The sequence below is a fragment of the Strix aluco genome, chromosome 5, assembly GCF_031877795.1.
Source record: "Strix aluco isolate bStrAlu1 chromosome 5, bStrAlu1.hap1, whole genome shotgun sequence".
NCBI classification, from domain to species: Eukaryota; Metazoa; Chordata; class Aves; order Strigiformes; family Strigidae; genus Strix; species Strix aluco.
In genome coordinates this window covers 71,720,725-71,842,620 of record NC_133935.1, presented here as the reverse complement: position 1 = coordinate 71,842,620, position 121,896 = coordinate 71,720,725, and the positions used below count along the sequence as shown (strand labels likewise).

The 121,896-nt window shown below is 42.2% G+C and overlaps 2 protein-coding genes across 3 annotated transcripts; one reads left to right on the top strand and one right to left on the bottom strand.

Moving 5' to 3' along the window:
* Positions 1-281: 281 nt before the first annotated feature.
* LOC141924714 (histone H2B 5-like) lies at positions 282-20,420 on the bottom strand. Its single transcript, XM_074827724.1, has 2 exons — positions 20,253-20,420; positions 282-5,178 (listed from the first exon to the last, which is right to left on the bottom strand). Exon 2 carries the CDS (start codon positions 5,147-5,149, stop codon positions 4,769-4,771), a length of 381 nt encoding a protein of 126 aa, XP_074683825.1. The 5' UTR covers positions 5,150-5,178; positions 20,253-20,420; the 3' UTR covers positions 282-4,768.
* On the top strand, positions 20,282-104,010 carry GRAMD4 (GRAM domain containing 4). Of its 2 annotated transcripts, none has more exons than XM_074827718.1 (19): positions 20,282-20,311; positions 47,959-48,169; positions 57,675-57,795; positions 72,250-72,370; positions 81,041-81,102; positions 82,758-82,890; positions 83,351-83,376; positions 85,383-85,474; positions 87,047-87,138; positions 88,156-88,204; positions 89,013-89,084; positions 89,994-90,037; positions 90,135-90,244; positions 91,478-91,632; positions 95,502-95,649; positions 96,119-96,212; positions 97,292-97,376; positions 99,036-99,104; positions 100,098-104,010. In XM_074827718.1, the coding sequence occupies exons 2-19, from the start codon at positions 48,008-48,010 to the stop codon at positions 100,197-100,199; spliced, it is 1,737 nt and encodes a 578-aa protein (XP_074683819.1). In that variant the 5' UTR covers positions 20,282-20,311; positions 47,959-48,007; the 3' UTR covers positions 100,200-104,010. The 2 variants fall into 2 exon arrangements, with proteins under 2 accessions (XP_074683819.1, XP_074683818.1); XM_074827717.1 differs by lacking the exon at positions 20,282-20,311 and adding an exon at positions 20,649-20,879.
* Positions 104,011-121,896: the final 17,886 nt, after the last annotated feature.

Genomic DNA, 121,896 nt, shown 5'->3' with positions numbered 1-121,896 from the left:
GAAGGGCTTGAAAACACACACATACTCATGTTGCACCCATCTTTGGGGTGAGTGACATGCCATGAGGACTCACAGTGGCAGTGTGTGACATCCCCTTGGTGCAGGGCTGCTCTGTTTTTTGACTGACCCTCTGCCAGGACCAGACAGGCTTCATCTCTGCTGGAAGGGTGGCTGCTGACACTCTGGGTCTGGAGGAAATATGATGGAGAGAGAAATGTAGGGCTTGGGGGAGCCCTGGTGATACAGAAGAAGCAAAGACATCCTGACAGCTGTGTCTCATCTGACTTTCAACGGGTTGGCATTTACATTTTATTTATACATTTAACAGAAAACAGGTAATTAACAGTAAGATAGGTCATAAACCAGCAGTAATATAACATAGATCATACCTGATGTAACACTTACTGTCAGAAAAACTCTGTGTACATAAAACCACAAGATACCATGCATGGAGAGTAAGCATGAGAGAGTGCTCCCTGGGTGCTGGTCCCAGGGAACTCTTGAAATTCTGGCAGCAAGTGATTTTTATGATTTAGTTCACATTCCTCCTTTCCTTGTAAACAATTTGGTCTGGATGTAAACCGCCAGGAAATGCTATGATGGGACAAATGCTCAGGGCTGTGCAGAGGCCATGCCAAGCTTGACTTCAGGGGTGGCCAGGACTTGGGGCTACCTCCTCATGGCTGCCTGTCACCAGGGCAGAAGGGCATACAGCCACGTGGCTCCTCTGGGCAGGGCTCTTCAGGGGTCTCAGCTCAGGCATGCCTTCCTAGGACATGCAGCAGCATTCCAGGACAGGCACTCATCCTCCACACTTGTTTTTACTTATTTTCCCTAAGCTTGACTAAAAGACCTGTCCTGAGCAGGGGCAAACCTCTGTGCACGTGGCCACTCAGTTCTGTAGGTTGAGCTCTGCTGTGAAGGGCGGATGGACTTCAAGCCCTTCTAGGGAAACAGGGTGGAAAATCAGGAGTAGATCTATAGCAGCTAATTTTCTCTCTTAAATTGTACATGAAAACAAGTAACTCAGTGCAGTAGTGTCCATGGGGTTACTTTGAGGTTAACATCAAGGCTGTATTACTCTTTTTCAGCTTCCTTTTCCAATTTTCAATATGCAGTTGATTTTTTTTTTTAATTGACAAAACACAGGAATGACCCAGAGATTCTTCTGGGATTGCAGTAGGAATCAGGTAAGGACAGTGGGGCTTGGTGTATTATCTTCAGTTTTAAAACATTTTACCGATTCCAGAGCTAGAAATACATATTTTTCAAAAGCACAGATCCTGAAGTGCAGAATTCCTCTTCTGCAGCAAATCCCCTTACCAGGGAACTGTGGAATATGTCACACCTCAGATTACTGAGTGGACAATCATTGCTTGAACTTTTAGACCATTTTCTATTGCCTCTACTACTAAGGCTCAGTCCAAACTCATCACAGTCAAAATAATTCCCATTAAACTGCTGTGAGTGTGCTCCTGTACAGTGGCAGGCAGCTGTGGGAAGGGCAGTATAGCAGCAGGCAGCTGTAGGAAGGACAGGCTGACTTGCATGCTGTTTACTTGCTGTACCACCTCAGCTGAGTGGCTGCATGGGAGCAGAGTTCCCTTTCCAATCTGCTCCCTTTCCCTTGTGTAACACTTGTGTCCTCTGGGATCTGCAGAAATGGGATGTGTCTGATTTCCAGCATCAGGACTGTTAGAAACTGCTTACGGGACACTGCAAGGGTAACACCCATAGCACTGTATTTATAAGACACATCTTTGCTGCTAACTGGACCACTGCAGGAGACAGAGATTTCCTTTCTTCATTTTTCCTTGACCCTAAGGCCATTAATTTCCCAACTGCTTTCTGCGTCAGTCCTAGCTTATGCGAGCCTTGCCCTTCCTGGATCAGCCCTTTCCTTCGCTGGCACAAGTGTCTCTACAACAGTGACAGATCAGCCACCAGAACTGGGTTAAAACAAAACTTGCAAGAAAAGAGAAGGTTCATTTTAATCTGGGTCAGTTCCTCAATCCTGTGCTTCACATTATCACGGGCAAGTAAAGAAACAATACAAAGGGAGATGACGAGCAAATGATGTGTGAAATGACAGTCTAAACTATAAACTGATGGACATGACCACTCTCAGTCACTCAGCTTTAGACAATATAAAAATCCTCTTTAAGCCTTCAAATATCTTTATAGCCTTAAATTGCCATTTCTCCTCCTTCTGAAACAATCTCCAAAAATTGAGAGTGGCAACAGTGGCAGAAAATAAATGAGATCAGTACTCTGCGAATATGTGTACAGGGCCAGCAGCCCTTGTCTGAGCGCCGAGCCTTGTCCCCATCTGCCTGAGCTGTCCAGGAGACCCTGGAGGGACAATGCCTCATTTTATTTTTGTGACTTCTTGCAGCCTGATGAGACTGGAGCAGGACTCTGCTCTGCTCGAAAAACTGAGGATTCAGAGGCTGTGCCGGGTACTCCTGGGAGATGTGTGTCCTGGCTCACACACACCACTTGGACTGGAGCAGATCTACTCCACTCTGAATTCCTCCCTTCAGGAAGACTTCCAATCTGCAGCTCATAGGGACAGGAGGAAAATGTTCCCGTGCTGCCAGCCAGCCCTTCATTCCTTATATTCCCTTCTGCATCATTCACTGTCTGATTTCTAGTGGGAAAGAGACCAAGGATGGTGGCTCTAGGCCCACTGCAGGTACATTTTCATCTTTAGTATCTGATTTTGACTATTCGATTGGAAAACAAAAAGAAGTGCTAGTCTGTGCTCCTTCTGAAAGATACCACTAGGGATTCCTGCTGGCATTAGGGTATGAAACTTGGCTGTGTGCTATCACTGAGCAAAGTGTGGGAGGAAAGCCCCTTTTTGGGTGTGAGGTGTTTAAACTCAAAGCAGGGGACGGGAGCAGCCCATAAGCAACTTGACCTTCACTCTTGCTCAGAGACCACATGAGACCCGGAGCTGCTGTCGGGTTTCTGAGGTGCTCTTGGTTGAGCAGGTCTATGCAGTCCTTCCCTCAGACCAACTGGAAAATGACTGCAACACTTACTTACACAACCAAGACAAGTCCTACAGCTCCAAAAGCAACATACATTTGTCAAGGGTCCCCATCATTCTCAAAGTGTAAAGAAACAGGATAGAGATGAACGTAGGGGAAAGTGAGAGATGTACTGCAAGGTTGCTATTTTGGGGTATGAATTTACCTTTCAATTAAAAGCAAGGTCTTGGAGTTTGGGGAGAACCTGCACTTAGTTCTGGATCCTGTGTCTTTGCTGCCCTTTTTATTTACAGAATAAGCTGCAGAAAGCAGTTGTTATTTTACACATGAATATTTTTTATCTGAGCACTACTGCCTACCAGAGATTTTGATATTTTTTTTAAATGTTGGCTAATTTTGTGTTTTGAGTAGGAAGCTTCAATTTCACACCAGTTCTACACATGCTCTTCTGCTATCCAGCAGTTCGGGAAGATAAACCCGTAACCAAGACTCCACTAATTTCTATGGCTTTTATTAGGATTTTGTTATTGCTCACCTTAGTGTGGACCTTGAGAAGACGTGGGGAGTATCTGAAATAGTTTAAATTTATTTAATCTTTAAAACATCACTGGGATGCAGGCGAGTGTCTCTATATCCACCTAGCTCCGGCTTTTGCTTTTGCTTTCTAGCCAGTGAATAAAGCAGGGAAGGCAGGGCCAGGTGAGCTACCCGCAGTGATCTCTGTGGGGAGCCTGCCTGTTTCCCGGACTGCATTAACCACCTCTCCTCCCACTCCAGGTGCCTTCCCAAATCCTCAGTCCCCTCCCAACACCTCTGTGCTGTTTGTCCTGCACCACCCTAGCGCTTGCAGGAGAGGGAACCCCCATGGGCACCACCCCATCTTGCCCACTCTTATGGTGGAAGGGAAAGCCCAGGCAGCGTGGAGGCTGAAAAAGTCTTTGAAAAGCAGCACAATTAGCAATGTCTTGCACAACAAAGCAAGTCCTAAAGCAGGCAAAGCAGCAGCTGGGGAAGGTAGCGACCCAGCCCCAACATCCCCCCTTGTCCATCCGTCTGCCTTGGCATGAGAGGGGAGTCAGCGGGCAGCTCCAGCGCCAGCATCCTCAGTCTGCTCGATGGCTCATCCATGCAGAGCAATGAGGAGGAACTGCGCTTGGTATCCCAGGCATCTGCCTGCCTGCCAGGCTTGCTCTTTAACACAGGCTGTCAAGCACAGATAGCTGTTGAATCAATATGGTTTTTGTTCTACAGCCCGTGCGCGGTAGCTGTCAATGTCACTTCTGCCAGCACTGGGTGGGCTGTGCTGCTGTACCCCAGGACAGATCTGGCCTATGAGGGAGAGGATACCAGTGCTGACTTCTTGGTGCCCATCTTGGATGACTGTGAGAAAGCAGCCAAACAGGAAGACTTCAGAGACAGTGTCTTTGTGTTGCTGTTGCCAGTCTCCCCCACCAGTGCCAAACATGCATGTTTGCCAAGCACAGAGGAGAGTTTGGATATTCTACAGTCGGTCAGTCCTTCGGATGAGATGTGAAAGCAGGGGCCTCCTCCACCAGCCTTGCTGCACCCGCTGCACATCCTGAACAGACTATGAAAGTCAGACGACATCCAGATCACCATCTCCTCTTCCACCAGGCAGCTTCTCATGCCCATCCCGAGGCTGTAAATTGCTGTGGATAATAGCTGTGATGTTTATCCAGACCGTGGCTGCCTACCTGTGCTTGCGTGGAGGGTCCAATGCTCGATGATCCCATTGGAGAGGTGACGTCCAGCTACTTGGAGCTCGTGTACTTGGTGACAGCCTTGGTGCCCTCTGAGACGGCGTGCTTGGCCAGCTCTCCCGGGAGCAGCAGGCGCACGGCCGTCTGAATCTCCCGGGAGGTGATGGTGGAGCGCTTGTTGTAATGGGCCAGACGGGAGGCTTCTCCAGCGATGCGCTCAAAGATGTCATTGACAAAGGAGTTCATGATGCCCATGGCCTTGGAGGAGATGCCGGTGTCGGGGTGGACCTGCTTCAGCACCTTGTAGACGTAGATGGAGTAGCTCTCTTTCCTGCTCTTGTGCCGCTTCTTATCGCCCTTCTTCTGGGTCTTTGTCACGGCTTTCTTGGAGCCCTTTTTGGGGGCAGAGGTGGACTTTGCTGGCTCTGGCATCCTGAAAGCTCTTTCTCTGGGTCTTGGAGCTGCTTGGAAAGAGCACAAAAAGAAAATAATTAATTTTTGTTCTTCTACAGTGTAGTTTTACTGAAAGATGAGGGAGTCTGAGTCGGCAACAATCTCTGAATCTGAGACAAACACCCATGACCCCGTGCAAGCATTTTTGAACTGCCAGCAAGAACTACTCTGGTTTGTGTATTGTTTTTTGTCCTTTTCTGTTTAAATCCCTGTAACACCAGCCTTGTAAACATCACCGAACCTAGGCCTAGTTGGCATCTACTTAGTAAATATGGGCTGGAGGGTCAACATATTTCTGAGAAGAACATTTCAGTTCCAAAGAAAACACTAACTGCAGCATGCAAATTAAATCTTGCTGGAATGGGCTGGAGACTGTTGCAAAATATCATTGATCAAAATGATTTTATATCGTTATTACAATCTCCAGTAGACCCTTTTTTCTTTGCCTGTAGGTAGAAGTTTATTTTGAGAGTGCTTGCATTTCTGTGGCTATTGTTTTACACCATGTATTCCACTGGAATATAAAAATCATATAGTTTTAAGCTAGCTAGCTGAGCTATGAGAATCTCTAAGTATTCATGTTAGCTAGCAAATACACCAGACAGTAAAAAAGCTCAGAGGAGGTGGCAGGAATCACCTTGCAGAGAAACAAGAATGTGGATAGGAGAAAATCAAAGTGCTTTTGGGCTATGTGTTGATGGAGAGAAGCTACATGGACTGAAATTGTTTCCTGCTATTTGGTGCTTTCTGCTTTTGAAAGAGCGAGCCTCTGTGGGCCGGTTTACATCAAAGATGTCTGATCCTCTCTCTGAGTTTTTCTTCATTAGGCCACAACCTGCAGAGCCCTGATCGGCATCTGACATCCAGAAGTGCAGTAACAAAGACAGTATGTAAACTCATCATAAAACAGGGTGCCTCCCCTAGACTACAAATTTACATGTGTTTTACTATGCGGGCCAAGGGAATAACTCTGTCAAATAACCTGCTAAATGGTTTTGTGTTTCAGAGGGCACTTAGAGTGCTTCCTCGAAAAGCAAGGCTTCTCTGGGCTTTGCTGGAAGATCAGCTTCCAGCATCACCCCAAGGCTTGGGATTTTACTGCTCTGCGTCTCCTCTGAAGATGACCTAGGAATTACAGTCTGCTGGTCAAGAGAGAGTAGAAGAGAAAAAAGAGCTTCAGAGCTGATGGCACATGGGAAAATGGATAGAAGTAAACAGGAGAGAGAAAGCTGGGATGTAACATATGGTCTGCAATCAGAGCATCAGAGAGGGACCTCTGCCTGTGTCAAAGCAATGGCTGCATGCTTAACCCTGCCTCTCCTCCTTGGGAAGGAACGAGATGTTGCCCTCCATTCTGGCCTGATTTCTCCACTGTTGACTGCATCTGCAGTCAAAGCCAGAAACAGCATCTGTGTTGCAACCGAGTCTGTAAGAAGTTCTCTGTTATTCCCTGTGGGAGCACATGTCTTCGATGTTGAGGCTGGATTTACATGCCACATCTTGATGGATACCAGCTCCTGCTTCCAAACCATGCAAGAAACCTTCACAGCTCCGTATCCTCAGAACGCTGAGATGCTGCCTTCTGCCTGCAGCAAGCACCAGCAGCTGCTGGCTGCTTTACCAAACCAGGTGCCAACACTGGGCTCTGGCAGCTGCGTGGTTTGGCAGGTGTTGAGCAAAGGGCAATGCTGAGCATTTCAAGTCGGGGTATGCCCAGCTGCAAGGGCAGGCTGGCACTGCTCGGCATTCTAGGGAGCTGGGAGGCAACACCTCCACCACAGCCCTCCAAAAAGCCCACCTGGCTAGAAGCAAAAGCCGGCACCGGTGTCCTTAGCACTGAGTTTTTGCTCAAGCAAAGCAGTTTCTTCCTTGCCATTAATGGGAGTTTTGCCTTTGTGAGGCCTGAGAAACCTGTTCAAGTTTCCTTTGCTTCATCTTGCAAAAAGAAGTACTTTGTCACTCCAAAATGGGATATTGTCTAACTAGGTGGGAAAAGGCCAGCGTAGAGGAAAGCTTCATATAACAGGCTGCAAACACACCACCAACTTCTCACTGCACCAGAACCTCAAACTGCTCACAACTAAAGCATACAAATACGAAAAAAAACCCCCACCAAAACTGGGTAAGTAATACATATAAATACCTCTCAAATCCCTGGAGTAACTAGCAACCTAACATCAGGTACGGAGGACAGGAAGAAAAAGAAAAGAAAAACCCAAAGAAGTGTATTGAAAGCTGTTGATGCTTTCTTCTAGTTGACTTCATTTTATGAACATTAATATATTTTCCTAGTTTCAGGAAACCTGTAGTTGTAACATATGTGGTTATACCACCTGGCAATCATAAATGAACATATTTCGCCGACTCTTTGAAGTTAAAGGAAAAGCAGTTTCACAGAAACAGTAAGGAAATGGGAACATTATGAGAGTAGTCCTCCTTCAGGTGAACTCACCCCCTGGCAAAGCTTCACAGCCAAGTGAGCTGAGGTAGGTGGAAAACCATGGACAAAGACCATGCCCAGACACACGCAGGATGGTTCTGACGAAGCAGACTCTCAGACTTGGCATAGCAAAATGCTCAGTTTGAGCATATGAATAAACAGTGTCACAAGAAATGCCAAAAATGTGCAGCTGGAAGAAGCCTCCAGACCTCCACACTTTGCTTTGAGGATGGGGTACCCAGGCATGTCCTCCTAGATTAATTTCTTACATTTTCTTCAGAATCTCCACAGAGATGATTTTCATGTGCTATGTGCTTGACTCTGCCACCTCATTTCCTTTCTTAATTTTCCCAGGCGTTCTTCTCAGTGGAGTCATTTGGAAGGGCAAGTGCTAGACTGCCCCGAAAGTCCTGGACACCCTTCAAAACTCTGACATCTGCCCCCTTAAACACATTTTCTTCCTCTGATGAAACCATGATTTTTTTTCATTTCTTTCTCTACTTGGGAAGCAGTATCAGGAAAAGAAATCCCCTACTGCTCTTGTTTGCAGACTTGAAAATATGTCTTTTCAATGGAAAGGCATTTTTCCAAGAGAAGAAATAACTGTGCATTTGCTTCTTTTCCTCTTGAGATAATTTCCTGACTGAAAAACATCACCACTGAAAAATGTAAATGACTATTTCTTAGGCTTTTAAAAAAGTGTGCCCTTCTAAAATATGTATTAATTGTTAAGTGCACTTGGAGTGCAGCTTTTAAAAAATTAATATAGTGCGCAACAGGCACCAGAGTGATTTCATATGTCTCCACAAAAGGTCACACCTACAGGACATCTCCGTCCATCTGACTGGCTAGTGCCCTGGGGTAGCACAGCCAGGATCTTGCTCTTCTCCCATGTATGGCCACGATGAGGGAAGCAACGATGCTAAAAAGCACAAAAAATTAGCACAAAAGTTAATCCTCGTGCCCTAAAGTGTCCTTACTTGCCTCCACCCATTTCTTTGCAGCCTACTGTTTAAGAGGTAAATAACACTTTTATCTGGGAACAGGTTGTCTTCCTTCCAGTTTCTTTGGGCAGTGCCTAGTCGCAAAGAGCCTGACTGCCTTTGCCAGGTGCTAAATAAATAATGTTAATAATTGTCAACAGTATCACCAACCCTTATGTCAACAGTGCAATGCAATCCACAGGCAGGTGGTGCTCTGGTATGAAGACAGAAGTAGTGGGATTATTCCCAAAGTGTCCATGTGGAGAGTTTGTTGAGGGAAAACTAGGTGACCTTAAAAAAAAAAGGTTTCTTTTTATGAAAATAGTTGCCTTTCTTTCTTCTCCTTAAAAAAAAAAAAAAAAGAAAGAAGAAGAAGAAGAAGAAGAAAACAGAGGTTGATAATTATTAGCTTTTGTGTTTGGAAGTGTTGCCATCATCACTGACTTCTCTACTGTGAGGGTGACCAAGCACTAGCACAGGTTGCTCAGAGGATGCAGGGTCTCTATCCTTGGAGATACTCAAAACCCAACTGGACGTAGCTCTGAGCACGGGCTGGACTAGATGTTCTCCAGAGGCACCTTCAGCCTCAGCCATTCTGTGACTCTTGGGGACTGAAGCTGGGTACCTCTCCCCTAGAACATGCTTTATGAGCTGTGTTCCCCCGACAGACATTTCCCACGGGATACTGCAGCCAGAGACTCCCACAAGGACCCCTAAGGAGGGGAGATGGTGCTCATCTCCAGGTCCAAGTCACTAAGGTCCTGGGGACACAGAGTATGGCCATGCAGGAAGAGGCACTCTAAGGCATCATGGTAACATTTGAAAGGTTTCAGGTTTTTGAGGAAAATCTTTGGTCACATGTTTTTTCTTTATGGTTTTGTATGCTCTGAGAATCAGTTATCAGTGTTGGCATTTTTTTCCTTCCTCAGAAAACCAACCACAAAATCAACCACAGTATTTTTTCTAGCCAGCTCCAAGCAGCAGCGTGCCTGCTGCTAGAAACCTGAGTGGTGTGGAGCGACAGATACATCTTCCTTTATGTTGACACCCCTTTCTTCATCATTATTAAAGGAAAATGAACTGAAAACATATTCAAAGATACAAATCACTGTAGTCTCTCAGATCTGAGATGGGAGAGGAGCCCTGCTGAGAAATCCCACATGAAGCCTGATGCTGTCTCTGTTTTCCCCAGGCCCGATATAGTGATGCAGAGACAGGCAGGGAAGCTCCTGCAGCATTTGTGTTCATTTTTGGCCTTGCTGCTGGCTCTGTAGGAGCAGTGCCAAGTGGTGTGCACGGGTGACCACGGGTGGGCTGTTAGCTAGCCTTTTGGACCTCTCCTCATGCAGGGGTGGAAACAGCACTTGGATTTTTTCCTTCCTTTTCCTACTAAAAGCTGTCCTTGCTGCGATGAGCTCTGCAGCAGCCACTGTAAATTCCCATGCCCACCTCACTGCTCCCTTGCTCTAATTTCCTAATCAACCATAAAAGTTACATTTCTAGGGTCAGCACATTGTTTTTAGGGGGTTTTGGTGAAAAATTAAACATTTGTAGGAAAACCTCAAGCTCTCACCTTCTGGACATCTGATGTTTGCTAATCTTCTGATGATCTATTTTAATCATTGCTAGAATAAACGAGAGCCAACGGGCACTTGCTGTTTATTCTGCCCCTTAAATAGGAATGTCCTGGTAGTTCTGTCCAATTACTGTCCCTTACCTTACTTTCTCTTGCTGTATAAACTAAAGAAAACTTGGCTTTAATCCGATATGTCAAGAAATGTAAAGTGAAATATGCTGATGCCTTTTGTTTTACTCTGAAACACAAAGAAGGGCAAGAAATTAGGGAATGTTTCCACCAAAAGGAAAAGGCTTTCTAATGGCTTCATTTGCTCTGAAATGCTTGTAACAGCACAGACAGCAGATCTGGTAAATACAGTTTACAAATTACCAGATGTCATCAAATGACTGTTGTTGGAACAGCATTATTTCTGCAAACTGCAAATCCCCTCCCTTTTATAATGTACGGTGATCTACCTGGAATTTATTAAACAAGAATCTGCTCATCCAACACATGCTATTAAATAGTAATAGCTGAGAAAACAAGCAGATATTTTATGGTTATTTGGTAGCAAGCTCTGCCTTCTGTAGTAAAGCAGATCAGAAGCGTGATGAATCACCATGAGACATCGGTGATGCTGCCTCATGTGCAAAAACTGATAGTCATATTTTGGACTGGAAAGAATTTTTCTCTTGGTATGTTGTCTAGCATGTGATGATGAGGTAAGATTTGCTTTGAAGTAATGAGGAGGAGAATTTCCTAGAATAAGGTAAACTAGTCTGAAATGTCTCATTTCTTCTAGTGGTGGAGGGGCACAGAGATCAGTTTTGGGATCCCAGGTCTCCTCCCAGGTAATCCAGTATCAGTAACAATGCCCCATCCTCAATCCCACATGCTCTGTGTATTTTATATGACTGCTTCTGTAAAGTTATTGTTTAAATGGCTAACTTCTAACCATGGATACACACATGCAGTTCTGCTAGTGAAGAGATTCACGCTTGCATATTGGACTGTGAAAATGTTAAAATTGAAGATATCCCCTCCTCCTTAACATAGAAAGAAATGCTACAAACTCACTCCCTGACACAGATACACTATGTTCAAAGTGATCTTTAGATTTCTTTAGAAGAAATACAAGCAGAACAGAGCCCTAAGATATACACTGGCGTCCTAGCTCTTTGATCCTTACCATTGCTTGTGTTAACGCATTGCCTGTGAGTTCAGTACAGGATACTCCCTACAGTAATCTTTTCTTTCCTAGCATTTCCATTTATGATTTTAGAAAACACACTTTTAATCACCAGCAACAGCTGTAATTTCTTGTGTTACTTCTGCCCAAGCTGCAAGTACTTCTCTGGGTTGTGGGGGTATCAGTCAGAGATGCTTAGTAAGAAGCAGGACCCTAGATCAGAGCTCTCTGCAGAGAACATACATTGAATTTTTAAAGAAAAGAAAATCTTATCCATGAGTCAAGCAGAGCAACGGAGAGACATGCTGCTGCGAGAATGACTGTCAGAAGGCTCCTGTCCTTGCTCTGATTAAATGAGTGCCTGAAGTCAATAGGGGTTTAACCTGGGTCTGAAACAACAAATACGATGTTTAGAGATGCTTAGCATCAACAGCTGACATTGATTTCCACTGGAATCCAGGAGGCTCAGTACTTTATAAAAATCAGACTCTGCATTTTATCAAGGTTTTGCTACCGTGAATAAATGAGTACTTGAAAAAGCTTTAGCATGACTTTTATCTGCTCTTTATAAGGGCACTCCTTATGTACCTGCTTTGGAATATTTCTGATCTACACACTTGACCGGCTGCATCTAATAAATGCAAAAAGGAGAAATGATGTTTTCCATAGATCGATACCCGTTAAAATGTTTACAGGAGTACACCCAGTACCAGCATCTGCTACAACTACACTTCAGTCAGCTTTCCCACAAAGTCCCAGGGTTTAAGAGAAACTTGTATTATTGCAGCCATCCTCAGAAAGCCCTCAGTACTAACACAGTCCAACAGAGAACACAACCAGGCTCACTCCCTTCGTGGGGTTTTATCAGTAAGTCAAAATCTTAACACAACAAATTTCAGCACAAGCGTCCTCTCCTAAGTTTCACAGTCCTCAGGATTTGCTGCTTCTGCCATGAATCCTCTCCTCAAGCAACAGTCTTCTGTGGCCTTCATATCGCACTACAACTCAACTGGACCCACTGGGGGTCAACCTGTCAGCAGCAGCTCTGTGTCTCAGTGCAGGGTTTAGTTCTTGTCCTTAGACTAACTCAGCAAAGTTGCTCTGAAGGCAGGGAGAGGTCAGAGCCTTGCTGACCACGTACAGGCAGATGATCTCCAATTGACCTGCAGCAATCCTGCTGGGCAAGAGAAGCAAGACATCACAGCAGCTAAGCTACTCGGCAGCATCACAAGCTTTACATATCTTCTTGGTGATTTGCAGAGTACAGGCTATTGGAGATGGATGTGAGAACAAAAATCATAGGTGACTGGAGTCTGTAATACTAATGACCTGCACACGTCAAAAAGGTGCTTTACTTATTCCATGGCGCCCTATGCTATTGAAAGTAAGAAGTGCAGATTCAAAATAAATTGCTCTGTGCCATATCAAAAATGAAAATCATCTCATCTTTGATCTCATTTCAATTTCACTGGAAAAGCAGAAGACCATAAACTCACTGAGTCTGCTATATCTAAATAACTCCCTCTACAATAGAGCCATGGTCTCTAAACTAGTAATGATAATAAGCCTAAAGAACTCCTATGACATTTAAGCAAAGTATTTTTATGGATTTTACAGAGTAACAGAATTATCAAAATTCTAGACTATTTTCATCACTGCTGAAAAAGACATCCCATAAAAATGTGCTAATTCAGCCATGGCCAAAAATGTGAGAGAAGCTACAGCCCAACACCTGCAGGCCATAAGGGGAGAGGGTGGGAGAAGGAGAAGAGGCCAACCCAGGAGATGAGAGCTGCTTCTGAGTTAAGGCAGAAGTTATGTGGGAACCAATGCAGACACGCGTGGCACCTCTTCCTCCCGCACGCGCCATCCCCACGTTTCAGTAGGTTTCTGTGACCTTTTCCAGTGCTACAGACAATTTGTGTAGCAAAAAGAAACAAAAGCAGGGATCATACCCCAACATTTTTACTCTGGCCATACCACACTGACTGGGAATAATACATATGGATGTAAAACCATGCCACAGTGGAAAGCTATGTTCCCAAATTAGACTGAAGATCAGACCAAGGTCATTAAGGCTTTTAAGAGTGATGTGATGGGTACTTCACAACGTAAGTATTACCACATACCCTCAGTGGCATGAGTGAAATAAGCCTAGCAAAACTTGTCAACAACCTTCACAAAATGTACGTGGGTCTGTTGAGCAGGTATGCTCAACACACCTGGGTAGCATCACCAATCCTGTCCCTATGTGGGGAGAAAGAGCCAGGTGAGGGTATGACATGTGCAACTGTAATCAATCATGACCGACATTCCTTCTAAATGAGAGTCTCTACCTTCAATCGTCCTTTCCCAGTTACATTACTCACATTTCAGCAAGTCCTGAAAATGATTAAAAAAAATTAGTGGAAGGCATGCAATTAATGAAAAAGTCAGGAATACGTGGAAGCAGCTTTATCATGGCTCTAAAGCATGGGTGCCTGGGAACATGGAGTGTAAATGGAGGAGCCGTGGGTACCACACAGGTACATCCAAAAGGACTGCATGCCATGCCACAAGTTAAAGGGCAGCGAGTGGCACAGATTTCATTGCTATGGGATACTGAAAATATTGTAATGTGTGTATTAATAATTAATTTGGCATGGTAATAGCAATTTTACTGTAAATGGAGATGCGTGACTATTACTGGAGCCTGCGGGGAAACAAAGATAAATGTCCTTCCCCAGATCTCACGCCTTCCAATAACCGGATCGGGAATACAATCCAGGACTGCTGACACCTTTCGCTGCTGCAGCCACTGGATCACATTACCACAGGCAGAGAGTCCTCTGAGCGTTAGAGGTCATCTTCTGTACAAAGCAGGAAAATGGAGAGCCTGTTAGATGGAAGGAGAGAAGAAAAGCATGGCTGGGACAGTACAGCAAAGCTCCAACGAAGAGGGGAGCTCTGGCTACTCTCCAGAAATAGATAGGGGTGAACACTAAGGACATAAATGTTGTTGAAGGTAAAAGCATACTCTGGCACAAGAACTGACAATAAACCATTTTTGAATGTTCACGGATAAACTCATGCTAGAGATGAGAGAAAGGAACCTCGCTTACATCCTTACTTGGAAGTGGAAGGATGAGGGCAACAGAGGAGGGGAGAAAGATGAATAAACCCATACCTTCCACAGTTCAAAGACAAAACCTGTTTTTTTTCAAAAAAAAAAAATAAAATTCTATGATATGGCTCTGGCAATAGCAAGTAACTGCTCTACATTAAGCAATGTCTTTCTGTTCTATGTTACTGTGCTACTGAAGAATTCTTACCAAAATGCACAGAGGTCCCTCACTTTGCACTTCTCTTTCATTTATTCTTTTCTTTATTGTTCCTTCCTTCCTTCTTTCTCTCACATCCATTACAAGTGCCAGGAGGTTTAAAGCCCCAGCAGGTTTGCTGCCACTTGGTCCCATCCAACATGTGATATTTGTACAGAAACTAACACACTACAACAGCCATGGGGTTGAAAAGCTTGCAGTTCTCCTTCAGGCCAGGTTAGCCCATGCCCAAATTCCACACTGTACAAATTGTCTGCGAATGGCATTTTAATTCATCTCTAATTTGTGTTAACATCATTATCACATGGACTTAGTGTGCTAGTCACTATACTGATACAAGCTAAAAAAGGCCATCTCCCTTCCAGAGAAATCAAAGCTTTATTAGAGATACATTAATATTACATCAGGCAGGGTGCAGAGTTCTCTGCCGAAGACTTGGTTGCAACCACTAGAGCAGCAGGGAAGAAAATGGGGGTTGCTGGACAAAAGGCCAGCCCCAAAATGCCAGCGGTCCTGGCTGGTCAGTAGCAATTAGAACAATTAAATGTAAGGCTCGCTTTTCAAAACACAGAATGGTTTTCAAAGGCAGCAGGTTTAAAACGCCAGTGGAGTGCCACATTATCTGTACCATACTGTTATTTTTAACCATCTGTGGCTCTATCCTCCCACACTCACTTTCCTCCTGAGGCTTCCACACCTTTAGTTTCCCCACTGCTATGGTCTCCCAACCTGTTTCTTCCTCAGATGAAGTGCTCACCCTTTTCTTTTCTTCCTCCGTGCTGGTGCCTCTCAGCACGCACCCTCCGCAGAGCTCATTAGTGCCTCTGTTCAAGAAGCACATCTTTGTGGGAGACCGTGTCCTTATCTTGAGTTGTGCCCCAGTTATCTGACAGGCACAAACAATAGTAAGGATGATCAGAGCTGGGCTGAGGACCCACAGTGCAGGAGAGGAGAGAATATGGGATTAATTCTGGCATGGGAGAAAGAGGAAGGTGTGACAGGAATGACGAGACAACTACAGCACCCGTATCTTCAGGGCAGAGCTGCTGTATCTGCAATGCATTTTAAGGCTTATAGACATCAAAATGGAAATAACCCATATTTATATTGGGTACGGTTAGACAGTTCATTTCTGATAGGATGCTCCCTGCCTCCTGTCTTGTAGCACCCCACTTGTTACTCAATCATTTTGCAGGTCCCACAGAGGACCCGAAGGGGACTTTCTGTCAACATGGCAGCAGCTTCCCTACCTTTCCATCATCCACATTTGTCAACAGTTCACTTCAGTTCTTTTGGGTTTCTACTTTCCTTCCCATTCCTTGATTCTGTCTGCCCTTGTGACAGAGATGAGGAGTGTCTTACCAAATGCTTTCCCTGGCCCTCCTTCACATTAAAATTTAAGTGCTGAGCTCCAGAGTGGTCTCAGCTGTTCTTTCCTCTGCCCTCTCTGTACCTCATGTCAAGAATTTCTTCTGCAAAAATATCACATGCTTTTCTGCTCAACCTTCCTCTCACTTTCCAGGGTAACTCATGTCCTTTCTGTAACTCCCAATAACCTTCCTGGAGGTGCACTTTCAGATCCTCCTATACTTTTTTTCATTGCCTCCTGTGCACACTGTATTTATTGTACTGGCACCTTTGTGTTTTGTTCTCATTCCTATCTTCCTGTCTTCTTTCATGTAGTATTTTCTGCTTGACAATTATCAGTCTACTACATATAATCTCTCCTCACAAGAGGCAGGGTCACACAGGTTACACAAACAGGTTATAAGGAGAGATTTTATGTGCCCAAAAGCATGTCCACTTTTCCTGACTGTTGGTCTAATATAAAAGTGGCCTCTGCTGAAAAAACTTTGCCCCCTTAAATCCTTGATCATCATGACTATAACCCCCCCCTCCCAGTTTCTTTCTCAGCACACACCCCCTGCAATGATTACCTGTCTCAACTCTCCAGGTGGCACATCTCATGTCAGAGATGAGTCCTCTGCAAACAAACTCTCTCTTCCCTGATCCTGGGGTAAATGCCAGTTTTTAACAAATAACACAGAAAACCTTATTGCAGTGGACAGCCTGTGTACTTTCACCAATTAAAAAAATAACTCTACTCCATAAGAAGTTTTAAGGCTGGTTTGAAAGCTAAACAATCCCTGCTGATAGATCGTATCTTCAAGAGGGTCGGTGAAATAATATGACAAGGGTGGTGATTAACTCTCACCGCAAAGGAAAATGTTGAGTTGATGTAGGTGGCACATAAAATCCCCCACTCTCTTTATGAGTCAGGTAAGCTGCCAGAAAGAGGGGGTGGAATCCGTGGGATGGAGCTGTTTTCATTCCAGCCAGTTAGTAGTATGCTTTTTGAAACACACACACAAAAAGTTTAATTATTAAATCAGATTTTTTTTTTAAACTAGGAGTCTTATTTAAATAGCAAAATATAACATTTGCCCTTGATCCCCAATGATGCTGTTTGTAGTCAGTGATTGTCAAGGGGAAATATTATTAAACAACTCCACTCCCACCCCCTGAGGTTAATGTAGCGTTTTTGGGTTATGCATCTATTCTTCCATCTCCCACCCAATGCATATGATCCTGCAGTCACAGCTCTCTCCTCTCCCTCTGGCTCCAGAAAAAAAGGGAAGATGACAAGCTGAGATCCCAGTCTCGCTTCACACAGAGCCCCCTTTTCAGAGGCAGAGCTTAGCTCTGACTAAGAGAAAAGCATTTCTCTCCCAAGAGCTGCACAAAAGTGGTTTAACAAATGTATAAAACAAAACGATTGGCAAAAAAGAAAAGCATTTTGTGTGGTCTTATTTTGGATCTGTCCAGGATTCAAGGGCTAATTCAAATGGATGGCAGTGTCCCTTATCTAAAATTATAGACTTTTCATTACCAAAAATCAGAAATTTAGAAAAGTGGAGAAAATGCCAGTAGTTCCTTGGGTTCAGGGGGCTTACAATCCTACTCTGGTACTGTCAGTGGGAGCGCAGTAACTGCTCTGTTCATAGCGCAGCCTGAGCAGAGATGCTATCTCAAGCCCACTTCTGAATTTAGGAACATTTCACACATACTTAATTCTTCAGTCTACCCAATACATCTGTTTGAGGCTGGGCAGCAGCAGCATATTTCAGGTGCAAGAGAAAGGAATGCAATAGGATCAGACTATCAGCATGAGTCATTTCTTTGTTTCAGCTGGAGAATGGAAGAGAATGGAGTGAAGTAGAGATATATGTATACACATATATATACACATGTAAATATAAATCAGGAGAAAGGATGGAGGAGGACAGTGACCAAAGGAACAGCGTGGAGAAAAGATGTCAAGAGGAAAGGAGGGTAAGGCAGTGGACTGAAATGAGATGTCAGACAGGAGAGAGAAAGACAGGGTATAAAAACTAGGACAGAAAAGAGAAAAAAAAAAAAAAAAAGGAAGAAGATATACAAAAGGGGACAAAAATAAGAGAAAAGGCATGAGTAGGCAAAAAAGCAGAGAGAAGGGGAAAGGTAAAGTAACTGGCACAGTGCTTGGCAAGACAGAAATACTGAAGCATAGACACAGAGAAGAAAGACTCAGAGGGTCGCAAGAAGAAAGACAGACCTTGCACAGCAGAGATGATATGAAATAAGCAGTTGGAGAAAAAAAACCACTTGCCAGAACAGTACTTTGGAGAGTCATGGTGAGAGGTGCTGCTGCCCCATTAAGGGAGAGTCAAGCCCTGGGCAGTGACAGGCTAAACCCAAGGAGAACAAAGGATGAGGCCAGGAGAAGACAAACGATACTCTTGTACTAGGTTGCTGCCTTTTGTTTAAAACAGAAATCATGAAGGTCATTGAAATTGCCACTTAGATCTTATATCTGAAACTTAAAAAAACTCCTTATTTTTTTCAATACAATCATTCTTCCTCCTTCTCTCCCAATGCTGGATTAAATTAATTACTGTATACTCCACAGTTATACCTCCCTGCCAGGGAAGAAAACCCCAGACACCTTTACGCCTAAAGCAGACCTTGCTCTCTGGCTCCCTTTGCCTATAGAGGCTTCCGCAGAAATCTTTCAGTAGTCAAAGCTAGATTTCCTGTGGCTCCAAAATTACCACGATGGAGTTGGGTATCATTAGCAGGATGAGGAAAGAAAGAGAAGGGAAACAGGGGTGCACGCGCAGGGAAAAAGCTTTTTTTGTATTTATAATTAGGAAATCTTACCAGTACGGAGGGAAAAAATTGCTTCTGGTAAATAATCTGTCACTCCTTTGCACATCGAATAATAGGAACAAAAGAGGAGGGTGTGGGGAGTACATTCATATTATCAAATTCTTTCTGTTATTACCATGTGTTCAGTGTAATAAAAACATAATCGGGAAAATAACACACTGTAACACCAATACTATGGAGGCTATAGAGGAAAAACCCCAGGAAGATCAAACTGTGTTCCCAGGGGCAGCACCAGTCTGAGAAACCAGAGCTGTATTAGTAGTAACAGGAGCAACATACGGAGATGAATGAAACCGTGTTTGTAAATGTGATATGCAATTGCACACTCCTGCTTGGCTTTCCTTTTTCACGATCTGACTCAGCCTCCACACGGCTCCACTCCCCCACCTTTTGATTCATAAATTCTTGATCTCAAAAAATAAAAAAGTTACAAAGGCAGCGCGCAAAGGGCACGAGATGACGTGAGATACGAGGACGCTGGCGAGCGCAGAACATGCCATCAGTCACCGCCCTGCCAGGGGCCAAACCCGCCGGAGAACAGCCGCGGAGCCGGGGCCACCCGCGCGGAGGCTGAGCGGAGGGAGCCGCGCAGCGAACCGCGGCTCGGCGCCGCCGCGCCAGGGGCACGCGCTGAGGGGGACAGATCTGTCACAAAACTGCCTCCTCCTGCTCCCGCTGCCCGGCAGCCGCTCCGCCGGGCGGGCCTGCACCGCCCAGCGCAGAGGGTGGGACGCGAGAGGACTGAGGCACGGCGGGGCTTCTCACGGCACAGGCTCCCTGTATTGCTTAAGCTACGAAAACGAGATCGGGGCTGGCGGGCAGCAGCGCAAGAGGCAGCACAGGGCGCGCGGGCAGCGGGCACAGCCCCGCGCGGGCACTACCGCACAGGCACACACGGTGTCGGCGCCGGTGTCTACGCACAGGACCGGCCCCTCCCTGCGGGCCTGGGCTCCCCGCGTGTGCGCGGGGGGTGCCGGCGGCCGGCCCGGCCCACCCGCGGCCGGCGGGGCCGCAGCGCGGCCCGGAGGCGCGGCCCGGGGCTGGGCTGCGGCCCCCAGCCCGCCGCCGCCCTGCCCGGGCCCGGCCACGTGCTTCGCCGCCAGCCCCCGGTGAACCGGGCGCAGCTCGCTCCGGCGACGCGGCTGCTGGCGGCCGCCGCCCGGCACCGCCGAGGCCGCCGCCGTGCCCGCGCGTTCGCCGGGCCCGGAGCACCGGGACGCCCTGGCCCCGCCGGGCGCCACGACGCCGCCACCCGTGCGCAGCACCAGCGGCGAAGAGCGCGCTCAGCGACCTCCGCTGCGGACCAGGCCGGTGCGCGCCGCACGGAGCAGGGGGCGGCGGGGGCCGCAGCACCGGCAGCCGGCACAGCACGGAGGATCTTGCCTGCTAGGCGCGGGACTCCTCCGCAGGCGAGCTCCAGGCGCCGGCGCGGCGCAGGGCAGGTGCGCGCCGGGGCTGCTCGTCGCCGCTCCGCGCAGAGCCTGCGGACGCCGCGCCGGGCGGCACCGCGGGACCCGGCACCGCGGGACCCGCCTCCTCGGCCGCGGGCGCTGGGGCCGGGCCGGGCTGCGGCCGGCGGGGCGCCTCACTCTGCGCCGCCGCGCTCCTGCGGGCCGCGCCGCCCGTGCGGCCGCCCATAGGCCGCCCATAGGCCGCCCCGCCGGCCCCGCCCGCCCCCGCCTCTGCGGGCTCCCGCCGCGGGGCCGCCGGGGGCGGGGCGGGAGCGCGGCGCGGCCCCGGCGAGCGGCTCGGGCGCTGCGGTGGCGGCGGCGGCTGCGCAGGGCGCTCGGCTCGGCCTCGGCGGCGGACGGGCACCTGCTGCCGCTTTCGCCCGCAGCGGGCAGGGGCGCCGCGCTTTGTGCGGGGCTGAGCGGCCGCGCCCGGCCCCGGCGGCGCCCGGCCCGGCCCAGCGCAGCCCAGCGACCGGCGGCCTTCGGGGCGTCGCCTGGCTCCGGCGGCCTGGGCACGGCGGGGAGCGTGGATGAGAGTTTGCTCCGATTTACGAGCAGGGTAGGTGCCCCGCCGGGCCCCCTCTGGGGGGGGAAATAATTTTTTTTTTTAAATTTTTTTTTTTTTTTTCCTTGTCCGAACCCTTCCGCCCCCAGCCCGGCGCTGATCTCCCCGGGCCGGGGCGGCGGGTACAGACGCTCCCCCTCGCCCCCGGGCAAGGCTGCGTGCGGGGCGCGGTGTCTCCCGCCGGGCAGGGCCGAGCCCGCCGCCCCCCGGGACGGGAACACCGCGGGGGGCTGGCTGCCCCCGTTCCCTCGGTCGCCTTTTGTTCGGCTCTCCCGGGACTGGGGGGAAGGGGGCAGCGGGGGGCGGACGGGGGGATGCGGGGGAGGCCACCGGGAAGCTCGGCCGGTGGCTCAGCCTTTCTGGGCCGCCTTCGTCCGTTTGCGGGAAAGGGGAGCCCGTCCCCCTGGACGCCGGGGGTGTCCGGCTGCCCCTCTCCCGGGCCGGGGGAGCAGCTCTGCTCTCCTCCCCGCGCCCCTCCTGCACGGAGGAGCCGTCCCGGACTGCGGGGACAGGCGTGAATCACCGCCGCCATCCAGGTGAGACGCGGAGACAGGAGTCGCCGGCTGTAGTAAAGGCAGAGTACGTAGGGTGGCGGTGAACCTGGTAGAGGTCACATCTTTATGTACAAACGCAGCTCGTCCTAGCTGGTCTCCCGCGTTGTTGTTGGGGTCTGTGTTGCGGCTGCTGGTAGTCTGTCCCTGCCAGACCTGCTCGTCTTCACGCTGCCCTGCCGTTGGCTGTGATCGTGGTGGCATTTCCTACCGCTGCTTGCAGGGATCTCCCGTGGCGAGGGGGGAGCAGAGTGAGCTGCGCCGCACCCCTCCTTTACGTCTTCCCACCCCCGGGCCGAGGAGGCACCTGGGTGCCATCTAATTTGGAAATAAGACCTGGGAACATTGTTTGTGTTGTGAAGGTTGCTTCTTGAGCTTTAGCTGACCCTGGCTGAATTAGGGGCTGGTTACACGTTCATATTAAATAGTAGGCAGCAATGTACCGACCCCTCAAAGCATGCAGCATCTGTATTCATCTTGATGTGGAGCACTGAAGCATGGGAGTGTTGGAGTAGTAGGAGCAGAGAAATGCTGCTGGAGAGCTTACTTTCAAGGAGACTGAGAGGATGGCAGAGGATGGCTGTTCTACAGTCCATGCTGTCAACCTAGTCTCCTTCAGAAAAGGTCTAATAGGTGTGCACGTATTTTGTGGGCCTCCTGTGTGCTTCTGTGGGTCATCCCTGGGCTTAAACGCACGTGTGGGGCAAATGGGAACGTGACAGCTCTTTCTCATGTTTTCGTGTTGTGCTTTGTTACTGCAGCTGCAGAGTTATAGATTGAGTAGATGTGGTACTGTTAACCTTGTGTGAATGTGGGATGAATGATGGACAAGTTCTCGGGTATCGCGTTTCCAGTGGTGGTTGAGTTGTGGAGGGGAAATATTTAATAAAGCAGGGATCCCAGGTGCCTGTGCTCTGCATTATCTGACAGTATCCTGCCTTGGTTTTTAACATGTGATAAGTAGTTTCATTCCTCAGAATTAGAGGTGTGAGCTGTCTTCAACCTTTTATTTAAAATGCCGTATCTAGTTATCAAATGCCATATCTAGTTATCTAGTTATTCAAAAAGAGGGGGCTTTTTTTAGTCCTAGTCTGTGTTCTTCTGTAGCTGACATTTAAAGCTACTAGCTGTGAAACTGATAAAATATAAAAATCGATGGTGTTATGATACAAAATTGTGCAAAAATCCCTGAAAGCCTGAGTTATGTTTCACTGTCTTTCATATGGAGGCCACAAGTATGTTTGGCTCATCCCTCTGCCATAATAAAGGTGGTTTTGGGCTGAGGTGCCAGACTGAATTTGAAGATGAGCCATGTCATGTTTCCAGCTCTGCAGGTAAGCTCTTGGAGACGGTTTTGGCTGGTGGCAGGTGGGACTAACTTGAGCTTAAAGTGTCAGGCTGATGGGTTTGGATTTTTTTCTCTTTTAACTGTGGCACTACTGAGACCTGGTCTGCTCGGCATGTCCTGGGTCAGGACGTGACTGTCGAGTGGTGCGGTAGAAGCTGCTGCTGCTTGAACGTATGTGTGCTGCTCCTTGGCACGGTACAGTTTCTGCTCTGGGTGAAGGCATCACCCAGGCTTTGACCTCCCTCCTGGCCCGCCTGCCCCCCTTGCCAGCATCACTGTGTCCTGGCCACCTGACGTCAGTGCCTGTCGGGGAGGGAGGAATTAAGGGCAGCAGCTGGGAAAAGCCTGTCCTGGCTCTGCTCTTCCCTCTTCGGTGGGACCCGGTTTTGGAGAGACTGGCAGAAGGGAGATCCCAATTGAGGAGGCAAAATCTGGAGGCTGATACATAGCCGTGCTGTTTTCCTGGCTGGAAACTAATTCCTGGTGATTTACAGCAGGTAGCCAATGCAGAAGCTGTTCCCTGGCCCTACCCTTTCCCTACCCTTTGATATTCAAAGCTTGTAGGAACTGAAGTTCATTATAAGAGTGTATGGCTGGGACAATATCGAATGCCAGAGAGATTCAATATTGTTTGAGACCTGGGAAAAAACCCCACAACTTTAATATTTTATTTTGGCAAGGGAACTTCTGCAGTATCTGAGAAGTGATTAGTGCTGCTGTTAAAGGTCTGATACACTTACAGGGTATGGAACATTGTGGATACATATGACCTACATACCTGTGATACTAGGTGTGTGTGTTGTGTCTCTTCAGCATCATTTTGATACTTATTTGCTCCTTATTACAGAAGCTTGGAAGCTAAGGAGGAGCATTAACTGTTTAACTCCCAAAGCGATGACAAATATGTTGGAAAATTAACAAAGGCCCCATTTCACCTCATTTTGTCTGCTGAAAAGTCATGCTTTGTTTTTTGACTCAGTCCCCACCAAATCCACAGGGATTCTTGACATTATGAGGCTCTGTTTTGTGTGACATATGGTCCCATTAATGGTTTTATGATTAATATCTTTTTATTTAAGGAGTAATAGATCACATTTCCTGATGTTTTGTTTCTTATAGGTCTGGAAAATAAATGCTATTCAGGAATGTTTGAGTCAAGGGCAACATGTGCCTTGCTGAATTTTTGGGGTTAAAGCTATGTAGCTATTCAGTGGCTTGTCTTGGTCTCTTCCTCCTTCTCCTTATCCCCAGTATTTTTCAGGCTTAGCAGTGATACTCTCTAACTTTGAAGTCCCCAAAGCCCTGGCTATTCCCAAAATACTCCAGTACTATGTGCAGAAAAATCTGCTATCCCGAATTGGAGGCTCTCTTGTCCAAACCTGGCTGTGTCAGGCCCACATAAATAAAGTACACAATTTTCTAGCTTTATCCTGTAACACCGTTTCCTTTTCTTTCCTACATAGATTTTTCTCAGCTATAATATCTGCATGGCAGCACCCATGCTAGGAGGAGAGATGTCTTCCCCTGATGTGTTATTTTTATGATGCAGAGTTTGATCAGAGGGAAAGCTTTTGACAGTAAGTGCTTAATCAGGGTTTTTCAAAAGAGGTTCTCTCTCTGCCCACTGCCCTGGCCTTGCACGGTGGCAGGTTAATCCATGAAATAATCCGTGCACAGAAATACAGCTGTCAAATGTAGCTTTTGGGTCATAATATTGGGTGCTTCCAGGGTTTATGTGTTTTGATTTTTTCAAGTTTCTGAACAAATGCAAGTCTTCTCTTTTCATTTTGTGTTCATTGTCATTGATATGGCACACGTACACACACACACACACAAAAAGGTTAAGCCCTTTTCTAGGAGGTCAGAATTTATTAAAACAGTTATAGTTTAGTGGTGAACTCACCTTAAAATTTAATGAGTTAGTGCTGCTTTTTGTTATGACATAAGAAAATGAAGTAAGGAGTCTTTGAAGCCACTTCAGACTTCATAAATATTAACAGGCTCTGCAGTCTTCACAGAGAGTAAGTTCTGGATGTTTTTTCTTCACCTTAATACTACAGTTTCTTTTACACAGTAAATCCTCTTGCTTTGACTAAACTGAAAGAGCAGTTATCCACTGCAAACCAGAAATACTGTATTTGTGGTTAGAAGCACTCTTGCTGGTTTTCCCCTCCTTTCTTTAACACCCAGTCCTTTCTCCTGGTGCACGCTCTGGTAGCAGTAAATTTAATTCCATGATTTAGAGGACCAGATCTTCAGAGGTGCTTAAATGATTGAAGATGCAGTTTTTTGATTCTGAGAATAGTGGAAGGTAAAGATTCCCAATGTGTTCAGTTGTGTTTGAAAAATCCTTTCTATTTGCATCTTTGGTCACCATATGTGTTTAATACTTGCATTTGTTAATGAGGAAAAAAACCACTGGCAGTATTTTCTAAACATGTCTTGAAAATACTTAAAATTGTCGCATAGAGATTAAAAGCTACGTCTGCATCTTAATGGAAACTGAAATTCTGATTAGTTGCAGCTTCTTATAAATACCAAGTTAATGCATCAAGTTCTTTGTGATGGTATGTGAAGAACACATCACCTGTTCCAGAGGCACATGTTAACAAGAATGCATTAAACTTACTGTAAAACTTATTCTAGGTGTCTTATCAGTGACTGAAAAGAACTAGCCTTTTCATTTCCCAGAATCACAGAGTGGGCAAGGTTGGAAGGGTTCTCTGGAGGTCATCTGGTCCAACCCCCTGCTCAGGCAGGGCCACCTACGGCAGGTTGTCCAGGGCCAAGTCCAGACAGCTTTTGAATATCTCCAAGGATGGAGCCTCCACAACCTCTCTGGGCAACCTGTGCCAGTGCTCAGTCACCCTCACAGTGTAAGAAGTGTTTCTTGATGTTCAGAGGGCACCTCCTATGTTTCAGTTTGTGCCCATTGCCTCCGTTCCTGTCACTGGGCACCACTGAGAAGAGCCTGGCTCTGTCCTCTTTACATCCTCCCTTCAGGTGTTTATATACATTTATAAGATCTCCCCCCTTGAGCCTTCTCTTCTGAACTCACAGGACCGATGCTCCAGTTCCTTCATGGCCCTTTGTTGGACTGTCTCCAGTATGTCCATGGAGGCTCTTGTACTGGGTCCCCAGAACTGGACACAGTACTCCAGCTGTGGCCTCACATTTCCCAGTATGCTGTAAAAATAAGAAACTTCTAAAGTAAATTCTGAGCGTGTTTTTTTAGGATGCGGGTCCGAGAGGTTACGTTGCTGTAAGTCACTGATGCTGCTTCTCTGAATACTTCTGCTCTTCCACAGGAGCTGATGTTACTTGTTAAAAAAATCCCAAACACTTCAGTGTTTTCCTGATCCCATCAATGCAGGCTTTGACAACTCTTTTGAGCTGTGATTAAGGGATTTATGACTAGGTTTGCTGGCTACACGTGCCTAGTAAGTGTAATCATTAGATGCTGAGTCACATGGGTATGTGTGTTTCTTGGGGTGTTCATACGGCCTGCTGTCTGAAACAGCTCGTTTCAGTTTTGAGTGAATGCTTGCTTATGTTTGTGAGGGTGCATCCTTACTCTGGGTTGGTTTGGTTCTTCAGCAGCCATCCCACGCTGTGTTGTACTCCATCGAGGCTGACCTGTCTGCTCTGTGGGCACTTTCTAGATTACTGCGTTTCCCTTGTGATGTGCCTGAAGGTGAGCATCTGTCTATAAACTAAAGCAAATGAAGTTTGGATGCTTCCTTATTCTACCACATCTGTTTAGTATGCTTATATGGGCAACTCTGTAGTCAATGTTAAATACAGAATTTGTAAACAGGGTTTTTATTTTTAGGTCAACACTTCAGGTGCAGAATAAAACTGTTAGTGTGATGCTGGTGGTAACACTGCTCATGGACAGGAGGGAGAGAGGAGAACAAGAAAAAGGCATAGAGCACAAAATATCACTTTTTCCTTGGGATTCTTGTCAAACTCTGTGGGAGGGGACACTCAATGGTCAAGAAACGAGCATGTCCCCTCCTGTATATCTAGATGTGTGTAGTTAGTTAGAATGTTTTTTTTAAGGTTCTTAAAGAATATGGCAAATTATGTGGAAAAAGCAATTAGTAGTTGTTTGCCTTCTCTGTGTCCAAGTACAATGGTTAATAGGCGCATTTTAAATTTCCATAGTACTCCCCTGAAAGTAACTGCACAATATGAGAGGTCTATTCTAATCTTAATTAAAGAGAACAAAGCCATGCACTCCATGCAGGCCCGATGTATGCTATTAGTGACTGAGTGCAATTAGTTTCCAACTGCTAAAACTGTCTTTTCAGAGCTCTCTGTCAGCAGTTTGTATTAGTATCTGGCATTACTAGGCATAGATTCATAGAATCGTTTAGGTTGGAAAGACCTTTAAGATCATTGAGTCCAACCATTAACCTAGCACTGCCAAATCCACCACTAAACCATGTCCCTAAGCACCACATCTACACATCTTTTGCATACCTCCAGGGTTGGTGACTCAACCACTTCCCTGGGCAGCCTGTTCCAATACTTGACAACCCTTTCGGTGAAGAAATTTTTTCTAGTATATGATTTTAATCTTAGTCTAGATAAACTTTGAAGTGTAGATGTTTTAAATGCTAGATGACAAATAATGCTTGTCATTTTTTACTGTGTTGTAAAAGCCACCTGTTCCTTCAATATTCGTTTCAGGTATCAGGTTACTTATATACAGAAAACTTCAAATTCACTGGTTTGGAAACCGACCAGTTCTTACAGTCTGAAAATTAGTGCCGGGTTTTTCAACAAAGGATACACAAGCATCTTTAGATGCTCAAATCAGGGTTTATTTCATAACCTGAAATTTATCATTAGCTTAAATTTTGAAAAGTGACTGCTTCAAGTTAGAAAACTTCTAGAGCTACCTTCAGAAAAAAGTCATCCAGCCTCTCACCGTGGATTTTACCACCTGAGGCTCCACATTCTGTCTGTGTTCAGGAAATGGTTTGCATGTTTTTCTTCCCTTCTCTCTGGATTCCCAGATGTGCACTGTAGCTGCATTTTAAAATAACTTGCTGCACTTTTCAAGGTTAACAGCATGTTGTAATTCCTGGGGAAATGTAGCAGGGCTATAGAGAGGCATGTGGATTTATAACCATCAGCAATATTTAAGCAGTGTCACAGCCATAAGGATGGGGAAATGTGAAGAAGCCTCTAGAGAAGGATCTCTTAAAACATAGTTTGAGGGCCGTGCATAGTCCATGATGCTGTGTTATGAGCCTGACAAGGGTATCTTTTTTTCCATCTTGCTTTTGGTAGAGCCAGGTGATGTCTGTAGCTGTACAGGTTCAGCGTCCCTCCTAGTTATGTTAGGACTGACATGGGCATCTAAACCCTATGTAATTTACTCCAGATCTGAGTCTAGGGAGTTGTACAGTTGTGTGCTTTGGTCACAAGCTGCTTCCCCAGACCCTCCTGTAGTAGTGGGACCACTACCAGTAGTAGGTTTTGTTCCAGGGGCAATATGCTGCCAGAAACTGGGTGATTTTATGCTTTCTGGGTTGGGCAAAGAGAGTGGCATGCTCAGTTTGAGCCTTGGAGATCAGACCAGCAGAGAAGAAACCAGTCTGAAAATATCCATGATCCCATTCTGGGCACGAAGGGAACAGTAGCCAGGGCTCTGAGAATTTTGTAAAATGAGCAAATATTGCAACAGGAAAAAAATAGCATGTTCAGTACCCAAAGATTAAATGCTGTGTACCTTTGGTGTGATGTTCCTTGCACTTACATGGCCCTCGATGAACACGACTTCGGCTACCTGATGCAAAATCAAGCTGCAAGATGATCTGTAGTCCAGGTCCTATCTCACTTTTGGGTTTGGGGCTTTCTTCATCTTTCCTCTTGCTCATCTTCCCCCTTGTAAGACAGAGAGTAGTGCTGAGGGAGTTGCCTGCACGTACCATCCTTGAAGATCCTGGCTGCTTCCTCCTGGTGCGTGTAGCAGAGAGGTTTGACTCCCAGCAGTTGCCATCCTTTATGTGCGGGGAAGAAGTAGCTGTGAAGCATGGGACCTGAGAGCAGCAAAACATCCAAAGCATCCTCGTGTGACTAATATTAGGGTGACTTTGAACTGTAATCATCAGTTAATAGTAAAAAACAGCTCTGTGGATTACTAGATCTTGCATCAGTTTGCAAGGATCACATCATTGGAAGGAGTAGGAAGAAGTGGAGTCTGTATAACTATGTTCTTTATGTAGTCTGATTTTTCAAAGTATTAAACTGCTTCTAGGCATTATCCCAGTTTGATTAACTTTATAATTCTTTGCACTTCTGCAGTGTTTTTATCCAAGACCTTCACATTCCTTTTAAAGGCTAATCTACAAAGCAATCCAAAAGAGACTGACGAGTGTCTGAGATCACCTTTTGTATGAAAATGTAGTGTGACTTGGTTTTGTGTAAAACCCTGCACAGTCTCAGCAGCTTTATGGGATCCCCTGGGATCATGCAATGAGGAGTGACCTTCCCAACAAGCCATGGAGCATCTGGCTGGACACACTGATCCTTTAAGAGAACTGCCAGCTGCTGCAGGGTGCTGTGCTCCCAAGATTTTCTTCAGCTGTAAGAGCTTCCTGGAAACTTGCAGTAATTAAAACTGATGTCAAGAGTTTGCAAAACACTGCAGAAATGAGGACTGTGGTGTCTTCCAGATTATCTGTTACTATGTGTATTATATGTTTTGTCTCAGAGAAACAATCTGATGAAGCTTTTGATGCTTATAAAAGGGTCTGGGCCTATTTTGAAGGATTTTGTCTTCCCTCCCCAACAGACTTGCTTATGGGACTGATGAATGATGACACATTCAACAGCTCTTAACTTTCAGTTCTGGGAATAACCAGCCAAAGTACGATAGTTCTCACTTCCCCAGAAAACTGTATTAGGAAACGTTTTTACAGCAAATACACTTTCTCTAAAGTTACTTCTGCTTCTTTCCTGTTTCTTCCAGTAGCAACCTTTCCCCAGTTTGAGGGCTCTGCCAACAACCATTTCCTCTAACGCTAGACCATTTATCCCTCTACAACAACACATTGAAAACAAGTGAGGCACAAATACCATTTCTTGGAATATTTTACAGGAGGAATGTGGAGCTAACTTTGCTTAGCAGTTTGAATTTGCCTGGTGAGGCTGGCTGGCCCTCCATAGCCCTCTGTTAGAGCAGGAACAGCATATGCATTTGAGTGAGAAACACTGACCAGCTTTTTCAGTCCAGTTTTCCTGGTGGAATGCAAGCCTAGCTGTGTGCAGTGTCCTTCCTGGATTTCACTTGGATGCATACAGCTATCCTAGCTGGAGACTATTGGATCTATTCAAAACTAATTTTCTGTTTTCTTGTTAATATTTTGAAATTGTATAAATAATTTTTTCTTTAGAGATAAGCTTTAAGTATTAAGCTGTTGTCTGTGACTCATTAGTCTACTGTTGGTGACAATTTATTGTCTTTGTTAAATCATGGAAAATCTTTCCATGCAGTTTGTATTCCTTATTGTCTGAAGCAAACTACATCTGTTTATTTTACCCTGAAGGTGGCTTTCTTCTCAGCTGGCTAAAAGTTCATCATAATATCTGAGAGCTAATATGAAAGTACAGCAGACCTCACTCATTGCACAAAAAGTTTCATGTGCGTATTTAACTGCTGAACAGTTGTATTAGATGAGTTTTGGAAACACTATGTGGACCAACACAAAAAAGAGTGTTTGATTTAAAGGTGGTGATTTGCTTTTTTTACTTTATCTTCCCTTTTCAAAAGCTTCAGCTGAACCAAGTGTTGATAGTTACATAGACTGGCGCCAGAGCTTTTTTTTAATTCAGCGATTTAATTGCTGTAGAGTTAATACTACATACTTGTAAAAGTAAGAAAAGTAGGTAAAGACAGATATACTTACTGGAAATGCTAAGAAGGGGTTGGACCTTGAAGATAACTGATCATAGATTGCTCATTATCTGAAATGGGAGGTGAGAAACCATGTTTAGGAAGCAGATGCATTGCTGGTGTTTCTGAACTGTGGAGGAAATGCCAGACGCCAACTCTTGAAGTAGATTAGTTACAGGCATGCAGATTTTATTTCTTACAAGTTGATAATAATTTGAAATAATTTATTTTTCTTTTAAAATGAAGATTAACCAGTAGATTCAACGCTTAAAGTAAAACTTTTTTGCAAAATGTAGTCATACTAGCAATGTGAGTATTGTCACTGGGTTGTGGGGGAGAGCAAAGCACTCTTCCTGGCAAGGTGGAAAGGAAAGCTTGCCTGGAATCCAGTCAGCTAAAGAAAACACCTTTATTTAAACATATGCAATTGCGTGAGGTTCAGTAGTCCTGTCATTCTTGAAGGGAGACAGCTTCTTCGTCCCCCAAGTGCTCTTGTACACACCCTCGTGTGGGTGGTCTGACCTCTTATGTAGTCTTGTTGACTTATATACCATATATATATATAAATCCAAGCACTTTTTTCCATACATGTGCAAAGCTCGTAGTCAAAGGTCTTGGGGCTGATTATACACAAATCGGACCCAGCTTTCCAATCTTACTGTTTGTCATGATTCCTGGGCACCCAGAAACCTTTCCACTTACTGGACAACAGTCTTCTAGTTGAGAAAAACTTGCTTTCATGTCTTCTGGGTTGTGTGGCTCGTTCTTCTAAGGAGAGGTTGTAGCAGAGTGTGTTTTTTAGTCTGTTTGTTGCAATACAGCTGTTGGAGGCCTGACGCCTCTGGTATGCTGTGGGCATCAAAGTTGAGTGCAGCAGTGGTCAGTCCTTGATTAAAACTGCTGTTGAGTTTCTGAAGATTTTGTACTATCCAATAAATAGAAGAGTTTGGCAGGGGTATTGCTAGGATATGTATTCACCCTAAAGACAGCCGGTACCTGCTCTCATCTTTCATGACTTAGGTCTTGCTTAGAACAGACTCCCATTTACAGCCATCAAAGTCCCTGCTCAAGTTTAGTCAGCCTGCCTAGATCCTGCAGCTGTATGAAGGCCCCCAGATGCTTACCACAAAGAAAGCCAAAGATGTCATCTTTCTTTTTCTTATTGTTGTCTTTTTTTTTTTTCCCTTCAGCAAGTTTGGTCCTCTGTAGTTTGTTTTTGGGTATAGATAGGAGCCTTTTGGAATCCCTAAAATATTCAAGAATAATGTGGTATAATGATTTTTTTTTAACACCAATGGCAATTATATAAGCAAATCAGAGGTTAGTGGGAGTTCAGTGTTAGGTGGTGGTTTGATCATGTCCTGCAGTCTTCAGCATGCTTCTGTCATTAATGCAAAAAGTCTTGGAATTCCAAGTTTCCAGGACTTTGAGAGACTGTATCTGTTAAAACATTTGGCTGATATCCCCAAACCAGAATTTGAGCCTGATTGGGAAGCTTTTAGGATCCTTCTTGAAAAGTGAAATCCATAGTTTAGTTTTTAAAATTCCAAGATTTAAATATGTGAATATTAATGAAACAATTGGGAATAAGTTAGAGCTGGAAGAAATCCTGGTTAAAAGAGTGATAGAGTGTCAAAACTGTCACTCTCTGCCTTCATTTCTACTCCTTCCCACAGATTTTTTTTAGGAAGTTTTCAGGAGGTCTTTTGGAGGTCTGTGGGCAGTCTCTGGGCTTCAGCTGGTGACATGGCCTCTCAGTTTTGCCGTGAGGCACCACTGGCTTATTTCTGTCTTTGACTTGGAAAAACAAATGATTTCTTAGGTGTTTGGATGAAGAAAGGTGGGTTCTTTACAGAAATCTCCTTTGTGAACTTAGGGCGCTTTGAAGTGGGCACAGCTGAAGTGGTTTTATGGTGGCTTGTGGGGCAGGTGGGTGTGTGCAAGGAATAATGCTCCCTGCCCCTTCCTTCCTCACCCCAACCATAACTGCTCAGACTATACTGTGTGTATATGGCTCTTTTTCTTAAAGTGTTTGACCTTTGGATCTTTATCATTGCTAACTGAAGTGTCATCATGGCATAAATAAACCTGTCAGCTCAAGTAGTGTAATTCTGGCCCTCATCCCAGTCTTAGAGGCAGCCATAAATGCCATCCTGTAGCTGGCTTTTAAGTTGCTTGGTCTGATTGAAATGATGACTGAAATCTTACTTCTTCTTCCTTGGTTTCTTCACTTTGTTACCAAACAATCCATCCTGCTATCTTTGTGTTAATTTAAATCTATTTCAAGTGTGAAGGCTTAGTGTTGTGCCAGGTTGCTATTTACTGTCATTGGGTTTGTAACATCTTAGCAGCCTGACAGGCTTTGGTGTATTTGTGACATTTGGAGACGAGAAAATACTTTGTTTTGAAATAGAGCATCCAAAAAGTATGGTAGAGTACTTGTACAGGCTTGGTTAATAAACTGAAGAGCTGATAAATTAAGTGCAAACACCATTGGATTCATTAGGTTACCCCATGCTTGGGATCAAAAAAACAAACTGGCAGAGATTTTTTTCTGCCTCTTCCTTGTGTCCAGTACATCTCATGTTGAAACATGGTAGAAACCTGACTAATATGGCTCTATCAAGAGAGGAACTGTCTTCTTTTGGGAGAAATGCCACTTAGCATGTAACTCTACTTCAGTGATGCTGCGAACAGCAGGCTCCCCCTCGGTAGAGGAGGGGAGCTGGGTATGTTGATGTGCCTAGGTTTATTTAAAGACATGCTCTAAGACATCTTGCTCCAGTTGTTTCAGGAAGCTTCAAAAATGTAGTTTTTAACTCCTGTGTATAATTTTTTTTGTCATCTGCAGTTATGAGGCAATGGGATATAACAAACACCATTAAAATGTTCATTTCCTACAAATATGGCCAAGTTAGTAAGAACTGGGCTAGTTTATGGTAATAGCCTCAGCTCTCTGGTTTACTTGTCAGGAGGAGGCTTTGTACCTTCCTTACAGACTTATGTAATGCATCATTTCTGTATTTTCTTGAAATTATGGAATTTTTTGTTTAGTTTTCCTCAATGCTATGCATGCTTTAAGGAAGCCTCAAAATTGCTCATACAACATGGCTGCGTATCTCCATCTTTCCTCCCCATTCCTCCTTCAGTTGTGCATGCAGCCATGTATGCCAAGCTGTATGTGTGTGTCTGAAGATGAGTGGCTTACGATTGCAGGCTGGAGTTAATTTGCAGCAGTGTTGAGTGTCATGAGTGATGTACAGAGGTTATTGGGAAAGAGCATGGAGGAGATGCCCAGACTACATGTGCTTCTTGGAAGAATCAGGTTTAATAGCAAAGACTTCCACTTACTTTTGTTGTCCAAAGCATGTTAAAATCATCCTGTGAAACGAGAGATCTGCAGTTATGTCAGAATACCCAAGCAGTTTGCTAAACAAAAGAGTTAACTTGCTGGATTGTGATTATATTCCTTATGGCCCCTCTAGTTTCCCATAGGGTTGGATACTCTGCTGCCTGGTGTGGCTATATGAGCTTGGTGGGTTTTTTTTGTTTTGTTTTTTTAATTCAAGATTACTACTGTAAGCATGGCAACAAAGAGCAGATATTCTGCCTACTGAGGGAATGATGCAGTTTGAAATGTGAGGGAATAGAGGTTTGCTCCTGTAAGGGACATTACCTTGAACAGCAGGGCAACAACCTAGGTTAACATCATTAAGCCTGACATTTCACTATGCTGAGAGAAGTAATTTATTAGCCAAATTATTTAAACAAGCAATTGCAGTTTAGAAATCAAAACTGTCTTTCAGGTAGTGTTTCAGTTCTGTTTATAGCAAATGTGCCGACATGGCAGACAGACTTATGCAAAGGCCTGCTGCGCTGTGAAGACATGGAGGAGGGGTCTGTGATACCTAGAGGACAAATTTGGTGCTTTCCTGTGTCACACAACTTCCTCTGCTATTTCCAAACTCTGCTACGTGGAGAAAAATATCCCTCTCGTCTTTTGACAAGCTGTGTGGGTGAGATGAAGGAGGCTCTTTTGCAGAGTGCTGCTTTCCAGCAGAGCTGCTGTTCACATTTCTGTCGGTCTGGTGGGAGCTTGACCTTGAGTTTTTTACCCTGTGATAAGATTTCAAGGAATAGTTTACATGGCTTTTACAAGCAGCTGTGTAGTACAGACAGTGCCAGAAATGAAGCTGATGGCTGAAGCCAGATTTACTGTATGAAACTTGTTCTTTCTCTGTTACTACTTCATTTAATTCCTCCTTTGTGTGTCATGCAGCATAGCAGTCTTTCACACAGTGTCCCTTTACGTATTATTTATGCAAGTTTTTACATAGTACTTCATGCCCCATCATTTAAAAGTTGACATGATGAGGAATTACAACACTACAAAGTTGCATAATCCACACAGAGTGGTGGTGTGTTTTTTTTTTTTTTTTTTTTTTTTCCCCCCTGCCCTATCTTGTAGAATCGCAGAATCGTAGAATACTTTGTGTTGGAAGGGACCTTAAAGATCACCTAGTTCCAACCCCCCTGCCATGGGCAGGGACACCTTCCACTAGAGCAGGTTGCTCAAAGCCCCGTCCAACCTGGCCTTGAACACTTCCAGGGAGGGGGCAGCCACAAATTCTCTGGGCAACCCGTTCCAGTGTCTCACCACCCTCACAGTGAAGAATTTCTTCCTTATATCTAACCTAAATCTACCCTTTCAGTTTAGAAACTTTACCCCTGGTCCTATCACTACACTCCCTGATAAAGAGTCCCTCCCCATCTTTCCTGTAGCCCCCTTTAATACTGGAAGGCCACTATAAGGTCTCCCTGGAGCCTTCTCTTCTCCGGGCTGAACAACCCCAACTCTCTCAGCCTGTCCTCATAGGGGGGAGGTACTCCAGCCCCCTGATCATCCTCGTGGCCCTCCTCTGGACTCACTTGAGCAAGTCCATGTCCTTCTTATGCTGGGGGCTGCAGAGCTGGATTCAGTACTCCAGGTGGGGTCTCATGAGAGCAGAGTAGAGAGGGAGAATCGCCTCCCTTGATGTGTTGGTCACACTTCTTTTGATGCAACGCATAATGTGGTTGGCTTTCTGGGCTGTGAACGCACATTGCTGGGTCATGTTGAGCTTCTCATCAACCAACGTCCCAAAGTCCTCTGCAGAGCTGCTCCCAATCCACTCATCGCCTAGCCTGTATTTGTGCTTGGGATTGCCCTAACCTATATGCAGGACCTTGCACTCGTCCTTGCTGAACTTCATGAGGTTTGCACGGGCCCACCTCTCCAGCCTGTCCAGGTCCCTCTGGGTGGCACATCCCTTCTCTCTAGTGTGTTGACCATACCAGACACCTTGGTGTCATTGGCAGACTTGCTGAGGGTGCACTCAATCCCACCGTCCATGTTGTTGACAAAGGTGTTAAACAGCGCCGGTCCCAATACTGACCCCTGAGGAATGTCTCTTGTCACTGGTCTCCACTTGGACATCGAGCTGTTGATCACAACTCTTTGAGTGTGACCATCCAGCCAATTCCTTATCCACTGAGTGGTCCATCCATCAAATCCATGTCTCTCCAATTTAGAGACAAGGATGTCGTGCAGGACAGTGTCAAATGCTTTGCACAAGTCCAGGTAGATGGCATCAGTTGCTTTTCCCTTATCCACTGATGCTGTAACCCTGTTGTAGAAGGCCACCAAATTCATCAGGCATGATTTGCCTTTAGTGAAGCCATGTTCCATGTGCTCTAGCACAGTTTCCAGGAGGATCCACTTCATGATCTTGCTGCGCACAGAGGTGAGAGTGACTGGCCTGTAGTTCCCTGGGTCTTCCTTTTTTCCCTTTTTAAAAATGGGGGTTATGTTTCCCCTTTTCCAGTCAACGGGCACTTCACTGGGCTGCCATGACTTCTCAAATATAATGGGTGGTGGCTTAGCCACTTCATCCACCAGTTCCCTCAGGACTCGCGGATGCACTCATCTGGTGCTATGGACTTGTATACCTTTAGGTTCCTTCTGTGCCCATAGCACCAACTTCAGGAGCATTTTTAGGTTTTCGTTGGGAGAAAGGGAGAAGGAGCATAATGAGCAGCAGCATTGCTTCTTGTGTGGAAATGGGTGGGATTTGGGGATTATACATTTTCTTTGTAAGCTCAAGGCCAGTATATAGGAAGGAAATGAAAGGTTCTTAATTAACAGTGATGATTGTAATTGGCATGTGCTAGCTGTATCTTTGTAGTTCTTCATGTACCAGCAATTTTGAACTTATTTATCCATGAAGGGAAAAGTTAAAAAACTTCAATTCGTTAAAATTATTTTTATGACTCTATGGCAGTTGGAGAGCTGCTAGTGTTTGGTAAAATACTTAATTCCTTCCCTTGGCTGTGTCCGTCATTGATTTCTGTAGTCAGCACATCTGAAATGTGGTTTTGGTGTGTTTTGCAACATAGGTATTTCAGCGGCTTAATGAATTCTCAGGTCAGCAGCAGAATAGTTAAAGCTTGCAGAAGCAAGTTGCTAAGTGTTGTACGCAAAAATCACTGCACCCTGGGAATCTTCTGCTGAAAACTTGCATCTAAATGGTTTCACGATAACTTGTTACTCACTTATAAAGATGTTAATGTTGGCTTCTGCTGAATTGTCTCCCTAAATTGAGGGAAGCCCCTCAAAATAGGCCATTTTGCTGTATGTGCTCTGGCTCTTAACCTTGTTCTCAGTGAGGTGCCCTGATAGCTGAATGATCTGGGGAGTATGAATGTGGCCCTGTGGTTGCTTTGTGAACAGAAAGGTAGGGGAGTGCATTTTGTCATTGCATATGTAACACAGCAGTTGTAGGTCTGTGGTCTTTTGCCTGATAGTTTTAGTAATTCCTTCTGTATGGCCTTGCTGTAAGTGCAACTGTAATGCATTAGGTAGCTTGGCACTGCGGTGCATGTGAAGTGTTGCTCAAATGTTCAAGTTGCCTGTGCGTGCTGCTGCAGGTGTTTGTTGGTAAAGGGCTGGGGCAGGATTCTCTTTAGCAATGGAGTGCATGCTCTCAGCTGTGCTCAGTGGAGGTACCTGCACTGCATGGAGGTCAGCAGAGATTAGTCAGGCTACAGACGTTAGCTGAGCTGTGTCCTGCTTCAAATGTGTACTTCTTAGTTATCTTTTTTAAATGAATAGCAAGTTGAAATCTTTGTTTATCAAAAAAAAAATGATTATGTAGTCATTCTTTAAAACTAGATGGTGTTATATACCTATGTTCTGTTTCTGAAGGTTGCTGGGTGAGCTATGAGCAGTCACCCTGAGCAGGTGAAGTACTTGACTGCTGCTGAGAGTCCTCTCAAAGAAATACCTGCTAGTTCTAAGCCATTCTGCATAGACCTTGGAAGGCTGTTCTTTCTCTAAGTCTGGATTATGGTTCATTTCCACACTTATTCTATTTTTAGCAGTATCCCCATTCTCTATTTATCTGTGTTTGTCATCCAAAGATGATGAACATGCAGTTGTGATTATGAAAAATGCAGTCAGTGTCAAACAAGTATAACTGCATTGGTCTCAGTAACTGGCACTTCTTTTACTTGAAGGGGTAGAATTAAAATTCTCCTTCAAGCCTGGCATGGCTCAAACTTTCTAAACAGTTAGTGATCATCTACCATAATAAACTTATCAGTCCGAATAAGATGTTCCATGCTAGTATGTGTACTTCTGACTTTAAATATTTATTTTAAAGCAGATTGTAAATGGCCAACTTTATTCTAAGTGCTATGTCAAGCTAGGCTTCTTACACTTACATCTGAACAGTGGAAGAGGAGATATATGCAGTGATAGCCTAATCTTACCCTGTGTTAGTTGTGTCCCCTCCTTCCCCCATCCGTGACCCCCACGTCTCTTCGACTTTATGGGCAGAAGTTGTAGTGCTTGCTTACAGCAGTACTTCCCCTGGGCCCCAGCTTCTTGTTTGAAGCCCAGCCAGACCTGAGCTGCCTGAGCCTTCTTGTATGCGGACGCTCTTGCTGAGCTGGTGATGTTCATCTTCCTGTTTTTGCCATCAGCTCCTCTGACTAGTAGACAAAATTCAGAGTGAGGAAGCAGAAAAAAGCCTTTTGTCAATGCTGAGCTGTGACAAGCTCTTCCCCCATCCTTCAGAGGAGGGACTGAAGTTCTGGCGTGGGACTGATTTCTGAAATGTGCCTCATGGCAGCTTCATAAACACTGTTTTTAGGGTGAGGCTTTGCAGTCGTTCAACCTGATTTAAGTGCAGGTGGCTGCTGTAAAAGAATGCTTTCTCCCTCTGCCCACGACCAGAAACATTTTCTGTGTGGGAGGCATGACAGCTCTAATAGCTTGTGCAACCATGAGTGAGGCTGCATAGCTGTCTGCTTTGATTAGACTGACCTTGCCAGAAAGCAAACCCAAAAATTAGTTGTATCAGCAATGACCTGATAAACTGCATGAGTGGTCAAGTGACATAAAGGCCATGGCAGAAATGAATGGAGTTGCTCCCTTTGCTGTCAGGGTGTGATCAAGTGGGCCTCAGGCTTGGCTGGGATTGGGATGGATATGCAGGAGAGGGGACAGGGGTGGCGAGGGAGGACCCAGGGGGTGACTGGCAAGGCAGGGCCTCACCTGGAGAGTGATAGGCTTTTACTACTATCACAACATGCTGCTCCTTTCACAGGATATCTGCCAGGCAGAGTAGCTGAGCAACTGCTTGCTGACCATGGCTTGAACTGGTGGCTCCTCTAGCCCATGAGTGCTGTTTGAGCTCCTCTCTGCAGGCAAAGTCATTTTCGTGCAGGATTTTTGGTACTGCTCTTCTGATGGTATAGTAAACATTTCACTTGTTTTTCCCCACACAGGTGTCTTGAGGAAAAAATGAGCTCTATCTTCCTGTTTTGGGAGTTAAAATTTCCAGTTTACCAATTTACACAGGAATTAATTTAACAAAGCTTGCTAATTTTAGGTTTCATGATGAAAGAGAGACAGAGGTATGTAGGTTCTCAAGGTGTTTGCAGAAGGGGTGTGGTTTTGGAGATGTGATGTTTCCAGTGCAATGTTAAGTGGGGATTAAGTACAAAGTACAATTCCCAGAGCTACTCAGCTGAAATAGGCACTGACCTAGGTCTCTTTCTTGACACGCTGGTGTGTGACCTGTATAGGTACATGTGTGTGGCTTGGTTTTGTGGTTTTTTTTTTTTTTTTTTGTGAGCTTCTCCACCCACTATTTTCCAGTGATGGTCAAGCCAAGGCCCCCCAGTTTCAGCTGGCTTGGGCACTGTCCCTAGCAGTGGGAGCAGCAGCTCCCCCTTCTCCATCCTTCTGTGAAGGGTCACTGGAGGTGCCCTCTCCTTGGGCTTGCTGAAGGGCCTGTTACCACGTGGTGGAGGGATGAAGGCTGATGCCTTGCACAGATCTGAAATTTTGCAGCTTGTCTTGGGAATCTCTGCCTTAAAATTCTTTAGAAGAGAGTCCTATAGCCCCGTGCCGCCATGGTCTGTGTCTCCCCGTTTCCTCCAACCCCTCCTGTCTGCAGCAGTCAAGCTGAAGGTTTTGAAGACAAGTCACTTCTATTGTACAACCCTGATTTGTCTCTCAGGCAGCTTCATGTTGTGAGCTGAATGACATGTTAGTCTCTTTCTGGGGAAAAAATAGATTTTAACATAATGCATATTCATGAAGGTGCATTATGGTTGCTGTGACAACCTCACCACTGGCAGTCAGGATTGGTATGCTGAACTTCTGTCTCCAGTCCCCGTGTTGTACCATAGCGCATGTTACACAGCTTTCGACATTTTTTTCCTCCCCTCCTCCCTCCAGACAGTGGACAACTTAAATTGTTTCAGAGTTGATGCTTAATTAATAGCTGCATCTAATTAAGCCTGTAGCACTAAAGCACATCTTCCTCCTCGTTTCTGACCCATGTTAATTGAGTGTTGCTTCTGCCAGCACTCCGTAGCACAGAGATGATTCTGGTGGGATTTTCTTTGTTCATCTCCTTTTAAACTCAAGGGAAAAATAAACCTGAATTACTAAGCATAGTATTTCTCCACACCATAGGTAGCCTAACTGATCACTTCATCTCTGATGCAAAAAACCCCAACAAAGTCTATCCCCCTAGTCTTATCCCTATCTAGTCTAGTCTATCCCTAGAGTTTTAAGGACTCCTGACCCTGAAGGGGTTGGGAGCTTTTTAGTAGGTGTTACTCAAAACCAGAAAGCAGTTTGCTCTGTATATGCATTACATCATATTGTGACCCTGGGGCCAAGAGTAACATAATTGGAGGAAGGGTTTACCAGGCTGTGATGCTAAGGCAGTGACTAATTTCAGGATGAACCTGTGAGGGGTTGAGCATGGGGAGAGCTCAACTCTGAAGGTCAAGTCCTGCGTGTTTGCTGATGTCAGAAATTGAGGGCACTTGCGCAGCGCTTGTAACTTTTGAAGAGTGTTTGTAAGCTGCTTTTGGCCATTCCAGCTGGATTTTTGGCTCAACGTATTGCCGTTTCTTGTTTTCCAGTGAGAAATTACGGCCATTCTCTACAGAGAATTTAACGTATTGCTTAGTCCTGGGTGATACAAGTCTCACATGGGGCACTGTTCATGAAAGGGCTGCATTGAGTGAGGTTTGTGCCCCTTCTGTGTTCTTAAGAGTCTTGTTGAGTTGAGCTTAATGTAAAGTTTTCTCGAAAGGTGCCAACTTCATCTATACAAAACCACTCCCTGTTGCTCAAGAAGAGATGTTGTCAATAAGGTTTAGCTTTCTTCACAGATGTGAGCCTGCTGCAGAGCAATTTGGGAGAAGTGTGTGCAGAGGGAGAAGAAAAGCTGAGCATACAAGGAGCTCTCAAGTGCAATCAGTTGATCTTTCTCTGGTTAGTTTCTTAAATATTAATAAGTACAAAATGTTCAGACAGTGACTTGAGATTCTGTCCATTAAAATGAGAAATTGGGGGAAAAATCATGTAGCAGGAGGGAACTTTTTGCACAGAACAGTATATAGAGCTGGACTGTGAATCTGTTGCAGGCTTAGAAGTACTCACTGAGGTTTGCAGTTTTAGTTAGACATGTCCAGAAAAAAACACACCAAGCTTTGTTTTCAATATCAGTTGGAATGTGGATGGCCGCAGTGTATCTTGTGTTCCTGTGCTCCTGTCAACTCTTTTAGGATAATACACAGGAGCATTTCAGTGAAGAAGTAATGAATACCTAATGTAATCCTGATACTTTCCGCTCCCTCAATTTCACGTCCCTCCATCACGATAAGACCGAAACATCCTGGTATTGACGCTGTGTCTGATTTGCTCATCCGCACACAGCCTGGCTTTTCTTGGATACAAGAGCTCTTACCTTGGACTTCTACAGAAAGACAATTTGAGATTGAAAGGAGAATGTGAAGGAGATGGAATGTAAAGATGAGAACTAGGGGTATGCTTCGTTTGCTTCAATGTCATCTTCAGCTTTCTGAAACGCCATTTTTCTAGCAAAAGGAACACAGGTGCTTTGAAGGTTACTTTGCTGTGTCAGTCTTGTATGGCCTTTTCCACCTGAGATCAAGTTCATCCATGATGTTTTAGTGGGTTTTTTGTTGTTTTTTTTTTTCTCCCAGGCTCCAGATGAACACTTGCTGAGGTGATGCTGTTTGACTTTGTGTATCAGGTTTGTGTTTTGTTAACAGCTAGGGAAAACTGAATCGCCATGTTGCAAAGCAGAGTCCTTTCTCCGACAAAGGGCACATGAAAATTTAGCGTTCAGTCTCTGACCAGTCTACCAGGCCATGTACTCTGATTCAGCGTGTTCTTGTGTAAAAACTAAATGCAACAACAGAAGACCAAAACCTATAAGCCACTTGTAGGAGACTCTGGGGCAAGTTATGGCGGATTTTGGACAGCAGCAGTGCACTGGGTGCTGCCTTTCCGCAAGTTCCCTCCTCCCTTCTGCATCACAACCTCTTCCACATTTGTGCAAGAGCAGAGCATGGGAGGAGCAGTGGCACAAAGGGGGATGTCCATAGGAGTGAGCCCTCTAACCAAGTCCTGCCAGACTGTATCAAGCAGTCTGGCTTTTGTTTCCCAGCAGCTGGTTGTCTCCTTGCTGAAGCCTCTCTGTAAATGTAGGCAGGAAAAGCTGTGCTAGGTCTCCTTATGGTTTTTATGTGGAAGTTTGGGAAAACATCATTTTTCTTTACTTAGCATAAGTTTGGAATGTCTGCATATATTGTTTTGGGGTTTTGGGTCTTGATACATTAGTTTAAACGACGTCTGATGGTTATGAAAACCATCAATTAACCCCTAAATATTAGGTCCAAAGAAAGTCATGTCATCTCTGGCCCTCTGTAAAAGGAGTAAACCCTCAGCCTTGAAGGATTTGCTTTAGCAACTAGATGTTAATTGCAATTTAAAAAAGCATCTCAAGATTATTTTAGTTCATTTTTTTAAGTGTGGAAAATACAGACCTTTTTCACTAATCAAGCCCTGTATACATAAACTGTTGCCTAGTTTTTTACTAGATGATTTTGGACTTGAGGATAATTTTTACAGGCTGCTGTTTAATTTTGCTGGTTTGACCTCTGCTACTGCAACAAGAGAAATAAAAGCTACTTTCTTAAAAACCTGGGTGCCTGAATAGCCATGTTTGTAAGCATGTTAATGTAAGATATCTGTACTATATTGTGACAGAGGACCTGCTGGTATTACTAGATCTGGTTGAGGTGCAACAAAGTTGGACCTGCATCAGTCCTGCAGAGTCAGCCTTACTGTGCTCTGCAGAACTTTCTGTTACAGCATTGAATGTGGGAAAGATCTCCTGTTGCTTACATTAATGGTAGGGTGCTTATATGCAGAAATAAACGTGATAGGGGAGGATGGACTTGATTTTATTTTGTTCAAGTTAATATTTTGCAAGCATGATACCAGTCTTATTTCTTATAGGTTGTTTGTTGTATGATAGTGAGAAAAATTATCACATGTATGACGAAGTGAGAGTGTTTATGATGCAGGGACTTAAAATATTTGTGTTTTTGTTATAATTTCATAATACTTGTTTATGGTTAGTTTGAAAGCAGGAGATGTGGGTCTGCATTTGCACTCTGAGCTCTGCATGTGCAAAACTGCATGTTGGTTTTGATGTTGCTGGTATTGGGAGTTACTAGAAACAGCCTGAAACCTATAGCTCAGCCAGCTGAGTCCAGGATGTGGATGAGTAGTTGGGAGAGGGGATGAGTAACTATGATGGTGACACAAGTGTTTTGATATTTAGTTACTATATTTTACAATAAATCTAATTCCAGATCTGATTCTGGTTTTACAATTTACAAAAGCTTCCTCAAGCTTATCTAAATTTGACCCAAGTCACCTGCAATACAAAATCTCCCAGAAGCTTTTTTCCTAGTGAGCCTGAAACTGCTGAAATGTCACCATATTTATTGATCTTTATCTAAAAAAAAAGTTGCTAGTTGCAAGAAACAGACTGCTGACATAAAAAGCCTGTCTTAGATCGTGCATTTGGCTGGAGGCCAGATAATGAGTTTCTATAGGAGCTTGTTGGCAAGCTTAGGTTTTTGCTTAGGTTAATCTAATGTAACTGTAAGTCATCTGGGAGCCTGGTACACTCAACAGTTTTTAGCCAAAATTATCTTATTTTTAAATTATAACTGAGCAGATATTTTTATATAACAGCTTCTTGTACTTAAAGCACTTAAAAATGCCTGGGAACACAATTCTCTACTATTTCCTCTTTTAATGGTCAACCTACTGAATAATACTTTAAAAATACTGACACTGATGACATCTCATTTTGCTAGCCTCAGTGTTGCAGAATTTAAGATGACTGTTCAGTGGAGTGACCTGTTAGTGCTTTAAAGAAAGGTTTTCATTTTTAAAAGACCCGGTGTTAACACACTTAAGGGTAGGCACATAAGTTTTACTAGTAAAAAATACTGTAAATGTGTTCATGGGTACATCTGTTGGCCAGGTTGTTCTGAGACCTAGGGCTGGAATGCATGAACCATGCTAGGAGGAGGCTGGAGTTTAGGACTTCCTCTTCCCAAATGGCGAACAACCCCAGCAGTTACACCCTGGGCCCTTTCACTGGCCTTGTCTTTCATTCTTCATTGCCTGAAGGCAAAGCTTGAAGAGGAGAGTTGAAGATTGCTCTGTCTCAAGATTTTTTTGTTGCCTCTCACTTCTTTTGTGTGATAAGTGAATGTGAATCCACTCTAAGGGGAAAACTGAATTCAGATCTTGCAATGTCCATTGAAGTGTTGTATATGCTAGGCTATAAAAAGAGGTCCAGAACCAGCCCTGGGTTTTGGGGAGGGGTGGATAAATGTAGCTTTAACAGGAGAATGCTGGGGACTCCTGATTCTGCTCAGGACAGCAATGCTTATCTGCAGCCTTGACTTAACTGCTCCACTTGTAAGATGGATGGAGAAGGCTTGGGATGCCTGCTTGTCTTCTGTTGGTACGGGCTGATGACTCCTGACCTGAAAAGGGGTAGCACTCTACCATCCTTATTATTTCTTCACATAGCTGTATCACGTAGCAGTGACAGCATGGGTGACAAACAAATGGGGTTTGGTTTTGTACTGGGTCTAGCTGAGGCGGAATTGGTTTTCCCCTATAGCAGCCTTCATGGTGCTGTGTTTTATGTTGGGAGCTGGCAGGGTGTTGATAGCACACTGGTGTTGTGGCTACTGCTGAGTAGTGCTTACACAGCACCAAGGCTCTTTCCGACATTTCCCCCCCCTCAGTGGGACAGGGTGGGCAAGATCTTGGGAGGGGACACAACCAGGACAGCTGACCCGAACTGACCAAAGGGATATTCCATACCATTTGATGTCTGCTTGAGTATAAAACTGGGAAAAAGGAGGAGGGGGGGAGTCACCCTTGGTCCTCCGAGGCAACCACTACCTGTATTGGAGCCCTGCTTCCTGAGAAGGCCCGACATCGCCTGTTCATGGGAAGTAGAGAATAAATCTGTTTTGCTTCCGCGCACGGACCTTGCTTTGCTTTGCTTTGCTTTCCTTACATTAAAACTGCTTTTGTTTTACCCACAAGGGTTGTTTTTTTCCTATCTTATTTTCTTTCCCCCTTTTTGCCCTGTTGAGAAAAGGGCGGGGGGGGAGTGATAGAGTGACTTGGTGGATACCTGGCATTTAGCCAAGGTCAAACCACCACAGGTTTACAACTGCTTTGCTGTAGCTCTGACTTGGCATGTAAAACATGGCATGTAAAACTGGTTGAACATAGATGGAGATCTTTTTGATGGGAGGGAGCTTGATACAATTGCGCCTGTGCTTATCAGAAGTTTAAACTTCTCTGATAGCATTTGTTCTCTAGTCGCTACTAATAGTAGGGCCTAGAGATATTTCTGGATGTGAGAGCTGACAAGTTTCTTCATCAAATAGTCAATGAATAGCAAGAAGTGTTTCTATTTTAAACTTAGCTTTGACAAGTAATAGAACTTCAAAGAAAAGCTGTTCATAGAAAATAACCTTGGTGTGAGTTACCGCAAGTGAGTATCTTTAAGTGAAAGTTTAAACACAGGGCTGCAACTTTAAGCATCTCTGATAAAGGAGGTGTTTTGTGGGTTGTTTTCCCAGCTGCGCTATAGGGGATTTGTATTCATTTCAAATTTCTGTGTTTAAGTGGAGGATGCTAATAAACCTTGGCAGATTTTGAAGGGAACGATCTGGTTTGAACTTGGGGTGAATAGTCCCTGCCAAAGTGTTAGGGAAAGTGGAGAATTTGCTGGGAAAGATGAGGGGAGCTCTGTTGAAGAGAAGCTTGTGTTAGGAAGTGAGAATTGCCTCAAGTGCAAAGGCCATGGGAGCCAGTAGCTAAAGGCTCTCTTTCTTGCTCTTTATTTATACTCTGGAAGTGACACGTGTCTAGATCTGCTTTTGCTGCTTCTTCTCACACCAGCGCCTGGGATGATGTGCCATGAAGTTAAGTGTGGTTTTTTTAATGAAGAGGAGGGCAGTGTTGACCATAGGGAAAAAAGGATAGTAACAGGAACAAGTGTCTTAAATTTTTACCACTGCAAAAGTCAATTTGGGAGAGCACTGCAGCACCCTCCAAATGAAATGCTCTGAGCTGAGGAACAGAGTTTGTAGGAGAGAAAATTGTGGCTGTTTTTTTATAAACTGCCAGAGTGGTAGCTTGCTGGAGTGGTAGGATCAAGGAACTAACTTTTTTTTTTTTTTTTAATAAAAAAGATGGAGCTGGGGACCTTTAGTACAGAGTGTGATCCATGTAGAACATTGAATCTGAATGATTTGGCAGGTCTGGTTTAAATCAGAAATTATACAGTGCAGTGTCTTGTAAACTCATTGTAATGGTATCTTTCCATACATTAATTAAGCTTTCTTTTGTTGTATTTTAAAAAGCAAAATGCTTTTCTCAAGGTGATTTATGATTTAGAATTTAAGTATTGCTCATGTCAAATATTGCCTCTGGAAGTGAAATGTTCTGGGCATTTCTCATTCCTCCAGATGCCATGGCACCTGCACGTTCTGCAAAAATACTGGCTGTGGTGTTACTCTTACAGTAAAGTTTTGGTCATGCTAGTTTAAAAAAAAAAAAAAAGTGGAAGCATCACAAATAAAGTGATTCTCCTTTTCATCTCAAAGAGTGATAGAAATCTAGCAAAGGGTATACAAGATTGTCAGTAGTGGTAATTTTAAGGATTTTGGCAGTGCATTTGAATGTGGTTTACGTTCGATTTAAACAATCTCTAGTTTTTGGTGGGATCTTCTGCATGGATATGTCCAGTAGCTTTCTTCAATAAATCCTTGGTACTTTCTGTTACCTTAGCCTGAAGCAGTAGGGAGATATGATAGCCTCCTTACTCTTTTGCTCCAGTTTTTCTGGGAATTTAAAGATTGGTTGTGAATCTTAGTGGAATTTCATGTCTTTGATTAGAAGCATCTGCAACTTGAAGAATGTGGACTTCTCAGCTAAACTTTTTTCGTTTCCAGTAATCTGTTAGGAACTGACTTCCTAATCTTTCTTTGGAGTGTAGGTTGTTAGCTTGCACCCATTCTGACTTGCTTTAAAAATAGCTGTGAGAAGGAGGCCATAATAGTGTGGGAAGATGGTAAATCATCAACTACTGAAAAACAAACCGTGCATCTGTTACACTGTGGAAAAAAATGTCTGTTAAAAAGCTAAGTTGCAGCATGGCTTTCGTCCAGTGGCAAGAAGGCCCTTTAAAGATGGTTAGAAATAGCGATTAGAATGTGTGCATTTAGGTTTATTGCAAGCTTTCTAAAGTGTTCTTCATGTTTTGTTTCTTGCAGAGACTCCAACCGTCATGTTAAGGTAAAGCAGAAAAGTGCAGTGCTGAACATGCTAAAGAAGTTGGACAAAATAAGGTTCAGAGGTCACAAGAGAGATGAGTTCCTTGATTTAGCAGAGTCTCCAAATGCTTCAGACACTGAATGTGGAGATGAAATCCCGGTGAAAATACCTCGAACATCAACTCGAGACAATGAAGAGCTGAGAGACCCTGTAAGTACTTTGTTAAAATATCTTCATATTACGTTATATAGTTGTCAGGCAGAAAAAATAACAGAAATTAATAATTCTTTGTCCCTATATTTTAGATTTAACACTTGAAGATTTGTGGACTAGGAAGTAAGCTTCCAGTAAATCTTTCCACAAAATGGAAGCCTCAATTAATTTATTAGTATTAGGGTTCCCTGTCCCTAGTATTTGATTTTAGATCTGTGGATTGACAGGTTTGTTGGATGTGCTTCTAAATGTTGTCTGTTTTTTACTTGTTTTGTTGAATTACTAATGAACGCATCTGAAGGAATGACTTCTTTTCAGTCTGAGGAGCTCAGATCTGCTCAAATGGCACTGGCCAGGACTGTAGGGATAAGACTTCTGGTGGCTTCATTAGAGTTAGAGGGTCACACCACCTTGTTCTTCACTGCAGTGTTGTATCCAGTGCTTCCATGCTATAGAGCTGGTTTAAGCCTGTTTAGGAGATGAGCAAGACTCTTCAGGTGCTAAAACTTTTTGGTGCTTGTAAGCAGAAACATCCAAACAGATCTACCTTTTTAAAAGACACTGTTTCAGGACAAGTTAAATACTGGTTAAAAAAAAAATAAATCCTGCTCTAACTGTTTAAAAAATGGGTCCTTGAGCTTGGAGTGCTACAATCTAAATTAAGATTTGTCCATTTAACTGTATTCTGCAATGTGACTTGGAAGTCATAATTTCTACCACCTCATATAGAAACTCACCATGCAGTTTTTATCCCCAAAATGTGGTCAGGCTCTTGTCTGAAAGCTCTTTTCTAAAAGCACAGGGCTTGCTCACCACAAGTATTAAACTAAAAGACTTCAAACTGTATATGCTTAAGCATCTCCTTTGGGGTTGTCAGTTTGTATCCTGTTTCGTAGCTATGAGGTTTTTTTAATTTAAGTGGGCTTGTATAGTATCACATACAATCCTGCTTATATGGAGCTCTTTTGCCAGAATTCTTGTCCTATGATCATGGAACAAACAAGTGTTAATGACAGAGCATTTTTTGGTCACAAAAAGTCTATTGTATGCAAATCCTCAAGCTCCTCAGGCAAGGAAGTCTGCTGAATGCTTTTCCTTTGCTCTTATTCTACTGAAGACATGTGTCATTTGTTAAGATGCGCATATTGTGTATACTGGGACTAATCTGTGCTGCTGCCCTTCCAGCATGGTATTTTCTGAGTTTTTTGTAGGTAAATACTGGCTTATTTTCATTAAACTTAGATACCCGTTCTGTCTAATCAGAAGGATCTGAATGGCGGGGCTAGAGGCTAAGAAAGATCTGTCTTAAACCCTAGATACTATTTTCTGTAGTTCTTTAGGAGGATAGTAGCTTCAGGATGGTATGGCTGAGGGAACAGTGAGGTAAACCTACAGTTTTGACTAGTTATAAAGCCTTACAGCTACACATCTGTAGTGATGGTCTCTGTTTTCTGTTGAGCTCTGTGTGCTGAGAAGGTAATGTGAAGAGAAACACTTTGCTTTTTGGCTGATTACATAGTGTTAAGTAGGCTGTCGTGATCTAAGTCCTTGGAGTACAGTTGAGTATAGTTCTTTAAAAACAGGGATAATGGGAGAGGGGAAAGCAGCAACAGCATCAGACTTCTTGTTTTGCCCTGCTCCTGATGTTTGGGAGCTCCAAACCCAGTGTGATGCTGCAACAGCAGGAACTGCTGCTAAGACCAACAGCTGTGTTACAGATACGAGCAAAATAAGCAACCTTGTATGAGGAAAGAGGTCTGACGTACAAAGGATAAATTTCAGATGGGAAGTCTGGGGGATTAGGATTTGACCCTCACAGACATCTGCCCACTAAGTGCTGCTGCCTATCCATAAAATGAAGGGAGAAAAAATAATCCCCTGTGCCACAGAGGTGCTGGGAGTAAAGAAAGGAATGTTGTATATTTAAGTCAATATTAAAATAGTGGCTGAGATTGTGTGAAAAGGACGATTCTGAATTATGTCTCTGTTTCTTACTGAGATCATGTGGTTGAATTGTGCCTGAATTGTTTTTAATTCAGTGATTAAAACTCAAATTGCTTATACATGATGGTTTTCTTTTATAAGCTCTATAAGCAACTTAGTATTATATTTATATTATACTGATTATGAGAAGACCAAGACTTGTTGGTTTCTTCCTATTTAATACCTTTGGGAAACTGCTGAAAGCATACAAAAGTCAATGCAAGTCTTGTGCATAAATTGAAGTTAGACTGCATGTCTTTTCAGATAGATGTGAGCTGTAGTGTGCTTCCACTTCTGTTGCTTCACTGTTCCTATTAAAATCTGAGTACAGAACTCATGGGCTTGAGAGAGCAAGATTAATGGTTTGGGACTGAGCATAGGCGTGCAAAATCTGAGTCCTGGTCCCCTTATCTGCATCTTCAGTCATAGATGTCTCTGACTCCCTTGTCAGCAGTTCCCTTGACAAAAGCTCCGTCACTACCCCTCTCTTCTACTTTTTTTTTCAGTCTGGTGTAGTAATCATTACGGAGCCATTAAAGAAAGATCTCTGTCTATTAGAACAGTACAGCACAGTCATATGAATGAAAGGCCCTTCTGTGCTGTGCCTCAGGGGTACATAGTGTACTTAGAAATGTGCACATTAGGTGCCTCTTCTTTTTGTATGTGTCTGAACTTGACAAGCTTATGCAAAATCTTGCCACAAATGGAGGTTTTAGAGTAAAAAGCCTTGTCATAAAAGCTTGTGATTGCAGAGCCCTGACCATCTGCAAAGAAGAGCATCCTCTGTTGCACACCTCTAACAAGTGAAGAGAACGTTCAGTCCTAGGCCACGGATACAGCAGTGGGACTTAGTCCCAACACTTCACATGTCTTACTGAAGTAGCATGTGCAAAATTTACACCCCATGGAAGGACAGAAAGAATGGCCAAATGAGGTCATCTTATGTTCTTTATCTTAAAACTATGAGCTTTATCTATTTAGTTCAATAATAAACATCCTAACCTGTGTTTGGGTAAAGAACACAGCTAGGTCCTAGTAGGAGGACCCTGGGATTGAAAAGATTTGTTCTTTTCCTTTGAATTCTTCTCAGTGGTTTCTGAGACTTTTTGTTCAATAGATGTCTTAATTTGAACTAGTTTGGTCTCAACTTATACAAACTAGCTGTTTGCTTGTGTGGGTGCTTTTCCCCCCTCTCATTTAAGTGCCCTGACTGCCAAGGTATGTCTTGGATAGCAGGTACTTTCTTAGGTCTCTGAGGGTACTTGGACATTGTGATCAGATCATTGCTGAGACAGCTGTGATGGTTAACAAATTAACTTTTTGCTAAGTGTCTCTTTCAGTTCCTGAATGGTTTCCCAGATTTCTTCCTTCCCTCTTCACCATAGGTGGTTGGTTGTTTTTTTTTTTAACACAAGGACATTCAGCACTGTATGTAGCACTGTTATTTCTACATTGCTTTATAAAAACAATACAATCATGAAATAGGTAGAGGGGGGTAACCTGGTCCATTCCTACTTCCTAGTAGTGAATGTATTAGCATTTGTCTTGTGACATTGGCAATTCGGGTAGTGTTACTTGCTTGGTAATTTAAGTCCCTTTACACGGTGCCATCATGGTTTCCTATTCTGTAGATGCAGCATGGGTTCCTTCCTGCTAGATGACAATTCTGCACCTAAAAAAGCTTTAAAACGCTCCAGTGACTTGATTTGCTAAGACGCAAATGTTCAGGGAGGGGGACTGTGCACTGAAAATCATAGCCTGCCTTTGTATTTGCCAGTTGTGGCTTCATTTGTCTCATTTTAACTTATGTCTCCTTGTTTTGTGCTATAGATGAATTTATGTACTCTTAATGTGACAAATGTCCCGTTTTTATAAAAGGGGAGAAAACTTTCAGTTCTATGTACAGGTATATAAATGAACTTGGAGCAGAAGAGGATCATGTCCTCTTTGGCAGAGAGGAGTAAAGAACAAATTTGTGTTTTTCAACCACCCTTGGAGGTTTTGCACTAAGCTGGTGGTGAGAATTACAAGTTGAAGCACTGTCATACCTGGTGTATTGTACAAAAGCAATCTAATCTACTTATGCAAGTTCACTGCCAGTGCGCTAGGATTAAATCTGAGTTATTGTGGTACAGAAAACATTAATTTAATTGCTGTTCCAGTACAGTTTGGCTTTTCCTGAAACATGCCAATTAAAACCTTAAACGCTTCTGTACTAGTCACCTCATTTACAATGATTGGAAGGTATAAAGCATTATGCTTGGAAGGTATAAAACATGATGCAAACATTGCAATCAAGATATTAAAGTCTCTAAACCTGTCTAGCACTAGACTTTTTCAAATTTATGTAAAATGTAGCTGTGTTTTAGTAGCTTGCCAATACGGGTATGCTTCCAAGAATGGGTACTAAGGATTAAACTATTCATGCAGATGCTTTCGTTCTTGAGCGGTGTTGTTGGGTTTTCCCTTTTCTCACAGCAGGTAGATGCAGCAGCCAGGGGGAACCCTTTTGTAATTTGAAGTAAGAAAATGCACATGAACTGTCAGCAGAGAAACTCGTGAGGCTATGACCTCTCTGGACAAGCTCTGTAGTTTGTTGTATTAGTGAAAGCTTCCCCTGTGTCCCCGTCGTCCCCCCCCCCCGCCCTTTGCTGCTCAAATTAATGCAGGTTAAAATTCTGTATTTTAAACTACTGCTTCCCGGTGTTGTATCCTGGCCACTGCTGGACGCTGAGGAGTGACTCGGGTGGATGGTTATGTCCCTGGGCTTGACATGCTGTGTCCTCGCTGATCCCCATCATCTGTGTTTGAGAACTGCTCCTCTTTAAGTTAATTACAAGCTTGGAAATGAGACCAGCATTTTTTTTAGATATTCCTAGAGAAGAATCACCCTCGTACAATGCTGTGAAATAAAAAGGAGAGTGTTGGCCAGTTACGTTTCTGTGTGATGCTGAAAATGTGCTGTGCTGCAGATGGAAAGGACAGATCCATATCTGCTCGGTTAAGAAGTGACTGAGACCTTTTTTGTGGCCGTACAGTGACAGTGGCATTGGTGCTCAGTGCACAGAACAAAATCCCAGGGCTCACAGGATGGAGGGAGGTTTGGGGAGGGAGGGCAGACAACTTCCAGGTTGGGAGGTGCTGTTAAGAAAAGCCTAAACTGCAGAGGGCTTGAAAAACACATTTGTGGGGAGATGTGGTTTATCAGATCTGGAGCTGTATGTGGCTTGGAGCAGCAACGCTGAACTCTGATAGTAGGTTAGAGGCAATCTGTCATCACCAGAAATCTTCCTTTAACCCCTCTGTCTCTGACTCCACACTCAACTCTGGCATTTTGTTGGCTTCCTAGGCACCGCCAAGCTTTGTGCATGGTCTTCGCTAAGTAATAGTGATTGCCAACATTTTAAGAGGGCTCCTGTGTCAAATCCTGTCAAAGCTAGAGAGGCAGAAGAAAAAGCAGAAATCTGTGGAAGCCTTCAAGGGTCAGAAGCAAGAAAGGGCATCTGTACAGTACAGTGTAGTTGATCCAGCCTGAGTCCCAGTACTAGCCTACAGAGGGAGCAGAAAGGAGAAACCTTTACCCAGTTAACACTGGAATTAATGCAAGATAATTTTTTGTTAACTTGTGAGTTAAGTCAGTTATGCTAAGTTATGCTTTTTGCGTTCAGAGGCAGGCAGTTGACCTGCAGCAAATATGTAGACCTTATTTCTTATCTTTTTAGCCCGTTAACACCTCTTGACAGAAAGAGGTGTGTTGGTGTGGGGAAAAAACTTCTGTGACCAGAGAACCATCTGCTTAAATGTCTCCCACATCGCTGTCTTGGACATGCTGAGTTTTCTGAATGCTTCTAAATTGTATTTATTAATACATTATGATGCTACTAATTTTAGAAATTGGGTGCTTTATTTTCCACCAAACTCATATCACTGTGTATCTTACTGCTCTGGTTAAACCATTTTATTATTACATGAGAATTACATGATCTTGCTCCTAGTATTCTTAGCAACCAGCCTTATGTTTTAACTTAGCGCAGTTTTTTTTCCCCTTTTTTCTCTGACTTAGAAGGTCATTGTAACCTTTTGTGGTTGGTTCAATGATGTTGTACTGCCTGATTTTTAACCAGTCAACTGATGCCAGACTTCTTGGATCCACTGCTTTAGCAGATACACACATTTGGAAACTTTCAGAATGAGTCCTATTAACTCATATCACTGTCCCCAGTGCTATGCACCTCTTGCTTTTTCCTTCTTTTTAAGAGGCACAGTCAAGGCATCCTGGGTTTTAATTAATGACTTAACATCTCTGAAGCAGCAAAAGTGGAGCTGGTTCTCTAGATGAATTTCTGAAATGTAGCTCATCTCTGGGTGAAATATCTTGAGTATCTTCAGTGAGGTTGAAAACTTCAATATACTTAAGATATTTGCTAGCCCCTTTCTTCTTCCTCTCCTCCCTCACCTCAGTCTCTGTGCTTGTGTCCCTGCCACAGCACGTGGGGCTGGGGACTGGCTGGGCAGGAGCCAGGTGCTGTCTAAGCACTGGGCCGATGTGCAGAGTCTGGGCACATTCCTGATAAGTAGAGCATCTTGCTCTTCGACCGGTATGTGATTTTATTTATTTAGTAAGCAGTGGCACTGTTTCTTTAGACAGCTCCATATTAACTTCTGTGTGCTGGGAGCAGAGATTTTCCCATTGTACCAGATGTGGATATTGAAGTGCTAAGGCTTGGACAACAGGCCCAAGCCAGAGTTGACCTATAGATGAATCCTGTATATTTTATAACTGATAACCATTGTGCTAGTAGGTATTGTACTAAGTTATAACAACCCTCTTATGCTGATGTAAAAAGTGCTAAAGCATTGAAATACTGCAGCCTGAACAACAGGCCCCAAGCTGAAGCTGTTAACTTAGCTTGTAGTCATTAATAAAGTATGTAAGCTCACTAGTGAAAGATGCAGCTTAGAATATAATCAGTAGTGAGGGTGAAATGCTGAGAGAATGTATCCAACTTTCCTTTCTCAGCCTTGAACAAGGCTGAGAACCCACGTATTTGGCCTTGTTAGAAACTCCCTTGGTCTCCCCCCCCGCCCCCCCCGAGCCCTGGCCAGGCTTTGGGTGGAATCCAACAAGAGAATTAAACCAGAAATTTTCCACTCAAAACAAAGGTGCCAGCTATTCTGGCTTGCCGATCTCTAATACATAAGGCTGGACCCGCTCACAGCGACTTTGGATGCCTCACCTACGGGTGGACGCACCGCGTGGGATTTCCCACTTGCCAGGACAGGCTCTCCAAATCCTCGCTGTAACCGGGGCTCCCCAGCGTCTGCAGATCTGGATGATGGTAATGTATGCAAGTGGTGATGGATCTTTCTTAGTCACTATTGTCTCTCTCATGTAGTAATGATTTGATGCATTACCCTGTATTTTCCTATTTGTTGCTTTAGGTGCATTATTCTGCCTTTTCTTACTGCATGTTTTCTGTATTACACTGTTACATTATTTGGTATCACTAGTAAAATATGCCTACTCTTTTCACTCTGGTGTCCGAGTTTAATTGGTATCCTTAATCAGCAAAACAGATATACAATATAGAAAGCCATGCTTTACCGCCTTGGCAGCAATCTGTATTTTAATAATGGTTTCCTTGTGCCTCCCTGTAGACTGTGTTGTAAGGGTGCTGCTGTTTGACTTCAGCACCACCATCCTTCTTGGGCCTCTCCAAGTGTTTGGCAAGTGATAACATTAAATCTTGCAGTGTGAACAAATACGACCCAGCTCTATAGATAAGAAATGGACACAGAGGTTAATTGCCATCCCATGCTCATCTGAAAGCAGCTGTTACTCTTCAGCAGTGGCTGGAGCGGGTGCAAATGACATGTCCTACTGCACCTCTGGCCAAAGGCAGGTGTGAACGGGAAATGTAGAGCATGGGGAGGGGGATGCTGTGCTGCACCTCCCCATGTGAGGACTGCCCTGGGGTCTGTCTGTCTCTGCTATGACATGGTTTGTGCCAGCTCCAAAATGGGAAGCAGCACAGGGCTGCTGTTAAGCTAACGGTTTCTGCTCCTCATCAGGGCCAGCAGTGTTGGCAGAGTGCTGTGTGGGTGTGTGTTGCTTTTGGGACTGGAAATAGCATCTCTGCTTGGCACTGTATTGAGCAAGCCCAGGTGGGGAGTTGGTGCCAGGTAAATGCTGTGCAGTAAATGCTTACAGAGTGCTAATTTGTCTCTATAGACAATTCTGAGGCTTCAAGTCAGCATCCGTTCAGCTCAAGTAAGAAAACAGATGTTTTATAGGTATCTCCACATTATTTTATCTTAAAAGTTCAAATCATTCCCAGCAGTGAAAGTACTTTGTTGTTAGTGAGCTCTCTGTACATCTTTCCTGAAACACAGAAAATGTCTTTTCATTAACTCTCTTGTAGATTAGTTGAGTTTATATATGTATGTAATTTAAGCTGTCACGGTTAAATGTATGCAAGCTGACTTTTGAAAGCAATACAGTTCCTGTATGTTTTCAGGGCACAAACAAGGGGTAGGGGAATGGTTAGGATAGGGGAATAAATCCCTCTTTGTCTTGAGATCATTTCTTAGATGTTGGCTTCTGTGAGGACTGCACACAGTGCCTGAACAGGAGATGCCCTCACCCACTCTTTACCCTGCTGTCTGAAAATGCCCAGTTTATGAGAGAAAGACAGCATCACCTGCCTTCTGCTGTGTGGGCTTGAGGCTTTGCTGTGCTCACTTTGTGGAGGTGGTGGTTGTCACTGCTCCTCCTAACTCGTCAAATTGCTCTTTAATTCCTGCATTCTGCAGTATTTCCAGTGCCGAGTTCATTTGAGGAGTGCTGGTGAATCTGTCAAGACACACAATCTCCTGACTCCTCCCTCTCCTGGCCTTCCAGGATGAGCTTCTGGGCACAAACGACATCCTTCAGCAGTAACTGGGCTGTGCTGGAGGTGGGAGAGAGGGGGACCCCTTCTTTGCAGAGAGTCCGTGGTCTTCAGAATTACACATTCCATAGATCGATATTAAAATAGACAATATGTGTTTTCTCACATAGCTCAGTATATATCTAGAAAAGTATTACTTTTGCTAGTATTACTTTTGCTAGGTTCACAATTTTATACGTAAAGTATGTTGCATTGACCATTCATTTAATGCGAAGAGGAGTCAGATAGTATAAATATGCCTCTTAAATCAGCAGAAGAAAGGCTAAATGGTGATGCAGCAGAATTGGTGAGGGAGGGAGGGAGGAAAGAAATATCTTTGTTTTCTCTAACTCCCTGAGGTCTGTAGAAGTGCATTCTGTAAACTCACATGGGAGAGATGCTGTGCATTTGATTAGCTTTCACTCATTTATTTTGGTAATTTAATGCTGAATAAGAGGCATGCAGAGTTGTTGATACTTGCATGTTTCTCACGTGGCTGTTTCTTTACTGCCCCAGAAGTAAGTTGATTTATTTAAATGACAAAAAAAAGTCTGCCTCTGAGCTGTCAGTGTGTTCTGGCTTTCTTATAGGCTGGTCCAGGGACCATCATCATGGCTTCAGGAGTCCAGGATTTCAACAGAACGGAGTCTGACAGACTGAATGAGATTAAAGGTCACCTGGAAATAGCCTTACTGGAAAAACACTTTTTACGTAAGTATAAAATCAATGCTCTGTGGAGAGGAATGGCTTAAGTCTGCCGAAACTTTTCTAAACTGCAAAAGTTGCCATCAGAATTTTGAGGTGTGCTGATGTGTGGATAGCATGTGGGCTGACACCTCCCTAGGAGGAAGTTAAAAGCGTTCCCAGGGTTTCTGGGTCACTTGGTTGTTTTTTTCCTCATTGCATTGCTCACAGCATACCTCACTACATGAAAAAGCTGCTTAGCTGAAGTCTTGATGTTGACATCTGCAGGTTATTTTAGAATTAACTCAACCTTAATGTGGTTGCAGTAGGTGTTGTTTGTCTAGTAGTAATTGTAAAGAGATTTCTGAAGGGGCAACCAATGCATTTCCTTGGCAGCTGTTTCAGCAAGTAATACATCTTAAAACACATGCCTCTTAAAAGTATATAAATTACTGGTAAGTGGTGTAAGAAATACAGATAGGAGTATCTGTAGATTTCAAGTGTTATTTGGTTGGGTTTATGTGTATGTATATGCGTGTCTATATAAGACAAGATTGTCATTCATGGCTAGAGGCACCCATGAGACTTTTGGGATTTTATCTCAGCAGATCTGAACTGCTGACTTGTAAGACAGGATAGTTAAAACCAGAAAAATTGAAGACAAGCATTCCTTTAACTTGATAGAAGTAGAGATCTCTGTAATAAATCAAGGAGAATTCTTGCTCAGTTGCTTCCCCAAATGGTAATTTTAATGGATTATTTTTGAATTTAAGAATGAGGATTGTTTTTATGTGTTCAAAGCTTGTCAGATATTTTCGAAGGGGTAAAAATAACAGGGTTATAGATTCTATTCAGTTTCTAGTTTACAATCTAACTACAAAACTTGTGTTTTATCTTCATATTCTCAAGGATTTGGAATTAGTTTTCTGTGACTTAATCATTTGGCAATATTTCTTTGCTATTTTTTCTTACGTGCGTATGAGAGGGAGGTCTGATAAAGGATACTGGGCAAGAATTTATGGTGAGCTGCTATCAGCTTCCACTGATACCTGGAAGATGTATCATGATTGGAATATGAAGCAATAACGGAAAGCTCTGTTTGACTTGCCTTGTTGGTTTCAGTGGTTTATTTGAATTCTTATTTAACTGTGCAGTACAGAGTTACCACGTATTCTTTCCATTCCCAGTGACATATTGCTTAAGCTCCTGTTACCAAATTGTTTTTTAAACTAGATGGGACATTTGTGATTTCCTGATGTAATCTGATGTGTAACAGAAACAGTAGGACTTCCCAGAACTGTTTTCTGGTTTGAACTAGGACATACTTTTTGCTACAAAAACATGATATGGTTCCCAAACACTTACATGGCTAGCAAATTCATTCTCAGTCCTTAGTATGTGGTTACAGTAACCATGTGGGACACATATTTTTGTGAATATTTTTACTGCTCAGGTTCATGGTACAGTTTGAAAACCTTCTGATCAACCACTTTACCACTTTCAGCTGAATCTTTTTCCTTTGCAGAGACCTTTGCAGCAAACTCCAAGGTAAAGGATAATAAAGCCCATCCTTTCACATAAGCTTTGAGCAGATGGTTGGAGGTTCAGGCCAACAGAGCAGTTCAGCTGGGTGGCATGAGTCAGTCCTGGGTGACTCCAGCCCTTACCACTAGGTCAAGAGCTCTTTACCAAAGCCTGAGGTTTGCTTTAGCTCTATTTATAGTGTTGTTCTGGAAGGTTGATTACAACTCTGTACAGCAAAACAAGAGAAAGAATAATGAACTGGTAGAGAAATAAGCACAATGAAACTCATCCCTTACACACCTACCCCCTTCAAGATTTTCGGCAGAAATACATAACTATATCAGTTGGAGTGAAGTAGGAGCTCACTTTTTGGATACGGTTCTTCTACTTTTTTGTTTTATTCTTTCTTCTCTTTGAGTTAATGTTTTGGGTGTTTTTGTACTAGAAATGCTTCATTTTTTTTTTTTTCTTCCCAGAAGTGAACTGATAGTGAGAAGAAAAACATTCTTGAAATGTGCAGTTTGTTTACTTCAATTTGCCCTTGGAAGAAAGCTTGATTTTTATTTATTTATTTTTTTAAATCCTATTGCTGCAATAGGTGTTTTTAAGAAGGCTAGTCACTCAGCTGTATTTGCATACTATTTTTAATTATGAAATTCCCTAACAACACCTTGCTATAATTGTATTTTTACATAAATCGTTTGCCACTTCCTCTTACTCCATTTCCTCCAGCTAGGTGTGCAGAAATCAAAGCGACTGCTAATATTTGGGGGAAATATTTAGAGTTCCATGGATTTGTTTTTTATGTGTTGAGTTTCTAATCATTATCAGCCTGATCCTGATTTTATTTTTGCCTGTTCTATACCTCTTATTTGTATCGGTGTGTAATTATCCAGGAGGTTTAAGGAGAGATTTCCTCCCAGCTATATGCTATGTATAATGAACACAGCTACAAGTCAGTGTGGATCTGTAGTTGCAGGTGCCTGGCTAGAGGAAAAGTGAACTGCTAGTCTTCTCTAAACTACTTTCAGTCATTAGTAGTCACAAGTTTAAGATGCAGTTTGGCTGAGTAGTGTTTCCAGTGAAACACATCCCAAACCTAACTGTAGCCTCCACAAGCTGCAGTGGAAATCTGGAGCAAGTAGTTACTGGAGACAAACAGTTGTCTGTAAAGGGAAAATATCTTCATCTAAGATGCCAGATGAATCTCTTCCTTAGCAAAGAGATAATCTAAACATCCAGAGAAACGAAGATGGAGAGGTATTGCTTAGCATGTTGCATAGCTGTAAATGCAAAGAGTACGTGACTGGGAACGCGGGGGGTTTAAGCTGCAAACTGACAGGAGGATGAGGCATGTGGAGGAAAGGATCTTGGATAATGATGTCTTAAGCAAGGGAGGGATCATCTGACTCTTCCAGTCCAGAGGGCTGCAGTTGCTTTTCCTGTCTGCAGGAATGGTCTTAATCTCTGTAATCTGATGGCTCCTTCTGAGTTGTAGGACAGGAGTGCTGAAAAGGTGCATGTTGGGTCTGGTGAGACAGTGGTATCAGGGTGAGTTCCTGCAGAACAAGGCTTGAACACCTGCTGAACAAAAAGTGCAGAGGGCTTAGTCTGCTGGACCTCTGAATGCACATGGATGGAAAAAGCTTTGTCTTGGAGCTGTCACCATCAGAATCAACCGTTTCTAAAGGACTTTCTGTATTAATATAACTTGTTTTTAATGCATGTGAACACTGCCTTGGTGCTGGCTAAGTGGTCAGGTAGGGAAGGTAACTACTGAACTGGGGATCTAGGTTAATATGCTAAGGTTAGTAGTGGTTTTAGTGCTTCCATTTCAAAATCTAGTTGTATCTAAACAAGAAATAAAAACTTGCTTGTTGCTCTTGCATTTGAAAGACAGAACAATAGGAAATATCTTTTTGTGTTTGCACCTTCCCATTACTGTTTGTGCCTGGTTATGGAAGGCAGTTTTGCTGACAGCAGCACTCTGTCCCTGTGCTACAAGGTGCTTTGTAGGCATGCAATGCATCCTATGGTTTACAAAAAGTATTAGCTAATTCTAATTCAAGGATATTCAAGCCTTTTGCAGTGCTAATTTTAGCAGCTCAGGGAGGAGGAGGTGGTGGTTGCAGTGGCTAAGAGTAAACAAACTGGGTGACTGTTAGAGAAGAGGGTTAGTCATAAACTGGTAAATTGAAGAAATGGCACGTGAGGATGAAAAGCTTTAGGAGGAAATAAAGTTCTCTCCCCCAAGGATTTTGCATTCTGCTCTGTACAGCAGGCCGTGGTAGGAGTCTCTAGGGACTTACAAAATGCTGGTTTTGGTTATGATTTTTACACCAACATTATAAAAGAATTATGCTTCTTTCCCACTGAAATTTCTGCTTCCCCACCCTTTTCATTCCCTTTTTAAACCTTGTATGTGACTAGCTTCACAGTGTTTTCTCTGGCTTCTGTTTTTTGGTGTAAATGGCCCAGTGATTCTTTGTAAGAAGAGTGACCTAGCACAATATAGACTTCATGAAAGTAGAGCTCTAGAAAACCATATGTGGTCCTCGGGTGGTTCTGGGGTGTTAGGAAGTGATAAACCTTAGAGGTGAAGTGTGTGGTAGTGGTTGTAACCAACAAAAGACCTGTACTACAAAGTCCTGTTCCGTACAGAAATTCTAATACCTCCTCAAACAGCTGCAGTAATTGTATGCAAAAAGTTGACTATGAAGCTGAGTCAGAGTCCAATTACCAATTGTGTCGGAACACCCTTAGTGTAATTTCTCCTGGGTCAAACACCTGCTGCACTAGCAGAGCTAGAGAATAGCAGAAGAATAGTTTTATTGCATTGGTTTTGCTCTCTTCTTACTGACCTAGCAGCCTATAGTCATCTTTGGTTCAGAAATCTTGAAGCAGAATAGAGTTAATTTAAGTAGCAGGTGAAGACCCTGGTAAAGAGAGTAAGTAGCTGCTGTGTATATCTGAGCCACCCAGATGCTGGCTGTGGGCCATAGTAGCCATTCCTTGCTAGGTGGTCAACCCTGGGCAAGGGATCCTGACGCTGCAGCATGGGCTCCTAAATAAAGCGTGCTGACACTAGTGAGCACCGAGGCTGCTGTGGTAGTGGAACTTACCCTGGGCTTCTCCTACCCTTTACTCCTTCTCATAAGCCCTCTTTCTTTCAGCTTAAAATCCTGGACTTCCAGATGCTAATAGGGTATTATTGGGAGATCTGCATGCATCCCTTGAGCTTGTGGAGTTCCTCTGATGAGGAGTGTGGTTTGCATATGGTGACTGGTGGGGAATCTTCTTGAATGTTTTCCCTGGGCACCCAGAGAAGCCACGGTAAAAAGACGTGAGTCCAGGCTTCTCTGCAGAGCTGTCTGTTCACCAGATCTTGCTTGCTTTTGTACTGACAGATTTTTAAAGTTTTTCTAGGTCTGACTTCTGACTGGGAGACTTCTCAAAAATGACAGAAAGTTTCTTAAGAGGTGTAGGAAAGGTTTTACTTACACCCAGAGATGCTTACATGATGCACCATGTATATTGAGTTCATGTCTACCCTTCTTGGACAAAACACTCTCCAAAACTCTGGCTTCATTTTCCTGAAAACGTTGTTGGAAGAGGCAGTTGTGAGCAGGTTAGAGCACTTGCCTGATGTTTAAGAGGCCTCAGTACAGATGAAGGAGGATTCAGACCTCCATTTCTCATCTACAGGGACTCTTCTCTGACTGATGGAGGATGGGTTGTGCACTTGCTCACTCTCAACTTGGCTTCCAAGAGCACAAGGTTCCAATGTGACTCCAGCCCAGCGCAGCAGCAAGCTGGAGTCTTGGGCTGGTCCTTGTTCCAGGCCCAGCTTGTGCAATCTGTCCTCATCATTGGGCGAGGCATGTGAACGGTGACAGCGTGAAGATGCCAGAATGCTGGAGGGCCCAACCCAGGAGGATCATGTGCAGTCACACCACCTTTTCATGAGGCTGGTTAACCAAACTGCAGCATGGCCCTGACAGAGATATATGGTGTTAGCTCCTCCACCAACTCAAACAGATGCCACCTACACATTGCATTATGTAGGTGGGGTGTGCTCTTGCTTCTGCCTTTTCTTGGGTGCCTAACTTCACTTCATGAATTGTGGAGTCGGTGTGAAAGCTCACACAGAGCAACAGTCAGCACTGCTGTGCCTGTCCCTTTTGTATAACTGGGCTGGAGATTTCGGGAGCCCCATGTGGAATCTACCCTTCCCTGCTCAGCTTAGTAACATAAAAGCCTTGGAAGAGTCTGCTGCTATTCCTGAGCCAGAGATTGAAATGTTTATAGCCTGTTTCACTTCTGCCAAAAACAGGGAGTGAACACAGTTCCTGCAATAATAGCAAAATTTTTGCAGTTCCCTTCATTTTAGATGGATTCTGCAACTCTGCTGGCATTTTTAGACTTTGAAATTTCTGAAAATTCATAGATCAGCAGTACTTTTCGTGACTTTTAAGCTGGCAAAAGTGTATCTAGCAATAGAAAACTTCCCACTTGGTATTTTGAGAAGGGGATCTGTCTCAGTAAGCTATTGATTTTTAAGGTAGTTCAGATATTTTCAGGAAGCTTAATTTAAAATCCTTCTGTAATGAAGGGGAAATCATCCTGTGTCTGTTATAATACAGTAAAGCTCCACTGAAAACACTATATGTAAATGTAAAGTTACTAATTGGTTGCTAGCATAACTGTTTTGTACATACCATAGTAATGACATCTTAATTCTTTCTAACCTCACCCACTTAAATTGAGAGGAGACTAGACCAGTTTGCCAGAGGAAGAGATCTTGTCAAATATTTTGTGCTTTGTAAATAAGTCTCCTTCATCACATGAAATAGAAGAACACTTCACATGAAATTCTGCTGTTGGGGTGAGGAAGATAGTACCAGGGGAATGTTAATTGAACTGCAAAGCAGGATGATAGTTCAGACTTAGCATTCCTTCCACTGCTTCTGGATCAGAGTTGGCTTATTTCTTACCAATGTAGAGAAAGCCCATGATGCTCCCCTCCCTGTAGGCATATGGAAAGAGACTCAAAAATTGGTCCTCAAAAGCTGTGCTTTTACTGTAAGTACAGGAGCAAGAGCTCTGCCTTCGGAAGAGCAGAGAGGCACGGCAGGATGATGGAAACAAAAAAAGAAAAAAGAAGGATTGTTTAACTGCCAAACCTGTGTTAGGGGTTTTTAAGGCAAATTGGCATGACTGTTTCCAAATATGACACGTCACTTCTTAATTTTGATGTGTGCAGGTAAACCAGACTGAGCTGGAGAAAGTTTATAGTGAAAATGTGGAGTTTATATTTTAACTGTTTCATTTCTGCACTCTACCAAAACGCCTATATAAAACAGGGTAGGGAGGAGGAAGGGATATGCACTCAATAAATGTAGCTTATCTTTGATGTTTCTATCTGGTTTTTGGCTTTTTATGACATCAATATTGCTATTAGAAGATCTGTTTTTCCCCTCTTTTCCGTGTGAAAGACTCATGCAAAGAATGCAAGAGGCCCGACCACAAAGGAAAACTATTCAATTGCCAAAGAAAGGTGTTCTCAAATGCAAAAAACCCTGAATAATTCTTCCTTCAGTTTTCCTTCTTTGCTGACTTGATTTTGTTTGGTTTTTCTTTCCCTTATCTGATTAGCATTTGGATGCCTTACTTTTTGTCCCCATTCATAGACTGGCTGGGTTAAAAAAAAAACCTTCATATGTTTTTAGCATTATTTTTTTTTTCTACACAGTGTAGCTGAGCAAAGATCAGCTGAAAATAAAGTAGTTCAGGATGAGTCTTTTGGAACAATAGGAAAAGAAGTTTTGGAGGAAGGAGGAATGAGAGTTCATTGAGGATTAGTTGTGTAGCTGAATGTGTGGACAATGCGTTTTGATCCCTGTACAGTAGTAGATCAGGTGGTGGTTTGGTTTGGGGTTTTTTTCCACTTTATTCTTGATTTTACTTTTTCCATACAGGGATTTTTTGCTCACCTGGGAGTCCTCACCACTGAATAAAAAAAGTTGTTGAATGATACAAAAAATAGGACAGAAGTTCACTCCTGTTGTGGGGAATGTCACTACGACACTAACTGCTAAAGGTTAGGGAGGTGAATCAGGGCTCCTAGGTGGCTCTGTTCCTTCTAAGTAGTCAGTGCTGTCACTGGCACCTTCAACTGTGCTCTTAGAAAGAGGAAACTGTAAGTGCAATGTGTTGGGAATAGTTTTTGTGTAATGCTCTCTGTGATGCTGTAACCACTGGCTGCTTGTTCCACTCCTTAGCACCATGCAGCACGCCTGCCAGAGGGAAATCCCTGCACTGCAGGTAGGTGGTGGTTCAGGGGGTACTGCCACTAGTTCCTCTTCTTGTGCCGGTGGAAGAGAACTTCTTCCTGACCATCACCAAATGGGATACTGAGCTCACTAACTCTTCCACTTCGCTTGATGTAGCTGCTAAATGTTTGTATACGACACTTAGGCTCCTCAGTGTTGCTTCACAAAATACCTGTTGCAAGATAAAGAGAAAAAGAAATATTCTCATCTTTGTGCCTGAGTTGTCATAAAGAACCACCTCTGAGTTAGACAAGTCTGAGAGCTTCTGCCTTCAGTTTAACAGGACCTCCCCTTAATCTGCTTTTTTTAAAAAAACTAAATGGTGTAGTATGAAGTCCACATAAAACACAGTTACCAAAACAAATTCTGAAGAAGCACTTAGCAAAAAAGGGATCACTGATGCTGAAACCCATCATGATGCCTTGCCAAGTTCACTTGTGGCTTTTCTGAATTAAAGGGAATAGAAAAATAAAAATCTATGGAAGAAACATAGGCTGGCTTTAGTCTGTTGGTGTAAAAGGGTTGCTGGACATAAAGTCAAAATAATGTGGATTCCTACTTTTCCAGCAAAGAATGTGAGGACAGTGTCCTAAAAAAACCAGCATGAAGAACTCTTGCTTAACATGCGGTCAGTTTACATTGTTGTACTGAATCATCTTGGTAGTAGAATCTGGTATTGTTACAGTAGGAAGGAATTTCTAAAACTGTGATCAGATAACGCCACATTTGGGCTGCATCTCCCACTCTCTTTCTGCTGTTGCTGCTGTCTGTCAGCTGAGATGACTCTCCAGACCAGTCGTTGTCCAGCTCTGGAAGGTCTGTGAAGAACAAGAAAGCTGATACCAGTTTTGGAAGCAACCACCTAACCACACAAGACAAAGGAAGGGTTAGACAGTCAACCTGGAGTTTGGGGCTTGAGAAAAGAGGTCTTTAGGTTCTTCCCAAGTATCTGGCATGTAAAGAAATAGATGTCTCGCAATGTCTGGGATCAAAGGCTAATGTTTTATCTGAAGTCTTCTGGGTAGATTTGTGGTAAGTCTTTGGTACCCTATGTGGTTCTCAGGTCACTGGTGGAAAGGACATAAGTCCTGGGGAAGGTAACAAAGAGTACCCAATTAAGTTGTATCCAGTTATAGCTATGAATTGTGAACTTGTCTACAGAGGAGTGTATGAATTACAAAATAACTGTAAACAGAAAAAAAAACACTTTAGGGATTTCTATTGTGGGTCCTTCCCCTATCACTGCTTGTTGGTCAGACAGTGTTCGTTGTCACAAGGGGCGGAGCCGTTCCATGTCTTTCACAGCACTGCCATTTGCTGCTGGTGTTTTAAGATAAAGACTAAAAGCTCTTCAGTGTCTATGATGATGAAAATAGACATGTTTTCAGACTCCTAACATCTTTTTAGTGATGTCATACAGTTGGTTTAGTTGGGACAAAGTTAAAATACTAGCTTTCTGTAGGAGTTGTGAGTCTGGCAGGGGTGGAAGCTGCCTGCGCTGGAGAAAACTCCCAATGTCTGGCTCCCCCAGTGTGGCTGGCGAGATTCAGTTTGACGGTGTATGGTTGGGATTTAGTGCATTTAGTACCAAGTAAACGACATACTTGAACTCTGGTAATATTCAATGGGTAGGGGGTTTTGCCATAATTAACTTAGATGTAGAAGGGTGATTTCTGTCTTGTTAAGTACTGGTTTTCTCATGTAAATAGGACAGGGTGCATGTACACTTTTTTGCATTTCTAGTTTTTAACTTTATTTGCTTGGATTTAATGCCAAATTGATTTGGTATCTAGAAACAGTGGTCTATAGTCTCTAGCTATAGGTTGTTGGGGGTTTTTTTTGTCACTTTGTCCCAGGGAGGGATTTTGCAGCATACCTGCAGGCCTACGAAGAAATGCTATTATGAAAAACAGCTGCTAGGAGACTCCCTAATCCACCTCCAATCCCTGTGTTAAAGGAAACAACCACCTTACTGCACGTGCAGTATTGAGTTAGAAATCCAACCTGCTGCCATGCCTTCCCAGACTGATGTATCATCCTTCTTTTCTAAATATTACTCATTGTACAGTTTCGCCTGAACTAAATACTTCAGTATTTAAGAGCTTTTTATCAAAACATTTCTTACAAGTTTGTGTATTCTGAGGAGCAAACAGATTATTCAGTTGGTCTAGTGGCTGATGACATATGATCCAATGAAATGCTGGGTAGCTTGTCTTTTAACAATTACATGGTATCAACTAAACTTTTTGCATTGTTAAATCTTTAAATTTCAATGATCAAATCCTTAGAGTGCGGGTGCATCAGTTGTGTTACACCTAATAGAGGATAAAATGCTGTGTTAAATCTGAAATGGATACAGTTTTTTGATAATTTATGAGATGCATTACTGGTGGTGGTCTTTCCTACAGTGTCAACTCTCCTAGGGTTTACAGTGCAGTAGTATGCAAGTTAATGTAGTTGAAACACTAGTGTTGCCTTTTCTCACATTTTTCTCTCATTGGTAAAAGTGCAGTATTATCCACATATTGTCCTGCTTTTCTACACAAGTTGACTTTGTCAGAGAGATTTTAAAGCATTTTTTCAGGGTTACACCTGCTGTCATGACCTAAAGGGTTACCCAGCCTGCAGGTATGTAGAGATTGTGACTGTAGGTTGGTAGGATTCTGTAACATACAAGGACATGGAGGTTTTTTTACTCTAAATTTCTCTACTTTATTACGGATTTTCATGAATACTACAAAAATCAGCACTAGCAACTATGCCTGTGATTGATAAAGTGAATATATATATATGAATGGAAACATATATATGCACATATGTGTGTATATATATAAAAAGCTGTTATAAATTATTGGCAGCAATCAATAGTATGGCAGTAACCAAGTAGGTGTATACTGTTACAGGTTACTAGAAATTTATCACTAGTGAAGTGAACTTAGTAATATAGCAGCAGAAATACTTATGATAGATTGCTTATATGCACATATATATGTTTGTTCACAATAATACCAGTATCAAGCTTATTAGATCTCGGAAAGTGACAAATCATCCCAGAAGGGAACCCAACTATCCCAGAAGTGAGAGGACAAACCAAACCCTCCCTGGCAAGGGTGCAAGATCTCTTAGAAAGTTTCTGTGGAGAGTTCAACCTATTTAGAAAAGTACATGTAGCACAGGAAGTTCTCAGAGAGAGAAGCTTCATTTTGGATAAAAATTAAGTCATTTTTGTATCATAGAGAAATAAGGAGATGTAGGACACCACCACTTCAGCAGCCAATAGATGCTGTTAATTTCTATTTTTCACCTGGAATAGCAATAGATGTTGATGTTTTCTGTTGTCTCAGGCCAATTTTTATTTTTCCAGACTGTTTTCCTGTTCTTGCAGATAGAACAGCCAATGGCAGTTACCAGTTCTTACTTTCTCAGGATGTTTCCCCCTTTTTCCCTGACTGTTTTTCACCTTTTCAGATGATAAGTTGCTGTTACAGTTCCTTGGTTTTGTGCTTATCAATGGTATCTCAGGATGTCTCTGGTTTCTAATTATCAAGCTGTGTACTTCAAAGAGGCATGTTTCTACTTCCCAGGCCTAGTTCCCAGGCTGGCATTTTCTCTGTCAGTATTTCAGCAGACATTTTCTTCTGTAATTTTCCCCTTCTAACCAGGTCACCTTTATGGCTGGTCACATCACCTGCATGTCCAGTTAAGACGTGCACTGAGCCTCTTGTAATATTTTAATGTTTCTTGCCCAGTAGGAGGTACAGAGCTGTGATTGATATGCCTGGGAGGGAGATTATGGAAGCTGGTTAATCTTGGAGCTGAAGCTTGACCTTTTATGTTTTACCCTTTTGTGTGTGTATGGAGGTGGGAGGATGTTTGAATTTTGATGGTCTGAAGGTGAAATCCAAGGAGCACTCTGTTCTCATTGTCAAGGAGGATACTCATCTGTAAAGCTCAGTAGATAGATACCACCGTGAAATGTTCTTATGCGTTCTTCTCAAGGGTCTGTGACCTCTGCTCTTTCTAGTCAACTTCACTTGTTCTACAGGAGGAACCCTCAGGGCTAGAGAAGTGTCCTCTGTAAGTTCAGTTCAGTTTGGCCATATTGTAGATTATTGCAGGGGAGAGAGTGAAGAAGTACTTTTTTTTTCTTTCTTTCTTTTTCTTTTTCCCCCCTTTTTTTTTTTTTTTCCTGTCTCTCTGTGGTTTCTGTTGCTTAGCAAACTTTAGAGTATTTAACTAACCAAACACGGAGGTTTTATACTGCCAGATCACACTCTGCCAAAGGAGCAACAAATACTGCTTTAAAGAGTTGGAGTGGCCAGAGCAGTTGTAGTGGGGTGGATTTGAATTGCAGTCATGTACATGGAAGTTAGGAAATGCCATGGAATGTGAAGCTGTGGCAATCCTTAATGATGAGATGCTGTATTTTTTGGTTTGTTTTATAGGAGTTCTACATCGTTCGTTGTGTACCCTTTAACTCTGCCTCTTTGCATAAAGAAATTCTGCATCTCTGGCACTGCTTGTCCTAGCGGTCAAGTTTCTGGGGTTTTGTTTTTAATAGAACAAGATGTAGTGCAATCTGAACAACTGGAATTAAGGAAGCTGGAAGATCTGAACAGACTTTCAAGGGCATTGAGGTTAATTTACACTACTTGTGGTTTTCTTATGTACACACAATGCATAGTCACTTCCTCTTTAAAAAAAAACAACAGTGCTTAATGGAGAACTTCTTCCCTTTAATGGTATTGAGAAGATAACATCCCTATCAAGCTTTGGAACTCTTTGTGGTATCTTCATGGTATTGCACAAGCTCCAGTGCATTTGGAGTGCAACAGATGTTTCCCCTCAGCTGTGTGCCTGCTCTTGTTCTGGAACAAGGCAAGCCCTTGAAAGTAGGGTTAACTAATCATAAACATAGTTTTCTTTTTGGGTTTAAAATTCCTTGCGGACACATAATTAGGAACAGCTCCATGTATAGGTATGCCCTTACCTCCATATCTTTCCATTTATTTACAGGAGACACAATACCTGCTGCAACAGTGAAAAGTTCCCTACCCTACCCTTGGGAATAAATTTCAGTTTTAGTTGCTGAAGGATAACTTGGTTTCTGTGCTCCAACTCTTCTTTCTAGCGTCACTAACAAAGCAGCGGTGGGAAGATGACAGCACTCCTTTCTGTTTGGTGGAATTCAGCTTGTAGCCTCATGGTGGAAGCCATCATGTGGTCCTCTCGATTCATGTATCTTTTTCCCGTCTCTCCTAATTCTGTGCTCTAAACCTCTTAGTGCTGCAGGAATACAGATAATCTACCACCACCTAACTTGCACAGCAGATAAAATGATCAGAGATACTGCACAAGGCCCTCCTGCAGAGGAGGGAGAGTTTATCAGTTCTTCTGAATATTTGCACTAGGGCTTTAGACCTTCTCAAAACACATACTGATTAGAGTCAGAGAGGCTCAGATATCAAAATTATCTGATTTACAAGGCAGTATGTGAAAAGAAACAGAAGAGGTTGCTGGAGGGTAGAGCATAGTATATGAATCTTGTAAAATGACATAAAGCCCGAACCCCTGTGTCTGTTGATAGTGGAATTAGCAAGTATTTTCTGTTCTGGTTTGCTTTAAGCTTGAAATACACCTGCTGTTCTACTATTTGTTGTTGACATTGAGCTTAAAAACAAGCCCAGAGACCAAAATGTAGAGTCATTTTTTTGTTTAAAAAGGAGAGGGGCAAAAAAAGAGAGAGATTTCCCATCTTCTCTTTGTCATTTCTCTTGTGGGAAAAGTGATCAGTGATAGTGACCCCATTGTATCTCTAGAGTAAGATAAGGTCATGAACAAGGATACTGTCAGTGACAAAAAAGCAAAGCTAATTAGCCACAAAAAAGTCTTATGCATAGTTGATACTAATTTGTCATGAAAAAAATTATGGAAGTGTGTATATGTCTTTGTATAAGTAAATATGTGTGTGTATATATATTTTTATATAAATTATTACATGGAAGTTAGTAGGACACACTCTAACCTCGGAAAAGGGTAAAAATCTGAACTTAGTTTCTTGTCTTATAACCCCTTCTTAAAACTGTAAGATAGCCAGGTCCATAACGGGGCCATCTGACTTACATAAAAATACAGGGGTACCAGAAATTGATGGGTAGAGGGTCATGTAACTTTATGTGAGTATGTGGGGAGTTTTTTCCCTACCCATAGACATAGAGGAGGAAAACATACTTTTTTTTAACCTGTTGTTATGACCACTGGATTTGGCAATAGACAGCCTTTCCTGCTGATTATTTCTTTGAGGAATGAAGGGTATGTGATGTTTTATTTAGATAAAGGTAGCTTGTACCAAGGGCTTATGTTTGATAGATTGCATCTTGAAAAGAAAACTTTAAAGTTGTTTTTCTCCTTGCTTTAACAAGTATAACTAAACATCTTGTATGTGATGCAGCTGTGTGCTTTTTATGAAGTCTTTCTAGCCCTCGATTACTTGTTTTTTTCTGGTAAACATATTTGGTATAGCACAGATAAAAAAACCCCACCTAATCTGTCATAATTAGGTTTTAATTTTCTTGCAGAAATACTTCAGGGTAACTAAATCTTTTTCTTCTCCCTTAATTAACAGAGGAGGAGCTCAGGAAGCTGAGAGAAGAAACAAACGCTGAAACGTTAAGGCAGGAGCTAGAAAAGGAACGGCAGAGGAGATTAGAACTAGAACAAAAAGTCAATGAAGTACTTAAAGCAAGGTAAGAGAAATACCTAAAGCAAGGTAAGAGAAGTATCTTCACTATAAAGCTGAAAGCCACCTTTGATCTCTGACTTTCGCTGAGGAGTTCTGGTGACAGCATCCGTTTCCAGCCTAGACTCTCTTAAAATAAATTATTAGCTCACAGAGAGAAGCTGTCTATATTTTCCCGTAAAAGTACATCTTGTACACACACATACAGCTGAATTACTCGACTTGTACATACTGCACTAGCTACAGAGGTGTCCTGAAGCTTGTCTAGTTGGGATATTCTTCATTTCACCTTCTCTGGTGCCCTCCCTCTGGGATGTCATCTACTTGGAGTTATCAGTGTGCACTGTGTGCTACTGAATGCCAGAGCTTTTGCCATGCCATTGCATATCCTTTGCCTCTTCAAAACCTGTCTCATCTCCAGACCGCCCAGTCCTTGTTACTCCTGTTCTAGTAGCAGCAAAGACATCCCAGTACCACAGCACAACTCTAAATGTGTGAGAGTGACTGGAGTTTGAGCCTTCCTTGCCACTGCAATGATAAATGGAAACACGCCTCCCTATACCCCGAAGCCCTTCTAGCCTTGAGGACACCCACCTTGATGCAAAGCATCACATTTGATGTTCTCTCTCCTTAGTCTGCCTAGCTAGATCTTAAGACCATAGTAGGTGCTTGGTGGCCTTGTTGGTCAAGACCACTTGCGTACATAGCTGCCTGTATTATCTTCCTCAACAGTAGCTAATATTACTTGGATGGGCAGTAGGATCTGTGGTTCACCATCAACTACTGTCATCAGGAGATCACAGAATCACAGAATCATTCAGGTTGGAAAAGACCCTTGGGATCATCAAGTCCAACCATCAGCCCTATGCTACAAAGTTCTCCCCTACACCATATCCCCCAGCATCTCATCTAAACGACCCTTAAACACATCCAGGGATGGTGACTCCATTCCACTGTCTGACCACTCTTTCTGTGTAAATTTTTTTCCTAATGTCCAGTCTGAACCTCCCCTGTTGCAGTTTAAAGCCATTCCCTCTTGTTCTGTCACTAATTACCTGTGAGAAGAGACCAGCACCAACCTCTCTGCAATGTCCTTTCAGGTAGTTGTAGAGAGTGATGAGGTCTCCCCTCAGCCTTCTCTTTCTCAAACTGAACAGTCCCAGCTCCTTCAATCACTCCTCATAGGATTTGTTCTCCAGGCCCTTCACCAGCTTCATTGCCCTCCTCTGCACTCGCTCCAGCACCTCAATATCTCTCTCATATTGAGGTGCCCAAAACTGGGCACAGTACTCCAGGTGTGGCCTCACCAGTGCAGAGTACAGGGGGACTATCACCTCCCTACTTCTGCCGGTCACACTATTTCTAATACAAGCCAGGATGCCGTTGGCTTTCTTGGCCACCTGGGCACAGTGCTGGCTTATGTTCAGCTGCTTGTAATAGATAGTGCAGGCTGAGTTGGTAATCACATAAGCACTTCCAGTTACTTAGAGGTGACAAGCAAAAACAAACGGGCAAAACTTTTTGCTTGAATATGAGGTTTCTTGATGCCATACAAACTCTTCCCAGTCTCCTGCTTCCTTCTGTACTCATCCTGTGTGTAAAAATGCCAGCAGTCGGTGTCTGCTGGTATTCTGTAGCAATGGAAGTAGGAACTGTTTATAGGAAACATGCGAGCCTAGTTGCTTTCTGTGGTCTGTTTACCTCCTATTCCTATGGAATAATAGAATCATTTAGGTTGGAAAAGACGTTTAAGATCATTGAGACCAACCATAAACCTAACACCACCAAGTCCACCACTAAACCATGTCCCTAAGCGTCACTACACGTCTTTTAAATACCTCCAGGGATGGTGACTCAACCATTTCCCTGGGCAGCCTGTTCCAATGTTTGATAACCCTTTAGGTGAAGAAATTTTTCCTAATATCCAATCTAAACCTCCCCTGGAACAACTTCAGGCTGTTTCCTCTCATCCTACCACTTGTTACTTGGGAGAAGAGACCAACACCCACCTTGCTACAGCCTCCTTTCAGGTAGTTGGAGAAAGCGATAAGGTCTCCCTGCAGCCTCCTTTTTTCCAGACTAAACAACCCAGTTTCCTCAGCTGCTCCTCATAAGCATCCACAAACTCTCTATTTAGGAGTATCAAAAGGTACGTTGCTGCCTTTTCACTTCAGTATTTGTTTGCAGACCTGTTATCCATGAATTTATTTAACTCCATCTTGAAAATGCTGATGCTCTCTACCACTGGAAGCTATGGAGGCAATACGATACAGAAGTCCACTCTTGACTCTAAAGAAGTGATTTATTTTCTTTCCTTTTTAACAGATTTCTTAGTGGTTTCAAGAAATGCCCCATAGTTACAGAATTGTGATATTTCACATTCAGCTTATTTGCCACCCTTGATCAGTCCTTTCCTCTCTTACTCTTCTCCTCTCCAGACTGAAGAGTACCAGCTTTTTCAGTGTCTCCTGAAGAGTACTTTGCCATTCTTTAACTGTTTTAAGATGTGGAGACTGAGTTCATGCAGCATTCAGAGTGTGGGTTCGCCAAAGCTTTAGACTGAAGATAAATTAGGCCTTCTCTCTTATCCTCAGTACATGGTACCGTGGTTTTTTTTAGCTGATGTTTTGCACTGAAGGTTTTCCAAAATCATTGGTTCCATGCAAGGTTGGTCTGTGTGCAGTCTTTACGTGAGTTGCCAAGTTGCACACTTAGAAGTGTTTCTGTGGGGTCCTTGTCGAGGAGTCTTGTTCTCAAACCAGCCCTGTGACCATGCACTGGGAAGGTAATCTGGACTGCTCTGATCTGGGTGTTTTTTTGGTGACATTGACAGTTGCTCTTGTAGCTGGGAAGTGGGAGTGCATTTTTATTGCCTATGCTGGTTGGCCTGACTGTATGCATATATAACTACCATTTTTTGTCTAGACTGATGTTGTGTGGTTGAGTGGGCCCCTGGGGACAGTGGAAGAGGACACACTTGGACCCGTCCCTGTGCTGAGAGTATCTGTTAGCTCAGTAACAGCAGTACAAAGTCATGAGTATTGTTTTCTGCTATTGATAGATAAAAATGATACTTCAGGATACCTTCTTGTCTGTGACTTGCCGCCTTGAAGGAGTTGCTTGAGATGCAAATTCCATATGCTTTAGCACTGGAATAGGCCTTTAGGTTTTCTCCTGAGAGCGGGTATGCTTGGGCTCTAGGTCATGCACAGAGAAGAGGGAGAGTGATCCCATCGTTGCTGGGAGTTCTGGAGAAAGATGAGGAGCCATCTTCCTCTGCAGGAAGGTACCCCTCATCCTGCCCTATTTCAGAGTAATGAGGGTGGCCCAGAGTCTGATACGGCTTACTGCAGCTTGTGAGTACATGTGTTTTGCAGAGAAAAGATTTTGAAGGTCTTTGTTTATCAATATTAGTGTCAACATCTGTGCCTTCTTGGATTGTGGACAACAGCAAATCTTTAGCAGTCATGCCACTGCTAAATTAAGGTAGGATCACTTGTCCACCTAAACGCTGTATTCCCATTTTGATGTGCTAAGGATTACACTAGCCCTGTTAGCTTGGGTATTGCACTTGGGGATTACATTAAACCAGTTATCGCCTTTATCTTTTTCTAACTAGTCTTAACTAGTATTTCAGTCTTTTTGGGACAGGCAGGTATATGTAAGATGACAACAAAATAAGACTGAAAAATTTCCAATTTCTACTCAGAAGAAGAAAAATCTGATTGCCTACAGTTTTTCCTTAAGTTGTGCTCCATTGTGTGAAATTCTTCACTGCTTTTTATCTTTTTGCACTTCACTGTAGATATTTTAAAATACTTTTATTAGGACTGCAGACAAAGTGTTGGCTGACACAATCAAATACATATAGGACAAATTTACGCCTGATGGAAACTTAACTTTATTAAGCAAAGTAACTGCAGAAGGTCATCTCTGCTTATATCAGCAAAACTAAATATGCCCTGCTTCTCGGTTAGGTAATTTTTCTTGCACTCTTTAAACAGGTGTGCATATAAATACGTTTGCATGTACTCTTCTTTTTGCTTACAGAACTGAACTACTAATGAAAACCAAACCATGCTGTGGTGTAATAAGGAAGAAATTCTTTCAATAGTTGCAGTATTCAAAAGTATTTGTGAAGTCAATCAATGCATGTAGTTATATAAATACATACTGCAAAGTGCTCAGCAAGGAGAAAACAATGAGCTAACAATCTAGATTTTTTTTTTTGTGAAGAACATGGGCTTGTGTCATTGAGTTGTGCACAGGGAGAGTGGAAAGAAGAGGATTTTTAGTGCTTTTGTTTGTCGTGGTGTTCGTTGTTGGTATGTCTGAGTATTCAGAAACATCGTGGCCTCAGCTGAGGTTTTCCACAGACACACTTCGGGACATCCCAGCGTTTGGCACGACAGCTGAAGCTTATGACATTTTGCTAGTGAAACAATGCATAAATAATTTGGAATAGTCTGTGTGAGTAATGCTTGCTTAGTGTAAATTGTGGGCTGTTGCTGCCTTATTTTACAAATTGTGAGCTAGCTCCATGAGACACAAAAAAAAAAACCTAACAAAAAAAGTTTTTCAACACCACCTACCAGCAAGCTGTGACTTACACAAACCTTTTTATTAGTATCATTGTGAACTGTTTTTAAGAGGAGCAAATAGACAATGCTTCTGCATAAGCCACTGTTCCTTCTGTGCCATTTATCTTGGTTAACTTTCCCTGGCCTCTTGTTAAATTACATTCTGTTCCACATGGGTGATGTTTTGAGCATGTCTGACTGTGTCTGTTGAGAAGGTGCCTCTGCTTCCAGAGAAGATTGCTCTGGAGGCTGGAAACATTCCCTCCTGGAGGGATCCCTGTCAGGCTAGGACTCTGCACGGGTAGGAGGAACCTGAGACTTGGGTCAAAAGCTCCTTGCCCGGCTGCCATGCTGCACTGGGCTTGCTGACATACATACATGATGACTGACATACCCAGTTGGATGAACTTCGTGTATGTCTTTATTTTTAACTTAATAGATTTGGTGACAGGCTGCTTGTAAAGTAGCTTCTGTCAAGAGTTTAATATTTTTTTCTGCCCATGAACATTTAGATCTTGTATAACTTTGGGTTGATGGCATTTCTTCAGAAATCTTTTGTTTCAGAAACTACAAATTAGGACACTAGCCATGTAAAATGTAGATGAGAAGGGCAAAGGCTTCTGAAGTGTTTGATACATTTTAATGGGAAGGAAATGCAAAACATACGAAAATGGTTTAAGTCAGTTTTGTGACAGCTCCTCAGGTTAAGAAGCCATGCATACCTGAATGATACGTCTTTAAACTAGGCTGTGAAAATACCTTGTTTATGCTTATTTTTGCATTTCTGAGGTTGGAAGGTGTTTTTGATGGAAGTGCACATGCGTTCTTGTTGCTTTGAGCAGTAAGAAAGACCTAACAGCCTTGACTGGCTTCCACAACAGCTGTCGAAAGAATGGTGATGGGTTGCTTGTGAACTTGGAGTTAGCCTGTAGGAAAATTGCTTTTAATATGTCTGAGAACATCCTGGCAGCAACTAGACCTGTTGTGTGCAGCAAGTCTGGTCTTCACGCAGTTGTTGGGGGCAGTCTGTTGGTTCACATACACCTCAACTTGCAACTGTATTCAAGGCCTAATATGCAAAACCCAAAAATGTTTATTTAAGATAAATGGCTTTCAGTGTGAAGGCTCCCTTAACTTGTGTCATACTTGCAGCTACAAAAATAACGCTTTGGTGCAATTCTGTGGGGCAGCATTGAGGGGATGCTGCATCAGTGTGTGCTGGTCATGAACAGCTCTAACATTCATGCTTCCTTGACTTTAGTTTAAAAAAAAAGGAAGAAAAAAAAAAGGCACATTTGTGTTTGTCTTCTTCATTGGCTGAGGTTGCTTTTATCTGTTTTAATCAGCCTGTGCTTTTAAATGGGTGCAATCTCTAGTTGCATAAACACATCCTAGCCTCAAGTTGGGGATCTGTTGGAGTTACCAATCGACACTTTTTCTGGGTGGAAAGCGTGGTCCCAGAGGAATTCGCGCAGCTTGTTTTCTTTGGTGCAGGTTGCAGTTAGGAAGCCCGCATAGGAACACAACCTTTTGCATAGTTCTAGGGTCCATTTATGTTTTCAAGCCTTTTAACTGACCTCTGGCCTGAAGCGTGGTTTAGAAACTGTAGGAAAGATAATTCCTCCCCTGTGTCAGTGGTCTTGATGTACTGGCTGGTTCAACACGACCTGGTTTTGGGACTGAGCTTCCCAGCGGGTGTGCGAGCCTAAACAATGAATTTTGATCTTCCTGGCCCAAATCTGTCTGAAGTGGCTAATTATAACCTGATTCACAGGTGCAATAATGAGCTGTCATTAACCTGATGATTTGTAAAGGTCAGGTTCTTCACAGGAAAGGAGTAACAGGCAGATGGCAAGTAAGACATTGCCAAAAAAATGTAACAAAAAAGCAACAAGAAGGGCCAAAGCCAAACCATCATGTGCTCCTGATGGAGCCCACTGAGGCTGCTATCCAGAACTGCTTCTTGATGAAATTTTTTTGATGTTTTCCCCAAGAAACGTATGTAGTAATGATGCTGTGCTGCTTCTGAAAATATATTCCAGCATGTGAAAGGAAGATCCTGCCTGAAAACTCAGATGGCTGGTGGTGGTGGGATCCCATCTTGGCTCTGTCACTGGAGCTGTTCAGGTGTGACACTCCCCCAGTGCCTTCACACGACTGGAGTGGATTGAGTAACTGGCTCCTGCCAGTGTGAACCTGCTTGTGAATGACTACCTCATTTCTACTTAAATGTGTCTTCGGCTTCAGTGAGACATGGTGGCAGTGACAGATTGCAGATGAAAATGCTCACCTGTGTGGTGAGCCATCTGATGTGCTGATAGAAGAAAAAAAAGACACTGCTGTGTAATAGTTCATGCAAATTTGATCACGTTAATTGCGGTCTTAGAGAGACAGAGCTAGAAATGGAGGAGATGCAAGGGTGTGGGGGAAAGAGCAAGGAAAGGAAGAGTTTTTAAGTGAGGAACCCATGGTTTGTGTAGAAACTGTGGAAAAAGGGCACAGAAACCAAAGTTCAGTTTAGCTAGAAAAAATAAACTGGTGGAAATATCAGGTGACTTTTGAAAGAAGAGTTGTTGCAAATACAGAAGCCATGTAGAAAAGTCCTGAAGAGGTGTGAAAGCAAGTGGCTTTGAAAGCAGAAACAATTGAATTCAGCTTTTCCACACTGATAGATGTCCAGTTATAATTTATAAATCAGTAAATTATTTCTAAATGTTCCTTTTAGAACTGAACAAGGATGTGGAAAGCTCATTAAAAGTGGGGAGTGCTTAGGAAGGAAAGAAGGTAATTAGTTCTGTAGTTTCTCCATCATACTCGTTGATGTATGCTGATATTGAGACAGCACACATTAGTAATGGCCTTTTCCATGTGCAGACAGTAAAGTGAGATCTTTCCCTAATGTTCTTTCTAGAGGAACAGCAGGAGACAGAACTATATACCTGTCTGTACTGCTGCAATCTGCTGGGATCCCTCTTCTCTCTCCCATTTGCTGACCAGCATCCCACTTTGTTCCCTTCCTGAGGACCAAAAGATGAAGGGAACATTTGAAAGTACCTGTATTGTCTGATAAATGAGTGCTAATAAAATTGCACGACCAACGTGTTTTTGTTTCAAACAGTAATCTTTTCAATCATACAACTCCTTGTTAAGTAAAGCTTGCTGCGGCTGGTGTTATGTTGTCAAAGCTGCTTCTTTGTTAATAAATCTTTCTGTAGGATATCTGCATGGATAGCTGAAGACTTTTTGGACTGAAGCCTGAAGTATTCTCAAGACAGGTTGGCAGTTGGAGGCTGTGGATAGTGCAAATGTAATTTAAAGCCTTGCACATGTGCAGAATGGCAAAAGCATTTGTGTTTTCTAAAATCTGTTCATTTTTAATGGATGATATTATTCTTGACTCATTTTGAAAGATGAGACCAATGATGCCTGCTACTTGCCATATATTTTTAGACCATTTTTAGAACATTTGTCTCAGCTTTTCAGACCATTATTTAAATTTTGCAAGTTTTTAAAAAGATATTTTTAAAATTCGTTGGTATCTGTGTGTTTCAAGAGCTTGCCAACATAACATTTTACATAATTCTTGACACCCGTTGCTCTCATTGTGAAGATGAGTGGTGTTTGGCTGTAGTAACAATGACAGAAGTCAAGGTTCGTACATTAAACTGTGGTTTTGTTCTGGTATTGTGGTTATCAACTTGCGATATGGAATCCTTTTTCATTTATTACTGTGGGAATAGTCAGGGCTCTGAAGAGTTTTCCTGGTAGGCATTGTGATGAATATAAAACAAAAAGGCATAAATAAAGCAACAAATCTGATACTAAATTATTTAGTAGTTGTAAGATGAAACTGAGCTGTCAGTAACAGGAAATGGCTAAACCACACCTCTCCTTCCAGTGGGTGGTATTTCCCTGGATCCTAAGTGCAATGTGCAATGAATATTTTGAATCTTGCAAAAGGGTGTAAGTTTGTTTTTCCCTTGTCATCTTGTATTATCTCAGCTATGGAAACTGTGCAGGTTCCAGTGCTCCCTTTAACAAAAAGGGAAAAAATTAATCATCTGTAGCATTTCACACTGTTTTGGTTTTCTTTGTAGGACGGAAGAGGTGCCTGCAGCTCAGCAACCTGCAAAGCCACAGATGCAAGCCAATGGAACAGGTAATCTTGGTCAGATCTCTACCAGCAGTTTGATTCAGTTGGATTTTTTTTCACCCCTTTCTTTTGATCCTTAGAAGATCAAACCTTGCTGGATCCTTAAGCAGGCTTCTGAAGAAGCCCAATATGAAAGACTATTTGAGCAGTTTCTTACCTCTCTGTACATGATTCTGCATTTACTTTTTATAGTTGACTTTGCACACCTGAGCAAGGAATTTATTGTGTGTTGTAAAGCTTTTAGGAATGTAATGAAACCTGTTGACTGACTTCATCATTCTTGGGTGCCTTGCTGATCCTTGACTTACCAGAAAACTGATATAATACGTAGAAAAGATGTTCTATTTTGTTGTTAACTGCAAAAGCTCTTTTATGCCATTAACCGTATTACTTCTTCCTTTTTCTAAAAGAAAAGACATCATGGAGAAGGAATGAGCTTAAGACTTACTCATTTTTTTGGACACCTAAACTGTTGTCTGCATTTCTTAAGCTTTCTTCCCCACACCTCTTGTTTGAGACTTAGGCTTTTAAATCTATAGATAAAATTTGAAGTTGCTCCTCCTGTACTCCTGTGATGTCAATACTTTCTGTTACGTGAACTACAACATTTCCAAAGAATAATCTGTCTGTTCCTTCTAGACAGTGATTTTCTGAGTCAGGTAAAGCAAAAGGTGATTATTTTGTTCTCACTTGTGCTACCTAAAGGCTTTTACTCTTATATTATTTCCATATACCTATATATTTATGTTACATTTTTCCACTGCAGCTGACATACAGAAAGTGTGCATTGCTTCATTCCTTTGCCATATAAGACTTTCCAGGCAGTATTATGACTATATATTCCATATATAGAAATTGGCATATACAGCATAATTTCTGTAGCCTGGCTTTAGAAAAAAGAAGGTGCACATTCTTTATTGTGTATATATATACACACATTTATATATATATGCACACACACTCACAATCTTTATGGCCTATAGATGGCTGGTAAGTGGTAGTAAAAATGTCTCTTGCAGGATCTTTCCCAACATTGGACACTTTTAAGATTCAGCTAGACAGGGTACTGGACTATCTTGTCCAGACCATACTTTTACCAAGAAACGTTGTACTAGATGATCCTTAAGGTCCCTTCCAACCTGGTATTCTATGATTCTATGATCTTCCTTAAGTTTCCACCTCCCTCCGCTGTCAAATTTGTATGCTGCAAGGTGGTTGTCCTGCTCTCGCTCAGGAGTATTTTGCTTTGCACTTACTTTTCTCAAGGTTGACCCTTCAGCACAGTAGGAGCACTGAGATTTATGTCAGTCTTTTGTTTACAGGAACCTCTTAATCAGAAAATGTTTTTACAGTGTTTACTAAAAATTCCTGTTTGTTAGGATGCTTAAGTCATCTCTGTACTTCTGGTAATAAGGTCCTCCCATGTACCATACTTAGAGCAAAGCATGAGTCACCTTTATTCTTATTTTACCAGCTTAGTGCAGTCAGGGTTTCTGTGCAATGACAGAAGTAAATTTTATAATGAGTTTCCACAAAGAGTGTTGGTGAAGGAGAGGAAAGCTGGACAAAGTCTGCTTCCCAATGAAGCGTGGTGTGTGGGAACAGGGGCAGGCTTTGTGTGAAGATGTATTATCCTGATACTTAGTGTTTCTTTTTTATAGATAAGCGTAGTCACACAGTCTGCTCAAGACTTCAGAAGTGGTTTTGTGACAAATTTGGGGAGTATGTTGAGGACTTCAGATTTCAGCCAGAAGAGAATACAGTGGAAACAGAAGAGCCACTTAGTGCTAGAAGGTAAATCTCTAACGAGATTGTGAGAAATTGTTGGCTTCTTTACAAGTTGCTTTTTTTATCTTTTTACAACTTTTTACATGGCTTGAGCAAGTGTTTGCATAACAAGTAATAAAAGTGAAACCATCTCAGAAGGTTTGTGAATGCTTTGGCCAAAACTTGAAATTTGAAGTTTTATGTGGTGTCTGAGGTAGAATAAGAGTTATATTATTTACAAGGTTCCATCATATGCCTCTTGAAAACTGTGGACAATCTTATGCTGGAGAGCTTTTACATCTCAATTTTTAGTCTGATGCAAGGTAGGCTGTATTAGTTACTAGAAACACATTTCATAATAGGCAAAGGTGAAGCTTTGTGCATAAACATCTAGTTTATAACTGTGAGCAGTATTTTAGGGACCAGATGTACACAACTGCGCACTACTTGCCTATTTAACAAGTTGGTTTTATCCATTATTTTTCAGGTTGACTGAAAATATGAGAAGATTAAGTAAGTACTTAGCAGTATTTTATCTTCTGGAAGTAAAAATAGTTCTTAGCAACCCTGTTGGGAGGAGTGCTGCATCTTAAAATACAGTGTTTTGAAAAACTTCTGCCAATTCATAAGCAGAAATGATTCTGAAATCCTGAATTAGTGTTTGGAGTGCAAAGTAACTTAGAGGAGCTGTGGTAGAATCTTGAATTATATAGGGTATCTCTGAACTAAAAGTGTAATGTTAATTAAAATGTGTAAACATGTAATGAATGAGGACAGGATATTTGTTCAATGGCAAAAGTAACAGTGTTCATACGCTTACGTCTGAGCTGCTTGTAATTTGCTTGCTAGTCTGTTAGCATATGCTTTCAAAGAAGGAGAGGTTGGATGATGCATACCCTGAGTGTGTCTTGCATTTCTTTCTCCTGGATAGCTGATAAACTATTTTGGAAGGTGGAGGATACAAGATGGTGGGTTAAACAAAGTAGTCAAGCTGTCCAAAAGTTCTGTGCAGCAAAGAATTGCTAATTGGGGAAAAAAAAAGGCTGATTTGTGCTCCAAATTGTTAAATTATTGTAGGGGGGAAGGTGAAGTTGAAATAAGGGTCTGTAATCTCCATGTAAGGTCAGTTTTGTTCTCCTTGTTCTAATACTGGTATTCATTCTAGTTTCATTTGAGAGAAGACTTATGACCTGTTCTCCATGGTGGATGTGCATTGCCTTCAGAATAGGTTTAAAAAAAGCGGTATTAAGCTTAAGCTTTGAGTGTTTTTTAATTTCCACTTGGTGAGCCACAAAATCTAGATCCCTGTTGTCCAGGGGTGCCTGACAACCACCCAGAACTCTCAGGACCCCTGTTGTCATCAGTGGTTTCCAGGTGTTGACCTTCCTAGTAGGTTTGCTGTAGGATGGTGGAGTAGTGCCCAAATCTGTGACCTCCTCCAGTGCCTCAGGCATGCCCTTCCACTTAGTTCATCCACTGCTTTGGTTGTGCTGCTGCTGATGCTCAAGGAAAATCTAGACCTAGTTGTTTAATTACTTCCCATAGGGAATGTATCAAGAATAGCTGAATTTCAAGCCAAACAAACTAGGACAGCAAGTCGCAGGCTCTCTTGAGGAAAGTCTTTGAAAACTGTGAGCTATACTGCAAATGAGAATGGGTCCTTCTGGGGTCCCCTGTGCAAGAGGAGACATCACTCTTCTTGGCAGGGAAGGCAAAACCCATGTGTTCCAACAGAGAGAGCAAAGGTCATCTTGCAGCAGTCCTCTCCTGTGTTCTTGTGTCCCCCAGCTAGTTTGCCCAAGTGGTAAAAGAGCTTAGAGGAGTAGGAAGAGTAAAGGACAAGTCTTTTTCAGGGAGCTGAGGAATTGCTCCTCTTGCTGTCACTCGCTGGCTCTGGGCATCTGAGCATGGGCATGACACCTCTCCCAGCACAGGTTTGTCTCCCATGCAGTGACTGCAAGAGCAAAGGACTGCAGTGGTGGGAGACAAAGTTCTTCAGGCAGCAAGGTCCTGTGTCTCTTGGCTAGGAATAGGAAGCAGCAAAGTGCTACAAATGGATAGACTCCTGCAGAAATGTGGCCAAGAGAGATCTAACCTTGTTTTAAACTAGCTTGGCCAGGTAGCTGCAAGTTGTTCCTCAGTGGCTTGGAGTCCAGTCAGGCTAATTTATCTTGCTTTACAGGGATGAGCTGACCTGTGCGAGGTCTTCGGGGTATTATGAACAGGGCTCAGAACAAACTGCTATCACCATCCAGGGTAACCTTATAGAAGGTGTTGATGGTTTTTGTCTATATTTCAGACATAACCTTTGTCTTGAATAGCAGTTTTTGTCAATGCATTACTTGGCTAGTTGTTCAGTTACATTGATGGGTTTCATTTTTCTTAATCTGGATAAGCCTTTTTATCTTTACATGTCTTGAATATTCCTATTAATTTTCTAATTTGTTTGTTTGTCATTTGCAAGTGGTTTAACTGCCAGCTAATTCTAACAGTTGTGTTTTTTCTCTGCTTCTGTTTAGAGAGAGGTGCCAAACCTGTTACTAATTTTGTGAAGAATCTTTCTGCCTTATCAGACTGGTATTCTATCTACACTTCTGCTATTGCCTTTATTGTAAGTTATTCTATTCCTCCAGAAGTAGTAAGAACTTCTAAAATGTATTGTTTACTGAAATTCATTGAAATTGCCATATCTGAGTAGGGCTTATGCTGCAGTTTAAGTCAAATCAAATAATGTCATTTCATTTAACACAAAATACCAGTAGTTGTCACTTCAGTTATATTTGAAAGCCACTTGAAATGTGTATTCTGGGTTTATTGTAGCATAGTTTTGTAACTGTTAAAATAACTTGTAACAATCTAGGCATTGTTCTCTCATTCCTTGTTTCCTGTCTCCCAGTCCTGTAATTTGATGGTTACTTCAGCCTCTGCAAAATCTCTTGTTGTCTACGGCTGAAATGCTGATAGCAGCTGTGTTTGATAAGAAGCTATCGTTTACTGTCAGTGCTCTTTACCATTCGTTAGGATCATACTTACTGATGAGAGACAAAACACCTTGATTTGAGTATAATTTAATGCGTAAACATCAGGTCTGTGAGCTAAATTCAAGCATTCCCATACTATGGGAAGAGGCTTGCATGCCACAAAGTGACATAACTATTTAGCGAAGTTTTGATTTGTTTTCCTTCTAATTGTTAATTAAATGATCTAAATTCTTTTGGTTATCTATAGTTATCTATATATTATCTACAGTTGTAGCTGAATGAACCTGTTTGATGAAAATGTCGCACACCTTTTCATTAAATGATCCCTCCCTGTAAGTTATAGAGCCTCATTTAATGCTGTTTTGCATGGCACAGCTGAAGGAGTGTTGAGGAGGGGACTTCCCCTTCCCAGTGCCCCGTGTCTGTCCCTTCTCCTAATCTGATTTGTCTCTCACCTCTCCTGACAAACCCATTCTTCAGATAAAAGCTGAGAGAAGGAATTTCAGCTGTTTTTCAGAAACCTCTGGGACCTCGGAGCTGGAGCAAGGCTTCATTTTGCGGTTATTAGTAAAAAGCCTAATGTGTCTTGGCATGGAGGCAGTAGTCTCTGTATTTTCAGAAACTGGGAAGGGGACAGAATACCTTTTGAAGCACTTTGTGTCTGTATTTGTTAGGTAAAATAAGACCTGTTTTCCTACAGTCTTTTTAAGCTTGGTAAAAATTTGGGATTTAGTTGACCTGAAATAACACAGCGAGAGTTTATCCCGTTGATCTGTAAGGGGCTAATTGTTATAACTCTTCTATTATACCATTGCCTCAACTGATCTAGGTGAGGTCAGAACATATCATGGTCAGTTAGCAGATTCATAGACTTTAACGTTTACTATTTTTTTCTATACCTTCATGTAATCGCAGTGTTGGAAATATTCATTCTCTCAAGCAACTGAGCACTATTTAAGTGTCATCTCTGGAGTTTTAGTTCAGTCTTATAGTTTTGACTTTACATACATGAATGCAATGCTATTGTCTGTCATGGGATGGCTAAAATTTATTAACTTTTGTGATCTGAGTTGTGTGATTCTGAACCCAACAGTACAATGAGAAATAGTGTTTCATACAACTCACTGTACCCCAGTTTGTAATCCACATCTCTCTTTTTTCTTTTTTTTTTCTTTTTTTTTTTTTTTCTTCTTAATCTGCAGATTTACATGAATGCTGTATGGCATGGCTGGGCCATTCCTATGTTCTTATTTTTAGCAATTTTGAGGTTGTCCCTAAATTACCTCATAGCCAGGTATTTGCTTAAATACTAGATTATTCTCTTGTAATGCTTTGTTTGAAAGATGTTTTATTATTCTTGCACTGAGTCGTAAACTGTTACCTTTTCTAACATTGTGAGTTAAGTTTAACAAAATAAAATTCAAACTCTTATTAATTTCGTTGCTCAGTTTCTATAATTTTTTACTATTCTAAGGAATTATCTTCATTTCCTGTGACTTGGATCATCATAAATAATGCTGTACATTCTCAGACAAATTCCTCAACACTTTAAAATTCAAAAATAAAAATGTTTTGCAGTAGTCAGGGTAGTTGGAAAACATCACCTTAAATATTAAAGCCTGCTCCTTTTCCCTGGAGACTAATTTTCACCTAGGTCTAAAATTGCAGTTTTGCCTTTTTCAGTGGCCCTTGACATACTTTATCTAAAGTATCTTCCATTTGTATATTTGGTTTCTATTAAAAATTAAGTCTTTTTTTAATAAAAAAAATTACTTTTTCTCTACTGAGAGGCTCTTTTAAAAATGCTGGTTTAGGCTGATAGTGTTTTCCCCCTTAAAATGGTGAAAATGATGGGGAGGATCTTAATGTGCATATTTTAAAATACATTTCTGATTTCTTAATACATACTTACTGTCTGGCACTCTATTTGAAAATTACCAGTAGCAAATAAGCTCCAGAGTAAGTTGATATAATTGTGTTCACATAAAAAAACAAGAAAAAATATTCCTAATTATTGACTCTGTGCACACAATTCCCTTTTGTTGTAAAACCTGCAAGCAGTGATTCTGTGTAGTATCTAACTAGCTAATATAATTTTTTTAAAATGTATATACCTTTAAAGCTGTCTGTGGTTGGCCACTTGTGTTTACTTGGGTTCTTTGTTGATTTGGGGATTTTATTTTATTTTATTTTATTTTTTAACCCATAAGTGCTTTTTGCAGAAAACTACTTTTCAACCTCATAAAAATAATCCATGTTGGCAGGTGGAGAAGAAGTACTTGCTCTCTTTAACTATTTCCATAACTTCTAGGGGTTGGAGAATACAGTGGAGCATTGTGCCTGAAGTTTCTGAACCCATGGTAGGCCTTCGATTGGTTTGACCTGTACACCTATGTTAAAAGTTGCACCTTCAAAACTTTCCTCTGTTTATGTGGGTAGCTGTAAAAGGAAGGAAGAGTGAGGTGCAAATAAAGACATTACAGCTTTTTTTCTTTCTCTTTAAGTTTAGAAATCTTCACTAACAGCACTAGGTTTGGGTGTTTCACCATAAAATATCCCAAACTTGAATGACATTTCTGGAATAAATGTTAATAAGCCAGCTTGGCACATTAGATCTTGTGGGATCTTCAAGAAGCCTTGCATTCTGTTTTCTCTGTAAGATTTTTGAAATAAATATTTGCATATCCTGCTTTAAGCAGGAAGTATTGTAAGTATTAATATAAGATGGAGTTCTTTGAATTTCAAACCTTTTACTAAGCCTAGTGAGGCCTTGCTTCCAGGATAATTTTTAAATAAAGTTATAGATGTACAGTTTAAAAAAAAAAAAAAAAAGACATTTCTGTATTTCTGTGCTAGACCAGAAGTAGGTCATAGACTGAAAGCCATTGCAACTGTGCTGCTCCAAAGACTTACTGTGTCTTTCACAGCCTCATATGACTATGTTTGCATATACCATGGAGGAAAAACAGCGGTAACTAAAGATAACCAGCAATGAAAGACACAAACAGTAGATCTGAAACAAGGGAGGAACTTGGCAAATTTGCAGACTGTTTAAAGTGAGAGGACTATTGCCAAGAATGCTGAAGGGTCATGATGTTATGAGGAATTTTGTAAAATACCAGTTTTAGCTGAACTGAAAATTAATGGATTGTCTCTTTCTTGCCCAAGGAACCCCCAAAAGAGGACCTGACGGTGTCTGAAAAGTTTCAGCTTGTACTAGACGTGGCTCAGAAGGCGCAGGTACCGTGCTGCTCTGAGACCTTTCTGGCTGCTTCCTTAGAACAAGTTGGTTCATAATCCCGGTGGTCAAAGTATTTTGTTATACAGCATCTGAAAGCAAATGTTTAAACAAGCCATACTTTCCTTGCATAGGGTTCTTTATTTACAAGCAATAGAGATCTCAACAAGATGCCTGGAGCTTCTGGAATGTATGATGCTTCAGAGAACTGGTCAAGGTTCTTCAGTCATGGCTCTGAGTGAGGTCTGAAGGGGAACAGAAGCAGCTTTTGACAGTTTTTCCCCTCATGTGTGCAAATGAGCTTCTGATAGTGTAGAATCTTACCAACATGCTGTAGTATGGGTCCATATCCCAAACCTGCTAGTCACAAAACTGATGTAAGAGACCCTGTTCCTTCAACTGTCTCTTTAGCTGTGTTAATTCAACAGTTTGCACAGCATCTCCGATATAGTCTGTTTTAAACACTACCACCCCCGACAGCCCTGAAATCTGCTGTTTGTGTGGGAGAGGGTGAGAAAAGGTTTTCTCCCAACTCCGTCAGTGTGAGCTACCTTAGCAGCTGAGTGACTCCATCCTCCCATTGAACTGCAGCCTTGTGCTGTGTCTAACGATGTGTCACTGCTGAAGGTAGCATACCTTTCTCTTGCACTCGTCTCCTTCCTTCTGGTGGTGGTGGTGAAGCATACGTTTATATGAACACCTTTGGAAATTTATTGAGAAGATGAAGTTTACTTCTGTTCTGTATATACTCAATTGTGAAGTACATAAATGGCTAAAAATGAGTTAAAAAAATCATTTCTGGGAAGTGCTTATTACCAACAGAGTAAGATAACTCTGCTGGTTTCTATTATGTGGACCAAAAAACCAAAATAATGCAGGACTTCATTTTAATTTTCTTGCTTCTTATGCAGAACCTTTTTGGCAAGATGGCAGATATACTGGAAAAAATTAAAAAGTAAGTTATCTGATGTGAGTCTTTTTCCTCTAAAACGTAGACTTGACCAATGTCTGGAACACTAGTAATAAAATTTTGTTTATTTTTTTGTTTTCAGCTTGTTCATGTGGGTCCAGCCAGAAATAACACAGAAGCTCTACATTACACTATGGGCAGCTTTTATTGCATCCTGCTTTTTGCCCTACAGGATTATTGGGCTTGCAATGGGTAAATGCAATAAATAATTGACCTGTTACAGTCTAGACTTAATGTGTTAAAACTGAATGTGATCTAAGAGGGAGAATTTTAGAGTTTGAGAAAGAAAACCCTGCATTAATAAATAATGCAGTGTTTTAAAGTATTTTCATTGTGCTTGGCATTGTTTGTCATGTGCATTTCAAAAACCATCTCTGGATAGATAATATAGTAGAAAAATACTGGATAATGCATTCGCTCCTTGAAGAGGGGAAGTTTATAATGAGCTGTTAGCAGAGTTGATTAGACTGTCAGCTATAAGGTTTCCAGAAATTCCTGTATTGTGGGTGTTTTTCCACTCATACATCCTTGCAGATTAAATATGTGTGGCCACATGGAAGGCACAAAGATGACAGGGTTGGAAAAAAAATAAAGGGCTAATGGGACTACTTGTAAAACTTGGAGGATACGCTGGACAAAATGAACAGATTACTGTGGGTGAAGTTGCTGATCTTAAACTGTCAACTGGAAATTGGGAAAAGAGGGTTTTCACTACAGCATGAGACTGTCTTTTCTCTATATGAAGCCACATCCTAAGGACCCAGAATTCTCATTTTTTTTCATTAAAGTAATGACATGATCAAATGAGCATTACTTCTAGTGGCACTGAACTTCAAACTGTGTTACCTTGAACATAAACATAGGTTTGCTTGACGGGGCAATTCAATTAGATGTGTGAGGAATTATTTTTTACTCCGACTCTTAGAGATCTGTTTTGAGAGAGTATTTCAAGCCCTTTTTAATCTGGCAGAATGCAAGGAAATAGATAAGAGGACATATTGGACTGGAAGGTAGAGTTTAATGTAGTACATGAGAGCCCTCTGTTGCCATTTAAATTCTTGCAAGGAGCTGCAGAGTTAAATGCTTTGGCATGTTTTCTGTTTTGGAAGTATATAATGTTTTCAGAATGCTTCTGGTAGTAAGGAATGTATGTTTCAATTATTTTAAAGTTCTTCTGCATAAGAAGCTACGTAAGTGGTTTGAAAGAACTGGGGATGGGAGGAAGGAATCTGGGCAGTGGAGGAAAAGAAGGATAATTTCCTGCCTTTGGAAGAAGAATCAAAATATTTAAACGAAGAGAATGGTTTAGTACTGTGACTGAAGATTCAGAATTTCGTTTCATTCATGAACTTGTTAAAACATGATCAAAACAGTGATGTTCTTAATGCTGCTTCAACATATCTACTAAAGTGACCTTTTTTTCAGGACTCTATGCTGGAATCAAGTTTTTCCTTATTGATTTTATCTTCAAACGATGCCCCAGACTAAGAGCTAAGTATGATACTCCTTATATCATCTGGACAAGTCTCCCAACAGATCCTCAGCTCAAAGAAAGATCTAATGCTACAGTGTCGAGACGGGTAAGGCTAATAAATCTTTTTGTCCTTCTGTTCCAAACATCTGAAAATCAGATCCCTTTCTCCCTTTCCCTTTTCCCCAGTGACTAGAGCACATTAAAAGGAAGATTAATTAAATCCTAACAGTCAGCGTTAGTTCTTTTTTGTTATTTTCACGATACACAGAGTTTTTATATAGATTCTGTTTCTTCTAAGAATGGAATCTATTATCATAATTGTATATAAATATATATATATAAAGGAAATCGTATGAAGCTAAACGCACAAAAATAACACCATCCATATTCATATAAATTTCTGTAACATACATTCTGTGTGATTTTATTGTCGAAATTTTGTCTTTTTGTGTTCCTCTTCTCTGTTCTCAGGCATTCTTTTTCAGTGGAAATTCAGCTGCTTGTGTAGATGGCAGAACAGATAGTTAAAAAAATAAATAAAAAAAGGCTTGAGTAGAATATGCAGCTTACTAATGGGATAAGCATTAACAGAGGTAATAAAGTAGTTTACAGATTTAGGCATTATGTCTTAAGGTTATTTGTATTAGATGATCTTTTAACATAGTGGTGATAAATGATTTTTCCCAATGTTGGTACTCCAACAGTAAGTTTTTCTTTTGTTAAAATCTTATAGTTAAATCTTTTAAGTGTTGTGTTTTGTGCATCTTTGTAATCTGTTTTGGGGCCTGACATAATAACTGAAAAGCAAGTCATGCTTTTCCATATCTCTGAATTTGTTAATGTTTATTAGTCTAAAAGTAAAAATAGTTGTAATAAAACTGCAGTCTAATCCCATTTTAGCATTTGCTTAAAATGTCACAATATCTAATTGCATTCATGAAATATCTGAGTACGGTCATAAACTCCCTGGCTAAAATGTGCAGCACTTAGCAATAATTCAGCCTGGGTACACAACTATAGAGCAAGAGAGATAAACACATGAACCCTCAGTTGTTAACCTGTGAAGGAGGAGAAGAAATATAGGGTTCTGGGGGTGATGAAGCAATTGGTGGTAAAATAACTGCAGCATGATCTGAGTATTTCAGAAGGATGTAGAAGAGAAGGATGATCTCTGACAGAAAGTGAGTCTTTTGCTCCTATTTTCCAAGGGACAAGAGAGGTGGATGAGTGTATGGACAGAGCACCCATAGCCTGTATTTCTCTTGCTTGCAGAAGATGGGCTTAAAAGTTTCTGCACCTCTTGAGCTTGCAGGTTATCCTTCACATACTGTGGTGGTTGTGGTAGCTTCTTGCTTGGACTCCCTAATCTGCCTTAGAGGTGGAAAGGCTCTGAATTGCTGAACTTGAATCCATAAACTTAGAGAGTAATTATCCCTTCTGGTTTTTCCTTATGACTTAAGTTTTGACAAGTAGACCAGGCTATTAGTACTACGGTGTCTGACTTTACAGGCTTGGGTTGTCTGTCTGGAAACGATGTGCAGGACTGTTTGTCTGCTTCCAAATGTCTTTGAAAACATTAACTTGGTCTCAATAATTTTAGACAAACTTTCTTACTCCTTGAGAGATTTCTGGGAACCTTATATTATAAAAAATAGATTTTTGTACAAAAAGGTAAAAAGCAAATAGGTTTTTCATTTTTTTCATAGAAAAGGCAGAGCCCAGAAGCTTGTAGTGCCAGCATATGTGCATTTGCTTTGTCTTCCTATCATTAAATAGCATACAAGACACTGTAAACCTAGACAGAATGCAATATTCATTGCCTATACCACCACTCCGACCCTGTGTCCTTAGAGAACAATCCTAACAACAGTATCTAATGGGTAAAGGTTGTATGTCAAAAGCTGATGACAGATCAAGTGAAAAGGAATACCTCCAGATATTCCTACCTCTAGGTTGTTGGTGACATTTTTAGACAGTCAGGACTCTTCCATCATTCCAAATCCAATCACTTCCAGTTAGATTTAAGGCTTATCAAAATTGGATGCAATGCTTTTCTTTTAGTAATCGACCATAGGTTGTCTCAAGCCTGGGTGGCTATGGATAAATTAGCTGCTGCTTTTAAGGGTAGATGAAACATTTGCTTGTGTTAGGAAGGACTAGAAGTAAGGGCAGAACTTTCTCACAACTTCAGCTACTGGATGGGATGTGGTACTGAAGTTTAAACACCTTTTTTTAATCTCTCTATATAACAGGTAGGTAGGAAGTGGGGCGGCAGAGAGCAGGAATAATCCTTATTCCAGTGCAAAAAACATTAGACCTCTTGCCCTGACCTTTTTACTGTTTTGGGCCATGGAACTTCACCTGGTTACGTGCTTATGGAGCCAAATAACTTGTCCAAGAAAGCCTTCAAAAAATTGATCTGATCTTTACTTGCACACAAAATGTTGGAGAAGCTAATATTTTCCTTGGTTCCAGGGGCTCAGTCATTGCTAAGGGCACCACAGAAGGGCAATAACTGAAGCAGTAGTACAGTTATCAACCGTTTGCTTTCCATGTCAACTTTCTTTATTCTTTTCCCCCGAGGCATCACTGTATTACAGTTACCCTAAAAGCTGGATGGTAAATACTCTCTGCTGTGCCTGTTTTGTCAGTCTGGTTTCTAGTCAGCAAATGCAGTGCACATTTTTTCATTTGCTTTGGATTTCTTTTGTTATCGCTAAATCCTGTGAAGTGTCGAGTGCTGCCAACCTATGTGCAAAAAAAAAAAAGCAGCAAAGGCTGGTTGGCCTCCAACAGCATCGGGCCTTTACAGAAGGACTTAGTCCTGAGCTTGCATGTTGTCAGTTTGCCAGTTGTTTAACTGCATGTGTATGGTAGGTCTAAGAATGGAGCTGTTAATGCTTTGATGACAAAAGCCAACCTTTGGAATCATGTGGTGCCTCACCAAGATGAAAAAGAAAATGCAGGTGTTCCAAAAGAAACTGTCTGCTGTCCTTCCAGAAGCAAGGCTTGTTTGCTAGGGCAGTCTCCAGTGGTTCAGGAGCTCTGTTTAAAAGTAGATTTTACTCAAATACTTTGGTTTTGAGAACTCCATGCTACCTTTTTCCCACTCTCAAGGATGCTGACAACCAGTCTGATTTTATTTCACATGTCAACACTCTCAAAATTTAGTGCAACTTCAAAGCAAAGATCAATGGCTCTAACACAACTTGAATAAATTGGTGTGCTCTAACCACTGATAACTTCTTTTTTAAATTGCATTCAATTGTGTGTAGTCTTTTGGTTTGTGAACAAGATCTTGCAGTGTCACTCAGTTCATGTTTTATTCTGTGTATTATACTGCTAAATAGACTTCACTTTTTTTCTTTTGTCACTGTCACATTTGTGTTGTTTATTTCTTTTCCTGCTAGCTGTCAGGGCATGAAAAGGTATGGATCCTAGTGTGCAAAACTTCCTTTCAATTTCAGCATTTGTATTCATAATGAGCTTATGCAGTTTTGTGTGGCTTTTTCTCTGTTTGCTCTTTTTTGTTTCTAAACTTATTTTGTGCAATAATATTTTGTGTTTGGTCTGTCTTTTGAAGACAAGCCAAGTACTGATAATATATTAACTGCTAGCAGTCCCACTAGTATAATTGGAGCTGTGTGCAGTGATTTAGCTGTATCTAATCCGATATACTCTTTACTGTAGAAAAGTCGTATTTTAAGATAGATGCGTTTAGCACCATGTGCTTTCACCCTTGCAAAGGGTGTCCATCAAAGAGCAACACTTTGAAAAGTTATGTTGAGATTGCACATTAGAGTTTTAGCAGTAGTGTAGTGCAATAGTCCAGAGTTATCTTTACTGAAGTAGTTAATAAAAATTACTGCATTACACATTATTTTATTTTAGGAAGAGTAGTTAGCCAAGTTCTTTTTAAGAGCACAGCTTAAATGTTGCTGTTTAAATTTTGGAATTGTGTTTATTTTTCTGCAGCTTCAAACAGCAGCATCAAGAAGTTATGTGGGCTCAAGTGCCCCAACTGGAATAAGCAAAGATGAAGACACAAGTCGTTTTCATACCACCAAGAGGGGGAATTTCCATGAAGTTTTTAACCTGTCAGAAAATGAGCGTCCTTTGGCAGGTATTTCACAAGAGGAAGGCTGCATTAGTAGAGTATTTTCTGAAAAGCCAAGGATATTTTAAAGTTGAATTCCCTTTCTGTGCAATGTACAGGTATAAGCTTTTGATTAAAAAGACTCGCTTTAAATTAGAATGGACGGAAGTCAGTCTCTTCATTCCACATCCTTGCAGTTCTTTGAAAGAATGCACAGCCTAGTGTGCCTTTTGTGTTAATGCAAATGGAATAGTCAAGTTAAAGGGAATAATTGTGTGGGTGAGGTGGTTTTGGGTTTTTTTTTAAAAACAGTGTTAAAACAAACGTTATGATGTCTAAAAACACCTTATTTAGGCTTTCCTTTGTAAAGACTTCTAGTTTTAAGTATCTGAAGTAGGAATTTTCAGTGTTTTCCACTGGTTTATAAGGAAATTGTTGGGTGCGATGCCTGTGTCTCTCTTTCTTAAAGTAAAATTTCTTGTTATGACTTTTTCAGTGTGTGAAAATGGCTGGCGCTGTTGCTTGATTAACAGAGATAGGAAGATGCCTACAGACTACATCAGGAATGGAGTTCTTTATGTCACAGAAAAGTGAGTAACTGCACTCCACACATTTCTTAGGAGGGAAATGCAACAAACGTTAAAAAATTTGAATCTAAAAGTAATCCTTTAATGGTGTTTTGAAACAAAAATGCCTTTTCATGGTGCTTTAAAACCTCAGGAAAGTGCCATAGGAGAGGGAGAGCTGAATCTGGGGTGTGGTAATGCTTAACAAATGTGATTCTGCCTTGGAAAGGCTTGCATAGGAATGGAGAGTAGCTCTATATAGTCAGTTGTTAGTAGTTGCAGTTTTTGATGTGGATAACATACTAACTATATGTATACTAAAAAGGAAACCTAAAAACTAAGTGTATTTGGAGAGTTGTGATCCATGATCGATTGGCAAATACTCTTAGTTTCTTTTTTTAAAGCAAATTGAATGTATAGCTTCCTTGAAACAATGGTCAACAAAAAGAAAATAGAAATTCAAGCCTTGGTTTCAAAACTAGTACTTGATTATTATTTTTTTTTTAATCCTTACTTACCACCAGCCTTCCAGGGCTGAATAACTATGGTCACTACTGTTTGGGTCTTGCACTGAAATTCCTTTGGAGTGTAATGAATGGAAATAAAGCTCATCTGTATGCAGTGTCACCTAGTGATGGAGAGCACTCTTCAGCGTTTAGAAATCTGAGCTTTTGTCTGCATCACAATAACATGAAACCAAACTCAGCGTTTTCCATTAATCTTCTTTTAGGTTGGTAAAAGATTTATAAGCCTTTTGAGATTTGGTATTTCAACTGTTTTAAGGATATATGTGCTTCTTGTGTCTTTAAAATGCTTGTCACTTTTAAACATTCAGTGAACTAATATAAATACAAGTTTGTGTGTGTGTGTGCGTGCATACCATATGTTCGAGGCTTTCAGACAGATTAACCAGTTGCTAGAATTTATGAATGCTTGCTCCAAATTAGAAACAATAACTGAATTGCATATTGTGTACCTCTTTCTTTTTTTTGAAGCTGATTTTAACCTATGAGATTTCAAACTTCAGAAGTGAAAGGAGGGATATTGAGAGCTTTGTTTTAGAATACTGTATCAAAATGAGCATTTTCTTTCCTTGTCTTTAGTTACTTGTGCTTTGAAAGCTCCAAATCCGGCTCATCTAAAAGAAATAAAGTTATAAAGCTAACGGATATAACAGATATTCAGAAGGTATGTCTGATTTGTGTTTCAAATAGGGAACAAAGCTGTTTTTCTGTTCAGATAGTCCTAATTTGCTTTTTTTCTTATTTTGAAAAAGCATACTGTTGTTAATTTTTATAAGTAAAATGTAATCCGTTCATGAAGAATATTGCCCAGAACTGCTTGTTTAGCCATTTGGACTCAGCACAAGCAAACTCAAATATGAACATAAAACCAAAGTAGTTTACTAAACCCTTATGCTCCTGAATTATTTTAAAATTAATGTTGTGTTGTTTCTTAACTCCTGCATTGACTAGAGCTGTGCAGGCTTTAAGATTTATTGTTAGCAGGAATTGTGTAGTACTAACTTCAGTTTGGGTGTTGATATCAGTAGATGGCACCATCTTAAAAGTAGATGCCTCAGAAGTATGAGTGATTATTGTCAGTGGAGAGAGGTAGATCATTAGAATAGCCAAATTGGATCAGGCTGGAGTTTCATCTAGTTGGGAATCCCATCACTAACAGAGGCAAGAAGAGGATGGCTGGAAACATGGCAAGTACGATGGGATCCCTCCTCTGGTTGAGTATTATTAGCCTGCAGTCACCAATGACTTTATTGGTGCCTTGCATCACTATATTGTGCTTAATGTTACTTTGTTACCCTCTCTGAACTTGTCCTACTCTTAAACACAGACACTGCTGCTTACTGCTACATCCTGTGGCTGTGAGTGCCACGGACCCAGTCATGCTGTGCAAAGAAGCACCTCAGCCCAGTGTTTACTGCTTAAGTACCTCCAGATTTTCAAATAAGTTTCTCCTATTTATATCATGTCTATAAAGCAGACAACTTATGCATAACTTGAACATTGCCATTCAAATTAATAATTCATGTTGATAGATTTTAAACGTCATACTTGAATTAATGCTGGCTTGTTGTTTAGTAGGTCTTCACTGTCATAAAGATCCTTTTGCATCTGTGTAGTTTTTTTAATGAAGAGAAGACAGGGATCATGCAACCAAGCATAGAAATGTACTGTGCCTGGTTTTATTTGGGGGTGGGAAACACAGGCCAGACTTGGGGTCTCTTCCACCTTGGGGATATTCCCCAGTTCAGCCAACTGTATTCCTTCTTAGCATTACAGACTTTCTTTAAAAAAACAGAACAAAACAACAAAAACAAAACAGCCTATACATACCCTGTTTGTCTGTTTAATTTTAAAAAAGAAGCTTTTTCTGGTCTGCTTGCTGCTCCTTTAAACAGTGGATGAATGTTACTTCTAGAGAAACCTGTAGGTGATACCCACAAGCACACTGTCACGTACATATATACACATAGGGCCAGGATGCACCATCCAGCTGCCAGCGTGGTCCCTGGCGCTGTGGCTGGGCCAGCTCGCGCACACCACAGCAGTTCTGGAGTGCTTGGTTTGGGGCTGGTTCCAGCAGGCAGGCTGGGTGCCCCCACCACGCGTGGGAGGAAGAGGAGAGGCAGGTTCTCGCTGTACCCATTGACTCCGGGGTCAAAGAACAGCATCTGGCCTCTTCTTGTTTTTAATAGACGTCTTATAGTTGTGGCTGGGAGGATACACCAGTGACGAGTCGTGTAATCTTCTCAGCACCTTTTACAATTGTTCAGTATGTAAGATACCTTTGGTCTATGTGTTTTGTTGTTTTTTTTTTTCTTTTTAGTATAAAGTGCTCTCTGTTCTCCCGGGATCAGGGATGGGTATTGCTGTATCAACACCATCTACACAGAAAGTAAGTAGCTGGCTGTATCTGCATTGCTCTACTTGACTTCATGCCCTTGTCTTCCTTCTCTGGCTAGCACCAGCATAAAGACTTCTTTTTTCCTTATGTGAGTGGGTTGGTTTTGGGTTTTTTTTAATTCAATTGTCCATTATTCAGTATATTTGGCTTCAGAATTTTAATTTAAACATTTAGCTTGTTTTACTGCATCTGGACTGTTTTTATAACACTTCAGAAAGATTTGCTTTATTATTTCACTACCTCCATTGACTGTTCCCCAGCATCCTTTATCAGGAACATGGGGGCTGCTGTGCTCTGCAGTCTGAAACAGAAAGCTGATGGCTTGAGAGTATCTGTGGTTAAGGAGGCTTTGGGGTGGAAGGGCCTGACCCTCAGATGAGGTTTTTCTATTTCAGTCTTACAATGCTAAAGATTTAAGCTTCTCTGAGCCTCAGATACACTTTAGGTGACTGAAGCTTTTCTTACATATGACTGAACCTTGTTTTAAACTAATCACCTATAAATAACTTTTCTCCAAGTCACACAACTGTTGTACCAGGCTTTCTACTTGTTGTTTGATAATGAGAAGTACTTCTCAATTACAAGGTTGAAGATGTTTATTTACCTAAATAAATACTCTATAAGATGAAACGAAAAGGCATTGATAAAGATTTCTAAAAATCTTTAATGGAGGCAGAGATCAATCATGAAATCATCATGTACTGAGTGGACAGAGAGGGAAGAGTGTTGAAGCGTTCTCCATTGCTAATACTCTGTGCAGTTGCATTTTATTCCATGGTTGTTTTAAGAAGGAGATGGAGAAGTGAAAAAATCTTAGAAACTCTACCACAGATCCAAGGATTTAGTGGAGAGAAAGATTCTTATGGCTTTATTAATGCACTTTGAGTACAGTTCATCTCCTGTTCCCATTGATTTGGCCAAAACTATGCCTAGAGGAGGATTTTTCATTTCCAGACTGACATGATCTTTTTTTCTGTCATTTAGCCTTTGGTGTTTGGTGCCATGGTTCACAGAGATGAAGCTTTTGAGACAATTTTCAACCAATATGTAAAAATAACCTCTGCATCATCAAGCAGCGAGAGCTAGTATCTTATCTTAGAAGATCTAAAGGAAATTTTCTTATTTTACAACTTGGTAGTGAAAAAAATGAACATCCTCATCTATTTTGCAATAATTTTTCTTGTCTGGTGGTTTATATTCTATCTGTTACATAAATCAAGTGTATTTTATATATGCCTTCATGTTTGTTTTTAAGGTTTTTGTAAAAAAAAGAAAAAAAAACCAAAATGAAACAAAACAGTGAAAGTGCTATCATCACTATTAGCCTTGCACATTAAGCACTTTTAATGTTTATTTACTGACATTAAAAGCTGGGAAGATACTTGGAGAACTCACCAAATAACAAAGTGAAACAGATTGATCCATTTAGCTCTGCTGATATCACTAGGGATACATTTGTCCCTTTATCTTAGTTATTTTTCCCAAGATGTGAGAATGATGACTGCAGCAGCTTGAAGTCTCTTTCTTCAGCTCAGAGTTTTTAATTGGGTTCTTTATTAAAACTGATAGCAACACCAAGGAAGTATTATCATCTTAGTATTTCAATATTTATAACTGCACTTAACTCCTCCTTGCTAATTCTTGCATTGCAGAAGGATATTTTAACGGTTTGGTTAGGTTCAATTTTTCCTGCATAGACATTTAAATTGCTTGTACAGTGAATTGAAGGAGAAAGTTTGTAACTATATCTGCCTTTCCTAATTAACCAAAGTAAGAGGAAGAAAGGCAGGCAGATACTTTTTATAAAAGAGGGCACCAAAATGTTGTTTCTAAAATGTTAGGCATCATATATTTGTATTTCTGTAGATACTTGTCATAGAAGGGCTCAACTATTGCACATGTTGTATGTACAAGGTGTTTGTATGTTAATGCATTAAAGACTTGCAGGCTTTTGTGTTGGAGGAGGTGGGAATAATTAAACTAAACTGAGATACGACTTTTTTTTTTTAATTTGGCTTTTCTCTTGAGTTACCTTATAATAAAATAACACTATAATATAGCAGCTGAAAGCACTAGTTCCTTTTCAAAGCATAATTTGAGGGGCTGTCTTTCCCCTTGCGAAATTAATTTTTAGTAACAATTAAACCCAACTGCCAGGTAAAACAGGAAGGCTGTGCTCCTCCTCTAAACTCTCTCAGGCCTTTCTAGCAGCAAAGCACATACTGACCTTTGTCTTTAATATTAGAAAGCTTTTGTACTCTATGTAATAGCACCCATCTGAGAGGTTTAGATTTTTATTTGCATTTTCATGAAAGCACAGTAGGAGTTATGCCAAGCCTTCCAGTATGTCTTTTCCTTTGCTGTGTCTTTTGAGTTGAGTAGTATGGATGTCTCCAGACATTATATGAATGCTCCAAAAAAAGCAATGCAGATGCAAATTCTTATGTTAAAATGGGACTTAATTTCATGGATTTTTCGTCTCTCTTTTTTTTTTTTTTAAAGCAAGAATTTTCTTTCTGTATAGGGAAGGGAGTAAAGTGAAGAAGGGAGAGGGGAGACAAACACCAAAGGGTGTTTAACTCTTAGTACAGTTTTTAATTAAGGTCTCTCAACAAATGCAGCAGTAATGAAGAAAGTGGCAGTCAAACTGTACAAACCTTATTTCAGTCTGGCCATGAAGAGGTGTGATATGAAGAACTTAATATGAACTTCATATGAAGAAATATTGTTGAATACTCCGATTTGGTTGGGTATTGTAAAGTGAAACACCGATGGGGTAAAACTCTGTGCCCTCGGTGGAAATGTGAACAAGAATGCGTCAGAATCCCCTGTAATGGCTAAAAGGCTATTTTTGAGTTTCTCCCTTTAGAGTAGCACTTGAACATGTCTTTATGTGACCTGAAAAAGGGGTGCTTTTCTAACACCTCTTTAGGTATGGTGTAACTCAGGGCCTGAAAACTTAAGATATAAGTGAAGCTGGTGGGAAATCCGTTTTGCCACCATCTAATATGGATGTAGCTTGACAGTTTATGGTTTATTCACTTTACACACGCAGGTTTTATGTTTAAGTAAAAATCCTTGATCTTAAATTTTTCTCATCAAACCTACTTTAAAATAAATTAATCTCTTTTTGTAATTGCAATTGTAGTTGTATTATCATTTGGCTTTCCTTTCTAGAAGCTTCCTTGAATAGTAAGTGTGGCTAACAAATAGGCATTAAAATCGCTTAATGTTATATAAATCTTAATCAGATTCATTCATTTTGTCTTAAAAAAATTCCTTGGGTATGTTTAAGGTTATCCTTTTTTTTGAAGAAACAGAAAACTATATTTTTTACAGAGAGCATGCTCTTTTTCTTATTTTTGTATCATTTTTCAAGTGTAATTTATACCTTCACTCTGATCATAACAGCAGTTTCAGTAGGGAATTAGTTGACTTGCACTTATTACCTCCTCCCCCTCCCCCCCTTCACTGGTTGACCCTAGTATATAGGGTTGTCCTAGATTCTGGTTTCTGGAGAAGCTATAGGTCCTATGCTGATGGTGCCAGGGCAATTAACTATACCTAGGCTTCAGAGAGGGAGAAGAGAAATTGTTATCCTTTTCCCAGACTGAAATGCCTCGTGTACAATATGCTCTTAAAATTTTTTTCTGGACAAAGAAATTAGAAACTTCTTGTAAAATGTGTTGATGTTTGAAATTAATCCGCACTTTAACAGTGTGAATTTAAAAAGCGATTCTTAAAGCAGTAAACCTAGTGCAAACTGCAATGCAACACTGTTTCATTCTAATATATAGAAAACAGACTGGATTTTTTTTAAAAAATAGAGTTGTAATATAACTGACAAACATCTGTGTATATATTTTGCAAAGTTCACTTTACATTGGGTTGTCCAGGTTCCTGCTACATAACTGCTCCTGTGGCATACGTGACTTCAGAGAAGCTAGAAGGTAACCTCAGTATGTTTACTCATGCTTTTCCTTCTGCTACGTCCTCCCAAGTTTGGAGGGCAGGAGGGAATGGACAGTGAGTAAATATGTACTTGTATAATTACGCTGAAGCTCTCACCTTAAAGTCCAATCTTCCTACATAGTTTTGCAGTATAGCCTGTTGTACTTCAGGCTAAGTCGTACCGCTTAATGTAAAGTGCTACTTTCTAATACCAGAAAGTGATGTTCTTGTCATTCTGTCTGTCTGTTTGCTGTTTATATTTGCAATTCTGTTGATGTTTGTGGTTCATTGCTGGATCATTCACGTGTAATTGGATTTAACTTCTTTAGAAGTGCATTAGTTAGTTTGAGTCCCTTTTAAAGAGAATTAAAAAGGGAGATGAAAACTGACTGGTTTTAATTCTTTATCGGTGACCATTTAAATTCAAAAGGCAAAAAAAGCTGAAATATGAAATCATGCCTTTCTGTGCACTGTAGCTTTTGTGAGGCAAGATTGAATGAAACAAGCTATTTATTAGTAGCAACATCACACAGGACGCCAGCAGCAAAACCCTACCCTTGTTTCTGCAGACAAAGAGAAAAAGAAATTTTAGCCAATCGTGAAGAGATGAAAGGATGTACTTTTTTTTGGCTACTTAAACTTGTATTAAAAACACTGGTAGTTTTTATTGAATTCTGTACATTTTCGCAGATGTTTAATTTCTACTAATCATTGAAATATAATGGATGTTAAAATTTTTATGTCTGAAGTTTGAGTCTATATTTTGAAGTTGTAAATAATTCATTATCAGTGTAACTTTTGTTTGACAAAAGACTTATACTGTATGAAGAATTGAAATAATGAAATGATTTGCCCTGTACATTTTTTAAGAAAATCTTGTTTGTTTAAAAAGTCTTGTATAAATTATAATTTTTATTTAAATAAACCTAAAAATGCTTTGTGCTAATGCTTCTTACAAACTTTAATAACTTAGCTGTCAAAACTACGCCTTATTTCTTGGAGTGAGGTGAGTTGGTGCTTTTCGGCAGATTCATAGCCACCTCAAGGCCTTCACTGGGGGGGAGGTAGGTGGATTTTGTTTCTCCCTGCTTTTGAAGCCCAAGGAACGTTTTTATTTTAAATAATCCTGTTAATGCGTTGGAGAGTGTATGTATATTTTTGGTTAGATCTTTGTAAGTACATCTGTCACTTTGTAATCATACAGTTAATTTAAGGGATGAAAAAGCAACCAGTGATTTCTAAGATGCTGCTACTGCAGGAGGGCATGGGTGACACGAGACTGTGCATAAAAGTCATATCTGTCAGAGCTCCTCTGTGAAACAAATAGCTGCAGACTGTGCTGCAGGTGGACACTGGAAGTAAGGATAAGCCCTTTACCACTCCAGAGGTATGCAGGTGTGCTCAGCAGAAGCGTTTCACATCCAGATATGGCTGTTCTTCTGCAGCATCTGCGATCACTTCAGCTCATTGGTCACACCAACATGTACCGAATTGCTGAGCCTTTGGTTATGCTTCTGTGTAACCTGTAACGCTGCTGGGGATAAATGGCAGGGCTTCTTTATCCGTGGTGTATGCCAGGGAGGCTCGCTGCCCAGCGCTGGCTTTCACTGGGTACACAGGCCTTTGTCTGCAGTTAGGGATGTAATACCAGGAGTGAGCTGCCTCGTCATCTAATCCAGACCTATTTGTTTGCCTCTACAATGCTCCTCTCTGTGTTTTGCTCAGCTGAAATAGATCAGTCTGTGACAGATGCTCCGGTCCTGAATGTGTGCTGCTCTATTTATTTCAATATTTAGTTTTGTCATGATGGCAGTGATGCATCTGGCAATGCAGTGGTGCTTTTAAGATGATATTTTATGTGTTCTGACAATACTTAACTTCACACTTCTATTACTTTAATGCATTTTTCATTAAATATTTGTACAAGAAAAGTTGCATCTCCAGCAGTACTCAGAGATTGGATTCAACCCTGCCTACCTGAAGCCTCATGGAAGGGAGAGTGTGGAGCCTGGGAGTCTCATTTCAGCTATAGACTGTATGGTACTTAGGAGGAGGGGACAGTCATCCTGAAAATGCCACTTGCTTTCTCAAGCTTGCTTTAGTATCACATGAACATAATAGAATTGAATTGAACGAGCCGTTTACATGCTCTTCGTGTAACCCTAATGCCTGTGCAAGGAAAGGAGACATGCTGGTGGCGGTCTGCAGGGTATCACCAGCACACGCTGGCTTAATGCAGAAGAGCAGATAAAAGCATAGCTTTGTGCAATACCTGGATTAATGGTAAAGGACAGTTACAGCATTCAACTTGCAGAAGTGGAGGGGGTTCTTTGCTGTTACTTTTAAGTGTAATCTTTAAGTCTGAGTTCTACTGAATCCCTGGATTCACTATATTTCTGTTTAGACAGTTTTAGGATAAGCTAAATGTTTTACCCATTAATTATTAGCTCATCTCAGACCTTCAAATATTTTTCCTACATCATGAGTAAAAGGTATTAAAGATGTGAGGGGTTCCTGTTCTGTGTTGGGAAGTCGTCATTGCAAAGGGAACAGTTCCTTGCAGCAACAGTGTCGTCACTGGGCTGTGGATGTTCTGAAAGTTAAGTTGGCTTAATGCAGTGCCTCAAGGATGTAGTTGTTGTGAACATGTCTTTGATGTGTTTTGCCTGAACTGATGCTGTATTTGGCCAGGTTGGATTTGGTTGGGAGACAGAGAGAGAAGATGAGGGGAAAGTAAATACCTGTTTCTGTGTTTAAATAGCTGTCTCTTTTCTGTACCTTGTGAGCTTCACAGCCTATTTGAAATGTGAATTAGGCAAAATCTCTGCTTTTGCATCCTCCACTAAAGCTCTATCTTTGCCAATTTCTGTGGAAAATAGTCACATTTGGAGAATGATTTCCTTCAGTCTTGCTTTTTCACTATGCTTTTCTATTAAATACCAGATTTGTTTATAGCTTCTGCCTTACACTTCACCCTCCCCTAATTCTCTGTATTTGTTTTCTGTTGGTTTTTTTTCTTGCTTCTCCTCATGTACATATACAAACCCTCTTCCAAAACCACTTGGCCCATTTGGCCTACTGCATCCCTTTTCTTTATCCCCTGCTCTTTATTTCACCTCTGGATGATCTCATGTGAATGGATAAAATCCTGCTAGCACTTGCATGCCTAGAACATAAATGTCTCTTTATCCTCACTTAATTTAGTAATTTGTGGCTGGCTTTTGTCTTACAGTCTAGCTGAAAGTTCAAGCTGAGTTATGTCTGAAGAGAAGTTGCTCTTTTTTTCATTCTTAAATTGCCCAAATTTCTGGTTTGCTGTCTCTGTGACTACTCAAGTTTTGAATTGAGAGCTTTCCTCTGTTTCCTCTTACCTGGGTTTTTTTGCTTTATTGTTCCAGTTTTCTTCCTCTGACAAAACTACCCTCATACTTTCAGTCCTGATTATTTAGAAATACTGACTGACCATGTCCTGATGGAGGTGTCACCAGTTCGCTAAAGCTGCCTTGCACCTGTTACATCTTCTGTTGTCTGTAAATTGGAGCTAAATTACTATCTCTGCTGGTTTAGATTACTCAGTGGCTTCTGTTTTCTCACACTGATGTGTCATGTCTTTGCTCCTGATGACCCGCACAATTGAAGGGAGATGATGCTTCTTGAAACCGTTAAGCAAGCTCTTCAAAGTGGACAATGTCTTCTTGACAAAGCCAGTTTTCTTACTGGTGCAGGCCTATATCAAACAAAACATATCTGTAGAGAAATAAATGTAGAAGTAGCTGCCTGCTGCAAAATGGTGTTTGGGAAGAACTGAACCTAAGGCAATATTTGCTTAGGCATCTCCATACTATGCTTGAGCACAAGGTTGAACTTTTAACTTCTCACAGCTAAGTCAGTAAGACCTTCTGAAAATCCTCTCCCTAGTTTTTTAGGTCAGATCAGTATTTGGGAAAGAGTGCTCCTAGTATAAAGTCTGTAAATCAAACAACTCTATTCAGTGTTATTTTTGCTTTTTGAAAAGTCTCCTCTGACCGGAAACGTTAACCAGCCACACAACAGGAATAAGGAATAAGACTCACACTAGCTGTTTCTAAACCAAATAATCCCTAAAACTGTCATGCAGGTCTATAAATTTGCAGAGATGAGTCTGAGAAACATTTGGGAACAAAAGAAGCTCTTTGCAAAAAAAAAAGAAATGATCAAATGGACATTTCTTTGTGGAGTATATATATATAAACAGTAGCATTTACCTTTCTTTAGTCTCAGAGGGTATGGTATAGTATATTAATGCAGAGCTTTTCTGTATTCAAATAGGTTTTCCTTGCAATACCCTGTGTTCTGGATGCCTGCAGTAAACGTGTGAATGGTGTTGGTTAGTGGACATGCTCTAAGAAAGTTTCCAAAGCTACACAGGGCATCATCGTTGCTCACAGTGCTCTCCTGGCAGGGGGGGTGCCTCAGAAAGCCATTTTCCTGTGCATAGATGGAGCTTCACACTGTTTCTCTTGGTGCCTTGACCTCTACAACTTCCCAAAATAAGCAACTCTGACTGCATAGTGCATAGAGTGGTGGTGACTGTGTCAGCGCTTAAATCCTTCTGCAAGATGAATGGCTCTGGGCACTTTCCAAGAAAAGCAAAGCACAGCAGAGGGGAGTTAAGCCCTGGACTTGGTCTGGGTGATGCAGGACTGAAATCATGTCTGCTGGAAGGGAGGACAGATGGGATGGGGGGGACAGGCAGCTTTGAGTCCAAAACTGGACTTGTGATGGCTGTGGGTGCTCCCCCCACCATCTGTGGCTGAGCAGAGTTCAGAAGGGCTTTTGGAAAAGGAGGGGAGATGCTGTCTTCAAGACGTGTGAATATGTTGAGACTCTGCTTTTAAATATACCAAAAAATACTGTATAAAAAAATGTTTATGTGATGAATGTGGATTTATTATATTGCCCTAACAGCCATTTTCAAATATGACCACCATGGTCTTCATGCAAGGTCATAGTATAGCAAGTATCAGTTGTATTATGTGACTTTTAGGGAAAATAAGCACACACAAAAAAATCATATATAGGGCCTCAGCAAACAACCTGGACTTACTGCTCTACTAACTCATGCTTAAAATTTATTCATACTATTTGAGTAGGTTTATCATTTTATATTTATGACAAGCTGGACTGCTCAGTGAAGACTTGCTGTGCACCATACAGCTTGCTTCTTACTTGTAGATGACAGGAGCCCTTTAACACCTACTTCTACAGGTGTGCCAGGCTCCAGGTCCAACTGGGTAAACACCTTCTTGAAAAACCCAAACTCTGGCCTCTGCTCAAGCAAACATTTTAAGCTGACAATGTTTTCATGCCAAACTAAGAGCTCCTTGCCTCCTGCCACCTACCTTATGCCAGCACTAGGGCTCACCAAACCTTCCTAAAATGGCAGGAGCCCAGCAGAGGACTGGAGAGCAATGAGAGGAGCAGTCTCCCTTTCCAGCACAGCAAGCTGTTACAGGCTGGCTTAGCTGCCCTTGGATCTGCACCTGCAGGTGTGTTTTTGGTGTCCGTAATGGAGCTGATACATACAATTGCCTCTATGTTCCCCTTTCCCATTTTGCTATGTCCTTCAGATTTCAGAGGTAACTTCTGAATATAAATTGGATAAACATTAAAGGGTGGTCCTGAGTGTGGTGGTTTAGCCCCTGCCGGGGTCTGAGACCACGCGGCCGCTGCCCCTCCCCCACAAAGGGAGTGAAATACAAAGCCCCAAGACTGAAATAAGGAAAGGTTTAATACAACAATGCAACAGCAACACAACAAACAACAACAATAACAATAACAGTAATAGTGATGGCAATAAACAGAGCAAAATAGCTACCAAATACAGCAGTTTGAAGCACGATGTACAAAACCACGAGTGCACCGCGCTCCCACCAGGAAAATGTGACCTGCCAGGATGTGACGTCTGCATGGTATCTGAATAACCCGGCTAGAGCTCCCCCCCCACTGCTGGGGAAACTCAACCCTATCCTGGTTAAACCAGGACATGAGTTTATAATATTAAAGAATAATGCAAAGAAACTGACCTAAAAGTGTCTATGTGTACAAGTTAACTCTGCACAAAACCTGATTGTGCAAATACTTAAGAGTCGGTATGCTGTTGTTAGAGCTACGTTTAATCTGCTAACTCGGATTCTTTCAAGCACTGACTTTTACCCTGCTCCTCTCAAAACTTCAACCAGAGCTGGCAAAAAGAAGGTGAGGAGGGGGGGGCAGTTGCTCATCTATTTTTGGGGCTGTTGCAATCAGAGCAGTGATGGTTGGAGGGGAGCCAGAAAGCCCAACCAGGAGAGGTCATGGGCTTTCTGTTTGAGAACATTGTCTCAGGGGATGTGCTGAGTTGGGCTTGTCCCTTTTGGAAGCCAGGGGCAAGTGCAGGTGGCTGCCTCAGAACCCCAGTGCAGAAGAAGCAGAAGACTTGTTATCTCTGGGGTAGTATGTTCTCATCCTAAAAATCACGAGTAAGGATCTTGGATATTGTTAAATTTAAATAAAAAAGGGTTTGTTTTGGTTTAGATCATGTTACTCTCCAGCTTTACCTTCTTCTTTCTGCATCTGTGCCTGTGGACATGTAGCTGTGTGCACTGACAAACAGGCCCAAAACTTACCTTTCAGTCCACAGCAGATGCCTTTGCATGAAGGTAGGGCCTTCTTTTTCCATGCCAATAGCCTGGCTGGGCCGTTAGCTCAGCCATGGTGCTCCTGCAGCTCACCCCACTTCAGTTCCCAAAGCTGTCTCCAGCCGCCCTATGCTGGCGCAGGGCCAAGGGCCACCTTGGGAGGTGGTGACACCACTCGGGTGCTCCTGTTGCTGCAAGACTTCTCTCGCATCACCTGGAATCTGTAATACTGCAAGGCTGTGAGTGCTCCTGCCTGCTTTAGCTGGTTAATCAGAATCACAGAATCATCTAGGTTGGAAAAGACCTTGAAGATCATCCAGTCCAACCATTAACCTAACACTGGCAGTTCCCAACTACACCCTATCCCTAAGCGCTATGTCAATGTGACTCTTAAACACCTCCAGGGATGGGGACTCCACCACCTCCCTGGGCAGCCCATTCCAACACCCAACAACCCGTTCTGTAAAGAAATACTTCCTAATATCCAGTCTAAACCTTCCCTGGTGCAACTTGAGGCCATTACCTCTTGTCCTATCACTTGTTACTTGGTTAAAGAGACTCATCCCCAGCTCTCTGCAACCTCCTTTCAGGTAGCTGTAGAGGGCGATGAGGTCTCCCCTCAGCCTCCTCTTCTCCAGACTAAACAACCCCAGTTCCCTCAGCCGCTCCTCGTACGACATGTGCTCCAGACCCTGCACCAGCTTCGTTGCCCTTCTCTGGACACGCTCGAGTAATTCAATGTCCTTTTTGTAGTGAGGGGCCCAAAACTGAACACAGTAATCGAGGTGCGGCCTCACCAGTGCCGAGTCCAGGGGTAAGATCACTTCCCTGTCCCTGCTGGCCACGCTGTTTCTGATACAAGCCAGGATACCATTGGCCTTCTTGGCCACCTGGGCACACTGCTGGCTCATGTTCAGCCGGCTGTCAATCAACACCCCCAGGTCCCTCTCTGACTGGCAGCTCTCCAGCCACTCCTCCCCAAGCCTGTAGCGCTGCTGGGGGTTGTTGTGGCCCAAGTGCAGCACCCGGCACTTGGCCTTATTGAAACTCCTCCAGCTGGCCTTAGCCCATCGCTCCAGCCTGTCCAGATCTCTCTGCAGAGCCTCCCTACCCTCGAGCAGATCAACACTCCCACCCAACTTGGTGTCGTCTGCAACATTACTGAGGGTGCACTCGATCTTCTCGTCTAGGTCATCAATAAAGATATTGAACAGGAGTGGCCCCAAAACTGAGCCCTGGGGGACACCACTTGTGACCGGCCGCCAACTGGATTTAACTCCATTCACCACAACTCTTTGGGACTGACCATCCAGCCAGTTTTTTACCCAGCAAAGCGTGTGCCCATCCAAACCACGAGCAGCTGGTTTTGCCAGGAGAATGCTGTGGGAAATGGTGTCAAAGGCCTCACTGAAGTCAAGGTAGACAACATCCACAGCCTTTCCCTTATCCAATAAGCAGGTCGCCCTGTTGTAGGAGATCAGGTTTGTCAAGCAGGACCTGCCTTTCATAAACCCATGCTGACTGGGCCTGATCATCTGGTTGTCCCGCACGTGTTGTATGATGGTACTCAGTAATCACTTTTTAGTTAAATCTGCTGGGAAATTTGACTTCTAGAGAGTTCAGCCTGGACTGAGTTTTTGCCAGAAGGAAGCTGCAGTGCCTCCTTTAGCAAAAGGGGGTGAGGAGAATAACTGGCAGAAATGGTTTTATCTCATTCCTTGCAGCTCCCCCAAAGAAACACAGTGCTCTCTCTTTTTCCCCTGTGCCCAGTGCTCATCATTGCTTTAAAGTGCAGTTTGGGTAGACTTATACTTGACCTAGCTTCAGAGTTTCAGACATGGATTGGCATAAAATGCAGGTAGATACAGGATCGGGTTGTGAGACTGTGTGAAAAGGAAGTTGCTGGTGGTGCTGGTGTCTTGAATCTTTGCAAAAAATCTCATCCTTGACTTGTAAGCTGCATGCAGACCCAGCAGCGGCAGCTACCAGGGGAAGCTTAGGCTTCCCAGATCCCTGTTGACAAACACCTGCATGAGAATTTTTCTCAGGCATACACAGTTTCTAACACTTGATACAGTAACTCGCATTCTCAGATGGGGTGTGTCCTGCTCCTCTTATGCCCCCATACCATTACTCTGTGAAGAAAATACTATCTTGCTGTTAAACACACCCAGATCTGTGTCCTTGCACTGGTTCCAGCAATTTCAACATTTGCTGTATTTACCTTGGTCTTTATGATTTCTCTCCTTTGCTTTTCAAAAACATCAGCTCTTCAAGTCATGGAGCTGACCGGCACCAGACTGGAGTGGGGACTGTTTGATTGTGGCTTGTCCCTTGGCACTACCTGTGGCCTGAGGCACTGCTGATGCTGCGAGTTTCCTGTGACTGCTCTGGGAAGCTGATCTGTAAGCTCCATGTGAAAAGACATCACACAAAGTGCTTTATAAGCTGTTCATGTTACTCTATGGCTGAGACACTTTATGACACTGTGTTATAGTCCTCCTTGCTGCTAACGTTTTTGCTGGAGAATATAAAATCAAAATATAGGTGCCAGGTTTCAGTTAGTTCTAAGTTCTTTTTTCTAGGAATTAGATCTTTTTTATTACTGTTAAGAAAGGCCTGATGAAAGACACTTTTCCGTTGCTTTCAGCAGTGTCATTTCATCAATCGCATCAGATTGCTCAGAAACAGATCAGCTGGGGAGAGAAGATCTGAGTGCCTGGTGGGAGATGCCACATGCTGTGTCGAGGAGGGCACAGTGGTGACAAACTCACCCAGACTTCTGATTTCTGGCAAAGCTGGATCTCCAAGAGGGATTAAATCCCAAACATAGGTGTTTTATAGCTCCTGTGGTGGGCAGTTGTCCAGATGGACAGAGCTGCCGAAGTTTTTCGGCCTGGAGGACCCTCACAGTGCCCGCAAGCTTGATGGCTCCTCCAAGCCCAGCTTGTGCTGCTCTGCTGGCTTTAGCAACTGGTTGGAGGTGCCCACACTGAGCTTCAGGCTCCTACACAGCTGTACGGGGATGTGGGATGGGGCACCTCACATAACCCCAGCACTGAGGGCAGTCAGAGCAAGGTGCTGCCCCTCTGCAACTCCTGACTTGACACAAGTCATTGCTCTTGGCCAGGAGAGTCATCACCCCCTCATGCTCGAGCTTGTCCCAGCTGGGACAAGTGACAGAAACACCTGGGCTTTGCACCTCTGGCCACTGGCATGTTGGGCCAGTGCCAACCCCAAGCCGCTGGTGGGTGGAGAGAAGTGGAAGTGGACCTGCTTTTCTCTCCTGTGGCAACAGCCAGAAAGGCTTCAGTCAAAAACTGAACTTTTCTCTTAGCAAAACAGAGTTCTTGTTTAGGCCATTACCCTCATTTCCACCCTGTTCCACACTTTACTGTATCCATTATATTTTCAATCAGCCAGCTCTGCGCGGGAAGGACTGTGTGGCTCACACTGTGCTTTGTGCCAAGGTCGTGAGAGCAGCCATGATGAGAGAGGGGCACCATTACAGAGGGGAGTCTCGGCTGTCCTGCATCATTTATCCTCTTTTATTAGGGTAACTTTCTGTCTAATTTAACAGTTTATACTTTTTTTGTGTAGTTCCTGAAGTTTAGGAACTACCTGGTCTCTCCTTTTTGGAGGCTAAGTCTGCAGAGCCAGGGAGACTGTGCTGGGCCAGGCCAGTCTTGGCTGAGGGGACTCTTGGTCTCAATTTTCCTTTACTATTGATGTGGCTGAGGTGACCTAAAAGCCCTTTTCCTCTGTTCATTTGTTGCTGAAATACAGCTGATGAGTGAGACTGTTAAAATATTTAAAGGGAAGCCCTTGCAGGGGATGAAGTTGAAGTGCATTTCCCAGATGTTGGTTTTGATGCTCTCTTTAGGAAGAGCGACATTGTAGTCTGTCTAATTGTATATGTTTTTAATGAGCATCAGGCACCTCTGTCACCATCACTTGACTGTTGGCTGCTGCAGTGAGTAACGTGCAGGAGCCTGTTGAGCTGTGAGGGTGATGTGCTCCTGTGCAAAGGATGGGTAAGAGCTGCTCGTCCCCATGTGGTACAAGGATTGCTGCACTGTGCTGGAGCTGGAACTCTTCATCACCCAGAGTATTGCTCAGCTGGGCACCTCTGAGACCTCTGGGGTGTTTTTTTTAACCAATGTGTTCTCCTGTGAGCTCTTGCCTGGTGGGTTCTGCTGTGTTCAGCTTGCGGTTAAAGATGACCCACATCTCCCCGAGCCCTGGGCATGGCAGGAAACAACCTGAAGCTGAGTCCATCTGCTGGTATTTAATAATGGAAGGAAAGGAACTCGGAGGAAGTGTACTGCTTTGGATCTGCTCATCAGCAGTTTCTGCATGATCATCAGCAGTGAGGTGAAAATAGCATCTGGCTACAGATCAGCGTGCAGGTCTTGGAAAAGGTCTCCATACCTAGTGATTATAGTGCCATCGGGATGCAAGTTTTTGACATGCAGCCAAGCCCCTTATAAGGAGAAAACTATGCTCATTCCAAGAAGACAAGCAATGCAGTTAATCCAGGTGCTCTGCGATACTGAAATGCTTTTGTACCAAGGTGGAGGCTAAAGGGTGAAGTAATATAATTTCTCACACCTCCCAATGTAAAAGTCTGGCAGCTGTAGGCAGGGTGGGGAGGGATGAAGAGGCCTCATCTCCAGCAGGATGTGTGCAGCTTCCCCAGGCTCCAGCAAGGTGAGCAGACTGGAAATATCTGGGAAAAGGTCTTTGCCATCAAGGCTGCAATGTCTGTTGTGTTTAATCAGTAACTTGAGCAACCCAGGCATGGCTGGGGGGAGCTGTCTACCTCTCCCCCAGCCTGTCCTCTGCCCGTGGCTCGCTCCTGGACTCCAAACCCTGTGGAGTACACCTGCCTTGTGCCTTGACTGTCAGGGCACGGTCCCTGTGCTGCATGGCACTGGGGCATGCCAAGGGGCAGCCCCTCCAGAGCAGAAAATACTCACCACTGCATTTTTATAGGGTCAGAAGGGACTGTGTACTGCAAAACCCTGTCCTCTAAGGCTGCTAAATGATGTCTGCATGCAGGCAGACATCTTGCCTGTAACTGCTGTCTATTTTGCCTATTTAGTGCCTAAATAGAACAACTGCTGTCAGGCATTTTGGGGAGGACAAGCTGTCTTTCTGTTTGGGAAGCCCGGAGCCCTGCTGTGGTCAGTGGCTTCACAAGATAATGTAAAGTGGGGGTAGGATCTGGCCAATGAGAAACTGGCCTCTGGCTTCCTCTCTGCTTCTCAGCTCAGGACCCAGAGCCTCGAGCCCTGCTGCCATGCGCTGGTGAAGGGCTTGTGGCAGAGGAACCTCTCAGCACTCTGTCCACAGCTGCAGCTGGCTCAGTTTTCATAGGAAGAGTTTTTATCCAGAGCATTTGTCAGGCATATGTGCAGATATAATTCAATATTAAAAAAAAAAAAAAAAAAAAGGTTTGTAAACAGTTTTGTTACATCTCTTTGACTCAGTTTGCTTCTTCCTGAGATCTATCAAGCTTTCCAGAAACAGGGAAGGGTAGGAAAGAGACAACAGACAATGATAGCTATGTCAATGTCATTATTTTTTGTAGACAGATCTAAACTTTTAAAGTCAGGAAGTAGAACACACTTTATAAAAAATTTTTATATCTCATCTCTAAGGTGAACTGTGGTTGCCAATGTCTAAGGTACAACTCAAATAACGATGTTAGACTGTGATTTATGCCATGACAGGTCATTTTAAGTGAGTGTTTACCAATGGAAGGAGGAGGAGGAGGCAGAAGCAGGAAAAGTCATTATTAAAAAAAACCCTGAAGCCTGAGGTACAGCAAGACACTGTGGTCTTCTTCTAGACCTGTTATTTGCTTTCCCAGGGGCAACATTGCCTTTTTGCTATTGGAACGTGTTATTTACCCCAATCCTGATGTACTAATTCCTACTTATTTTTCTATTTATGCCCTTTAAACTTTTCATCAATAAATGAGAAGTGTAGGTTTGGGGATATTCAGGGCCTTATCGTGAGAATGCTCATATTTTCTTCCTGTTTCTTTCTAGTGTGTTACCAGGTTCAAAATCAGAAGAAACCCAGGCTTTATTGAAAAGATGTAAAAAAACCACATACCCTTTTAAGACACCAAATTCTCTTGATAGTAGTCCTCCTGACTGCTGCTTTGTTGCTATGGTGATTACTAGTCCATTTAAGCCACTTTAAAATTATAATCATGAGCAAGAAAACCAGATTCATAACAATATCATTAGCATAGCTATTTTTGTGTGTTTCATGAGATTAGGAAATGGCCAAAGTCTGGTAAATAGTAGCCTGGTTTATATTCAATTTTTATGGACCACTAATGATTTAATGGTTAATGATTTAATGGCAAACAGATCTGACACAGACTGCTATTAGATGTATCAGTTCAGAGCTCTGTGATGATAAAGCTGTGGGACTTTGGTGATCCCCTGTGGTAGAATAAGCTAGCTTGAACTAATTAAAATACCTTCAGGGTCTCCTCCATCACTGGTGTGCCATCAAACATGTGCTCTTTGAGGAATCTGGCCCCAGTGCAGCAGTACCAGGGAAGGGAAACCTCTGAAGATGTTAACCTGGTTCCCAAATTTCTTGGACCCTCAAGTCCTCACAGCCATAAAGCTGAGTGGTGGAACTCCATGTGCCACCACTCTCAGCACTTCATCTGAAGAACTGCAGGGGTAATGCTGTGCTTGGGGGCCAGTAGCTTTGAATTAGGAAGCTAATTGGGGGACCTGAAGGAGATCTCAACTGCAGGGCTTGAAAGGGCAGCAGACAGGGAGAAAACCCCAGCACTCACCATAGGACACCTCTCTGCCTGTCAGGACATATGCCTTTGCTAGAGGACTTTAAATTAATGAAAAGCTTCACTAATGCTGGAGTGTGAAGTGCCTGGTGAGCTCCATAGAGCTGATGGCTATGGAGGATGACCTGCTGGGCTGAGGGAGGGAGAAGCAGGAGAGGAGCCTTCAAGCAACACCAGTGGGGGAAGCTGGCACTGTCCAGGCACACCTGCATTTCTTTTAGTCTTTTGGGCACTATTTCAAAATATGGTAATGTATTTATTCTTTTAGTGAATAAAGTAATTGTGTTTCTTATCCATAAGAATCATTGCACAGGGCAGTTTTAGTTATTGATGTCAGCAGAAGTTGTGATGCCCTCCAGCATTTGGAAGGATACCCCCACCTAGCTGACAGACCTTGTACGGGGACAGATGATACTGGATGACGTACCAGTGAGACATCGTTGGCACAGGCAGGCGACAGCCATCACCCCTTGGCCAGTGGGATGTGGGACATGAAAACAGGTCTGACCCAGCAATGTGCACACCCTGCGGTGCCATTTCCCTACAAACTGCGTCCATTACAAATTCATCCTTACTAAGCTCATACATCAAGGATGTGTCTCCAAAATCTCTTGTTTAATGGAATATGTATTACATAAAAGAGATTTTAGTGACCAAAAATCTTGAAAGTATTGACTAACTGGGGGGAGGGAGGGAGAAGGGGAAGAGTTAAGGTAACAAAATAAAATAAAAAAGGTGAAGTGGCAGACTCTGTGATACTGGTGTTGCTGATATTACTTTGGCCTAAGACTTGTAAGAGGTGAGAGCAATCTGCAGTCCCAGATATGACAGATATGGGTTATTAAAGCAACTCTGAATATTTTTATGAGGCACCTGAAATCTAAAAGCCACTGTCATTTGCCTGTTAAGAAAAGAAGTTTGAACTGAAATATAGAAGTATCACCTGCTATTCAAAAGGCCAAATTCTCTTTTACTTCTGAAAATGGAGATCTTGTTATATCCTGGGTCACCCAACAAGTGAGGAAACTAATTTCAGAGGCAGCAGGCTGCTGCTTACAGCTGCTGTGGCAGCCTTTGTATGACAGGAGGCATGACTGGAAGTACTCTTGTCCCAGCACCTGGCTTTAGGCTCTGTCTGCCACTGGTTCCAGCTGTAGTAAATGGTGTGAAAAAGAAAAAAAAGCTAGATATTGATTTTATGGTGTTTTTTTGCTGACCTTCCTCCCTTTACCTGTGGGTAAATGTATTAGTTATTCATGAACATGTAGCTCTGACAGCCTGGTTGGCAGCATGTGATGCATTGTGGGATGTCCCACTCCAGAAAAGAGGTTCTGCAAAGCTGGGAGTCAGGCAGCACCTTCCAGAAAACCCCTCCAGTGTCATCGTGGCCCAGCAATGCCTCACTAATGCAAGGCTTGCTCTTGGATCCATCTTCTGTAGGAGAGATGCTTGAAGTGTTTTCAGTGAATCCAAAACTGAGACTGATACCCTTTCCTTACTTTACCTCAGAATATATGTATACATATAATATACTTTGCCATATATTAAATGAAGGGATCTTGTCAAAAAGGCTCCTAGGGATTTCAGGTTCACTTTCTACAACCCTAAGAGCACTGATGTCCTTCTCCCCAGTGCCTCAGAAAGAAGTTAATGCCTTTGCAAGCCTTACAGACTAGTTTGAAGAAGGGAAGCCAAGATACACTAAAAATCCTGGACCTAATAAGTCCTTGTAATTTAATACTAGTATCTGCCTACCCCAGCAGACTGCTGATCACCCTGACAGAAACCAGGGTCAGCCCAGAGACACCAGCATTTTGGCTCCCTCTTGTCAGTGTCACAGAGGTGCCCATCGCTGTTGCTTGTGCAGCATAGAGGAGCTGGAGCTGCCATTTGGAGAGCATGATGGCCAGGGACACAGTGTGAGGCTTGTGGGGAGTAGATATATTTGGATGAGAAATTTGCTTTGTAGATGTCAAGAGATACTAAAATTATCTCACCTGTTGGCATCTGAAATTGTTGTTGCTTTCACTGGCAAAGATAAAATCACCCAGTGATTCCTCTTAGAAAAGCAGAACAAATGCAAGGATCTTTCATGCAATTTTTAATTGAAAGCCTGTACAATGTGACACTTTATCTCTTCCATCCATATGTGGCTTCTATGTGAATAGTAACATAAGAAAAACAACATCAAAATTAAAAAGAAAGCAATAATATTTTTGGCCTGCAGAAATTTTATCAAACACTTCATCACAGAAGTGACTGAGTGAAGACAGACTCAGCTTGTCATTTTGGATGCAGGCAAAGGGAAAAGTAAATGAAAGATGAAGAATGAAGGTGTTGGGTCACTATCTGTAATAACACATCTAATTCTGTTGTTATTCCATCTCCAGGTTGATCTGGGGAATTTGTTGAACTGTGAATTTCTGTACACATATAAACTTCATGCTTCAGTGCACAGTGCTGATTGCTCATCAGAGGCCTGTGAGTGAAGGCAGCTACTGCAGAAATTCAGTTCTCCTTCTGTAATGAGCTTGTCTAAAAGAAAGAAGAAAAAGGATTAAAGTCAGTTATAAATTGTGTGTGGTTTATTTTCCATTATAATCTTTCTTCAACATCTTAGGTTTCCACCATATGACTTCGGTACAAATGACTATATATCTTTTCTTCTTCATTTAAACAGAAGACCAGATGAATTCTCTTTGTTACAGAGATGGAATAATCAAGAGAACAAACGAAAACCCACTGAATGGTTATTTATTGCATGTGATGTTTCAATGAGGAAAGCCTTCCTGTTACCTAATTAACCAGCTTACCCCTCTGTTTATTTGACTAACAGATGAACAAGTCAGCAAGACTGAAAGAATTTGCTATTGCATCTTCTCCCTAGTAATGAATCAGTGTGGAATGAACTTCATTGCAAGCTGGTGAATGCAGCAGCCACGAACCAGCGCTATGCTTGTAGGGTGTCTACAAGCTGCAGAACTACTATGAATGTGAAATGTGGCTCTTTCTAGGAGGGAGATTCAGGGCAGCAAAAAGGGACTTTTAAACAAATGGGCCATTTAGAAATCATTCACACAAATGGAGTGAGTCTTAGAGTGTGTTTTAGAGTGGCAGCAAGGATGAGAGTTTGATAGGAACTGTTTTCTGCTCATCTGATATCCTGTTCAAAGCTATTAATTACTTCTTCTTACAGGAATGTGTATTAAGGACAGCACAATCCTATTCAGCTCTACAATGATGGCTTTCTATTTACTTGTGAGCCAGTCCTTAGAGCAAGTGAGGGTCTTTCTTAGAAGGTTCACAATAAACAATCCTTTAAAATAAACTCTGAAGGTTTTACTGTAATTTCTTTAAAATCCTGCCCATGTAATCTCTGCTGAGTGTCACTGCATTTTCCACAAGGTGGCCAGCTGCATCGTTTCACAGTGGCTCCCTGCCTGCACAGCAAGTGCTGGGAAACCGGCTTAGATCCCCTTGCTGTTCAACCAGTGGTGGCAATAAATTTTGTTTCCACCATCTCAAAAGCACTTCTATTTCTGTTTTTCATTAGGTCTTAATCATGGCCTGGTAGTAAAAACACACAGCTCTATAAAATACATCTCATTAAGGTAATATTTTCTAACCTGTGCATCACTTAAGTGCTTGTCTTGGTCTTGCTTATCTCCAAGGGTACCATCAGCAAAGGTCAGGGTCCCAAAGCCCAACTGTTTGTCAGAAGTGCTTTTCTCCTTACACTGTGAAGTTAAGCAGGTTTGTTTGGTTTTTTTGATTGCTCACAGAAGCCATTAAAAAGTCAATGTTTGCCAGTTCTTACCACAGGTATAGTCTACTTTTAATTAAGCCTCTAAGCTACTGTGGATTGTTTATTTTCTACAGCCAAGTAGAAATTAGGTTTTTCGTCCCAGGGGAAAAATGAGTTCTTCAACATTTGTTGTTTTGTCCTGATGCAGGCTGGAATATTCACGTGAGCACACATAAAAATCTGAACAAATTGTTCAAAAAGATCATCTAATTTGGAAACATCTAGACACTTTTGCTTCAAGCTGTGATCTATAGTACGTACCTGTCCCTGAAGCTACAGTCCATGGGGGTATGAGTTCACATGCTCTTTGCTCCCATTTTCCCCTGTGGCATTAGTCTTTGGGCTTTTCTACCTCATAGCCAAAAATCCCGGGGAAGGAGTGCCAATTAGGCAGCAAACTACTTTGCTTTCTCTCATTTGTCTCTGTAAGCCTCCTAAGAATGTATGAAGGGCTGAGGCCCCAAGTATCCTCTCTTTGGTAGAACTACATCTCCCATCATTTACCCACAGTCATGCTAAACCAAAAAAAATCCTTCTGAGAGAAAGCTCCTGATGATCTTTATAAACCTGTTTGGTAATGGCACCAAATTCCAACTTGAGATAGGAGACTCATGCAAGCTACCACATTTCTGTGTGATGAATTTACTTGTGCTATGTTACCTTCAAGGAGCTGTGTTGACTCTCAGATTACTCTCACACAAGACAGGGCCCAATTAGTATTTTTAGGTTTAGTGGGATTTATGTCTAATCAGGCACCATGAAATGACTAAAGAGATTTCTGAGTACAATCACACAGGAAGCAAGCAAACGTTCTTCATGGCTAAAGTCAAAGCAAGTTTTTTTTTCCTTTCCTTCTCTTGTTTTAATGCCTAGGTCTGCCAAGGCTATGGAGTGTCCATCCCATGTTTAGCTGCCAACGCTCATTTTAGATCCAGAAAGAAAATTAAAAATGCAGAGAAAGGGATTGATGTGGTTCACAGAGTTTCTAAAAGAATAGGAAAAGCACAAACCAAAGAGAATTTAAAATCTGGGTAACATGAGGAGGACCTCCTGAAGAAACTTGGAGTGATGCAGTACAGGAAGGAATGTTGATGGGATAGCCTCATAGCCTGTAAATACTTCCATGTCAGCAGATGTATAAGGTCAAGAATTATTCAGAGTCAAGTTCTTCAAGAATTCAGGAGAAGAAACTAAGCATGAAAACAGGTAGGTTACATACTGTAACAAATCCAACAGTATGAATAACAGGCTAGGCCATGGTGAAATACGGAGCCGAGACACAGATAGTGCAGGCATCTGGAAACAGGTCAGATGAAACTTTGGAAGAAATGGCATTTCAAACCATCTTGTAAAGATATCACTGACCAGAAAAGGCAAAGGGGTCTCTCTTTGCCCAATTTTACAGACACATGCAGAAAAAACCAAACCCATTCTTTTCCTGCTGCTTCAAAACCAAGCTTATTTTCTGTGGTTCTGTGATTTCAGCATGCAGTGTGTTACATGTTCTTTTTAGTAGTTTTAAATAGGCTTAAA

Coding starts and splice junctions, on each gene's coding strand:
- LOC141924714 (XM_074827724.1), bottom strand. CDS start 5,149: ATGCCAGAGCCAGCAAAGTCCACCTCTGCCCCCAAAAAGGGCTCCAAG.
- GRAMD4 (XM_074827717.1), top strand. CDS start 20,851: ATGAGAGTTTGCTCCGATTTACGAGCAGG. Junction 72,371..81,040: donor AATGAAGTACTTAAAGCAAG/GTAAGAGAAATA, acceptor TTTTCTTTGTAG/GACGGAAGAGGTGCCTGCAG. Junction 83,377..85,382: donor TGAAAATATGAGAAGATTAA/GTAAGTACTTAG, acceptor GCTTCTGTTTAG/AGAGAGGTGCCAAACCTGTT.